Source organism: Xyrauchen texanus, chromosome 37 (genome assembly GCF_025860055.1).
Source record: "Xyrauchen texanus isolate HMW12.3.18 chromosome 37, RBS_HiC_50CHRs, whole genome shotgun sequence".
Classification (NCBI taxonomy): domain Eukaryota; kingdom Metazoa; phylum Chordata; class Actinopteri; order Cypriniformes; family Catostomidae; genus Xyrauchen; species Xyrauchen texanus.
The window spans coordinates 11,674,317-11,795,321 of NC_068312.1; the positions used below are offsets into that span (position 1 = coordinate 11,674,317).

Below are 121,005 nucleotides of genomic sequence, written 5' to 3' on the forward strand. Positions count from 1 at the left end.
TTTGTGTGAATGCAACAGATACGAATGGTAAAAATGGCAAAAAGAAGGATGGAAGAGAAAGAAATGAGTGGGGCCGAAAAAATAAGTATTAAAAAGAAAAAAATGTTGGCACAAGAGGCAGCTAAATGCGCCAAATTAACAGACCTTTTCCGTAGTGGAAAGAGTGTTGTGGCAGCCGGAGGTGCAGATGAGGAAGGACCCAGCAGCATGGACAAGACAGGTGCACGATTAGGGATATATTAGAGATTTATTATACACTGAAATTGTTTATATTTGCATTTAAATATAGGCATTTATTACATGGCTTGGTAGAATTCCAATGTAGGAAAAGAGAAGAGGAGGAGCAGGAGAAGAGAGGAGGAGAGAGGAGGAGGAGGAAGAGGCGGAGGAGCAGCAGGAAACAGACAGGTAGAGGGGCAGTGTGCAAGGCTGGGTAGGCAATCATATTAGGCATATCAATCAATCAATCAATCAAAGCTTTATTAAGGACACACACACACACAAAATAGAAAAATACAGCACAATATTACATAAAGAATAAAATGCCAATAGTTCCACATACTAGATAATAACCTGACTGAAGCACAGATTGAATTAGAAAATGTATTATTCTTAGTCATATTTATTACTGATGTTCTTCTCATGTTCTTCTCAGCTGTACAATCAGTAAGCAGAGGCAGGGTCCAGCACAGGGGAAACTGAGCCAGGGAGAGTTGAAAGTGAGGACACACACACACAAATCTCTATTTTATGGGACTGCATTGTGGTTTTTGAGTATCTGAGTGGGTATTTGTTAGTATTTGTAACCATTTTATCACTCCGACTGACTGTACACATGACATGCTGGTAGTTAGCAGTATACTAACTATACTGTGACTTATGTGTTCGAGATTAGGTTTTGCTGACCTGGTTGTGTTCAGTGCAGTGGTGACTTGCTTATACAACCTGAAGAGGCAGGAGTCATCCTAAAATTTCTTGAAGGTCTTCAATGTAATCTGATTCTCTTTATACCATAAAAACACTATTAGAATTAAAATAACTGCAAAAAATCCTTCTGCTCGTGCACCAAGGGCACTCGCGTAAAAGGCCTCTCCATCTTAAAGTCCCGGGCTGAATTTCAGTCCCAGTACGTCCCTGCCTGGAGCTCAACACACTCAAAACAGTGAAGATGACTGTAGACTTTAGGAGGAACACACCAACATTGACCCTGCTCACCATTCTAAACAGCACTGTGGCAGTAGTGGAGTCATTCAGGCTCCTGGGCACTACCATCTCACAGGACCTGAAGTGGGAGACCCACATTGACTCCATTGTGAAAAAAGGCCCAGCAGAGGTTGTACTTCCTTTGCCAGTTGAGGAAGTTCAACCTGCCACAGGCGCTGCTAATTCAGTTCTACTCAGCAGTCATTGAGTCTGTCCTCTGCACTTCAATAACTGTCTGGTTTGGTTCAGCTACAAAATTGGACATCAAAAGACTACAAAGGACAGTTCGGACTGCTGAGCAGATTATTAGTTGCCCCATGCCCTCCCTTCAAGAACTGTACACTTCCAGAGTGAGGAAACGTGCTGGTAAAATCACTCTGGGCCTCACTCATCCAGCCCACTACCTTTTTGAACTGTTGCCTTCTGGCCAATGCTACAGAGCACTGAGCACCAGAACCGTCAGGCACAGGAACAGTTTTTTCCCTCAGGTTATCCAGCTCATGAACAGTTTAAATTTATACTATAAATACATGCAATACACAGCCTATTCAATTATATATTTAACATATCCTACCTCTTTGGCATTACATTCCCTTGCACTGTATATAACAGATTTGAATTTACACATACTGTACCATATACACTACCATTCAAAACTTTTGAAACACTTGACTGAAATGTTTCTCATGATCTTACAAATCTTTTGAACTGAAGACGTATGCTTAAATGTATGAAACTAGTTTTGTAGACAAAAAATATAATTGTGCCACCATATTAATTTATTTCATTATAAAACTAAAATGTTATAAAAAAAAAAAACATTTTTGAAATTGATGACTTGCACTTAGGTTGAGAAAATGTCAAGAGTACATGTCTGCAAATTCAAGGCAAAGGGTGACTACTTTGAAGATGATCACAATATAATTCCCATAGTTCCATGTATGTTATTCCATAGTTTTGATGACATTACTATTATTCTAATATGTGAAAAAAAAAATTATAATAAATAATGAGTAAGTGTTTCAAAACTTTTGACCGGTAGTGTATATATATTATACCGGTATTGCAACTGCACTGCACACAATTCCTACGACTTTCACTACGGCCAATGATGTCATTTGAAATTGTTTCTATCTAATTCATTGACAATGACTTGCTTCTGTCACAAACAACAGCTTCCTATCATGTTTACACACTCTACCGACTAGTTAAGTTTAGATAAGGGATTTGAGTAAGGGCATAATATTACTAAGTATGTCCTTAATGACTTGTGCGCAGTACTCGTGCTTCTGCATTAGACATCTGGGAATTTGGACGTGATGAAGTCGTACGAGTTTATGCAAGCAACATTGTGCGAGACCATACGAAATAGCCAACTTGCAAATTATGTACAAATTTTCATGAGACCGTGGGTATTTTTGGTCAAATTAATGCATCCTTGATGATGCCACGATTCACTGTTGTCTGGCCTGTGTTTCTCCCCTGTCATCTGTTCCCAGACTACACTACCCATAATTCTCTGCTCTCATTGTCCTCACCTGTATTTCATTTAATCATTATCCTTTGTGTATTTAAGCCCTGTTGTTTGTTCATTCGTTGTGAGTTGGTGAATATATGAATTTAAATGTGAATGTATCTAGACCTACCATGTTTTGACCGTGCCCTTCATGGACGTTTTTTCCTGTTTATGTTTTTGTTTCCCATCATGGATGTTTTCTTTGTTCCCGTGTCTCCCAGTTCTGTGTATTTGTTTTTTTTCCATTAAACTCCGTTGCCGCACCTAGATCCAGCTCCTGAACTTTCTTCCCAGCGTTACAGAACAACTCACCCAAAAATGGATTTAGCGCCGTACTTCGTGGAAATAAGCAAGGCGGGTTTGACAATTCGGGAGTTCTCCCATTGCTTCTCTACAGTAGCCATCCACACCGATATTGATGACAATACCCTGAAGGAATTGTATCGGCTCGGACTACCATCACACCTGTGGAGGGAAGTGTAGTTCAAGAAACAATGACAGGGGAGAAACACAGGCCAGACAACAGTGAATCGTGACAGATTATTTTTTTTCAAAAACAAAAAACTTGTAGTGATTCCAAACAGTTGTGTATACTGTATAGGGATGAATTGCATTGTCATAAAACCAGTAAAGGCAGCATGTATAAAGTGTCTTCAGTAAATACATTATATGACTGCAAGCAGGAGATATGAGGTCATGTTTTGTAAAATGTTAAAACTGTTGCCAGAGGCAGAGACATAACATTCCATTGCACTGTTTTTAATGTTAAATCTAAATTAATTTCAAATACAACAATTACACTTACAAGTAGACACTACATATGTTCCACATTCACTCCCAGGGCTAAAGGTAATGACCCCTAATGATTGACGTTATTTCTCATCAAGCGCTCACTGTGATGATGTCACTATCTAACTCAGTCTGCAGGGAGATGTATTTCTACTTTCCACTATATTCATTTCCATATATATACTACCAATTGTATGAAAGCCACAAAAATAAAACTGCAGCCAACAAATAAATAAAGAACACTTTGTGAGCTCATTTCAAAGCAGCATTGCCCTCAGATAAAAGAACATCAACTTCTTTAGGAGTCAAGTGACTCAGATATGGAGGTTGAGAGAATGTTTAGTACTTTATGTACACAGCCACCTAGTGGTATTTTAGCCACATACCACGCAAACTGAAAGGTATTTGATTTGAGTACTTTGATGAGATGATACTATTGGATAGCCATGGTCTTTGATTTATACCAAACAAATATGGTTCTGAATGATTACCATGTTAATGTACCATAGTATTTACGTGGTACTTTTTAAAAAAATATATATAATAAATTCAAAGTGCATGCCATGTGATTTGATTATAATGTTTCAGGGACGACCATTGTTATTAGTTTGATACTAATTTATTTCATTCTATTTTACCATAATATTGACTGGAAGTCATTTTGGAAACTATTGGTCAATATCTAAATTTTTGCATGCTGAGACCACAGTTGTTTAGTTGAGGCTGAATGTACAGGCACTCTTGACACAGAAGACAGAATTGTAAAAACCAAATGTGGTCATATGCAATTATTTTCTGCAGCAATAAATATATTTTAGCAGGAGAACAGAACTAATCAGAAGACCCCAGCCTTTCACAATGTTGATTTGTTAAACTGCAATCTCCTTTTGTCCTTCGGGTCATTTTTGATTATAATAATTAAAAAATACTTGGCAAACATTGGCCAATGATGTTCACTTCGATCACTTTTGGCATTTTATAATATCTTAACTATAGTACAAAAACATCTGATTTATTCTGCTTGTAGAAAATCAACAGTGAACATTTTAGGTTTACAATTTTAGTAAATGCCTATTTCACAAATGTAGCTCTACTGCCTTTCCAACAGCCAAAATGGGCCCACTTTGCACATTCATTACCACAAATCCATTCCTTCCACTAATGTCAAACGGTTCTAGTGTTACAGGGTTACAGGAAGGTACTGTAACCGTTCTTTCTGCCATCTAATATTTAGGAATATTTTTTATTTATATTTATATTTATATATTTATATTTTTTATATATACATATATATATATACACTGTCTCTGTCTCTCTCTGTCTGTCTCTGTGTGTGTGTGTGTGTGTGTGTGTGTGTGAGCGTGTATTTATCACTTTGTGGGGACCAAATGTCCCCATAAGGATAGTAAAACACGAAATTTTTGACCTTGTGGGGACATTTTGTTGGTCCCCATGAGGAAAACAGCTTATAAATCATACTAAATTATGTTTTATTGAAAATGTAAAAATGCAGAAAGTTTTCTGTGAGGGTTAGGTTTAGGGGTAAGGTTAGGTTTAGGGGGTAGAATATAAAGTTTGTACAGTATAAAAACCATTATGTCTATGGAAAGTCCCCATAAAACATGGAAACACAACTCTGTGTGTGTGTGTGTGTGTGTGTGTGTGTGTGTGTGTGTGTGTGTGTGTGTGTGTGTGTGTGTGTGTGTGTGTGTGTGTGTGTGTGTGTGTGTGAGTGATTGAACATGTGCATGTTTCACAACACAACATTTGGTTCTAATACCAAAAACTATATGGTGTTTATAAGATTTTCTTTACCTATCCTGGGTCAAAAATGACCCTAATAAAAAGGGGTGGCTATTTTGTTTTGGTGGTTGCAATGCTGTCTTAGAGCATGTTGTCAAAATAGGTCAACATGTGTTTAACGAACAGTTGTGTGTCCTTTTTTCCTACTTAATAATGGTGCAAATGTGAAATCTGACTTTTAAATAAAAAATCTTCTCTGAGACAAATTCACTGGAGTAGAAGTGACAACAAGATTTTGTGATATCAACAGTAACACATGCTGAAGACCAAGCGAGTGTGTGCAGGCCAATATTTTAAACACCCCATAAAAAGCTGGGACTTGTCCTACAATTAGAGAAATACAAACATTGCTCCAAAATGAGAGGTTAGAGAGCAGGAGGTGGAAGTGCTGACAGACTATTGAGCGTTGAACGCAGCCCACTTAAAGGTACATCAGCAATTTAGTCAACGTGTCCCATTAGGAAATCAGTTTAACAAACGTCTGATTGCTCCCATTTCCCCATTCGCCAGAGCACAGTTCCTGTATTTAGTTTTAACCGCTCATTCTGTTTAATGGGCTTTCTGGGAAAGATTGATTACGGTGATGTCTGGGAATAAGTATGACCTAGCACAAATGAACGAAACGCAAAGATAACAACCTGTGACCTTAACTGATTGCAGAGAGAAGTCAATGACCAAAAAAAAATCAAACAGCACAGGCAGCTCATTCATCTCAGACAATGTAAATGGTCCTGGCTCTGGTGAAGTTTTCTGGTTTGTTATGACTATGAGAGATGTTATTTTAATTTAAAAGACAGATTTGAAAAGTTTCACTCAGTGGCTAATGGGACGCACAGATGCCAACAACAAAAGATATGGGAAGTGTTTTCTCAATTTTAAAACCTGATACACCTTTTTATTATGCTATACTATGCACAGTTACATACTGTAGTTGCATTTGATTTATTTATTGTATTTAGCAAAGTTTTTACCATGCTGTCTGTTACCCTATCAGAACTGACCTGTGACCAACTTTAGGGTCACAACCCCACCTGTTGAGAATCAGTGTTTTCCTGTTTTCCAATGCACCACTTGACACAAAACTGAACTACAGATTGAATTGCCATTAACACTTTGCTTCTAGACTACTTCTAAAACGATTAAAATAAAAACGACATCTCTACAGAGATGTTATGTACGGAAGCGTATTGCATTCACTTGAGAAAAAAAAATCTACTCTGTTTTTCTGAATTAACGACTTAATTATCTCAGAATTACGAGATAATTTTTCATGGAAAAAAAAGTTGTTGCTCTGTTTTTCTGAATTAACGACTTCATTATCTCAGAATTACGAGATAATTTTTCATTAAAAAAAATATTGAGATCCCTCAAAATCCTGCCAGGAGCTCTATTTTAGCTGGATTGGAAGTAAACATGTCCCGCCTTTCAAGTTTAATCCGGTTTTATTTTACTTTGGGTCTGAGACAATTTATAGAGATATATTTTAAACTTGGCCTTCAATACAAAGACATTACTGTCTATGACATTTGTAATACTGTCATGGCTGAGACACGCTTTGATCTTCCAAAGGACACTAATTACACGAGAACTACCGGAATTCTAGAACTACTAGAATGGCCATTGTGGTCATTCTGACCGTTCATACTAGACTGGACCAAATGTCATGTCATATTTACATTTGAAACTTCTATTGAGGTTTTAGAATGAAGCTTCTAATGTCTGTCGTCATATTTTATGGCGTCATCACCCTAAAAATGTATTGAATAAAATAGAATAATATGGATCAAATGGAGCCAAGCTGAACGCAGATAGTCCTACATTATACGATCTTTTTTGTAATATATAATAGTGCTAGACTATATAAATACATAGGCCTATATATATTATATATTAGCTGCTAGACTGCCCCGGAAGGTGCGTGCCTCGCTTTGTGTACAGCAAGTTTTTTCCACCACAGTGAAAATGTTTTCGAAAGTCTAAACGCCAACAAACATGGATTGAGGCGGAATATTTCGTTAGATAAAAACATGTTGTGAATTTTGGAAATTATTACATCTATCCTTTTTCAAAACATGTTGAGTTTTGGACTTTACAACGCTCTGGAGTTATTGGAAATTGGAAACAATCCTGTGCAGCCACCACTGGAATCAAAATCCATGAATAAATGAATCTGTTATATTAATAATAAACACCAGGACACGAAATTTTTATTCTAATGAATGTGAAAATGTATTAGTTCATCGACAACCACAGAACTTGCTATTGTAGCTAATTACAGATACAAATTTGATTATTTATATTAAATTATTCTCTTTGTAAAATAAAAACAAATCAATACAATAGCTTATAAAAATATCACCAAAGTTTATTTCAATGCATAGTAAAAACCTTAGACATGTATGAAACACATATAGGCCAAACCCAAAATGGCCAAAGCGGTTAATAAAGAATATGAACATTCACTAAACTGTGTGAAAACTGATTTAGAAAGCAATATTTGTTTTACTGTGAGCAAAAATATCATGCTGTAAAACTATAATGAAAATAGTATGCTGTAAAATCATTATGAACGAATTCTCCTAAAAGTGGGCTCACTTGAACAAAAAAGGGGGCCCCCTTTTAGGAGAATAATTTAATATAAATAATCAAATTTGTATCTGTAATTAGCTACAATAGCAAGTTCTGTGGTTGTCGATGAACTAATACATTTTCACATTCATTAGAATTAAAATTTCGTGTCCTGGTGTTTATTATTAATAAAAAAACTTTTTTTTCCATGAAAAATTATCTCGTAATTCTGAGATAATTAAGTCGTTAATTCAGAAAAACAGAGTAGATATTTTTTTTTTCTCAAGTGAATGCAATACGCTTCCGTAGTTATGTATGATTAAAAAAAACACACAGTGTCGGGACGAACACAGAAAGTGAGGGGGAGCATCCCAATTAATAGTTTCTATGCCACAGTTTAAAATAGGCTGGCTTTATAGCAAGTGTTATGGCGGGAGCCAAGTGAGCAGCAATACAGCAGGTCCAAAATGAAGGGAAAATTATTTAATTAATCAGCTATTATTGTATGTTGATAAAGAAAACGAAAAGCGTTCATATAAGCTGATATTATTAACTTACCTCTGTATCTTCTGTTGGCAGTGGCACTGGTCGACCGTTGAAATTTAAAATGTCCTCGCGAGAGCAATTTTAACCCAACTGGGTGCGTTATTATAGAAACAACCCAATAAACGTTAGGAATGACCCAACATAACGATCCAATATGTTTAACCCAGCTATTGGGTAAAATAAATAACCCATTTTTGCAGTATACTGCTCTCTAGTGGACAAACAAAGGCCTTTTAGACAGGCCCCCAAATGTAAATACATTGATATGTAAATAGAAACCTCCAATTATATTCCCAGAGAAGCACTCTATCTCACATTACATGATATTTATCCTTTTTTATGTTCTCCATGCAAAATACAAACACATCAAGTAAACAAAATGTAATCATTTAAAGGGTTCAACCCCAAAAAATCTCTCATCATTTACTCACACTCATGCCATCCCAGATGTGTGTGACTTTCTTATGCAGAACACAAATAAAGATTTTTAGAAGAATATCTCAGCTCTCTAGGTCCATAGAATGCAAGTGAATGGTGACCACATTTTTGAAGGTCCAAAATCCACATCAAAGGAGCATACAAGTAATCCCTAAGACTCCAGTGGTTAAATCCATGCGTTCAGACATGATATGATTAGGTGTGGGTGAGAAACACATCAATATTTAAGTCACTTTTTGTCATAAATTATTCGACCAGCCCAACAGGGGGTGATATACATGAAGACTATAAATCACCAAAAACAGTAGAGATTGAAATCAAAAGGGACTAACATATTGATTGTTTCTCACCCACACCTTTCATATAATTGTATAATATATGGAATTATCCACCAGAGGACTTTTATTTAGCCCATATTCAGGATTTTGGCACACATTCACTTGCATTGTATATGGACCTACAGAGATGAGAAATTATTTTAAAAATCTTAATTTGTGTTCTGCAGAAGAAGGTCATACACATCTGGGATGGCATGAGGGTGAGTAAATAATTAGATCATTTTAATTTTTGGGTGAACTAGCCCTTTAAGTGTTGCAGTGATTCTTTAATAACTGGCTTTTCGCAAAGGCGGCATACTTGCAAAGAAATATACAGCCAACAGCACAGTGTGTAATGAACTTCCACTATAGCTTTAGCTACACCAACCAACATAATGGCGTCATCATCTTTTGGTGTTTTGGAATAAGGCATGTATGGAACGCAATATTCATACTACTTGTGCATTAAAACAAAAATTCTGTATGCATGAAATAACCAGATGAGCTCCTACAGGGGTTTTCAAACCATTTCTGAAGCCTCCCCATCATTGTACATTTTTGACACAGTTAAGGTCATGGAATACTCCACTGATCAGATGTGTTAAATAAGAGGCATCCAAAATGTCCAGTGCCATCCAAAATAATGGTCTAAAAGTGTATTAGGCCTATACAGGTGAAACTCGAAAAATTAGAATATCGTGCAAAAGTTCATTAATTTCAGTAATTCAACTTAAAAGGTGAAACTAATATATTATATAGACTCATTACAAGCAAAGTAAGATATTTCAAGCCTTTATTTGATATAATTTTTATGATTATGGCTTACAGCTTATGAAAACCCCAAATTCAGAATCTCAGAAAATTAGAATATTGTGAAAAGATTCAGTATTGTAGCTCAAAGTGTCACACTCTAATCAGCTAAACACCTGCAAAGGGTTCCTGAGCCTTTAAATGGTCTCTCAGTCTGGTTCAGTTGAATTCACAATCATGGGGAAGACTGCAGACCTGACAGTTGTGCAGAAAACCATCATTGACACCCTCCACAAGGAGGGAAAGCCTCAAAAGGTAATTGCAAAAGAAGTTGGATGTTCTCAAAGTGCTGTATCAAAGCACATTAATAGAAAGTTAAATGGAAGGGAAAAGTGTGGAAGAAAAAGGTGCACAAGCAGCAGGGATGACAGTAGCCTGGAGAGGATTGTCAGGAAAAGGCCATTCAAATGTGTGGGGGAGCTTCACAAGGAGTGGACTGAGGCTGGAGTTACTGCATCAACAGCCACCACACACAGACGGGTCCTGGACATGGGCTTCAAATGTCAAACGTCTTACCTGGGCTAAAGAAAAAAAGAACTGGTCTGTTGCTCAGTGGTCCAAAGTCCTCTTTTCTGATGAGAGCAAATTTTGCATCTCATTTGGAAACCAAGGTCCCAGAGTCTGGAGGAAGAATGGAGAGGCACACAATCCAAGATGCTTGAAGTCCAGTGTGAAGTTTCCACAGTCTGTGTTGGTTTGGGGAGCCATGTCATCGGCTGGTGTTGGTCCACTGTGCTTTATTATGTCCAGAGTCAACGCAGCCGTCTACCAGGACATTTTAGAGCACTTCATGCTTCCTTCAGCAGACAAGCTTTATGGAGATGCTGACTTCATTTTCCAGCAGGACTTGGCACCTGCCCACACTGCCAAAAGTACCAAAACCTGGTTCAATAACCATGGTATTACTGTGCTTGATTGGCCAGCAAACTCGCCTGACCTGAACCCCATAGAGAATCTATGGGGCATTGCTAAGAGAAAGATGAGAGACATGAGACCAAACAATGCAGAAGAGCTGAAGGCCGCTATTGAAGCATCTTGGTCTTCCATAACACCTCAGCAGTGCCACAGGCTGATAGCATCCATGCCACGCCACATTGAGGCAGTAATTAATGCAAAAGGGGCCCAAACCAAGTACTGAGTACATATGCATGATTATACTTTTCAGAGGGCCGACATTTCTGTATTTAAAATCCTTTTTTTTATTGATTTCATGTAATATTCTAATTTTCTGAGATTCTCAATTTGGGGTTTTCATAAGCTGTAAGCCATAATCATCAAAATTATATCAAATAAAGGCTTGAAATATCTTACTTTGCTTGTAATGAGTCTATATAATATATTAGTTTCACCTTTTAAGTTGAATTACTGAAATTAATGAACTTTTGCACGATATTCTAATTTTTCGAGTTTCACCTGTACTATTAGAGCACTGTTTCTGCATCCTGGATCTCTCTGTTATGCATATTGGACATATTGAACAATATAACCTATTTTTAATCTAGTGAAGACTGAGCACCACTTTCTCCCAGTCAAGACTTACCTCATCAGATCTTTAGTTAAACGTCATGTCATGGCTAGACTGTTGCAAAACTCCCTACTTGACACTATATTCAGTTCCATATCTACTGTAATACACATCCCCTTCAGATAATCCAAAACACTACCACTCAACATGATTTAAACTTCTGGAAAGTCTCTCTATACAGTACCTCTACTCTGGCCCTTTTATTGGATGGCAATCCCTGCTATAAATAAAATGACTGTTAAGGCACTATTCTGGGATTACACAGCGGTCAATGGCCTAACCACAATCTACAATCAATCATTCATCAATCTGCACACATTGCACACTCAAAGGTTTGTCAGTTAATTTGTGATGTTTACCAAAAAGCCTAAAAACAAAACTAGATTTTTATTCTAGTTGTTTTGTTTTTCTAAAGAAAATGTGAGTGGTGCTCGCCTCACTGCAAAGATACCAAGGGGATCTCTCCATTGATGTAAATATAGTGTATTTTTCTCCCCTGTTTTAATGCCCATCAGCAAACACTGTACATCAAATCACTTAAAGCCATTGCATATCTCCTCAACAAACCATATCTTTTAAGCTATCACTCATGTTTGTAGCACAAATGATTCGGGACAAATGTGCCAAAGTTTTATATTTCAGGAAAGGGATTTGAACAAATTCCTTACCCATAGTATAAACCAAAAGAAATAGTTCAGTCATTATTACTTTATGAATATATTTAAGGTTTTATAAAGGATATTACAAGCTGGTTGGTATGGTCTTGGCAGACCAGATCTGCTTTTGCTGCAGCAGAGCAAAGAAGACAATTAGACATGCATACAATCCCCTTGAAGCAGATTTAGACATGCAAGAAGGGTTTCAGAGAGAAAAGTCTCATGGCATGCAGCATTGAGACCGACTTACCTGCAAACGCTTGAGACACTTTAAATGTAAGACAAATAGAAAGTGTATGTGAGTCGATTGGCTAACTGGCTAACATTCAAAACACCTATCAACTTGTGCTATGTAGTTTCACGGCTGAACTTTGGTCATTGATAACGATAAGATTAACACAATAAAATAATACAAACATCAAGTGATAATCAAAGTTGTTTATTTTTAGCTATTGTGTCCAACCCTACAAACAAAAAGTGAGGATTCACGGTTCAAAGTATTTAATCCCAGGTGACAGAGATGTGTTTCTGTGAACTGTGGTTCAAAGTTCACATTCCACTCTGATCCTCCGTTCTCTTGCATTTGAAGGAAACAGCTTTGTATCAGAGCATGAATCTCTCACTCAAAAATAGTCAGTAAAGGCAATTGAAACATGCAACCCTGAAAATACAAACATGCACGCAAACCATCTGTTTGATATACATACAATTAAAGGTGAAAAATAAACATATTTACACAAAACAATATCATAATTTCTTCGATTTCCATTATTTAATACAAAGCAAATAGAAAACAAACTAGGTAGACCACTAAATAGGTGTGCTTTTGTGTGGATGGGGCTTTGTTGACTATGGTTTTTTTTTTTTACGAAGAGAGGCATTTAAACCAAACTAAGAATCACCAAAGTAATCATCAAACCCTTCAAGTGCATACACACGCTAATATCCACAATAAACAAGCATGCATCCACACGCACATTAACACACTAAGGAAACCAGTCCTGTGTGCATTAGCACTGCTTCGCACCTCATCCTTTGAGTGTACATCAAGGCTTGGTATATGGAAAAGCTCTATAAATTTCAAAGAAAAATCCAATTTAAACCCAAGTTAAAGGGAGAGTTCACCAAAAATCTGTCATCATTCCCTCCTCTCATGTTGTTTCAAATTGCATGACATTCCTTCTGCCATAAAACAAAAAGGAGATGGTCGAATGTTTGTCTCAGTCACCCTTCACTATCAATGCATCTTTTTCTCATACAATGAAGGTGGCTAAGGCTGTCAGTCCCATCTTCTTATGTGTTCAGCAGAAGAATGAATGTCATACAAGTATGGAATGATATGATGGTAAGTGACAGAATTTGCATTGTTGGGTGAACTATCCCTTTAAATGTATATGTTAAATAAAAGCTGTTTTGAAAGCATAAGAAATTCAACTGTTATAGAAATAGCACACACTCTTAATGTAGGCGCCTATATAACTCCTTTTCACCTTTGCAACACGATAGATCAAGGCATATAGTCTCTAACTGTAAGGTATCATAATAACTGATAGAGACTTAAGTTTAAGTGACATCAAACATTCTATTTGGCTCCCATTGGACAACGTAACCCTGATATTACAGTCCTCTCATTTTAGTGGTGTTCCCAGCAAACAGAAGAGCAGGAGGCGGCGTCAAGAGGGTGGCTGATTGGGCGTCTCAATGACGAGGGGACACGACTGGGTAAGGGCCACTGCTGGGGACCTGGTATCTTTCTCTGGCGTGTTTCTCGCAGAACATATCATCTTCCACCCAGAAGTGGCCACGCATCTTTAGGTTGAGTCCGCACTCTGTACAGGTGTAGCACTCTGGGTGACGAAAGCGATCTTCAACGATTCGCACGGCTTGGGTGCTGAAAGTGGAAAGAGAAATACAAATTTGAGGGGTGAATTAACGGAGCAGTTGCGCCATTTTTGAGCATGAGTTCTTCTAAACCTATATTACTTTCTTTGTTTTACTGAACTCAAAGTGAGAAATTAAAGAACGTTCTGCTCACTGATGTCATACAATGGCAGTGGAAGGTGAAGTTTTTAGAAGACCAGGACGTGTTCTTATTAGGTTTCATGAGATTCACCCATATGAATAAGTGATGTTTCATTCGTGAATGAAAAACCAGCCTTTTTGAATGAATCTTTTAAATGAATGAATTGTTCTCATTCTACTCCATACACTGATTCATATTACTCATTCACTGACATCCCAACCTTTTGTAGCAAATAAGCTCTACTGCTTTTCATGCCTGTAAAGACTGATTATAGCGCGAGCCAATAGCATTTCAGTCCAGGCTGTGAGGGAGCATATCATTGGTTCGACCCGTTGAACAAATACGCCCCTTCACTGAACTAGTACTAGTTGGTCTTTTGAATCTGAAATCTGCTGAAATCTGTTTCAAATCACAGATGAAAGAACTGAAATGCACTGGTTAACTCATTTGCAGACAAAATGAATGACCCAATCAGTCATCTGGTATGTGAATGAATATCTGCTGAATTACTGAATGAGAGGAGGAGCTGTATGACATTCATTCTGTTATGCATGCAAGTCAATTGCATTCAACAAGGAGAGACTGGGGTGAAATGCACTCAAACAAGTGTTTATAGGTATGCACAAAATATGATCCCCAAAATATGTGCAAAAATGACTGAAGACCATACACTTAAAATTATATGATATACAGATGGAAATGTTGTGGGTTGGTGCAGAGCATAGTAGTAGTATGTTTTATTTAATGCCATGTCAGCGATCAAAGCTATTTTCATGGCAAGAATTCAATTACAAAAAACAAATATCATATAAATACAATAAAAACAAAACAAATATAAATAGCAAGTCATATTATACAATATTTTTTTTTAAGATTAATATATGATAAGAAATCCAAAACCTTTTCTGGCACAATCTCATTAAATAAGTCCTTTAACGAGGTAACTTCATAAAAGAGCATTCTACTTGTGTTAAGACCAGGACAATCTAGTAAAATATGTTTGACAGATAAGGGAATATTACAAAACATACATAGGGTTGGGTCTTCACCTTTAAGCAAAAAGGCATGGGTCAGATTTAGCGTGACCTATACGGCATCTGGTGTAGACCACTTGATCAAATCTTGTTTTAAAATTGATAAAAAGTCTGTTTGAAATTTCCGGATGAATTACATACAACTTATTGTTCTTGCACATATTCCACTCTTCTTGCCACTTATTTAAAATATATCGGTTAATAATCGGTCTGATATCTGAGGGAGGGATTTGACATTCATTAACTTCCTGATTAAGAGCTTCCTTAGCAGCTGCATCAACTTGTTCATTTCCTGCAAGACCAACATGTCCTGGAACCCAGCAAAAAATAATGCTGAAGAACTGATTTAGTAGATAATCCACTTTGGTTAAGATGCAGTCCACTAAAGGATGGTCAATTTTTAAAGTGTCCATTGCTTGAAGGCAGGATTTAGAGTCAGTAAAAATTATAAAACATTTTTGCAGAGAATTTTCAATGTGCTCCAAAGCTAAAAGTAAAGCACGAGCCTCAGCAGAGAAAATTGAGCACTGTTTTGGAATACGAATTCCATAGCGTTGATTTCCAGTCACCATTGCTGCCGTTACACTGTTTTTCATCTTCGAGCCATCTGTGAATATAGGTACATGGGAGGGGAATTGGTTTCTTATTTCCAAATATTGCTGTCTATATACATTTGGATGGGTCACTCCTTTCTTCTGATGAGTCAAATCCAAATTGATATTAGGCTTCTTTAGTTTCCAGGGAGATATAGAATTGAATTGTATTTGGGTTAGAATGTTCAAATTTATATTCAAGTTCTCCAAATGAGGTTTAATACGAATACCAAAGGTTTATATATATATATATATATATATATATGGCAACAAAAGAGGTGAATGCTTTTTTGGGTGTTTTTATAGGAACGTGGATCTTTCAAATTTGAGAGGTGCCTATGATTGCATGTTTCACGTTTTATCTTAAGTGTGTCATGCAGTGTGGGACTCGCACTGGTCTGGTCTTGACCCGGTCTCGCCCTGCCTTGGTCTTGACCCCTCAAAGTCTTGGACTTGTCTCGGTCTCGATACACTCTGGTCTTTGTTATGATTTGGTCTTGGTTTAGGTGGTCTTGACTACAACACCGCGAGTCAGTGAAATGAATCAAAATCACCACCACTGATATGAATTTGAATGGTGTTTGTTATGTGTATCTTACACAATGCTAGTGCCACATTTTTCACAGGTGTGGTAATTCTGTCCACCAGCAGTGGACGTGGTCTTGGAGGGGCTTGGTGTCAGTTTCCCTGGAAACCGGATGGCTGCTTCTGTGAATACAAAGGAATATACATAATTCATAATTTCCTTCTGCTCTCCACCTCATTGTCTTTCCAACTTTTCTTGGAATTTTGTTTGAGGCACTTGTAGAAAGTAAACAAGATTTCCTAAGGCTTTAATCTTTATCAAATTTATGTCTGTCAAATAATTGGTACTTATTACTTTTGTGTGAACAGAAATACTGACCAGCTGCTGCTACTTTTTTTTTTTATATATATATATATATATCAATATCAATTTTATATAAAAAAAATTTTAATATAAATTTCAGTCAATAAAATTCCCTGCATTACATAGCGTTTAAAAGATCTAATCTTATCTAATCAGGTGGATCTTGGCCAGAATAAGATGCAGAGTGGACCAGACTTTATGCTGTTAGACAAAAGTTTGGCTCTGCGTCTTTCTTAAAAACATTCATCCACTATATAAATGCAACTGCTGCCTCTGTAAAGGTTTGCTGGAAAGGGAGTGTGTTTGTGTGCGTGCCTCACCTCTCTCATCAGCCTCTAGCACCTCCTGCAGCATCTTGAATGTGTTGGACTGGCGAGGAGCCGCACGGGACTCTTTGTTCTCCTGAATCATCTTATATACCTCTGAGTCTCTGTCAAACTTCTGCATGGCAAAGTCCGAGCTGAGAGAGAGAGTAAGAGAGAAGTGTTCACTGATCCACACATTGGGCGTTTTTTTTTTGTGTGCAAATGGTAAGGTCAACATGGCAAAAGCATCATTAAATGAGAAAACAAGACTTCAACCAATACGAGTTAGTCAGCATTGACTTTTTTGTCATCATATTGTACAACAGCATATGGTAATAATGATTAGATTTAAGTCTAGAATATTAAAATTTTTTGGTATGTGTACCACACCTTAGTGAAATCGGCACAATTACAATTCTTGAACACTGTATGACTGTGACCTGGAGACCTGTGGCTTCTGCTAGTTTCTACTGCTAGTAGTGGGTTATGAAGGAAATACCCCCCATACCCTCCATGTTTTAGAGGTTCCAGTGTCCTCTATTTGTCTCTAGTCTGAGGGAGATGATTAAAGAACCCTCCCAAGAAAAAGTAAAGAATATGTTATGAAAATGTACATTTCTTTCTCCAAGTGAACCAGAAGGCTTTGGCTCACATGAGATGGGTCACACGGTAGATATGTATCTTTGCCGGCAAACACGGCAAGTTCTGTTTGTTAAATTATGAGTATTTTTGTGTAGCTAAATGTTGCCATTACAACATCATGCCATTTTGAGTCTATGCAGTGGCGTAACTACCGGCAGTGCAGGGCCCAGGGAGTGATGGTGGCCTGAAAGCAGAGGCAGACGTACTGACCATTGGAAGAACAGGGAAAGAAGTGCCAGCCAGGAAAAGGGGCCACTGTATGCCAAAGGGGGCAGCTATATGCAGAAATAAATTTCCAGGAGGTACATGCTCAACTTGACTGCACATACTAGCACATAAACTAATTGTGTGGAGCAGTGCAAATGTACTCATTGTCCTGAGCATAATAAACACGGGAGCAGATTTACTGCATGGAAAATGGAGACTTCAGCCGCAAGTGAAAATCCAGTTGTAGGGAGAGATATTGTAGGTTGCCGTATCTCCTTGCATTATCCAAAACGCTCACTCACTGTCATCTGAACGGTGTCAGAAAGAAAAAAAAAATGTTCACGAGAGACCCAGTGTGAATTGGAGGCAGACAGAAATAGTTCTTAAGATTTTAAAACTTAAGCAAATTAAAATTCTGAATTCAATGTTTTATATCTGTATGTATAGTGACTAATAAAGTGATTGAAAATGCACATCTAACTTTAACTTGCCAATAAAGCTTGATATAAATGTAATCTGCCTGTTTGATTCTATTAGTAAAAACAAATCCACTGGAAAACACCAGAAGATTTTACCCAACTCTTAATTACAGCATGTCCACTGATGTTATGGCATATATACATATACCTGTATCAAATATGTATACCTGTAAAAATTTGTCTAATTAACTCTAACTGAAAATACAAACAAACAAAAAAGTAACATGTACATTTTAAATATTTATAATAAATGAAGACAAACAATTTCTGGCAAGAGCAATTGTTTTTATTAAATATATTTGATTATATTTTAATGTTTGTTTTAATGTACCATGATTAACCGTGATTAAAATCACAGAAAAGTGTGCTAATAATAAGTAATTTTTTAATCGATTCACAGCCCTAATTTGTATGCATTAAAGAGGAAAGTATCAGTTTTTAATTGCGTAACTATGTTTCAACTCCAAAACATTGCCGAGATATAAACATTTAAATGTTATCCGAGACTTTCCTTTTTACTTAAAGCTGCACTGCGTAAATTTGTGCTCTCTAGCAGCATCTGTGGTTGAAACTTAAAACTGCTAGAAATGTGCTGAAGAAACTTTTACGTCAGTCATGTTTCGGCACTGCTCTTCTGGTGGATGAATCTCATGATTTGTGCTTACCTGGACATAGCATGCGTGTGATCATGACAGGGATATATTAAGATCTGGAGTCTTAATGTGCTTACTTTGACTTGCTTGAAGATAAACACTCTCATTTACATATTTTGAATGGATGAATTTTACACTTATAGTGATTTTCTGACAATATAATCAAAGTGCTTTTATATTGATAAACCACCACCAGTTCCCACTATCATATTTTAATATGATTACTCAATTGTTTCATCTACTATTAATGTTGTATTTTACTACACTACACAATGTAAGAGGTGAAACTAGTGATAATGTTGGGGATAAAATATACTTGAAAATAATATGCTTAATTGTACGATATAACAATTACAAGAAGTCAAATTTCAGAAGCCAAACATATCAGTAAACATGTCACAGTAACTTCCCCCGACAACAAACATACACTCACCTAAAGGATTATTAGGAACACCTGTTCAATTTCTCATTAATGCAATTATCTAATCAACCAATCACATGGCAGTTGCTTCAATGCATTTAGGGGTGTGATCCTGGTCAAGACAATCTCCTGAACTCCAAACTGAATGTCAGAATGGGAAAGAAAGGTGATTTAAGCAATTTTGAGCGTGGCATGGTTGTTGGTGCCAGACGGGCCGGTCTGAGTATTTCACAATCTGCTCAGTTACTGGGATTTTCACGCACAACCATTTCTAGGGTTTACAAAGAATGGTGTGAAAAGGGAAAAACATCCAGTATGCGGCAGTCCTGTGGGCGAAAATGCCTTGTTGATGCTAGAGGTCAGAGGAGAATGGGCCGACTGATTCAAGCTGACAGAAGAGCAACTTTGCCTGAAATAACCACTCGTTACAACCGAGGTATGCAGCAAAGCATTTGTGAAGCCACAACATGCACAACCTTGAGGCGGATTGGCTACAACAGCAGAAGACCCCACCGGGTACCACTCATCTCCACTACAAATAGGAAAAAGAGGCTACAATTTGCAAGAGCTCACCAAAATTGCACAGTTGAAGACTGGAAATATGTTGCCTGGTCTGGTGAGTCTCAATTTCTGTTGAGACATTCAGATGTAGAGTCAGAATTTGGCGTAAACAGAATGAGAACATGGATCCATCATGCCTTGTTACCACTGTGCAGGCTGGTGGTGGTGGTGTAATGGTATGTGGGATGTTTTCTTGGCACACTTTAGGCCCCTTAGTGCCAATTGGGCATCGTTTAAATGCCACAGCCTACCTGAGCATTGTTTCTGACAATGTCCATCCCTTTATGGCCACCATGTACCCATCCTCTGATGGCTACTTCCAGCAGGATAATGCACCATGTCACAAAGCTCGAATCATTTCAAATTGGTTTCTTGAAAATGACAATGAGTTCACTGTACTAAAACGGCCCCCACAGTCACCAGATCTCAACCCAATAGAGCATCTTTGGGATGTGGTGGAACGGGAGCTTCGTGCCCTGGATGTGCATCCCACAAATCTCCATCAACTGCAAGATGCTATCCTATCAATATGGGCCAACATTTCTAAAGAATGCTTTCAGCACCTTGTTGAATCAATGCCACATAGAATTAAGGCAGTTCTGAAGGCGAAAGGGGGTCAAACACAGTATTAGTATGGTGTTCCTAATAATCCTTTAGGTGAGTGTACATCGCGATCAGTTAACACACGAGTAATGTTCGATTAATAAAAGCATGTCAACCGATATAGGCTTCGACAACTTAACTGAAGAGTGTTGTTTCTCCTGCCGGAACACATGACAGTCGGTACTTGTTTTCTGTGTTTATGGATTTGTCACAATGACGCATGGATGAAAGACACGAGTCAGCATATTCGTGCCAAATCCAACCTGACAGTTCAAAATGCAAATAATGTTTATAGGCTTACCATGTGAATCCAGGTAAGGAAATTGTTTTGAACACGGATTGTTAATGTACTCAATCAATAATGGCAATTTGTACATTTTTCATCACTTAAACGTAGTGCAGCTTTAAGTGCATAAAACTCTAAATGTGTTTTAGTTACACAAATAATGGAGCAGGTTACATACGCAGTACTTGCTTGGATCATTTTTATGGTATTATTAAAATAACAAGGTGGTTGTAACACAATGTCCTTTTTGAGGTGTTAATGTAATTATAGACAATTAATTACAACACGTACAACATGTCATTCTTGTGTCATTGTTAACAAGTCATAAATACTTTAAGTTAATCAGAGTTTTTATCCTAAACAACTGTGACAATGACAAATGACAAGACAGTTTGCTCAACAATTGGATTGTATTTGTCTTGTGTCATGTTGAGTAGCCACGTCCACAATGGCATCACATTGGTCCAAAATGACACACTGCCGCTTCATTAAATATGCTGTTATTGGCTGTGCCAGTGTTCAATTCTGACATAAAACAATCTTTTTAAGGATTAACAAGTACACTGAAAAATGTCAATAGCCTTTATGTTGACAGTAATGAGATGCTGAGCATTATGTACTTCACAGAAAGCTCTGGAATGTTCCTTTAACCTATGATGGTAACCTGCAACAGTCTCCAACAAGGACAAAATGAGGAACCACAAAATACAGATAACAATTACATGTATGGTGGGCTCTAAAGTCATTCCACATTAATCATTAGGTAGCAGAGATCCCCGTGCTAACTAAACTGACTAACAGGAAAATCTCAACATCATGTGATATTTCCACCAAACATGCCCACTTCCTCTGCTTTGGTCTTCCCTAACTCCTGTGGTCAAACCCTGAACTTAACAATAGAGCTGTTCAGTTTGTAGTCTTTAGCATTTTCAAGCCATTCCCTCTGGAATTCAAATGTGTATTTTTATTTTTTTTTTCAGAATAGTGATGTTCAATTTAAGGAATAAAAAAAAATCTGTGGCAAACATTTCTTAAAGAAACTTTCACATTTTGTTCTACAATGTAAACACTTAATGAATAAATTTTGAAGCCGCTGTTAAATATGTTGCTAACAAGTTGCCACATACGGACTTCTGTGGTTGTCCCATTATTTACAGTGCATGTCCTTATGTGCCAATATCATCTGTAACATTAGTCAGCCAGCTTTTCACATTTTCAAAAAATCTGCACCAGTTTTATTGTTGTACTATTTCTGTTTCAAGCCAACATTTACAAAATATGAGTGTGTGTTTGTTGACAAGTTTAATGAGCTGATTAGGTTGTAGTTACAGTAGACAACCAGCATGAACTTTCCAGCTACATTTTATGCAGAAGGCTGATTTAAAGCTGTAAAATGCTATAATAAAATGCTATTTTTATTGCACAGAGCATTCCTCTGAAAATAAATCTGACATATGAGAATACTTAAGACTGTAGCCACACACATACAAAACATCCCAAAAAAAGACATGCATGCAAAAGTGCTTGTGTATTCATACAGATTTGTTAAATGTAAACAACCTGGCATGCCAATCAACACATCAATTGCTGTGTGAAATGTGCAGAGTCAACCGGTTAATCTAGATCTCACAGAGCCTTTCTATAGTAATTAAGGCTTAATGTTAATATGGCAGAACGTCCCTCATCCAGCCACAATAAAACAATTGCAATAACACCCAGTTGATTGATGTGATCTATGTATTGTGATGTAATAAAGGCCTTGCTTTGATAGTTCAGGTTCAGTTCACTATGAAAACATTGTCGTCAAGGCAGCCATTGTGTACAAAGGTCATGGCATGAGGGAAGAAATTATTAACAGTATACAGTTCAAAGAGCCAAAGAGGTCGATAGACCAGGTAGAATAAAACAGAACCTGGTCTATCGACCAGAGCAATCTCTAGTCAATGACAAATTTCTGAATAAACCAAAACTATATAAAAAAAACAACTGTATACTGTATATAATATTCAATTTAAATTTCTATGCCTTTCGAGTCTATTCATTTCCATGACTTGTCCAGGTCTGGAAAATTATATTTCCAGTTTTCCAATTTTGACTGTGATTCCACGGTCATGGAATTTAGCATTCGTGTCGTGAAAAAGAGGGTTTTTCTGTAACTTTTTCAAATGATATGACAGAATAATAAAAGAAAGAACAATAATGCATTTGGATATAAATCTCAGAATAAATGCTGTTTTCAGATCCACTATCTGCACGCAGGCTGTTCAGTGGGATATGACAGTTGTGTTTCCATGCAAACTCTCCCAAGCTCACATCAGTTCCCTATACTTAAATTCATGGGGCCCCAAACTAAATTTTTAGGCTCCTGTCCTCTGGGACCAAAAAGTAGGGCTACGGATGTGCAAATCTACCAACTTTCTACATTATAATATCTTATTATCCTTAACGCAGACGCAGATGTTAGGGATAATAATGTATAATTAGGCTCTGTTATGCTCACATGACTCTGATAAGAGAGATATACGAATGATAAGCACTGCACTTCAACTTGGTAACTAACAGACCACAAAAATACAGGCTAAATAACTATAACATATTACAGTACAAAATGTTCAAAGTAAGAGAAGCAAGAAATAAGAAAGGCTCCAATACAGAGCGGCACATCCTGAATGCAGGATGGAGTGGTGGTGGTGTAGTGGTCTAAGCACATAACTGGTAATCTGGTAATCAGAAGGACACTGATTCGAACCCCACGGCCGCCACCATTGTGTCCTTGAGCAAGGCACTTAACTCCAGGTTGCTCCAGGGGGATTGTCCCTGTTATAAGGGCTCTGTAAGTCGCTTTGGATAAAAGCGTCTGCCAAATGCATAAATGTAAATGTAAATGAATGCAGAACGATGCCCTTCAATGTAACCGGAGTGCTTCAGGACGATCCTCTCTGCACATTTAAAACAATATACAGGTAAAGATCTACTTCACAACATCAAACTGCAACTATTTATTTAAGCAGTGTCAGACAGATTCAGTAAATGACTTTAATGTCTTCAAAGCACCTCACAAATACAGGAACATCACTCATGTCGATAGAGAGTCTTGTAATGTATTGTTGATGCGGCGCTTTGACAGCAGCGGTGCATAAATGGACTAAACTTAAAGAACTCGAGATTAAACTTCTTGCAAGTTTTACTGTACTGACTTTTATTCATTTTTAAGCACAGCCAGTTATAATCAAGCAAAAACACTCTTCAAGAAGTTAGTTCTCAAGTAATTTGAGAACTGCATCTTCCATTAAAACCACCAGTCAACCTCACTAATCGACTATTCAGTTGATGGACGACTAGTCGATTAGTCGACCACCGTGGCACATTCTTACTACTGAGAGTAAACAATAATGAAGGCTGTGTGTCCAAACCAAAAAAATTCTACAACATTTTGGTGTAAATTAATCCGTCGCTTGGTAAAAGCAAGCCAAATTAGGAAGATGCCAATATGGACAGGTTGTGTGACATGCCCTCATCCTAGAAAACAATGAACAAAACTATCCATGGTAAAACAAAATGAGACAGACTACATTAACGAGAGCATGAAACCATCGAAATTCAAGAGCCATTTAGAAATCAAAATGGTACATTTTCCTAATCAGCCTGTCATCTAGTTATAGTAATATTAATACATTTAAAATTTTTGAATTTAGAACAGTTTTGTTCACTTTTATATGAGAAAAACATGTCACAAGTGGGACCATTAAGGTTCCCAGTTGTCCCCCCAACAACAGCCCTGGTTCCCCTCACAATCTATCTCTTTTTACATGAACCAGTATACAGAGATGTAACTGAACTATGGTTACAATCTCTAGAAAGATCTCACTTAACAGGCTCCAGATTGAGCAGTCAAAACAGTTGACATCAGCATCATTACCATCAGCAGAACATTAGTCTCAGATAACAATATTTCCTTTTCCACCCAGAGCAGCTTGTCATATGCCTTATAAGTTTGAGGAAGAATAGTATCCAAATAGTTTGGGTCAGTCTTACCTCAAGTGCAAACAAAGACAAATTCCTTTGCAACAGGTTCAACTCTCGTTGGAACAACAACAGTGACAATCTAAAACACATCTAAAACACACACACACACACACACACACACTCGGAGGCACATACACCTCTCTGTCGAGTATCCACGAGACATAAGAAAGTTGAGGGTTTATGTCTGAAAGGTGTGAGTTTGGTTTACCAGTATTGGTTGACAGCAGAACAGGGGTGTGGGCTTACAGATTGTGATATTTTATTATTGGTTGAGCAAAAAGTGGGTGGAGCAAATGGGTGTGTTGAAGACAGAGGGGTGGGGGCCAATTAGGGGCAGAAATTATATAATCATTTTCTAGAAAGTGAGAGGATGGAGGAGGGAAAGAAAGAAAGAGGGCAGTCAGACAGACAAAAAAAAGAGGAAGAGAAAAAAATATGTAAAGGAAGGAAGGATGGATGGATGGAAGGAAATAAAAGTAGTGAGAAAGGAAAGGAACAAAGAAAGAAAGACAGACAGAAAATAAATAAAAAATAAAAGGAGGGACAAAAAAATGCTAGAAAGAGAAAACGTAGTAAGGAAGGATGGAGGGAGGGAAATACAAGGAAAAAAATGGAAAGGAACAAAGAAAGAAAGAAAGAGAGAGGGGAAAGCAAGACAGACAGAAAAGAGGAAAGAAAGAATGAGGGTCAAAAATATGTAAAAATGGCAAGAAAGAAATAAGTAGGAAGGAAATGAAAGAAAGACAGCAGGAATGAGGGAAGGAATGAAGAATGGAAGTACAGAAAGAAAGGAGGGGAAGCAAGCAAGCAAAGAAAGCAGTGTTTGTTGAAGAGGTTGTGTATGTGTGAATACCTGCGTCGTGGGGAGATGGACAGCTCTCGGTCAATGGGACTGTGTGGTGAGTATCGTCCAGGAGGAGTTGGAGTCCGACTGGACACAGAGTTACTGCGAAAATCCACAGAAGAAATATCCTGCAGAACACATACACAACATGACAACAACAAATTAGTGGGTCCTTGAACTTCAGTTAAAAACTAATTGTCAGAGCTGCCCTTTGCTTACAATGACAGCTAATGTTGACCATGGCTGATTGTCAAGACTTTCAGTGAATAACAACTTCAGTTCCTAACAAAAAGCCATCATGTGGATTTAGAACACTTGGTTTAAGTTGTATTGACTACTTTCTAGATGATTTCATGGCGTTTGTTGTCCTTTGAGCTTCACAGTCCCTGGTACCCCATCCAGTTTTACTGTATGAAAGTATCCGTGTTTAGCAGATGTCTGAAAAATGGCAGGATCTCCCCACTGTCTAAAACCCCATGCAGAGACACCAGCAATTACTTAGTGATGGTTAAAGGGATAGTTCACCCCAAAATTAAAATTCTCATTTTTGAACTTTCAGAACTTTCTCATTCTGCCTTTATGTGCTTTTGGAACTTCAGAGTTCTGGACACCATTCACTTGCATTGTGGTGACCAACAGAGCTGAAATATTCTTCTAAAAATCTTTTGTATTTAGCAGAAGAAAGAAAGTCAAACACATCTGGGATGGCATGAGGGTGAGTAAATGATGAGAGTTTAAGCAACCCTTTAAGCAACCATATGTATACGTCTGTACAGTATAAAGGCTAATAGGCCAGTTTGCCACCCATTTTTTAAATAATCTTGAGATCTATAGATTACCATGGCCTTTTAGGGGGGCGATGTTGAACTCAGCATCAGAAAGCGCTGTCCTGTTGATAGGTCATTCAGCACAACAATGACCCTAAACACCCAAAAATATTTTAAACAAAATACCAAACTGTTCTAAGGTGGTCAGGATATTAATAGAGAATTAGATTCCATTGAAAACCAAGGAGGATCTCTAAAAACAGGATTTGAAAGGTGGCACCCGAGAGAATTTGATCAGCTAGCAAAATAACGGTGGAGTAAACTGTCAGCGAAGTGTAGGAATTCCACTGGTAGCTACAGGAATCATTGTATTACAATTACACTGTCTAACAGCAGTGCAACAAAATATTATATCTAGAGTTAGATAAATATTTTCTGGACCATTTAGGATATCTGTGTTTATAAGCAAAGATTAAGAAATTAATTCGATTTTTTTTTTCTCCACTACAATGGATCCAAAAACATGCATGTATCACAAATTATTTTAATTTCAACAATGTTCTGGAACAAATGTGGCCTGATATTTTTGGCCACAACTGTTCAGCTATACCAACTACTAAGCGGCACATAAAATCAAGCATACAGCCATGCAATCATCTTATAAAAAATGGCTTCATGATTCTGGTGAGAACCTAAACTTGACTGGCCTGCACAAAGCCAAGACCTGAACCTCACTTAAACCCCTTTGGGATGAATTGGAACACAGACCGTGAGCCAGACCCTTCGCCCAACATCCTTGCCTGTCCAGACTGATGTACTCTGGTGTGAATCTGAGAAAATCCCCACAGCTATGTTCTAAAACATCTAGTGGAAAACATTCTCAGAAAAGTAGAAGTTGTTAAGAAGGAGCAAAACATTATTAATGCCAATGGTTTTGAAGTCATATGTTCAGCAAGCACATACAGTATGAGAGTGGTGTTCAGATGTCCAAATAGTTTTGTCCATGTAGTGTCTAGACATACACAGCAGTCATGTAGAGGCAAATTCCTCAAGGGTTCCTCACAGAACTTCTTTTCAAAGACCCAAAATAATTAACAGACAGAAGGTGAGAAAAGATAACAAAAAAGAGCAAGTGGGAGAAAATAACGGTCAGATGCTTATAAGACACATTCATGGCTTCCCATTCATGCTAAATCACATCAAGAAATGTTCATCCCAAAACGAAAAATGTATTTCTAATTCTGACTAAAGCTGGAAGTACGTGGATCTGTCATCGCCTTAGCTAGCCTTAGTGTCTGGATTATCTTTGACTGTGATCTTCATTGGAATCTTCACTCTGGAGACTCTAAATACAACCAATTTCACATTGAATCCAAATCTACATGAAGATGGGTTGTAACGAGAGCCATTCATTATAGCTTTGGGAGCTGTCAAAGGAATAGTTTGGCGAAAACTTATTCATCATGCCATTCCATGACTTTCTTTGTTCTGTGGAACACGAATGAGACATTTTGTAGAATGTATTGGCCACTCTGACTTTTAAGCTTCAAAAACAGCACCATTAAGTTATCGTAAAAGTAGCACTTGTGCACTCTAAACTCTTCTTTAATCATTTGATAGTTTGAGACAAACAGACTGCAAGTTGTTATTCATTTATAATCTTTGCCACCAATGAGCTAATAACTCCAGAACCCTTGCAACCAGATCACAGGATCGAACGAGAACCACGTGTGTAGATGCAGTCACACCAAACTGCTGCCAATATTGAGCAAGCTTGCACTGGTGGTGACACAATTCCGTAGCTGACTGCTAAGGATGAGACAGTTCTGGCACTTGCTGGACACTCTGGGACGTCCTGAAGCCTTATTCACTGCAGTTGAACCTCTCTCCTTGAAGTTCTTGATGATCCGGCAAATGGTTCTTTCAGGTGCAATATTCTTTGCAGCAATTTCCTTGCACGTGAGGCCATTTTGATACAAAGCAATGATGGCTGCACGTCTTTCTTTAGAGGTAACCATTGCGAACAATAACACAATGATTGGAAGCACTTCTTCACTCCTTTCATAGCACTCAGCCTGCTCTTATAATCCAATCAGAATGTTAGAGTGATTTCACCTGACTAGTACTCGTTCACACTTTCCCAGGTGCTGCTGATATGAATAGTGAAATTATGTTAGCTGGTCATTTAGTGCCAGGGCCAAAAAAACGTGAAATTTGGGATTTTGTGATAAAGTACATTTTGATCACTCTGCACAATAATCTAGAAACAATGTGAATCAACACCACAACAACTGAAGCAGAAAACTTTGTCACAAAATGTATGTCACTGCCAATACTTTTGGCCATGGCTGTATAGTAAATATGTTGTATGAACCTCCTTTATTACATTATTATGGAGCTTGAAATGGAAGCTCCAGTCCCCATTTATTTTAATTATATGGAAATGAAGTATTCTCATTTAAATGTTTTATGGAATAAAGTCAAAGGTTTGGCAAAACACAAGGGTGAGTAAACAACAATTTCAGGATTTAGATTTTTAGGTGAACTATGCCGGCTTTAAAGGTTTCTTGCTGGAAGTGTTTGCTGAGAGAGATACATGAGAGGAATGGAGAAGGCATGTTCACATCTGTTTGGCACTAATACTGATGGATGTCGTGCCGGGCAGCTCTTCTGATAACAGCTGTCCAAAATTCCCTCTTCATGCTCTTAAATAGCACAGGCTGCTCCCAAGTCATCATGAACTTCCACCTGAGGGTTTTTGGCTCCATCCATCAAATTTATTAAAGTGCAGCCAAGAGCATTTCCACCCACTTAAAGCAATTATCGACCGCTGTGCTGATCAGTTTGATTGCTTGGAAGTTGTTTTGGAAATGACTAAAGCCAATTCACCAGGGAATGTTGAACATCTGAATTCAAAACAAGTTCCCCAATCGTATTCAGTAAATATGAGCACTGAAACCATTCAGAGAGATGTAAGTTAAGCATCTGGCCACAAGAGGGAGACACATACACGTTTACGTGTTCAACTTCATTGTTTTTTCTATAAGCATTGTTATGGTTCTTGTGAGTGTTTCACTTATTAATGTAAACTTTTCTCTGCCAAAATATGAACATGTTTATTTAGATAAACTTTTAAGAATGAAAGTGCCCATTTGTCCCTTCTCCAAACAATCCATTAGAACATTGCGTATAGTCGAAACTTTTGCTGGATGGCAGCGATGGAGTCCAGGCAGGAGTCATTTCAAAAAGTTGTTAATGGAAAAGTTTATGAGTGCTCTTTTGTGTGCTTGTCTGTCATAATTTGGTAACTGCTTTGACACTGCATTATTTTTGTCTAATATTACACACACTTAAATAGAGTACAGACACATTTATGTAGTCTGAGGTGTTCCTGGCAGGTCCAGATTTGCTGATTTTAGAGTAGTTTTGGCCAGGTTATGAAACCATTTTTCTGGTCTGTTAAACCAATTTAACACCAACTTGTCCAGGTCAGGAGACTAGCTTGACCATCATCATCTTTTCGGCAGGGGATGTGTGTGTATTTCAGCGTGTTTATAACCATTTTTAATTGTCCAGTGATTCTTGCCAAAAACAAATGAGTCATCATAAATGAAAAATCTTGTTTCTTGACACAAGCGGACCAGATTGGCATAGACGGGGAGTTTCCCTTGCCCAATCTCAAATCTCAGGCAATACACAGTGCCAAGGGCTTTTCCAACACAAATTTGAACTAAGCAGGGCATACACTGTTTTGAGTTTTTGCAACATTCCCCAATGAGGTAATGGAGAAATTATTTAACAGAGAGAACAGTAAGAGAAAGAACAAAATTTTTACATTTTATGAAGAAAATGCAGTTGTGCTTGCCCGTACAAAACTAGCCGCCATGATGCTCAAGGTATTTAGAGTGGTTTTCAGGAATTTTCCAGGTCTTGGGTTTATGTAGATGAAAAGACCACCCCCAAACCCTGTTTTACACAAATCAGCCTACTGAGAGCCTGGAGCAGTAACTCACCGAGCTGGCATGGCTCTAGTCTGCTTCCAGATGCAGTACCCATCAACAGCACTCAGTTAAGATCTAGAGAAACTTGCCAGGAATGCAGTCGCACCCAAACAAAAGCAACATGAGAGAAACAAACACACTCAGACCTGGGGAAGTTATGAGAAATGAAAAGGACATCGGGCAATGTTGCCATTCCTTTAATCGACTTGAAATTGACCCCGACTACCCACTAAAATGGAGCGCAAACCCAAATAGGTAAATCGCTGCTGTGCTTGACCATTTATAGAGTTGGCGAAATGTTGTTTTACACTAGAATGTGTGCATTCCCTTCCTGCTCTGTGTGTGTGCGCACACAAGGATGTAAGCTGTGTTTGTGTTGGACTGAGGCTATGAGAAGGAAGTCAATATGCAATCACAGGCTTTTCCTCATACCCCAAACACACACACTCAAGCCGTTCCTCGGGTTGGCAGAGTTCAGAGCACCTGATTAGCTTTCATCCTAACTGTAATCAGTGCGTCTAAACACCCGCAGGATAGCACAGTACATACACAAACATTCACTCGCACACTTGCTACACAATATCGATTCTGACCAGGGCACACATTTTACTGGTCGGGTAGGTCAAGAATTCTGTAAACTTCTGTGGGTTCAGTGATAATTCCATTGTCTAGAACAGGTTAGGCATGGTAGAAAGGGTTAACCATGCTCTATAAACATGACTGGTAAATATGGGCTACCATGGGTAGATGCTCTTACATTAGTTTAGTTTGTATCAGTTCACCTTAAAAAGACCTGGGCCGAGTTATTTTTTAGGTTATCAGAAGTCGACCAATGTCGTTATGGTATTCTGTTCTGATCTATTGGATGGTTTTGACTAAATTTATACAAAAGGTATTAAAATGGGTTAAGGATGCATGGATAGTCACCCTAGGCAGGGAACATTATATTTTATCTTTATTAGCAACTCCTTGATTTCTGCTGTAAAAATATTAGGAAAGACTAAAATGGACAAATGAGTTAGTATAAATTAGCCCAAAATGGAAATTGATCGAGATTGGAAATGCTGTAGGATGGAGTCATGAGGAAGAACCTGGTATTTAAAGGGATAGGTCACCCAAAAAATTGAAATTCTCTCATCATTTACTCACCCTCATGCCATGCCAGATGTGTATGACTTTCTTTATTCAGCAGAACACAAACAAAGATTTTACAAAGAATATCTCAGCTCTGTAGGTCCATAAAATGCAAGTGAAGCTTGTGGAGCTACAAAGGTCTGATCACCAGTAAACAGCAAAAACACTTACGAGAACAGATTTTTCCGCAACTGATTTGAGCCACTTTCAAATGTGTTTTTAAATCCGATACATATTGGATATACGTATCTGGACATCTGTCCGGAGTCTAAACACTTGAATGTGATTCTCCTCGTATTTCTGACACGAACATCTATGTTCATCTCTGTGCACGTAAAAACATTATTCTGGAAATACGAGATCTCAAGCAATTGTGAAATGTCAAGCACACATGAGGAGTGAGGAGAAATTTCAAACTTGAAGGGAAATTAGCATAAATCAGTATACAAACAGATGTAGGTTTAACAAAAAAGTTTTACATTTAGCTTTAGTTGATCACTAATCACATGTACAGGAATATTCTATAAAGACGTACACTATTTGGAGCATGTAAACTTCTTTTTGGAATGATGTATTTCACAGTATAGTAATTACCTTCATCAGTGACGACAGACAGCCAATTGTGAAATCATCAGTTGATAGAGCTAAGGTTGGTGAATGAACGTTTGCATGTGATTTTGTACGTATAAACGTATGGTGTCTTGGGTCAACACATCGTGATGACAACCACTGGCAGACCGAAGAATGGAACTGTCCAATGAGAACTATCAAGGCTTTGTAAAATGGGTGTTTGTATTTCATGAATTGAGCCATTCAGAGCAACACATTTCTCAATAATTAAACTAAGATTGTAATGGGTAAAGGATGGGCGAGGCTGCGGCGGAAACAGGCAGTCGACATAAACTTAAACAGAACATAAAACACAGACAGCGGCCGTGTGCGTATTTCTCCTGAACTGGCATCCCTGGCTCCTTTTTATCCCTCTCCCAGCTGATTGAGCTGATTCAGCACCGGCCGTCCATCGTTACAGTCCGGCCACACCCTCCTCCTCGTCACAAAGCTGAATTTGTAATGAGTTTTGCATACAATTTCAGGATTCATGGGTGAAAGGAAACCTGGTTCAAATTGTTTAAGGAATTTTTGATTGGTCTTTAACAAACAGGAGTGTTGAATTGTCATACACAATTTAAATCTAAGTTAAAAAAAATTACAATTTAAAATCAGGTCAATGGATGATTTTTAATTATCACACTGAAAAATATGAAATATTATAAAGTTAACATGATGTCTTTGATTATTGTGTTGGTTAATTCAAACCGTGTCATGTGTTTGAAACGGAATACCTTTTTCGGAAAGACACGTGTTTGACATTTGAAATAAACATCAACATTTTCAATGCATTGACAAGTTTAAAGTAAAAACTTCATGAATGAAAATGTGCAGAGTTTTATCTCAAGTTCACTTTAGAATGCAGCTTTGCAATCTCCATTTATGGTGCACGTTTCAGAAATCGGAGCTTGTCAAGAGTAATACTAACTTAGATACTATATCATGCACATTTTCCCATTTTAAAGGTCCATGTTAAAGTTTAAAACCTTTCAAGTGAGATATCAAGAAAATGCATCTGTATCTCAATCACTGCTCAAGCAAGTGAGCAGGCAGTGATTTCTTTCTAAAACAAAGTGACCACAAGCACGGACTGTTGTGTATGGCTGGGATATAATCACAATGATTTCGCTGGCAATATAAAATGAAGCAATATTGTGAATACCGCTGCACTTTTCAGTTGACCACTTGATTTTCTAAATAGTGCATGTTTAGACTTATTTCACATTCCTTTGGTGCTGCACAATTAGCCAAAATAACATCAAAATCGTGAGATAGTCATTTGTGATTAATAAACTGCAAAAGGTTGCGATTACATGAAATTAACAGTCTACATCAGTGGTTCTCAACCCTGTTCCTGCAGGCCCCTAACTACACATTTTGTATATCTCCCTTTTCTGACACAACGAGCTGATGAGTTGAATCAGGTGTGTTTGATTAGGGTTATATCTAAAATGTGTAGTGCTGGGGGTCCTCCAGGAACAGGGTTGAGAACCACTGGTCTACATGGTCTATGTACAAACAATAATAATAAATTCTAATACAAAAACAAAGAATTGTACAAATGATACAAGGCTGATTTACTATATAGAAACAATAAATGGAATAGTATTACATTCAAAATTGGGCTTTTAATTTAGTTTTAACCAGTGTTGAGGTAACGTGATAAAAGTAACGCACATTACATAATCAGACTACTTTTTTGAGTAAGGAGTCAAGTAACACTACATTTTTTATTTTAGACCATAATATCAGTTACTTTTTAAATAAAGTAACGTGTTGCTTTTGTACACCTCTACAGTCCCTGTATAGCGAGGAATCACGAGTAAAAGTGTGCTAACTTCGGGGAGGAAACGAAGTAATGCATCATTTTATTTTAACATGGTTGGCAGTTATTGAAGTATGCTTGCCATTACTATGAATCAGAATCATTTATGCTAATTTCTGATTGGTAAAATGCTTCAGCACTAGCGATCACTTGTTTGTTTGACAGTGCAAAGAGAGAACATTGAGATTATGTTGCCAAAGTAGAAAAAAGCATTATAACATAAAATTAAAATCAAGTTAAATCATTCTTATTTGTATAGTTTTTTTATTTGTGCTTTTCCCAATACACATTGTTACAAAGAAGCTTTACAGGAAATAAGGTGTAATGTCTGTAACATCTTAAATACATGATTAACCAACAACACTCCTGGAAACAAATATCTTTTGTTAAAAAATAACATAAAATAATCTAAATCGCTTGGTATTTAAAATTTCACAATTCAGTCCCGCTGTTCACATATGAGGAAATACATTTTTAGGAAAACATTTTACTAAATGTAAGGAATATCACCCTGGTGCATTGAGAGAAATAGTGACGTAGACAATTCACACACTTTTTTGTGGTGATAAAGCTTATCCGTTCCTTGTTATTTAGGTGTTATTTGACTTACAATAGTGGAGATTTATAGTAAAAAAAATACTTACATTTTTGTTTTTTTCTCACCCACACTTTTCCTATCGCTTCTGAATATATAGATTTAACCACTGGAGACGAATGGATTACTAAAGTCACACATGAGTAAATTATGATTTTTGGGTGGACTATTCCTTCAAGATGAGGAAATGTGAGTTTTTGAGTTAACTAAGTTTTTAACGGCATCTTGTGTGTGTGTGTGTGTGTGTGTAGCAACAACAATATAAAAGGAAAAGTAGTAAGTTAAATTGAATATATAAATTGGTGGGGGGGCCTTCGGCATATCGCGGCACTGTTTTGCAGCCCTCATCAGCCAGTCACAGACTGTTCAGCATAACGCGGCGGCCTGTTTCACCTTATCGCCGCCCGTCGACCATTTTTCACAGACAGTCCACCAGGAAAAGTCACAGTTCTCCCTATGGCCGGTTGACCCCTGAATGCACACACACTGAGGTTGCAATTAGAAACTCACAATTAGATCTTAAGTTCCATCACTGGCTAAATCCTTTTTTTAAGCTTTAAAGCACAATCAGCTAACACTATTGAAAAGGCAGAGGGCTACCTTCGTTAAAACATCTTTTGTGCTCCACAAACGAAGTACAGTCATATGGGTTTAAAATGATATGATGGTCAGTAAATAATGACAGAATTAAAATTTTTAGGAGAACCATTCCTTTAAAACAGAAGACAGCAGATTCCGCCTGGGATTGTTCGTCTGACAACTGATGGTTACACATTTTCCTTCAAAAAGACTGACCACAATAATAAGAGCACAGAGAAGCTGAATTTAAGAGACAAAGGGTTTGTAAAAAGAAAGAAAATAAAGAGAAAGAATAAAAAGTATTGAGGAATACAATAAAAAGAAAAAACAGAAGTTGAGGTTTGGCGATGACACTGCCAGTTGTCGCCAAGGAAGTGGTCAAAGGTACTGTTGCATGACATCAGTAAAACACAGATGACTGAGGCGAATGTTCCCTGACTTTTTCATTTGTGAAGAATGTGCATGCAATTACCTTTTTATCATGTTTTCATTTCCCTGGGGCTATTTACACTGTGTGAGTGCTTTTAATAGTGATGTGCTATGGGTTTGTTGAGGATAATGTAAAAACCACACGCATCCTGTCAGGGATTTAGATTTATCACCCCTGCACCATACATTTCTGTTTGGGGTGTCACGCCTGAATATGTATCGGAGCACGCAGTGTACCATATTCAGTGGGAAAAATAAACAATCTGTGCTTTGAGTTTGGGGCACTGGGGTCCATGGTGCCTGCCGCAGCCAAGCCTTCTCAACAATGTATCATGAAGCGGCAGAGAGATCATGTGGAGAAGTGAGGATCTTTTGTTGTATTTGGATTTACAGATGCTTTAGTCAGCAATTCTCATATTCAAATGTTTGTGATGTTCCAGGCAACAAATGGTTTTATAGGAGCAATGCATTGTCGGTATTTCACCATTAACAAAGACAGTAATCTAAGGCCCAGCTACAGTACACAGGCTATAATTTTTCTCTTGTGCTTCTGCATATGAAATAAAATGTTTTTTGATATCTAAGATGAATTTAGTACAAAATATTCTTCATAAATTAAACACATAGTTCTCCTAAAAATGTTAATCTGTCATTATTTAACCACCCTTATTTCATTCCAAACCTGTATTACTTTCTTCTGTGGAACACAAGGAGGGGCTTTTTTTTTTTTAATTTTGAATAATGCTGACACTGATATTTGTCTGAAATGTCCTCTCACTATCAACTGCTATCATTTTCAGCAAACTTAACATGTGTAAATATTTGTATGAACATAAAGATTCAACAACTAAGACATAAACTGAACAAGTTTCACAGACATGTGACTAACAGAAATGGAGTAATGTCAAAAGTAACAGTCAGTATCTGATGTGGCCACCAGCTGCATTAAGTACTGCAGTGCATCTCCTCCTCATGGACTGGACCAGATTTTCCAGTTCTTGCTGTGAGATGCTACCCCACTCTTCTACCAAGTCACTCGCAAGTTCCCGGACATTTCTGGGGGGAATGGTCCTAGCCCTCACCCTCTGATTCAACAGGTCCCAGACGAGCTCAATGGGATTGAGATCCAGGCTCTTCGCTGGCCATGACAGAACACTGACATTCCTGTCAGTCACACACAGAATGAGCAGTATGGCTGGTGGCATTGTCATGCTGGAGGGTTATATCAGGATGAGCCTTCAGGAAGGGTACCACATGAGGGAGGAGGATGTCTTCCCTGTAACGCACAGCATTGAGATTGCCTGCAATGACAACAAGCTCAGTCCAATGATGCTGGGAGACACCGCCCCAGACCATTATGGACCCCTCCCACCTCCAAATCGATCCTACTCCAGAGTACAGGCCTAAATAAATCACCCATCAACCCTGGTGAGACAAAACTGTGACTCATAAGTGAAGAGCACATTTTGCCAGTCCTGTCTGGTCCAGCGAAGGTGGGATTGTGCCCATAGGTGACGTTGTCTGGTAAGGACCTGCCTTACAACAGGTCTACAAGCCCTCAGTCCAGTCTCTCTCAGCTTATTGTGGACAGTCTTAGCACTGATGGAGGGATTGTGCGTTCCTGGTGTAACTTGAGCAGTTGTTGTTGCCATCCTGTACCTGTCCCGCAGGTGTGATATTCAGATGTACTGATCCTGTGCAGGGTTTTGTTACACATGGTCTGCCATTGCGATGATGATCAGCTGTCCTTCATGTCTCCCTCTAGCGCTGTCTTAGGTGTCTCTCAGTACGGACATTGCAGTTTATTGCCCTGGCTGCCACCTCAATCCTCCATGCAGCATGCCTAAGGCACGTTCACGCAGATGAGCAGGGACCATGGGCATCTTTCTTTTAGTGTTTTTCAGAGTCAGTAGAAAGGTTTCTTTAGTGTCCTAATTTTTATAACTGTGACCTTAATTGTCTACCGTCTGTAAACTGTTAATGTCTTAATGACCATTCCACAGGTGCATGTTCATTAATTGTTTATGGTTCATTGAACAAGCATAGAAAACATTGTTTAAACCCTTTACAATAAATATCTGTAAAGTTATTTGGATTTTAAGAAAATTATCTTTAAAATACAGTGTCCTGAAAAGGGATATTTCTTTTTAAGCTGAGTTTATGTTTTTGAAACATGGGTGATTAAACCAACATAGCCACCATATCTGATTTATGGAGTTAATTCATGATTTGATTGTATCTGAGAGAAGATTTTGAAAGACTTTGATTCAGAAAACTTTGCATAGTGACATATCATGGATCATATTGTCATATTGATTACTTTTACTGTGATTTAACCCTCTGGGTTCGAAGGATGTGCCGGCGCATCCTGCTGGATTTCTTTGTCCATTCCTGTCACTGTATTAGGTAATAACTAATGTTTCTAGCCGACTTGCATACAGCTGTACCTCATAATCCAAAGGATATGATCTCTAAACTCCAGATCTGTCATGTCTGTGGGATTTCTATCAAATACAGCAGCTTGTCTCCACTACAGTGATGACAAGCCATATTGTCTCTTACAGACCAATCTTCTAACAGGGGCAGATACAAACCATTTGAATGTAAACTCATTCAGGGCTGTGCGATGTGCGTTATGGCATGTCTGAATACCACATAGTCAACATCAGACACAAATTTTATGCATGTGTAGTCAAACACTTATTAGTCAAGAGACAATGATGTAGAAATTCTGAGCATGTGTTGGAATGCTTGCATTTCCAGACACCGTGACATGGTTATGACCCAACAGTGTCATGAGATGGTAACTTATTATGGTTAATGGCAAGGGCAACCATTCATATTCCCTTTTGTATTTACTTCCATGCAACTGTAACTTCCATGTATTTAAAGTAATTTCAAAATGACCCTACAATTTCAGCAAATAGCCTGAGGATATGCATGCAATGTTAACAAATGCAGACATGATTGAGAAGCAATGCAGTTTGAAAAAACAATGGAATCTGGGAATACATGTGAACCAACAGACTTTGAGAGGGATGATTGCTGGTGCCAGCTGTGGTGGTTCTTGTAGATCAGAAACGGCTGACCTCCAGAGATTTTTATACCCTACAGTCTCAAAAGTTTAAAAATATTGGTGAGGTAAGCACAAAAACATTCAAAAGAGCAGCCATTACGAAGGCAGATGGAAGAATGGCTAGACTCATTTTAAGATGAAGGCCACAAACACAGACTTGAAGACCCAGACTTTTGACTAAAAAGTGTTGTCCACTTTGTAACTTATTCTGTCCATGAATCTCGTACTTACAGGAATGGGTTGAAGTGTGTGTGAGTGTGTGTGTTTTTTTATGTATATAAAGCCAGCCAATCAGATCAGCGTTTACTTTACATTGGATTCACTTTTAAAGGTGGAGTAAGTCATTTTAGTCCAATACACTTTTTGTCAAATCCCATGAATATCTCTTCGTGGTCCACTAGAGGTTCGTACTGTGTATGCACTGAAAAAACATCCAGTGTTAGTACACAGCCCTGGCTCTGTAAATGGGGAAAAAAGTGGATTGGACCCTACATGGATTTGGGGGGGGCAGAGCTTCTGAAGGAGCACTGAAGGGTGCAGTGTTTGTTTGGCTGCTGAGTTCAAATATCAACAGTCTTTCTCAGAAATCACTTACTCCACCCTTTAACGCTAATATATTTTTTTCTTGGATCTATCCATCACCCAGGTTGTCATTATAGACCTTTTTTACAGATGACGTGCCATCACATGCAGCTCTGAAAAGTAGCATAACAAAACATCCGCCCTATGGACGATCGCCAATTTTATAAATAACTTAAAACAACTTGGATGCACTTGGCAGTAAACATAATTTGTTTAATTGTTTGTTTGGCTTAACACAGCACTTCTCCATGTGTGTTATCTACCACTTTAATGTATCTTTAAAGTGAGGTGATTATCAGGTAAAAGTTTTCCTGGACCATGAGGAACTGTGTGCTGTTCAGGTTACAAACCGATTAATGTGCTCAACTCCAGTCTGAAGAGGCCGCGTTGAAGTCTTTTAACATTATTGTTTAAACTATTACAGCATGTTCATGTTTATTTTAAATACAACACATTTGTAGACACTGGGGTATTTTCATCGATATGTTTTATTTACATTGCATTCGGTCACAACTCGTGAGTGAATGGCTCCCCAATCATCGCACTCAAACCGTGAGGATATAACTCCAAGAAGAAACAGACGGCAGCCATTCAACACACCTTGCCCCGCCAAGGCTCAAGATCCTGCATTCCGTCTGCTCGCTGTGGGCATCCTCCTGTGGCGGTGAAACCCCAGGCAGCTCTGCCCCAGCCCAGGCCCAGCACTCAGCCCCAGTGTAGAGCTCCCCGCAGGAAGCGGACACACCCTGTCTCACGGATCACCTCCAGGACCCAGAAGGCTCCCAAGCACTCCAGAGATGGGCAACCCAGGGAGAGAGACGTCTGCCACGGAGCTGGTATCCAGACCACTCCATTTTCTGGTGGACGGCCGGGTCGAGAAACATTTGTTTCCTTTCCTTGCCAGACCCCAAACGGGCTGCGGTACCCATGTTGTCACGAAGGAAGTAGTTTCCTCACTCCCTGGGTCACTTAGCCAGTGCCCACAACCGCCGTTCCCGTGGCAATCAGACACTGAGCACTTGCAGTCCTGCCCCCCTGAACATGGACCCTCTGCCTTCACGTGCCCAACTGCACAACACTCGTGCCTCAGGCTGGCAGGTGGTGACGAGTCTAGAGGTCGTCGCTACAGAACCTCAGTTGCCTACCTGCCCCAGGCCGGGTACGCGGAGCAAGGTAAGCGCTTCAAGCATCTCCTCAGCAAAACCACCTTGGTACAAAGCAACGCTCCCCGACATGACATTGCCTGCTCCCCCCGCCGCGAGGCCCAACCTCTAGGTACGTCACACATTATCTTCCACTTAGTGCCCCTTGCCCAGACACGTGGCTTGGACACGTGGCATATGCTTTCCAACCCGACACGGTAGCTGGCCAGACCATCCGACTCGGCTACACTATTCAGTTTGCCAGGTGCCCGCGTTACCTCGGTGCAGGGAAAAAACACCTCCATCCTGCGTGCACAGATTGCAACCCTTCTGTGCAAGAACGCAATAGAGCCTGTCCCTCCAGCCGAGATGGAGAACGGTTTCTACGGTCCTTACTCCATCATACCCAAGGCGGTGGGTTGCGGCAAATCTTGGACCAGTGAGTTCTGAACCGGGACTTGAACAGACTCCCATTCAAGATGATGACGCAGAAACGTATTCTGACATGCGTCCGGCATCAAGATTGGTTTGCAGCGGTAGACCCGAAGGATCCGAACCCAATACCTTCGTGAGATTTTACAATCTCCGGGTTGAGCCGGTCTCGTCCCATTTTTGACAGGTCCAAACACGTAGAATTCAGTAATACAGTGACAACAGCTGGCCGGGTGTACCGCTTGCACATAGCGCCTTTCCCCTCCCCTGAGGTAAGACGTGTGCTCTACTCCCCCAGTCGAATCCACAAGTCATGGACACTGGGTGTCCTTCCCCCCCAGCCCTCTGGCTCCGAACTCAGCGAAGGAATTTTGCAGCCAGACCCACCACAGGCACTGACTTGCCTGCACTGGAATAGGTGCTCCACAGGCTCTGATTATTCCAATATGCCGAGATGTATTTTCCGTGGTTGGTCCCCCTGTCAGCGGACCTGCATCTCCCTTGGGTAGAGCCCCCTCTACCCCCTGGTCGCTGTGTTTGTAGAGCTCCTCCCCATCGAGGCATGACCTACCACCCCGCCACATGTGTGGCTGGGTAAGCCCATGTGATGTATTTGCCACATGTTAACCTACCCTGTAGGGCAGGATGTGGTCTCCGCAGGGTCTTTTCCCCCTGAAAGATTAGGATTGGAAAAGAACGCCTTCCCTGATGCGTGTTATAGCGTTAGATGGCCCCAGCCGCATCTAACACTATGGAGAAAAAACAGAGATAGAAAAGGCCGCGGCTGGTGCAGGTTCAGGCTAGTTACGTCGCTTCCCTCCCTCAGGGATGTGGGGAACTATACGACGTCTCTTGTGGTGATGGGGAAGGTTACGTGCAGTCTGATGCACCTGCTATTTTCGCATGCAACAGCTTGCTTGCACCTGCATCAGCAGTCCACGTAACACGTTCCGTATCGTGGCGTTTTTAAATAGGGACCCCTAATGTCACTACATTGACACAAAATCAAGTGAGTGACAGAAGGTGATAGCCTCAGTTACTGTCATAACCTCCGTTCCCTGATGGAGAGAACGAGACGTTGTGTCCCTCTTGCCACAACACTGTACTAAACCGCTGAATGGGCCAGGACCTTAATCTCAACTCAGCCCAAAACCTGTCTGAACGGACGTATGCTTCCCTCCTTTTATACCAGTATGTCCAGAGAAGGGGCATGCAAATTCTGTTCACCAATTCTCTTTGGCCTTTTCTCAAAGATAAGAGGTAACCGAGGCCCGCAAGAGAGACCCCGAGTGTCACTACAGCGACACAACGTCAAAACTATGATAAAAATCATTAGGCATCTGGCATTCATTAAGGCCTTGTTAAAGCTGTGGATTTCATCATTGCAGATTATTATATCCCTTAAATCAACTATCTACATTTCCAACTTTGAAATCACAGAAAAAGAGAGACAGAAATAGATAGGACACACCACAGTCTCTGCTAGCAACCATGTCTAACCATCCTTAGCATTTCCTAACATGCATGTTTAAAGGACTTTTTCTATGTACAGTATGAATGTCTTTTAATGCAAGTCATAGAAGCTTGAGGTATGTTAATGTCAGATAACTTTGACGTACATCAAAGTGGTTACATTAGGAAAAGAGGGACTTGAAAAGGTAATCTGTTTTCACATTGTGACCTCTATGGGTTTTACATGCTCTTCTAGTAGGTATGCTGGTAATTCACTGTAACCATGCTTTATCTTGATGAAAAGAGGGCACGGTGTACAAGTACAGGCATGATCAGAGTGTGGTCAACAGAATGAAGGACTGAATGAACAAAAGAAAAACATCAAGCCTGAATTGAAGAACAAAGTGTGGGCAAGGAGCTAAGGGAGAGGGACTGTATCTTTCCCTGTAATAGAGAGAGAGATAATCATCTCCATCTAAACCATCTTCAGCCCGGCTGCCTGTAAGTGAATAAAGAGTTTATGGAGTAATTAGTGAACTTTATAAATCACTGCTTGATAGATGCCACCTGGGTGAATGGCATCTCCTGTTCTTAAACTCCCTTCTCTACTGCTTTATTCTCTCATTATTTCTGTCTTCTGTTACACTTCCTTTCCTTTTTACTGCTGTTTGTATCTCTCAATCTCTTCTTTCTCTCTTTCAGGAAGTCACTACCATAGTAACTGTTAACAGGGGTGTTGTCAGCCCTGGGCTTTTGTACTTCATTTTCCTCCCTTCTGATAGAGAATTATTGATAACGTTTCTTGCTATTATAAACAGCTTACTGTTATTTCTGTGTGTGAGAGAAGACGGACAACGTCAAAACACAAACTGCCCGGATTAAAAGTAAATGGCTGCATAAACAAGAGAGTGCAGGTGCTAGATTTGGCTTTATTAGCATTTTCCATACAGTTTTAACTTTATCATAATTTGGGTTGTATACTGATTATGCCATGAATGCCTAAGGTTGCGTAAACATCATAAATGGTTTTCCTTCAGGGTAACCAAAGCTTTTTGCCATTATCCCGATTTCTCTCTGCCTTCACTGGCATTCTTACTAACTTATCGAATGTGTGCATACCGTTTTACGCTTTTACTTAAAAAACACAATCCAATGAATTTAAAAAGACAGGTATCTTATGTTGTCATTTGTTTTTTAAATAATTTTATTTTATAGTAATCTGAGTATTGTTGTGCATGTAAATCAGCTGCATTGCATGTCGTAATTTATACTATTTTTAACTTAAATTGTTCACAACAACAGATGTTCATCTGACATGTGTACATAGACCAATACGCACCTTGTGAACAGTGCCTTAGAATTAAATAGGCTGTTTTAGTTACTGTACCTTAAAGACTTCTTTATGTAAATGAACTCTTATGATTGGCCAACCTCCAAGTTGCTGAATACTAAATAGGTGTTGATGTGTAAACGTAGGTGGCCAGGTTAATGTTCTGAGAGTTCTGCTTCAATACCCAAAGGATTTCTGGACCACCCATTAGTGAGCTTAATTTCAATACATGTTGGGTGGATTGAGGTGGAAGCTTTATATTGTGAATTTTAGAGTATATCTAGTAAGTTGAACAATTTTTCTTACTCCAAAAGAGAAAGGAAAATAAATTTTTCCATGATATGTCTTCTGCAAATCTTAAGTGTCATTTTGGTGAGGCTAAAGAAAATGTATATGTGCCTGACAAGGAAAAAGATTCAGTTACCTTGATGACTTCAGGAATGCTGCCCTTACATTCAGGTCAGTTCAGTAAAATTGTAACAAAAATCATAAAAGATGCCCTTTCTGTACACAGCCAAAATATTACCCATTAACCCTAGCGTGTTTGTGTCCCTCCAATCAGTTGCCATGCGATGTGTCAGGCGAGTGAAAATCTGGTATCTGGTATGTTGAGGAACCTTAAAATGTATCAGTGGCAGACTAATAGTGTCTAACACACTTTCAATGCGAAGTTAAATACAGAGTCCCCTTGTTTCAAGTCCAACCTGAAATAGTACTTTGTCCCACTGGAGTGTCTCAGTATGCAAGAAAAAGGAAGAGAATTAGGAGGGGGAAGACAGGCCAAGCCAAAAATTATTTTAGCCTGCACTCTGGAAGTGAAAATGTGAGCAGCATTCAAAGGAATAATTTTACCAGGAATGAAAAATTATTAACTTCCAAACCTTAAGACTTTCCCTCTTCAGTTGAACAAAAATGATCAATGTTTAAGGAATATCATGGCTGCTCTTTTCAATATAACTAAAGTAAATGGGACTGGGTCTGTCAAGCTCGAAAATGAAAATAAAGATACAATAAGAGTAGTCAATGCACTATATTCCAAATGGTTGAAGCCATACGATAGCTTTGTGTGAGAAAGAGACTCAAATTTCAGTTGCTGGTGCCACACTAGCAGACTCAAACTTGCAGATTGTTGTTGCTGATCTTGCCCAGTTTCACTCCTCTGTCAGTGGGCCGGTCACACTAAGTATACTTGGCGCGTTCTGTGTTACTGATCGCTCCGCGCACAGTATGAATTATGTAAATTTCATCATAATCCAGTCCACCTGATTTTGACTCGCGGACGTGGTCATCATCGGTGCGCATCGTCGGCACATGCGCTGGCCATTGACTCTACAAAAAGAGTATCAAAAAGAACTTGTAGTGGGCATGCATCAAACACGTTCGTATTCGCAGTCATAAAAGTATTCTCACAAAGACAACGCGGTCGACCAGGCGCAAGGTGATCCGGAACACACAAAAACAAAGTATACCTGGGAAAAAATGGCTAGAGTGGCACCGGCTTAAGCTCTGAAATGGCCAGAGCTTAAGAAAGTGACATTGGGTCTCGCTTGTCTGATGAAGACAAAAACTGATTAAGCGTATTATTTTTTATTTGAGAGCTAAAGCAGAGAGGACAATTTTTTGTGATTTACAAAATAAATTTCAGTCTATTCCTCACACAAAGCTATCACATATCTTCAGAAGACTTTAAACATAGCACACAAGTCATTTGGACTACTTTTATGATTTATTTTTTATGATTTGATGGGACACTTTTATGGTGTTTCTTCGTCAATTTAGAGCTTGACAGACTACTTTTACATGCAAAAGAGTGGCCATTACACTATTAAACATTTCTCACATTTGTGTTCCACAAAAGAAAGTCATGTGGGTTGGGAATGACATCAGTAAATTTTTTATTCCTTTAATCGCTCTCTCTCAAGGAGTGCTCTTTGACAGAGGAAACTGATGGGAAATAGACTTGCTTTGAGGCTGGAAACAGTAACTGATAGCGTGTCTGCTGTAAGCAAAGCCTTTATTTGTGTTCTGATGCAGAGACCGCAATTGAGCGCTCCAACGAGCCACACCCCCCTTGAGTTAGTGTGCTCGAGCATGCACGAACATGTATGCACACACAAATATGGTGGATGGTGTCCCACATTCATAAGAGCAGAGCCACTCAAACCAAAATGGATTGATGGAGAGAAAGTGAGAGAAGAAAAGGAAATGAGCTTGCCAGTACTCTGCCACAGAACCAAATTAACTGAAAACAAATGAGAGACAAAGATTATAGGAGCTGAGAGGAAATTAGTGTATGTTAGGAGTTGCACCAACTAGTCTACTAGTTCTGTGAGTATACAGTAAAAATGTATTTCCTTAATCAGTAAAAATATCTAAATGTTCTTTAAGCAAGGTGCATTTACTTGAGAAGTAAAATTACATTACGTCTAGTTCAGCTATTCAAATTCTCATCAACACGATAGAAGGTTCAGTCTAGCGGACTAGATCCGCTTATACTTTTGCTTCACATTTAGACATACATTTAATCTCTGTGAGGCAGATAGACCTGTGGTGCTGGGGGAGAGGAGGAGGGTTTCATAGAGAATACACTCATAGCAAGCTGCATTGAGACTGGCTATTTGCTAACATCTGAGGCAATTTAAATACAAGACAAAGAGGGAGTATGCTAGTTGTTTGGCTAACAAATTACAAGTCAAATGACCAATCAGTTTGCAATGTGCAAGGTGACTGGTTTAACAGATTACGTCAAAACATCAGATTCTATCTGATGAAAATTCTGATTTCTTGTTTTCCATTAGAATTCAGTTTATTTTTCTTATGCCATTAGCAAATAAAAACACTTAATATATAATGTAATTTTGCTTCAAGTAAAAGCATCTTATATAAAGTAAATGTTGTTATATTATTGGAAAGAAGATTTAAAAAATACTGCATAAAGAATCAATCTATTTGCCTGTTATAATTGTGCAAAACTACTTGTCATTGCCAAATATATTTGCCATCACACCAAAGTGAAAATAAGTGAACTCTGAGCACTTCATATTGACAAAGCATGTTAGAGTTAGCATGGTTCGCTTTGAACATCTGAGGTGGTCCAAGTTCCCTCGGAGTGTTTACATAGAAGCAACAAACATCGAATCTGTTGTCTAGAGGCTGACAGCAAATTTAAGTGACTTGGGATATTACTTTTTTTATATATAGTTTGTCAATGCAAACAGCATGAATCTGGCAATGGTAATATGCACGCTTGCATTTCTCATCCACATCATCTAAGCTACGGACACACTCTCCGTTAATGCTGTGCTTGACTTACCAGCAAAAGTAAAGGTTGCAGTGTGTGGGGAGTCATTTACATGAGATAAACACTGCCCCACCGACTAGTTTTCTGGATGATTATTAGACTAGTAAAAATAAGCAGTCATGCAAGCACTTTTGTATTTATATATGCAAGTAAAAATCCATATGAGCCTCCTGTTGTTTTGATGCATTTGTGCTGGTGCACAGGTGCATGCGTAAAGCAGCTCACCACATTGCATATTTATATCTGAACCTTAAAGCCCTATTACAGGATGAGGCCTGCCGCTATGGCAACCCTTAGTAACCACAAAATGTTCGTCACACGCAACCTAGCTGGGCCATCAGGCACTAATAGCAATGGTGCGGGAGTGATCCAGTGCCAAAACCACTATAGGTTTGGCTGCACATCCATCTCCCAAGAGGAGCACGAGCAGCATGGGCATATCCTTATGGACAAATCAGACATCTTCCCCTCCCTCGGGCTTGTCCTTCTCCCTACTTTCTCCTTCTAAAGATGTGTGCAGTAAACAGGAATAATCCCAACAACAAAGCCCTCGAGCGGAATGGTAAATGGAGGGAGACTGAGAAAAGAGTTAAAAGGAGTGAGTATACTTCCTGTTCAAGCATAGTTTCAGCCTCAAGTGTCAGGCCAACAACTCACTGAACAGTTCAAATATGGTTGGGTGGCTTCTACACAACTTTCTCTCCGTCAATTGGTGCTTTTAGCGCTGCATCGCTTCTTTGCTTTATGAAACTTGTCACGGAACCCCTTCCACTTTTTCCAATAAGTTATTTGATCAGAGTTCATAAAAACTGCAATCTCTCTCTACGCACTTGTCATGAACATGCAGTCTTTGTGGAGTTTGTGCTGATGATCATATATATGAAATTATACTTCTGCACAATCTCTGAGAGACCGGTTTCAAAGTTATCCATTTTAATGACAGTAACCTAGGTAACAACTCCTCAGCTCACCCACGCAATTGTACATAAAAAAACACATCAACGTTCTTCGACCAGCTGAGTTCTCCTAGGTGAAGAATTTCTAAATGTGTACGGACAGGAGAAATATCACCAAACTAACACATTGGCAGAACATAACCATCACTGTATTTCGTCATAATTTCTTGGCAAATTAAGAGAAAACTTTTGTCCAATATCTATAAATTACCCTTTAAGAATACTGTTCCATCATTAATGGGTAATTATGCAGTACAATATGAGTAGAACTACATTAACACAATTAACTAATCAGTAAGTAATTATGAACTGATGACTGTGGTAGTTCACTATTAGCTAATCAATAATTATTCAATTGATATGCCTGAGAACTAAAAGATAACGGAGGCTATTTTTGAACATTAACTCAAAATACAGTGTCTAAAATGGTAACAATTACATTTTTCAAGTCAAAATTATACTGCATGATTGTGCCACTTCAACAGGACATATGAACAGGACTTAATCTGATACATTTATGAACACAACATGCCTCTAAATCACTGCCTGGTGAAATCTACTAGACTCATGTCTGGAATTTATTTAAAGGTCAAAAGACAAATAAGGATGTCAGCGATCTTACAAAGGAAAAGTATTTTAAAAATCTATTTTAAATGTGTGCGCAAATTATTAGACATGTAACATGAATTCATGATGGTTTCTTTTTTGTTTGTTTTTCCTTTTACATCATATTTGTAATGTAACACACTTTACAATGTGATTTAATGATTGTAAAAATTTAGAACCATTAAAAAACCTTCCCTAGCATGAATACACAAGTGTACTTAAACATGGCATGTTTTGCAATCTCTATTCTGAAGTATTTCTAAAACACTATAGTAACCCTTAAACAGGCAATGTGGACCACAAGATACATACTCTTTAGTTTCTTATAGTGGGTGAGGAACTCTTTTCTCATACCCCTTATATCATGTATCATAGTTGGGTCTGTTTTGAGTATGTGGGTCACATGACTTTTCAAATTGTCTGTGATTGTTAAGTCTGTCCTAAAAACAACATGGTGCAGGACATCCTGACTTTGTGATAATCAATTATATATTAATCTTTTCTTCAGTAAAAAATAAAACTGTTAATATTAATTGTGAACATTGGCTTAAGATGTGGAAGAAAATTAAGAAATATATTGTTCATGCTGTTATTTAGCACATTTTGAAGTGTGTGTATCCCTGAGATACGTTGCCAGATTGAGGAAAGCATAAGGGTTACTCCACAATATTGCACATACACATTTATTACAATTACACATGTCATACATGCAACCTTAAAGCTAAACTTTTAAGTTCTCTCGTTCTCTCGTTCTCTCTCTCTCTCTCTCTCTCTCGGGTTAAGTGGATTAACAATTAAGGGCAGAAGTACACAGACAGGTGGAATTAGCATCGAAGCATCATTGTTTTCCAATGAAGGCTTTTGTAGATCAGCACACTCGTCTGTAGTCACTTTAGTTTTACATTTATGCTATTTTATGCTGTAATCTAATGCTTTTAAAGCTGATTTTGAAATTACTGTTTACACTGTGCATTTAACTTGTGGAAGACCACCAGCACTCGTTTACAGCACACAGCCTGTGTAGGCAGCAACTGTGAGCACCAGCCTTTCAAAGCATTAAAACCTGCTCTAGGTTTGACAAAATATATTGTGAAGCAGTGAGCAGAGGTGAGGTAACCTTTCAGACTTGCATTTTGAAGGCCATTTTTTTTTCAAATCTAAAGACCAAAATCCACAAAACTTGGTACAGACTTTCAGACTGTTCTGACTTTGTGTGCTATGACTTTTCTATCTGATTGGACTTTTTCACGTGGCGAGTGATAACAAAATCTCATAGATTTCCATTTTTAAAAGCAATTATATTTTTATATATTATTATATTATATATCCTCACTATGCAACATTTTTCACAAGTGCCTAAAACTTTGGCACAATACTGTGAATGTGTATTATACAGTGAAGAAAACAATAGGTTACTCGCGTAACCCCAGTTCTCTGAAACATCGAGTGGAAGATCCACCTATGGGAAGAGCCTGACCTCTGCAGAAGCATCCAATTGCATGGCTAGACAGACAGAAACACGTGACCTATGCTCGGTAAGGATCCACCCCCTTACCTAAGAGCACATAACGACCTGCACACGCTGCTACTCCTCAGTAAGTATATTCGCTTCTCGTGCAGCAAGTGGGGCAAGCTTGGTGGATCTCTCCACTCTATGTTTCAGAGAACCAGGGTTACGTGAGTAACCTATTGTTCTCTTTCATCATCTCGTGTTTGAGATCCAACTATGGGAGACACTGACAGCTCCCCGATTGCACAATACACTCACAGTGAGGTCCTGCAAGCCAGTTAAGGGAACGGTCACCCCAAAGAGGCGGTGCTTGACATGTCCCATAAATCACACACATGGAAACCCTGAAGCACACAAGTGAGAACTGTGTACAGGTAGAGCATAAATAACATGTTAGTAGCACAAACATAAAAATCAGCCCAGCAGCATACAGACAACACACAGGCAGGAATGTTAATGCATGCTTGGTGACATGAATGTGCACAGCCAACCAGCCCATAACCCCTTTTTCTTACTTATATATATACACACATACATACATACATACGGCTGACATAAAGCCTCCAGCACCATAGAGAGGTCCCACTCAGGAACAGTTCTCCTAGTAACTGGGAGAGAACGGCGGGCACCCTTCATAAATCTACGGATGAGGGGGTGCTGCCCTGCTGTTGAGCTGACACACCCAAAATGACATGTGGCAATAGCTGCCAGGTAGACCTTAAATAGTGGAAAAAAGACCTGCCTTTGTTCATAAGGTCTTGTAAAAAACACAAAATATCAGAGACTGAACACTGATATGATGTTGAACTACTCCCATCGCACCACCCTTCAAACACTTGCCACATACAGTCATATAGGGACCTTGTGGAGGAGGCCCTAGAGCTTAAATTTGTCCTCTCACAGGCAAAGCACAAAAGAGCCACCCTGTCCGGGTGTGGGTGATATATCTCACCGTTCGCCAGAGACAACAGGTCTGTGAGTAGAGGGAGGGGCCACGGTTGGGCATGCAGAAGAGGAATTATCTCTGCCAGCCATGGTGCTTTGGGCCACCTGGGTGCTATCAAAATGAGGGACAGGCCCTGCTCTCTCACCCTGGCCAGTGTAGGTATTAACAGGCACAGGGGAGGAAATGCATAAAACAGCACTTTGGGCCACGGGTGGGCTAGTGCGTCCACGCCGAGGGGCGCATCCTCGTCCTTTAGCGAGAAGAACATAGGACAATGGGAGTTTACGCACAAGGCGAAGAGATCTGCGGTCGCCTGTCTGAATCTTTCCCACAACATGCCCACTATCTGGGGGGTGGAGGCGCCAGTCTCTGTAGAGCGGGTTCCCCCTCTACAGAAGGTCCGCGCCCCTGTTGAAAATGCCTGGAATTGGCATGAAGCTTGAGCGAGTGCATGCCGCCCTGGCGATTGATATGTGCCACTGCTGTGGTATTGTCGCAGCGAACGAGCACATGATGCCCCTGCAAGTGGGGCAGAAAATTATTCAGAGCTTTCCATACGGTCATGAGCACCAAATAATTTATGTGGGCATGAACCGTTCACCGTCCTGCCATCCTGAGTGGCTCCCCACCCTGTTAAGTCTGTCTGTCGTTACCACTTTTCACAACATAACAGCCCTGAAAGGGGTCCCATGTTCGTACATGTCTGTGCTCCTCCAGTTGGCGCAAGGGTTGTGCATGAGCACGTAACTGTAACAGAGCAACAGAGGTCGCACAATGGACTGAAGTGGAGGGATAAAACCCACTTCATGAATGCCCTCATTCGCAGAAGGCCCAAAGGCAAACCTGAATAGCTGATGAAATAAAACCCTGTAATCTAAGACATGCACGATATGGCACTTTCATCCCCTCCTTGAATTGTGATAGACAATTAATTAGAGAACGAACGCATTCTTGTGAAAGGCGCACGCGCATGGAGATTGAATTCAGCTCCAGACCCAGGAATATAACACTCAGGTGTAAAATTGCTCTTGTTCACATTCACTCTGAACCAGAGTGATGTGATGTGCGTGAGCACACGGCGAGTGTCTTGCACCACTTTCTCCTTGGAATTGGCTATGATTAATCAATCGTCTATGCATGTTAGGATCCTTAGACCCGTTATTCTCAGCGGCGCCAAGCCCACCTCCGCACATAGACAGAACACCCTCGGACTCAGCGAGAGACCGAAAGGGAGTACTGTGAATTTGTAGCATATGCCCTGATAGGCAAAACAAAGAAATTTCCTGTGCAGGGTGTAGATGCTGATGTGGAAAAAAGCATCTTTCAGATCGACTGATGTGAACCACTCGTTCTGCTGAATTGAGCATGCGAGTGTGCCGTGTGTTAACATTCTGAAATTGTATTTCCTCAAATGTTTAACACTCCGAGATCCATAATAGGACTGAGAGCGCCGTCCTTATTTGGAACTAGGAAATAACAGGAGTAAAACCCCTGATTGCATTGATCTAGGGGTACTACGTGAATCACCCCCTTCGCGAGGGGAGGGAGGAGATTTCTTCTTTCAGAACGTGAGCAGCGCTCTTCTCGGTGTAAGAAAAGATAATGCCGCAGAAAGGCAGGGGATTCCTGGCAAACTGGAGTCTGTACCAGTTCATTATGCCTGCCAAGCTGTTGTGTGACTCGCAAGTGACCCCACATGAGCCGGGGAAGCACATAACTGCGTTTATGCCCGATTTGCTCATTTGAAATGCAATGGCGCCATCTAGTGGACAAACTCGTGGCAACATAAGGTGTTGCAGAGAGATGTTTTCTCTCTGTAAAGGATTCATTAGATTTTTGGTGTTTTGTGAAACACTGGTGGCCTTTATTGAATGCGTGGGAGAGATGTAATGGGGCTGTGTGGTGACACTGCTCTCATACTTTTTCCACCGTAAACACTTCCAGCATGGGGAGGTTCCCCAACATGAGCTGGATGGGAACACACATTGTTCTGAACTGAACACACAGGGTGGGCACCCACTGGGGGGGGGTCTGACCCCACCGAATGAAAACCCTTTTTTTGTGAACTAGGAGGGTAGGATAAGAGGCCGTGGGGCTGGTGGCCCGAGAACGTGGACTCAAAGCCCCTTGAGGCCATGCATCAGGCCGGCCATTTACGTTTAGAGTCGGAGGGGGTATAGTTGGGGGGGTTTCTTGGCCGCACCCATGGCCAAAGACATTCTACCCCAGGGCTTAGCGGAGGGTGGATTACTCTGCTGAGGCGGTGGTTTATTGCATGGCTTTGCCTTACCAGGGTACTAGAAAGGTTGCCCCGAGGCAGGGGGGTTGGGTGGTTGCGTGGGGGGGCGCCTGCCGCGGTGCCGCTTTACTAGGAAGGCATAATTTAAGCGCTTCGACCTCCTTTTTCTTATCGTCGCAATGCTGTTGCATTAAAGCGACGGCAGGGCCAAAGAGAGCCTGGCCAGGCTCTACAGGGGCACCCGCAATGTGGGGGTCCCTTTCTGTAGTTGCTGCCATGTCGACCAGGAGTTCAGCCTGGTATGAAGAGGGAGGAGACGTTGAGGGCCCTGACAGCCAAGGCCGAGGTTTTCAAAGAGTCCTGGTGTATGGAGGCAGAAAATCGGTCAACTTTATTGGGGAGAACAGGCTTGGGGGGGGGCAAGTAGGCCACCTTTAGAGGGATTAAGGTGTCTGGCAATAGAGGGCTCGATGGCGTGGGGGGGGGTCACCCAAGCCAACGGCCGTCATATCCTTCACTTCGAGGCCCGCAAGAACGTGATTGAGGTCGAGTGGGTCCCACCAAAAATACTTCATATGCTTCATATGCTTAGCACATGCAGGGAGGACGGGGAGAAGTTGTTTTCTCAGGCCGGGAGGGGGTTCCAGGAGTTTCCCGACGTACACGTCCCTCTCTTGGTCAGTGGCACTTTAAAGGGCTGGTCATTCGATATTGAGGCGAGTGGCCGCTCGCTCACAAACCTCGATGAGGACGGACTGGGGGAGGGCCATGGGGCATTAGCCTGGGGAGTCATGGAAGACGGAATGGCCTCCTCATCCTCTGAATCCTCGAGAAGGCCCACATAGTTTTCATCACCAGAACCAGCTGGCTCATTGGCAAACGAGGGGTCCCTGAGAGAATGACCTCAGGGAACACCAATCAGTTGGAGATTTATTATGAGGGCTTGTTTAAAGGCCCGTCAATTTACACCTATATCAGACGTCTCAGGTGTGTTGTGTCATAAACATAAAATGTTTAGGTCACTGTGTCAAGTTCAATATAGTTTAATACTAATCTTTAAACACATCTTGAGATATATATACACAATCACCTAAAGGATTATTAGGAACACCTGTTCAATTTCTCATTAATGCAATTATCTAATCAACCAATCACATGGCAGTTGCTTCAATGCATTTAGGGGTGTGATCCTGGTCAAGACAATCTCCTGAACTCCAAACTGAATGTCAGAATGGGAAAGAAAGGTGATTTAAGCAATTTTGAGCGTGGCATGTTTGTTGGTGCCTGACGGGTATTTCACAATCTGCTCAGTTACTGGGATTTTCACGCACAACCATTTCTAGGGTTTACAAAGAATGGTGTGAAAAGGGAAAAACATCCAGTATGCGGCAGTCCTGTGGGCGAAAATGCCTTGTTGATGCTAGAGGTCAGAGGAGAATGGGCTGACTGATTCAAGCTGATAGAAGAGCAACTTTGCCTGAAATAACCACTCGTTACAACCGAGGTATGCAGCAAAACATTTGTGAAGCCACAACATGCACAACCTTGAGGCGGATGGGCTACAACAGCAGAAGACCCCACTGGGTACCACTCATCTCCACTACAAGTAGGAAAAAGAGGCTACAATTTGCAAGAGCTCACCAAAATTGGACAGTTGAAGACTGGAAAAATGTTGCCTGGTCTGATGAGTCTCGATTTATGTTGAGACATTCAGATGGTAGAGTCAGAATTTGGCGTAAACAGAATGAGAACATGGATCCATCATGCCTTGTTACCACTGTGCAGGCTGGTGGTGGTGGTGTAATGGTGTGGGGGATGTTTTCTTGGCACACTTTAGGCCCCTTAGTGCCAATTGGGCATCGTTTAAATGCCACGGCCTACCTGAGCATTGTTTCTGACCATGTCCATCCCTTTATGGCCACCATGTACCCATCCTCTGATGGCTACTTCCAGCAGGATAATGCACCATGTCACAAATCTCGAATCATTTCAAATTGGTTTCTTGAACATGACAATGAGTTCACTGTACTAAACTGGCCCCCACAGTCACCAGATCTCAACCCAATAGAGCATCTTTGGGATGTGGTGGAACGGGAGCTTCGTGCCCTGGATGTGCATCCCACAAATCTCCATCAACTGCAAGATGCTATCCTATCAATATGGGCCAACATTTCTAAAGAATGCTTTCAGCACCTTGTTGAATCAATGCCACGTAGAATTAAGGCAGTTCTGAAGGCGAAAGGGGGTCAAACACAGTATTAGTATGGTGTTCCTAATAATCCTTTAGGTGAGTTTATATACACATACACACACACACACACACACACACACACACACACACACACACACACACTGTATATATAAATATATATTCACAGATTTATGTTTGATTTCAGGATCAATGAACCAAAATGTCACAAAAGGAAGTTGGTCACTCTACTTATCAGTCATTTAGCTCTTTACTTTCTAAGTGGACAGTTATTGTCCAGAATAAGCTGCGAAAAGAGTCGTGCTATTGTGGCATAATTAGACTAGGGCCAAACATACCAAGTATACTTTTTCCAGGTAAAAGAAACCAACTTGATAGTGTAGTAGAAAGAAAAAATTATGTATGCTCATGTTTGCGTAAGTCTTGCACATGTACTAAAAAATGTCCATGCCATTATATGCAAGCTACTGGTCCACTCAAATATTTTTCACAGAACAGGAAGCAGATTAAAACCACTGTGTGCCGACTTTCAACAGAAACATGATCTGACTTCTTCCATCTTTACAACCTTTCTTCTGTCTCTCACTCATGTCTCTTTCCGCACTCAACACTTCTCCAATATATCACCCTCTCACAGAACGTTGGAAAAGACATAGAGAGCGAGAGACTTGGAGAACAGGAGAATGGTACAATGGCTGTGTCTGTGCCTGTACGACCGCTGAGCTGAGGAGGGGTGTGTGGAGTGGAAGTTTGGATGTAGGGAGCCAAACGGAGTGGTGTGGAATGGTGAGAGCGCAAAGTGAAAATGAGAGAGAGCAGGAGTGATGAATAACCCCTCCTCTATCCATCTCTGCCAGGCTTGGACGCACAAGGACAGGCCTGTGCCTCAGAAGGGCGAGAAAACCAACACGACACACCTCGAACGCTCTGCATCAGAGCCCCTATTGTACAAAGCACTTTTCTCAGGATACCCTACACCCCCTGAAGCAGGACTAATGGATATTCCTGCTATCTTTTCCTCTCTTGGCCTACTCTTTTGGTCTCTGGAGACTTTACCTCTACCTGCTTTCTCAATGGCTCTCCCCTCATGACTACATCACAGATGACCTTTAAAAGGAAAAAGACCCTCCTGTCCACCCACACAGGCAAAATGGGTGTATACACGAGTGTGTACATGAGTATCAGTGTGTCAGTCAGTGTTGGGGAGTAACAAATAGCGATGCTATTAACTCGTGCATGAGAGCTGCTCAGTAATTTTCTAAATAGCGCAGCTCATGTAGTAACAAGCAGTCTCCAACTAGCAATGTAGCTTGACAAAATAACAAGCAGTCTCCAACTAGCAATGTAGCTTGACAAAATTTATTTAGTCATGTACACTCACCTAAAGGATTATTAGGAACACCATACTAATACTGTGTTTGACCCCTTTCGCCTTCAGAACTGCCTTAATTCTACGTGGCATTGATTCAACAAGGTGCTGAAAGCATTCTTTAGAAATGTTGGCCCATATTGATAGGATAGCATCTTGCAGTTGATGGAGATTTGTGGGATGCACATCCAGGGCACGAAGCTCCCGTTCCACCACATCCCAAAAAATGCTCTATTGGGTTGAGATCTGGTGACTGTGGGGGCCATTTTAGTACAGTGAACTCATTGTCATGTTCAAGAAACCAATTTGAAATGATTCGAGCTTTGTGTCATGGTGCATTATCCTGCTGGAAGTAGCCATCAGAGGATGGGTACATGGTGGCCGTAAAGGGATGGACATGGTCAGAAACAATGCTCAGGTAGGCCGTGGCATTTAAACGATGCCCAATTGGCACTAAGGGGCCTAAAGTGTGCCAAGAAAACATCCCCCACACCATTACACCACCACCACCAGCCTGCACAGTGGTAACAAGGCATGATGGATCCATGTTCTCATTCGGTTTACGCCAAATTCTGACTCTACCATCTGAATGTCTCAACAGAAATCGAGACTCATCAGACCAGGCAACATTTTTCCAGTCTTCAACTGTCCAATTTTGGTGAGCTCTTGCAAATTGTAGCCTCTTTTTCCTATTTGTAGTGGAGATGAGTGGTACCCGGTGGGGTCTTCTGCTGTTGTAGCCCATCCGCCTCAAGGTTGTGCGTGTTGTGGCTTCACAAATGCTTTGCTGCATACCTCGGTTGTAACGAGTGATTATTTCAGGCAAAGTTGCTCTTCTATCAGCTTGAATCAGTTGGCCCATTCTCCTCTGACCTCTAGCATCAACAAGGCATTTCCGCCCACAGGACTGCCGCATACTGGATGTTTTTCCCTTTTCACACCATTCTTTGTAAACCCTAGAAATGGTTGTGTGTGAAAATCCCAGTAACTGAGCAGATTGTGAAATACTTCTGGCACCTGCAACAACTACTCAAAATTGCTTAAATCACCTTTCTTTCCCATTCTGACATTCAGTTTGGAGTTCAGGAGATTGTCTTGACCAGGACCACACCCCTAAATGCATTGAAGCAACTGCCATGTGATTGGTTGATTAGATAATTGCATTAATGAGAAATTGAACAGGTGATCCTAATAATCCTTTAGGTGAGTGTATTGTGCACACACAGTCTTAGCCAACAGTAATCATACAAACTTTTCTAGAATGTTCTCGCTTTCTCTCTCAAGTAGTGTTGGGAAGACCAATTCTTTGGTCATCTTTTTTTGTAGCAAAATATTTAGTCAAATAAATATTTAAAATGCCATTTACTTTGAATAATTTACAGATGCAGCTTTAGAAAGCATGCGTTTTTTTCATGTGACCCACCACGCGTAAACGCAGCGTTGGTCAAGATGGCTTCTTATAATTTAAATACATTTGTTACAAATCTCACAATTTCCACCAGTTGGTACATGGGACACTAGAAAAACACCTCTGCTCCATCAAAAACCACACAACCCGATGAGTTCTGGGATCTTGTGAGTAATTGTTCGAGCGGGTGTAAGAGAGAACGACAGAAAAATCTCTATTTTGAGAGCACATTGTGCTTTCCATTAAGCAGTTCAGCCAAACCACACACATGGAGTCAAATATACAGTTTACACACTCGCACACACTTTTTCAACAAGCACTGCCACACAATTAAAAAACAATGTGTGTTAAAGCTATTGGTCCTGTTTGGGAAGCTATCTTGAGACTATAGCTTGCAGAGCTACACGATACATTATGTTCAACAAACACATATGACTTCCATGGAACACATAATGTGGTGTCAGTAGTGAAGTTTTGTATATGAACGAACCAGTTTTTAAGAGAACGAATTGTTCTCGCTCACCTCCATACACTGACTCACGTTTCTCGTTCACTGATGTCTCTCCCTTTCGAAGCCAATGAGCTTTGGTTTGAATCGTGAGACTGCTTTGGTGGCGATCTTAGCATTCGGGTATGGGCTGATTGTTCAACCCGCTGAACGAATTTGAGCCTGCTGAATGAATACGCCCCTTCACTGAACCAGATGAGTTGGTCGTTTGAGTCTGAATGAGAGGTGTCATTCATAAACAAACTAAATGTACTCATTTACTCGTTTGTGAATGAAATGAATGAATCACCAAGTCATCTCATTGGCTAACAGAGATCTCAAAGACTCGAGTGGCATGTCGTTTGTTCAGTTCAGCATGTGACTAAATCGCACTCAGCAAGTAGAAAAAGGGGTTTTGTCACTTGTGGAGAAACTAATTTAAAAGTGTCTCGTGCGTGAGCCAATGGCATTCAAGTGCTGGCTGTGAAGTAGCATGTCATTTGTTTGACACTGATCGAAGAAACACTTTCACTGAACTAGAGATATCAGTCCATTTGAGTCTGAACGAGACTTTGTTCGTGAACAATCTAAATGTACAAGTATACTCGTTTGCGAATAAAATGAATGAAACTAATCTTTTTTGTGAACGTAGATTTTACAAACGTAGACTTGTAGAAGGCATGTCTTTTGTTTAGTTCAGCAAACTTATTCAAAAAGAAAAGGGGCCGTATGAACTATGAACAAAAGTGAGTGATGAAAAATACGATCACACGGGAAGTCTGCATGTTATTTACGAGAGTTCCGGTACCCTAGGATAGGTCATATTATGCAGACTCTCCTAGCAGAAATTTTTGATTTAGCTTCAGTTTGTTTTCCTTCCCTTGTGGAATGACCGGAAGCACATTTTGTCAGCAGGGTGAGAAACCCGGGTTCAGGTCCACGTTGTAACCAGGAAGTAATCATGTTCGCATAATCAGTGAGGAGCACGATTCAGAGATTACATTTTTTCCACTAACATTACATTTTTAGATTTGTCGTTTGGGTAGGAGGGTGCAGTTTATAAAATATGCATTTCTATTAATTGCATTACAGTCTGTACAGCTGAAAACCACTCGCTTCACAACTAGCTTTTGGCGCCCTTGGGTTGAGTTCACACATTACCATATGTCCAACAACACTTACCACTTTGGCCACTGGGGGCAGTGTTTCATATTTCACTGATTTTAGCTAAAGAAAAGTCAACCTACTGTTTCAGATTTCACTGTGAGATCAGTCTGTATACAAAGACATATGGACGATATTGAAACTGAAAATAATTTTTAGACTATTTTTTTGTTTTTTGTAAAGCTTTATAAAAAGTTTCGCTCAGCCATTAACAATATAATGAATATGCTCTGCTGTCATTTGTGAGGAAATTGTTATGATGCTTAAACACACTGCTTAAGTAGTCTTAGTAGAATTGTAGACACACAAGTTTTACTGAAGGATAATTAGACCTGTACCGGTCATGAAGGACACTGCATCAGTGCAACTGATTATTCAAAATGCAGAAGACACCCATTTTCCATCATCTACTGGTGCATAATTTGAAGAAAAGGTCAATGAACAAATCAATGAACAAATCTGAACGAATCTTTTGGTGAATGTGTAACCGGTCCTGCTTGACCCTCCCCAAGCAGGATTCGAACTGCTGTCAGCTGAGGAGGAGGGCGTGCTAGCGAGGAGGCTAAAGGTTACAGTCCTTGGCGTCAGTCGCTAGTGCACTTCAAGGCCAGGGGAGTGAGGTTTACACATACCGCACAACTATCACCCGTTAAAAAAAACTTCACTGGGATGAATCAAAACCCCCATCACTAGATGTTAGGCAGAACGACAGCCTCAATCACCATTTACTTCAATCTCCTTATGTGTTCCAGGATTGGAACGACACAAGGGTAATTATATGATAATAGAATTTTCACTTTTGGGTGATCTATCCCTTTCAGTGCTGTAGAAAACAGAACAAACCAATCTAAGTGCTCCCTGAAGAAGACAGAGAGGAAGTTGGATGAATGATTCTAGTTTGTGCATGAAAAATGAGGAGAGAGGTTGAACCAATCCTAAAATTCCTGTAGAATTATGTGAGGGAATGACTCTGACCCTCTCCAGGCACCAGAGTTCCTCTTCAATTCTAACAAACATCTCAATTATATCAAAGCCCACTGCAACAGACCATCATCACAGTGGAACATTAAACAGTCAGGATTCCTCTGGGTCTACTAGTAATGAACAAGCAGACAGATTTGTGTATGGATGCCTGTGTTTGTGTCCAGTCTGGCTGACCAGAGACATGGTAATAAATCAATCCTCTGCTACACCTCATTGGCTGCTTCCTTGTTCCTGCTTTCAGCATCATTTAATCCAGAACTTTCCCTTTTACATCTAATCCATTATTTAGCATGGCTAACGCCAGCCTTTCTTCCCTCCTCTCCAAGAAAAAACAGGAAAATATAGTTGGTAAAGACAAACTTTTAATGTTGCATTGACAGTTGTGCCTGAAAAGTAAAAAAAAAAAAGTCAATAATAAAAAGTAAAATGGTAGACGAAAGTTTAGAGGTTTTTGTGTTGTATGCTACAGCAAAACTGTGGCTCGATCAAATTGAAAAGATAATGGCTACACCAAGTCAGTACGGCCTGAAGGTCTAGGAGGAATTACTAAGAAATGTTAGAGGGGATGTCCCTCCAGCCTTCTTAAAGGGATAGTTCACCCAAAAAATGAAAATCACACAGACTTTTGACCCCAACTGTATGTATTCATTGGCAGTAGTTTCTAACATAGTCCAGTCCTTAGTGTCACTTTAGTTATTGTATTGCCTGCTTTCAGGCATCCCAAGAGCTTAATTTGGAAGCATAAAAATCTTTAAAAGGACTGACCATTTCTGACAGGGGAATTGGGATGTTATTGTGTTTAATAAGCTGTGTCATGAATGTATGTTTATTCAACATCCACAGCACTGATAATATGACTGGAATGTCTTCAGCCATCAAAAGGTCCTGCCTGTTTTTTCCTGTTCTGACATCAACCTAGATACTTCTGTTGGATTGAGCACATTTCGAAATAGGTTAACAATCTTCCAATAACTTTCCCAGAAACTTTATTTGCTCCATTTTAGCTTTTGGAGCTGGATCTGGAATTCTCTCATTAATAGCCAATTCTTCCTCTTCATTTTTTTCTTTGGCATGAGGATAGCATTATCTGGTTAGCAGAGCATCACTAATCCATGACACTTTCCACAAATAGAGTACAATTGAGGAGTGGGGGGATTTTGCAAACCTTTTTAAGTAACTAATTGTAAATACCTCAAACTAAGGCCGGGCGATTAATCAAATTTATTTTGAATTATGATTTTGGCGTCCAACGATTATGAAAACAAGATAATCGTGATAAAACCATTATTGTGCCGTATTCCATTTCACAATGAAAAACACCAGCTTTATATCTTTAAAGCATCCTCTATGTATATAAATAATAAGGAAGTGGGTTATGAAAATAAACTCAGAAACCTATATTTCTCTGTGAGGTCAACACTGCGTCTATGAGTTGCGTGAAGTGACCGGGGAAGAGACTGAATCTTCTCCCGGCTGATGAAAGTAATCCAAGGCACGTCATTTTATAATTCGCTAGCGATCTAGTAACAGCTGCGCCCTGTTTGTTTGACAATTTGATTGATTTACTAGTCTTATATAGTCTAATATATAGACTTTATTGTACATGGTAGATCTTGCTGCAATAACATGATGATAAAGTAGATCTCATTCCATAGAACTGTGAGCACCCCTGCTGTAAATGATGGTGATGGAGACTTTCCTTTATTTGACTACAATATGAAACAAAATAATTATCATATGGCAATAGCCTCCCCCCTAACCGGTGCAGTTTACATGTCAAGTTCAAGGAAATCTACTGCTCATTTCTCTTTTTTTACGTTTAATAAATGCATGATGTAAAAGTCAATGAGAAATCATATTAAATAATCAAATAATCATCTCAATATTGACCAAAATAATCATGACTGAGTTTATTTTAGAGTAAATTCTAGAGACTGTTGTGTGCGAAAATCCCACGAGATCAGCAGTTACAGAAATACACAAACCAGCCCTTCTGGCACAAACAATCATCCATGGGATTATCTAATCAGCCAATCAAGTGGCAGCAGTGCAGTGCATAATATAATGCAGATATGGGTCAGGAGCTTCAGTTAATGTTCACATCATCAATTAGAATGGAGAAAAAAATTGTATCTCCATGATTTGGACTGTGGCATGATTGTTGGTGCCAGACGGGCTGATTTGAATATTTCTGTAACTGATGATCTCCTGGGATTTCCACACACAGCAGTTTCTAGAATTTACTGAAGGTTAAGAAAAAAATTATCAGATTTTATGCCATATTTTTTACCCTATTTGTGAAAAGTGCCCTATATGTAACTGTCATACATAACGAAGAACATGTTGATAGTGTTAATGAAGTCAAGGCTAAAAAGAGCTACAAGAAATGACAAACACATTGTTTCTTCCAGACTCTCAACGATGTTCCAGATTAACCGTCTCCAGGTTGTGAATCCATGCTTGATGAGGTGACCTTTTCAAAGTTTATATACTCACCGCCCCCTATGAAAATATTGGAGACTCCAGTCTTTTATTGTGGCACTTTAGAATGTTATTTATGGATGGAAATCAATCTCATTTCCTGAGAGAACAAACTTTTGGAGTCCGAGCTCATTGTAAAGATGCATCGCGGCAAAATTGTGCCACTGAAAACCTGCTTTTCCCATGAAGTCATATACAGGCAGAGACTAAAGGGATTTATGAGCCATATTTCAGGAGTAAAACAGCAATCCTGTTCCGTGAGAGGACTCAATGTTCCATGCATTATGAACAAGAACACACATGGAAGCTCCTCAGATGCATTAGGCAGAACTAACTTCAATGTTCCACTGCAGATCCCAACAACATTGAGACTTACCAGTTTTTATCTCACCAAGTTCACTTGCTTGTTTTTGTCAATATGTCCACTACTGATGCAAATAGTGTTTTGTTGCTTTTAGTCCATGTCTGTTAGATTTGAGGGCATTTACACTAAATAATGTCTAAATTGTGACAGAATTATATATATTTTTTATTATTCCTTTAATGATTCAGAGCTATTATTTGTTCTTCTTCAGAGAGTAACCCTACCTGAGAGAGGGGTCTGGACAGTCTGTAGCTCTGTATGTTTTTCTCTTCTGAGGACCAGGAATGGAACTGCAGGCTAAAAAAAAAAAAAAAAGATAGAAAGAAATAGTTAAGTGCAGTGTTGTGAAAACTCTTCTTTTTTTTTTTTTTTACTCCTTCCTGATTTCCTCTGTTTTTGTGTATTTTTTTTCATACTAAATTGTTTTAGATCTTAGAACGAGATTACATAAAACAAAAGGCACCTTCAGTAAACATAAAATACAGTTTTTAATATATTTTTATTAATCGAAGCAAAAAAGTTATCCAACACCTATCACCGTGTGGAAAAACTAACTGCCCCCTTAAACTTAATAGCTGGTTGAGCCACCTTTAGCAGCAACAACTAACCAAACGCTTCCGATAACTGGATATCAGTCTTTTACAACGCTGTGGTGGAATTTTGGCCCACTCTTCTTTGCATAACTGCTTTAGTTCAGGCACATTTTAGGGTTTTCAAGCATGAACTGCCCATTTAAGGTCATGCCATAGCATATCAGTTGGGTTTAAGTCAGGACTTTGACTAGGCCAGTCCAAAACTTTATTTAGCTTATATTGAGCCATTTCAGAGGTGGACTTACTCCTATGCTTTGGATCATTGTCTTGCTGTATAATCCAGATGTGTTTGAGCTCCAACTCATGGACAGATGACCGGACGTGCTCCTTTGGGATTTTATGGTAGAGAGCAGAATTCATGTTTCCCTCAATTATTGCAAGTCACCCTGGACCTGAAGCAGCAAAGCATCCCCACACCATCACGTGTAATAAGACCCCTGTCTTCCAAACATTCAATTTTCGACTCATCAGTCCACAGAACATTCTACCAAAAGGTCTGAGGATCATCAAGGTGTGTCTTGGTAAAATTCAGACGAGCCTTACTGTTCTTATGGGTTAGCAGTGGTTTTCGCCTCGCCGCTCTTCCATGGATGGCATTTTTGGCCAGTGTTGTTCTGATAGTGGAGTCATGAACAGTGGCATTTACTGATGTGAGAGAGGGCTACAGTAATTTGGATGCTGTTCTTGGCTTTTTTTAACTTCCTGGATGAGTCATTGCTGTGCTCATGGAGGAATTTTGGAATGTTGGCCACTTCTAGGAAGATTCACTACTGTGCCAATTTGTATCTATTGGCTCTCACCGTGGTTCTTTGGAGTCCCAAAGCCTTTGAAATAGCTTTGTGACCCTTCCCAAACTGATGTATTTTAATCACCTATTTCCTCATCATTTATGGAATTTCTTTCAACCTTGGCATAGTGTGCTACTGGGTGTGACCCAGTAATGAACATTAGAAATAGTTAAGCTATTAGCTTAGCTACATTTCTGAGTAGCGTGACGGTAGATTTGCTAGTTTTTAAATCAAGTAGCTTTTCAGTAGCGAAGCAAGGTAGTGACAGTGTTGACAAAAGCTACACTGCTACATCATGCCTTGTATTTGGGGTTTAATAAATGGCCGTTTTGAATCAGAACAAAGATGTCCCATCACAAATGAATCACTCATTTGAGTTGTTCTTCAAAATTAATTGGTCACACATGATAGGAATGCGGTCTGAATTGGTTCGCAATTCAATCTGAATGACTCAGAAAGCTTGCGCTAGCGCTGCTGAATCATTTGGCGTGTGCTCTCACTTGTCAACAAGCTCACAGAATATTTTATAACATAGCAAGTAAAGTTGAATCCAGGGTGTGCTGAGTGACTCCAGTCAGGCTTCCTAAGCATCCAACTGACCCAGTTCCTAGGGTGGGTTGAATCAAGTTGGGTTAACCTCCTTGTGGCCGCTATAATGTGGTTCTCGCTGTCGGTGGAGCATGTGGCGAGATTTGCATGGATACCACGAAGAACAGTGTGAGGCCTCCACATGCGCTAGGTCTCCGTGGTAACGCTCTCAAGAAGCCACGAGATAAGAAGCGCGGACTGACTGTCTCAAACGCTGAGGCAACTGAGATTCATCCTCAGCCACCCGGATTGAGGTAAGTCACTACATCACCAAGAGGACCTAGAGCGCATTGGGAACTGGGCATACCAAATTGGGGAGAAAACAGGTGAAAAAAAAAAAAAACAAAACACAGCAAATAAAGATAATGCTGTTTGCAGTGTACAAGGTAACTTTTTTTGCTTCAAAAATAACATTATCATTTAAAAACTGTATTTTGTTTACACCCAGATTGCCTTTGTATTGTGTAATTTTTTAAACATTTTTGTATGAGCTATACAAAAAACAAGAAGAAATCAGGATGGGGCAAATACTGTTTCACAGCACTGTACCCTACAAAGAGCACAAGGCATTTCTGCACTGATGTGTTTTGAATTTTGAAAAAGTTAAAGCAAACTACAGCTGACATGAAATGGTCTGCAGTTACATGAAGATCAAAATGCAAGTCCTTTTTTTCCTCTAAATCTCCACTTTCACATCTGAAAGTCAAATGTGGTGCCTGTTTAGTTTCAGTAAAAAAGTTAGAGTTGGAGTAAAAAGGACAAAAAAAAATATTGTTCTTTCTCACCCACACCTATTATATCGCTTCTGAAGATATGGATTTAAACAATGGAAACATGTGGATTACTTTTCTGTTTCATTTATGTGAATTTTGGAGCTACAAATTTCTGACTACCTTTCACTTGCATTGTATGGACTTGAAGAGCTAATTTTATTTAATTTTATGAAGAGATATTTTTATAAAATTCTTTGTTTGTGTTCTGAAGAAAGTCGTACACATCTGGAATGGCATGAAGGTGAGTAAATGTGAGAATTTTCATTTTTGGGTTAACTATCCCTTTAATCCTAATTTAAAACATAGATCTTAATAGACAACATTATAAATAACATTCAAAACTTGTTTTTTTAACCATGCCATCCATACTGAAGCAACAACTTAAGAATGTAGTCCTAATCCCTTTACTAAATCTGATCAAACCAGCTTCATCAGCGCTGACATCTGGAATGTGCCGCAAACCCTTAGAGGTCAGACCACTACAGCTCTAATGCTGCAGTGAACAGGTAAGGAGGGGTTCATATGTGCATGTAAGAATGGGAGGGCTTAAGGGCACAGACAAGTGAACATTTCATCTGTATTGAAACACTGAACTATGACCTATTCCCTCTGGATAAACCCTTAACAGATTCCTCTAAAAGGCAAACATGGTGCAGCTCCACCGTTACAGAAGAAAATCTTCACAAACTAACCCTGTGAACCTCTGAAGGACTTATGAGGAACCTTAACTTGTATCCTGTAGAATAATTTTAAAACATTTTCATAAAGTTTCTTCATCAGTTGCCATTTCCAACTGCACCATCTTCAACTTTTTGTAGTCCATGTTATAGGATGTCACAGATAAACAAGATTTCATCCCCATTGAGATCTGTACCTCTCATGGAGTTTTTTGCAGGGGTGTAATGTTATTTTCAGTCATTCAGTCTAGAAAATAAGGTTGAATCTTTATTTTACTAATGTTTATTAACAAGAGTTACTGTATTTTCAAATGTTTGTGCCAGTGAGCTTTTTAACATGGACATCAGAAAGCCATTTAATGAAAGAAAGCTGCTTAAGATACGAAATCAGCATTTGCATTTACATGCTCTGTGTTAGCAGTTTACTCATTCCCAACATATACAGTGTGGCCTGGTCAGTAAGTCACTCTCTCACAGCATGTCATTTCCTAGTGACGCTTGGGTAAACAAAGAGCATGGCATCACAGAAAAACTTTGCTCTTTTTGTTCTCCGTTGCCTTACTTTATTTCAAAATATTATACCGTTTGTTTTTGTAACATTTTAATCAGGCTTGACGCCGCATTGTGCTACGATAGTTGTTTTCCTCTTACTAAAAACTGCCGAGGATTCCCCCAGAACATTTTAGTTTAAACGCGGATGCATGGGACAGTAATCAATATTTTAAATTGGTGAGTTCTAGTTCATTGTGTGCATAGGTGTGTGGAATTTTCCCTTTCCTACAGTATTTCCCAGAAAAGTTTAATTTGTGCAATTTGACTTATTCACATGACGCAGCAATACATCCGGTGGCATTAGTTTAGTTGGTCTTTTCCACACACGTACATCATTTATAAACCTGAATAAATGCTGCGCATGCATTTACGTGACCACATAAGCCGTTTTCTCTGGGAGAAATCTTTGTGTGTTAAACCGATTACTTTTAATCCCTTAAAGGGATAGTTCAACCAAAAATGAAAATTCTCCCATCATTTACTCACTCTCATGTCATCCCAGATGAGTATGTCTTACTTTCTTCTGCTGAACACAAAGGAATATTTTTAGAAGAATATCGATGTAGGTCCTTACAATGCAAGTGAAATGTGATCAGACCTTTGTAGCTCCAGAAATCACATAAAGGAAACATAGTAGTCCATATGACTCAAGTGGTTAAATCTATATCTTCTGAAGCAGTATAATAGGTGTGGGTGAGCAACAGATCAATATTTAAGTCATTAATTAACCTAAATCTCCACTTTCATTTTTGCATCTGAAAGTGAAAGTTAATATGTAGATTTTGCGTGAAAAAGGACTTTAATATTGTTTTGTTTCTTATCCACACCTAACATATTGCTTCTGAAGATATAGATTTAACCACTGGAGTCATATGGACTACTATGTTTCCTTTATGAGGTTTTTGGAGCAACAAAAAGTCTGATCACATTTCACTTGCACTGTATGGACCAACAGAGCTGAGATATTCTTCTAAAAATCTTCTTTGTGTTCTGCAGAAGAAAGAAAGTCATACACATCTGGGATGGAATGAGTGTGAGTAAATGATGAGGGTATTTTCATCTTTGGGTGAACTATCCTTTTAAGCGCCGTATGAAAATTGGTGTCCACATTTACATGATTCATATTGCATTTTCAGTTACCTTAATTGCATGTAAATGGGGAATTTAAAGTTGATGTGTTACTATTCAGGTAACTAGCTACAAAACATGGAATGTTTATTTAACTTGATCATCAAGATTCACTTCAAAAAGTTGCTGTGTTATGACTGGTTGACCAGAAAGGTATGACCACAATAGGCAGTGTACGAGAAGATAGCGCCCCTTGCGGCAATGCTGAGAATGCATCGTTTACTTGTGTTGTGTTACGAATAGCATTCTAACATTTCGAAAAACAACGCTACGTAAAATCAAACTTGCATTGCTGAAAGTGTTTGCATTCACATACTTGTGTAAAGAGGACATAACATGATTCAAATCAGCGATGCCGAATTAGTTTAAATCTATTAAGTAAAGCATCAGCTTCAGAGATGCGCTTCCATCAAGTGTTACAACGCATCTCTCACACTTCAAACTATTTTAACTTTTACCCCGTTGGCACTGATATTTCAAAGCAACAGCCAATGATAATCAGGCAGTTAAGAAGCCTTCTCATTTTTGGCCGATGACATAAAATCAAGACAAGATGTTCTTTGCAGTGCTTCGCATGTGGCAAACAAAGCAGCACTTGATGTTAGTGCTGAGTGATTTGTTGATTCCCCAACGCAAGTCATGTGGAAGCCCCTTAAGATCCATGTCAAAAAAAAACATGGCGATAAAAGTGCGTTTAAACACTCTAAACATTTATGTTTTCAGTAATTATGGTTGGAGTGAGGGAAGTTATTTTGTAACTGGTGAATCTGTGCAGTTGTACCTCTTGTTGGTGGGTGTGATCCTGCCTCCTTTGCGCTCTGGGCTGGATGGTGGTTCTGGTGAATATGGCCCAGGGGAAAGAGAGGCTGGGCTGGAGATGGTGTACTCTCTGTAGTTTTGGTTCTCATCTCGACTCACCTGAATGGCCTCCTGTGCAACCAGAGGCAAAGCCACATCAATAGCAGTTCTTTGAGTCTCAAGGCTAGTTTAACCCAAAGTGCTGAGAGCCCAAATATTTTTCACAATTGGAAAGTTTTGCTCAAAGAAACCTTGCATCTAAAAGTTAAGTCTTGGCAGAACAACACGTAAGTGATCAAACATGGATATGCACCTTGGGTCTCTGGTCTTTTCTTGTGTAATGCAACAAAACCTGAAAAAATCCAATCAAGTGCAATACACTGAAAGCAGCCAAAATGTGTTTTAAAAAGATCTCACATGGTCAAAAGGAAGGACTAAGAGACCTTTGGGGTTCACAGACCTTCTGAATTACAGTATCTGTTACAACAGAGACCCATCGGCAGTACCTCTAGCGCATAAAAGGCAGGAACCTTGTCTGATTTATAACATTCTCCGGTTCTTTCACATGTCACGGACATGCAGATTTACTGCCATATAGCCAGAAATGAAAAAGAGGGAAATATATATTTGAATGTCTCATTTTAGGTTAACCTGAAAAAAAAAAAAAGATAAATCTGTGATAAGCAGATAGTGGTTCATCTTCTCTTATTGGAAACCATACATACTCTAACACTCCAAATCTAAGAAGAGAACCAAACACTATCCACTGGGCCAGGAACAGTCTTGTAGAGAAATGTTGAAATGCCACTGACAACAAGACTGAGAATAAGCCTTTGAGGGACAGCCAAGCAATTTTTTGCTGGATAGGAGGTATGGAACTTCTCAAATTTGTAACTTGGGGCAAAGAACCACAGGATTTTACTCCACTTCACCGGTCATTCAGATTTTCAAAAGACCTCATAATTCTTCAAGTACAGACAGTAAGAATGCACATTAACTACAGAATAATCTATACAGTCGCGGTTATAAAATGTGCTAATATGTATCCGCTTTTATCTCATTTTTCCTTGTCTTTCTGTCTTAAGTTTGGCATAGTATTTAGCACACATTCCAAACCATTGAACCATGGTGTTCAAGTATGGCTTGTGTCATTTCCTAAACTTGTTCCTCTAGTCTTCTCCCCTACATTTCTTGAAGTCTTAGGAAGAGTGTGTACATGAAAACCAGTCAATGAGACAGTTAATGTTTTGAACAGCATAAAGGCTATTTCCTTCAGATTTTCCAAATGTCTAACAGTTTATATTTGTTGCTTCAATGAACACCGACCTGGAATCGTCCAACCAATTGCTCCGGGGAGGTAATTCCATTTGTCTGACCAGGAGTGGAAGGAGCAGGCCTGTGTGGAGAGAAGTAAAACATAAGTATATGTATACTGTTTAAGTATGTAAATGTTTGTGAGCTGTAAAACTTGGAAATTGTTTATTGTAAAAAAAAAAAAAAAAACCCGCTACCTACACTGTGCACATGTAGGCTATCTAGTGCCATCCGCTGTATATTTTGTATTGGGTAGAAGTTTTACTCGGGCATCTTGTATGCTGAAGACCACCTTTATTTTCAGTATTAACATTTATAAGTCATGTTAGTCATTTATAAGTCACATCAGCTAGGTGTTTTTGTGACCATCCACATCTCATTTCCCCTTTTGTGTATGTGTTGGTATTATCAGGTATTGTAAATATTGCATAAATCTAAGCATTATTTTCATATTTCTTCCTAATCCTTACGTTGCACTCTGTATATAATAAAGCACTTAATTTTGCTAAATAATTACTGTGTTGGTCGATAGGTTGCCTGTGCAAATAAAATCATTTTCAATATTAATACACAGAATGTATTTCAATTATACTCTCTACATACCCTTAAGACAAAAATAATTAAAATAATAATAATTAAAACGCTGGCACACTGCTAACTTTCCAGTTAATGACAACGTTTCGACCCTAAATGAATCTTTGTAAAGTCAAACAAGCTTGTTTGTCATGACGAAGACCCATTTAGGGTCGAAACATTAGCATTGCGCCAGCATTTGTCTTGTTTTTCTATGAATATAATTTTTTAGCTGGGCACCAGCATCTATTAGATGTGCATATACTACCCTCAGTTTAATGAGCAAGATTTTAGACAAACGTAATTTCACAGTGGGCGGGGCTAACCAGCCAAACGTTTAGGCTGATTATGACAAATATTCAGATTATCATGTAAGGGAAAGTTTTTATTAATTGTCACTTTATTGTGTTGGATCTGTTGTAAATTTGGCTTATTGGGATTGCTAGATACGTTTCATAATAACTTGGCATAAACTTTGGATATCTACTGGAATAATTAGTCCGCAAACAAGCAGGTTTGAGAAGCCATATATGTTACTCTGATAACATAACTGGATATACCATCCTGGCCTCATAGAATGAACATTACTATTAAAAAAAATGATTGCAAACTGAGTTTTACGCACCAAAGCTTCTTCGCAGTTACTGGTGAAATGAACACTAGAGGCACCACAACAACTGTGGGTTTTATTCACTTTCACAGTAATCATGACTACAATGGCTGCTTGTGACTTTAACACGTTTTTTTCACTCTTTCAAAATCACACAATGCTATGTTATCAAAACATAATTTGAAAAACCATAAATTGTAATGCTTTTATTACAGACCCAGCTACATTTACACACTCATATCAATGTGATTAGGTTCTGCGGTAGCTCTCCTGATAGTGTGTCGGATTTAGACTCAGAGATTGCAGTTCCAGCCCAGCCAAACACTCAAGCTGACACATGAGATGAAAGTATCATAGAAGCTTCATGCAATTACGTAGTTGCTGCAGAAAATGAGCCTTGTATGTCACATTTGCTTTTAAAACACTGTCGGTTAGGTTTAGGTGATGGTTAAGGGTAAGGATGATTTTCTTTTCCAACACTATTGGTTGGGCTCAGGCTAATGTTTTAGGTTAGGGAGGTACTATTTACACATTAAAACCACATTAAAACCTAAAATATACTTTAAAAACCATGTCTGATTACAGCATTATTTTTCTCGTTTTTGGCGCCTCCCACTGGACATTTCACTGGGAAACTTACACAAACATGTGTAACACAGCATGTAGTTTTGGTTTGCAAAACTGGCCATATTCCCATAATTGTCATGAGATCAGAATGGGATCAACTTAAGCTTCCTTCAAAGAATGGAAAATGCCAAGTCAACACCAAGTTATCGTAAAACTTTTCTGGCTACCAAGTCATATTCAAACAGGACCCTGAACTAGGGTCCTGTTTGAATATGCAGCGAGCCAGGACGGAATAATCTCAATACTGCCTTTCTTTATAAATTGAGGGTATCCACAAATTTAGAATGGATAGTTTTAAATGTAACAAAATGCAAAAAGCCCCAGGTGCGTGAACATTATTAAATCAGACAGAGGAAAAGACAACTCATCAGCAGAACTCCTAACCAAGAAGCACCATATGTTGGAAAATGTTTATTTATCTTAAAATTAATCACTGGCTTATGGACGGTACAGAAAGCTCTTTCTTGCATGATGAGGGCAGCCAAACAAGGGCCTGATTCAGAGCTGGAGCTCTACATCTTTAGTTAACATTGACATCCTAGTCGAACCAAAGAAGGGGTGGAGGGACAGAAAGGGACTAAAGATTTGTTTGGGGCACTAGTTACATTATAAGAGATGAAATCATGTGTTTTTAGTTTCTGTAGCATCAAATGTTTAGTGAATTTAAATTCGTCTTGCTTTGCTCCACTGTAGTTGTTTGAAATTACTGCAAGTTCTCCTGAAGTACAGACTCATTAAGACCACTTTAAACAATCATAGAGTTGATGCAAGCGTGAGGAATCGAAGGCTCTTTCCAAATCAGCCCTTTTATACTGCTATTTATAAGATCTTTTACTGAGGCTTCTGAAGGTGAGCATCCAGCACTCTTCTATCGCTGCCAGTAAAAACAAGCGCAGGTTTTTACTGGCAAAATACAAAACATATGCAAAATACAAAACACAAACTAGGGCTCTTAAAAGCATCACATTCATTTAAGGGAATGATTAAATAAATTTAACGTTGTTAAAAACAAAATTAATGCTTTCACCTAATGTGACATCACAATAGAACCTTTTAAAGCGCACCACCACATTTGGCAGTGTTCAATACACACAGACGTTCACACACAATCATGTAGCAAGGATCTTATTTACCTTAGTGTAACTTATAAAAAATGACTTCTTAATGGCTAATCTAAATAAAAGCTGGGCTGCCCATTTTTCCAAACAATGGAAGATGTGGGAGTGTTTGGGAAACCGGTTTCCTAGCAGCATAGAAATTCACTTTAATAAAATGTATTCAAACTTCAGCAAGATAAATGTTTAACAATTATTCATGTAATTAATCTCATTAGATATTTTAATCTATTCTAAGACTTAAATATAAATACATTAAACAAACAACACTGTTAAATTAGCATACTCTGATTTGACAGATATGATCAGAAAATAAAAATCCTGTTTCAAATGTTTTCACTCTGCTCAATACTCAACACATCATATAGAATTACTCATTATTTGAAATGCAGTTTGAACAGTGAGACAGCTCTATTTGACATCATTCTGCTAAGTGTCCTGTTTACCAACTCCCCAACAAGGTCATCAGTGAGGAATGAGTGTTGTTTAAATCAGTGGTTCACAACTGTCTTTGATTCAGGACTCAGATTTTACACTAGACATCAGATGGCATCCAAACACAGTCCCTTTTTATTAGTACAAAAGTAATAAAAAATGTCCTTAAAAAAAATACATTCAAAATGGGAATCGTTTTCTGCTCACTTTTAAAAGTTAAAGCCTATCCCAACTATGCATGATTATATGGTTCATTGTTTTTTTTATTGCATATATATTGCATTGCAATATACCATATTCACCACATAAGCCTCAGACAGAGGGGAAAAGGCAGACAGGAAGATGAGAGGACAGAGTATTTAATTTAAATCCATTTATATTTTCAGGTAAACAGCTCCTGCCCAGATGAATGTTTAGTCTGATGTTTCTAGAGAACAAGATTGTCTTTAAGTTGTTGCACCTGTGAAAGGAGCTATACTTCAGAAGACACATGCAGCATGACTAAAATCATACATACAAAATAACCAGGAAAATTATTTGCAACCTCTTCCACATCATAGCATGATTTATGGAGTAAGTTGTTTTGTCATGTGTTTTGTAGGAAGGTGTTGCATCAAGGATTTCAGTGCGCTGCATGCACTGCAGCATTCCAACCATATTTCATCTCTCTTGTGATGAGATCACCACCACAAAGAGTCAACAATAAAACAACATGAGTCGAACATTAAAGGCTCTTCAGCAGCAGGAGAGTTCTCAATGGGGTCATTAATACTCAACTTTGTAACGCAAAGCCAATAGTTACAACTTAAGACAAAAGAGAAGCTTCCAAGACCTCCCGACCAATGCAGAAGTTACTGTATATTGCAGATCAATAAGACATTTCTGTAGTTTTACAATCACTGATGGCAGCACTGTTTTGATATTCCTACACCCCTAAATCTCACTTTACAGACTACATCAAACCTCAAACGTCTAAAGCACTTAAATTTAAAAGTTGCATTACACAGATCGAATGTTACATTACAGATGTAACCGAAAGTGACAATGTCATTACTATAGGTGTCTTAATAATAGGAATCAGAGTTGTTTTAGACCATTCTGGCACCCTAGGTGAGATCCATATTGCTGTCCCCATTGGGGGCGGTTGCATTGCAGCGGCCTCCTTTTTGGCGCCCCCCAGCAGGTGGCCGCCTAGTTTGACTATGCCTAGAAATGCTATGAATGCAGAAAGCAGACTTGTATTCTTGTGAAGCCATGTCTTGCCTAGATACCTTGAAAGAATGAACTGTGAAGGACAGGAGGACGTAGAACACATCTAGTGTGAGCTTCGAAATGTGCTGTGATCTTCCTGTTGCACAATTGACAATCCTAGACATTTGTAGCCAGTGAGAGAACTACTGGAATTATCACACCAGTGAGTTTTTGCAGGAAATGTTAAAAGAATGTCTGCAAACACTCATTTCCTGCATGTGTTTATTACTTTATGAAAATGACCATGTTCACATGAACACCAGAAAGCTGTTTAATGCGAGAAAGCTGCTTAAGGCTCGAAATCCATGTATGCACTTACATGAGCTGTGCTCGCAGCTTTCTCTGAACTCCCATATACATGCGGCTCATTCAGTCAGCAGCTTTCGCCACAGAAATGTAATTTCCCTGCAACACTTGTGTAAATAGCAAACATGGTATCTGAGGAAGAATTTGCTATTTTAATCTCTGTTGCTTCGCTTAATTTCCAGATATTACAAAGTTGATGCTGTGTTAGTTTCCTTCAATTACTATAGCGACCTGCAGCGGAATTGTGCTGCAATACTGGGGTTTCCATCTTACGTAAATTTATGTGATTCCCCCAATGTCCTTGAACGCCAGTACGCGAACGTGAGAGACAGTCGATATTTTATGCTGATGTACATAATAGTTCATAAAGTGTAGGTACTTTTCCCACTGGACTATCCGGTCTGTTCACGCACTATGTGGTGGTGACAAGGTGTGTTAAACCGCATTCCATTTAAATCCATCAGGAAATCAGCGTTCTTTTTTACATAACATTTCAGAAAGTTTAATCAGTGTCATAAAATCACTTACTAACCATTTCTGTACAATGTTATGGCCAATTTTACATCTTTGTTGCCATGATGTAATGTCAAAGAAATCCTAAAACCCTACAATGACTGTAACAAGTACAATTTAAACAACTTTACATAATTCATGATTTTATACAGAAAAATTACTGTAAGTGCTTTTATAAACTTATAAGCTTCACATTTCTGCCTTTAAACCTTCTAAAAATGGGTGCGGCCCCATTCACTTCCATTTTAAGAGCCTCACTATAACCACTGTTTTTAAAGAAAAGGACGAAGAAATTCAAAATGAATTTTTATGATACTGCATGCTACATTTCATTTGTGCAGAATGAAAGCATTAAATTTGACCTTATCTACAATTGTGATGCTATTGTTTTGTTGCTTTACAAGCAATGGTATATCCTTCAAATCTTCTAGGAAAACTGACCAATTCTGGAGCAGAACCTGAATGGTTTTCAATGTGACTTGCATGGGTCTGTAATGCAATACATAAATTTACATGAATGCACTGGTAGATATGCAGATAAACTGGCTGGCTGCCATTAATCTGTGAAAACACTAGTCTCTAAGTGCTTAGAACCAGCTTTCATGCCACTGTTTTGTCATATTCCAAGTTATAGACACAAGTACAGAAAAGTATACTTGAGGATAGATTGTAGTGCAAACTAAAGGGATAGCAGTAGACAGCAGGATACTTACATAACTCTAGACCAATATGAACTCTGTTTAAGCTGGAAGAGGGCAGACACACACCCTCTTCCTCCAATACTGTGGGCTACAGGACACACACGCACGCGCGCGCACACACACACACACACACACACACACACACACACACACACACACACACACACACACACACACACACACAGCTAGAGAGTGCCATTGTCAGAGCAGTGTTGTTTCTGGCCTGGTCAGAGACATGAGGTCAGTAGAGAAAAATGTCCTCACATGGACATGGGAGTGAGTGTGTATGTGTGTAAGAGTGTATGCGCTTGTGTTTTCCATTCTGTGCACCACATTGAAAATAAAGTTACATTTGTGTGTTACATTTAAAATGCCATTTAAATTCCTATTCAGTTCCAGAATTGGAAGTGAAGAACAGAGAATGAATCTTTTTATGAAATTAATATAATTTTGCAGTTTATACAGTGCATTCATAAAGTATTCATACCTCTTCATTTTTTATGCTAAAATGCTTTAAATTATTTATTTTTTCACATCAATCTACACTCCATACCCCATAATAACAAAAAAAAAAAGATTTTTGATAACTTTGCAAATTTATAAAAAACATTTTTATTTAAAGTATTCAGACCCTTTCTATGACACTTGATATTTAGCTCAGGTTCATCCCATTTTGCTGGATAATATTTTAGGGCTGCATTCAAAACCAAAAGGTAGTGGGGTCTCATTGCCTCGCTGCACTATCAATAAATGACTCAATAGACAGCGTTTGTGTACAAAGGTTTTGGACAGGCTACTGAGGCAGCATAATGTCACATTGTTGCTAGAATACCAGCAACTGATTATCATCATCTGGTGCCCACTAAAGATAACGCATCTACTTCATTCATCCAACCGAACCACAATGGTTCTTATCTTATATTCTAGAACAAAATCAAGATTGTTTTGCCAAAATCAAGTGTATATTTCAATTAAAATACTAATTTCACATCTCACTAGAAATGGAATCAAATGTTGGAAAAAGTGGTAAAACCAAAACGTACATTTATTCACAAAATGGCAATCAACTGCCTCTTCGGCCGCCATTTGATTTTCTTCAGATCAACGGGCACAGTAATGTGGGATTTCATAGGCAGTAAAGGATAAATCTAAGCTGCCTTCAGAAATCTATCAAAAGAAGGCATCTCAGTAGACAGGATGTGACACAAATATTGAATTCGGATATCCCTTCCTACCTCTTTATACAGCCTCCGGAGGCAGCATTTTCCAGGTTTTGAATACAGCAGAGATGTTTCTACACTTTGATTGGAGTCCACCTGTTGCAAATTTCATGATTGGACATGATTTGGAAAGGCACACATATACATATATATATATGGTCTCACAGCTGAAAATGCATATCAGAGCAAAAAAACAAACCATGAGGTCAAAGGAACACCCTGCAGAGCTCAGACAGGATTGTGTCGAGGCACATAATCTGTGGAAGGCTACATAATTTTTTTGGCTGCATTGAAGGTTCCCAAGAGCACAGTGGCCTCCATAATTCTTAAATGGAAGAAGTTTGGAACAACATGGACTCTTTCTTGAGCTTGCCACCTTGCCAAACTGAGCAATCGGGAGAAGGGCCTTGGTAAGTGAGGTGACCAAGAACCTGATGGCTCCAGAGATCATGTGTGGAGATAGGAGAAACTTGCAGCAGAACAACCATCACTGCAAAACTGCACAAGGTTCACCTTCCAAAAGACAATGACCCCAAGCACGCAACCAAGACAACGCAAGTGTGGCTTAGGAACAACTCTGTTAATGTCATTGAGTGGCCAAGCTAGAGGCTTGAACCCAATCAAACAGCTCAAGAGAAATGTGGACAGCTGAAAATGGCTGTCCACCGATGGTCCCCAGGGTCTGAATACTTAAGTTAATGTGATATTTCAGTTTTTCTTTTTACTTTTTCATTATGGGGTATGGAGTGTAGATTGATGTGAGAAAAATACATAATTTAAAGCTTTATTTTAACATTATTAAAAGGCTGCAACATAAATTGTGAAAAAATAAAGGGGTCTGAATTCTTCATGAATGCACCGTATATTCATATCAGTAGAATTCTGAGCCATTCATACGATTCATTTTCAGTATCAATTACCAATATACAGTATATGCAATACCACCAGTTAGCACCACAAATACACAACAAAAACTGCGAAGTTTGAAGGGCGAAAAGCCAAACCTATATGAAGCGGTGTGATTAAATGCACTTGAAGTATCTTTGTATTGGCTAGTTCTATAATCATCAAGCGTTACATCTCTTAAGACATAACGCTCTGTCATACTGCAAGTACAATTTTCACTAAACTGATCATCCATTGGGAACTGGGTTTAATGAGTGAGCCGAGTGCGATGCTTGTGTGTTTGTGAATGCGTTTGTGTACCTTTCCACGAGAAGTTGCAGTTGTGTTGTGCAGCTCTTGATTTTGTTTTGTGCCTCTACATTCAGCATATCACCGGTATTCTGTCCATTGATCTCCGTGATGATGTCTCCAGGCTGAAGACAGGCCGTCTCTGCCTTACTGCCAGTGTTCACCTGAGACAAAAACATTAAGCAGTCAGAACTCTGAACCCATTAAAAGGATGTGCTTTGTGTGCTTTTTGGAGCTTCAAAAGTTCTGGCCACCATTCACTTGCATTGTGTGGACCTACAGAGTTTAAATATTCTTCCAAAAATCCACGTTTGTGTTCTGCAGAAGAAAGAAAGTCAAAACACATCTGGGATGGCATGAGGGTGAGTAAATGAGAGAATTTTAAAATTGGGTGAACTATCCCTTTAACTGTTCAGAATAAACAGTGGGAGTCTGAGACACAATAAGAACAAAACCATTAAATCAGAGATGAGGCTTCTATGTTAAGATGTTCTCTGATAAATAAAAGAACATTAGGTTAGTTCAAATGGATATTTCAAATGTGTTTACACCCTAAAATTTATTTTATCTCTGCAGGTCATCAGAGGTTGCTGATGCTGACCAAAAATTGGATGCACTAATCCATTTTCTTGCCGCTAAAAATTGGACTACAATTGGTAAACGCTGCATGGCATCCCTGCTCACTTCAAGATGCAAGCACTTTGCCCATCTCTTGTGTCATCAGACACCCACATCAGCAGCAGTCACTGTTGTTTATGTAGCCTAACATCAACAACATTGAAATGAATGACTTTCGGTGGCTTTGTTGATGCAAATCTTTGTCAGTGTTAATGTCCCTTTAGAATTGTGGATAACTCGAGTTTGACAGAGATTACGGTTACATCCATAATATTTGTTCATTCTGAAACAATTCACAAAAATTTCACTAAAATGTTTGAGCATAATACAATACTTGGAGACTTTTGGTGACTTCACGTTCTGTGCAAACATTAGTAGCTGGGTTTCTCTCCACATATTTTTATGTGCATTTTGGGGTATTTCATAAAAACTCTTGGATGGAAACACCTAGATGTAAATAAAATCTCCAAAATGAACATAAAAACATAAATGCTCACTTGGGGTGGATACACTTCTATTATATAAGAAGAAATGCGCATAAACTCTGAAGGAAACATATACCAAATAAAGGAATACAAGATGCGTGTCAAAAAAAAATCATGTGACCGAGTAACGCTGTATTAACTGGACTAACTCGCGGACCAATCATCACATGTGAAATGTTGCCCTGGTTAACATAAAATAACGGTCAATAGAAAATCCAAAGCCCGCACAGGGTTTGCAGAGCAAATAAGTTGCATACAAACTTGAACTGTGCTGAAGAGCAGGTTTATTGAAACTTAAATAATATCTTATAGAGCTGTATGGCAAAGTAATAAGGATGGAAGAAGGCACACATAGAGCTCAGAAAACTGTGAGACGCACTGTCGCTTCCAGACATGAGACAAGTTCTTCAGCATGTTTTGTCTGTGTGCTTTAAACGGCAAGGGTTTTATTAATAAAGGAGTCACACACAGTGGCTACAATTCCTCTGAAAGTGACAATTATGTTATATAGCTAATCTCTTGCATTCAAGCTAGATGCAGTTTTCCCCTATCCAGATGACAGTAACAGGAAGCTGAGACAATTGATTTCCATGATGTATTTTACTGATGTCCAAAAAATATATAATTATGATGATCGTCACTGGTACTAATATTTTGTCCACCTAGGCAGTACAAACTTTAAGTTGTTTAATATATCTATTATAAAACACAACCTCTTCATTAGATGCGTTTTGTCTTTCTGCAGCAGCCACTTTGATTTGGGATAGATTAAAAAAATAATGAGTCCTTAAGGGGAGTGAAGATCAAGGATCAAGAGTCTGCTAAATGGTGGAGTGTAATGAGAAGCAGATGCTTAAAACCAAACTGACTAGACCTGCACTTCGAGGACTTGAGCAAAGCTTAGATTCCCCTCAAGACCATTAGGAGGTAAAGAGGAAACCAACACTAGAACCAGACTCAAAACAACCAAACAAGGAATGAAGGGCACTACAGACTGCCAAACAGTTTTTGTTGTTGCAAGTTGACAGCGGAGGGGCAGAGGTGCCACGTCTGTGGACCTGCTCTAGGAGCAAATAACCGTTGCCGCAGAGACACACAATGAAGCGTGTCTCATGCAATTTGAGCGTCCTTCACTTCACAATGTAAGAGAATGTCCATTCCCTGTGTAGATGATAGCGGAGGGAGAGAGGAATAAAAATTAAAAAAAAGAGGGTTGAGAGCATACATAGCCCCAGTATGTGATTTCACAAACTTTTTATAGAAATGTCTAACCTATTAAAATAAGAATGTCTAAATAGATATATAAACCCTTATGTCGGACAAATAATACTGATGCTAAGGAAAGTGCTCAAGCAACCCGATGCTATGATTAATATCCGAGGCAGACTCCACTTTGGTTTGTGAGCATCTACTGTATTCGGTGACAAGGATAACATCCACTCTGACAACTGGTATAGAACTTCAGTAGTTTCATAAACGGCAATTTAAAACCATTTTGAAAACTTCCTAGTGTCGGGTAAAGAAAAACTGCTGTATATGTTCTTTTTAAGACCCCCCCAAACCTTTTAATTTGACTTGCTTTTGGAGTGTTCAAGACTTAATGAAAAGGGAAGGTCAGACCCCTGATACGTCCCCATATTTCACACTCTGCATGGGCCTCATATATGACATGTAAATGTACATAAAAATACTTGAATCATACAAAAGGAGAAAGAGTCAGGAAAGGGTGTCCTGAGAAAGGCAATGAAAGGAGAGATCGAAGGGACACAAGACTTGTGCCCGTGCCAACCTCCAGCCACTTCAGTCTGTCCATGTATCACCATGAGGCCCTTTGGAGCCCTCTTCAGAAAAAAAAAAATCACTGAATCAAACCATGCTGTTCTCTACTGTGTTCTTTACAACAAGGGTTCTCAACTGGTTGGTTGGGAACTAAAATGGGTTGCAAGTAAATTGCAGCTACTGGTATTAAACAAATCATACACTGTTAGGATAGTAAAACAAAAAGGCTTATCAATGTTTAAAAGGGAGGAAAACCGCTTCCCATTTCCGTTGACGTCAAAGGCCGTGGACAAAATCAAACTATGTTTACTTTAAACAACTGGCACATTGTTGGATTGCCACTTGATATCAAAATATAACATTTTTGTAATCAAGAAAAATCTGTGGTAAATGACTTATACTCATTATCTTCACTGATTTAGGGTGTTGCACAGGCTTACAAAAAAGAGCTGGTATTGGTGAAGTTATCAGTGAAGTTTCACTGACAGTTTAAGTGAAAAACTGGCGCTTAACTGCACATCTGAAACATTGTGGTGATGCATACAATAAGGTCAATGCGAGCCACAAATATTGAGAGCATTTATGTCTTTAAGTGGTTTCGTTTTAAAACCCAGTGGCTTTTAAATTATGATTATAATCCAGATGTGATGTATGACCTGAATGGAAAGGTCCATTTACTGTCTTTAATCAGAAACTGGAGTGCGATTCCCGGTCTTGACATGGGATGAGAATTTTTTTGTAGTTGAGAGGGACTGTTTTTATTCCTTCTCAGAAAAGAAAAAAGGAATGACTTTTTGCCACATTAAAAACAAAAATAAATGTGTTCCAGACTAGGTGGCAGAAGTTTAAAAGACTCCCAAGAGCCCGTTTAAATATTCACTCACAATTGCCAGTGTTGAATTCTTGCTCTTATGTAGCCAGTGGGTTGCAAATGACATGGATACAAAAATATCTTTGTGATTTATTCTGATGTTGTTTGTTTTTTTTAAAGAACAGAGGTCGATAGAGTTGTGTTGATTTTTAAGAGAGAAAAAAAAGAATGAAAAATGATAAAATGAAGTATGAAAATGTAATATTGTACAAAAAAGAAATATGGTAGAGGCTAATATCCAAATGAAGCCTATCCATATGCTTCAGCATACATCACCTTAATACATGCTTATAACATTCACAGCATTTTATGCATTTAACGCATGCTTAAACACTCACAGCATTTTATTTATATTTAGCCAGGCTATAAGGACATGTATTACAGTTTAAACAATAAAATTCTCATTACACCTGTTCGCTAAATTGGAAAACACAATGAGCTATACATCAATAAATAAGATATGATTAATTCTAAATTTGCATACCTAGTTCTCGCATGTGCACAAAAACGTGATCAAACTCCACACTTGCAATCCACATGCATCCTTCATAAATGATCCACAACAACAGTCAATTTTTAAACACAACTCTTCTGAACACATATTTAATGCAATTTATAAGCATTTTGTGTGAAATTGTATATTTACCCAAATAATTCTCAAACGATGAACAAAATTGGGAGCTCTTTTGCACAGCGCATGTCCTCACGCTTCTAACACAAGAGAGTGCCAAAAAGCAAAACAAACAAATTTAACAGAAAAGATCCTGTGGATGCTGTGGACAGTTATTTTGGTGTGACATTTCACCTGCTTTGAGCACAGTAGCAATAAAAGGATTTTCTTACATTATAGCGTCCACTAACAAATGTAGGACTTGACTCAAGGAATCAGAAGAACTAATCATTTTGATTCTAGCCTTTACGGTTGCAGAGATACGAGCCAAAACATAAGTGTTTATTATAGAGCCACCTAGGGTCAGATGGGTGTGCGTTTATGCGCCCGCGTAGTGAGGGGGATTTGGGATCATCCTGCCAAGTTTGGTGTCTCCACGACTTACAGTCTCTGACACCAAGACACTTTTGAGGCAGAAAAAAAAAGAAAAATAAATAAGTTTAATTACAAAAGGGTTCCAGCAGCTTTGCAGCTTGGCCCCTTAATTAGGCTCTGTTATGCTCACATGACCCCAATCAGATGCGTTTCATAGAGATATACTGACAAAAATACAGGCTAAATAACTGTAACGACTTTCTGCACAAAACCATCAAAGAGAAGCAATAAATAAGATGCGCTCGAATACAGAGCGGTACAAAACGAATCGGTTACTAACGTAACCTCGGTTCTCTCTAGATGAGGGAACGAGTATTGCGTAAGCTAGCTTACGCTACGGGAAAGATTAATCTTTTCTGAGATATTGAAGCCAAAAAATTATCCTTAATTTTGTATCCATTGTCAACGCAGTGCGGCAGCTGCAGACCTTGAGCGGGCTAGCTAGCGAGCTCATTGGTTGCTCTGCGGCAACTGCTGCAGCCTATAGACGAGCTTGGGCTGAACTCGCATCCAATGAGAGGCGTTAGCGCTCACTGCATCAAAGCCCGCCAAAAAGGGCGTGACTAGAGTGCATATAAGCGTAGTTCGTGAGGCTGGAACCCTGGTTTTCATTGAATGAAGCGAAAAATCGCTGCGTGGCGCGAGCACGGCCGGTTACGCAATACTCGTTCCCTCATCTAGAGAGAACCGAGGTTACGTTAGTAACCGATTCGTTCTCTTCACGAGAGGTTCTCTCGTATTGCGTAAGCTAGCTTACGCTACGGGAACCCTTTGTCAACACCGCGTGCGCCAAGCAACCACTGCATGAGCCCCAGGGAATTAAGGGGGACCCGGGGGAGCCCTTGTGAGTGGGGAATTAATATTTGGCCGATAAGAGTGCGGGCCAGTGTGTGTGTAGTACATAAGCACATAGACAGAGCGGCGGTGCCGGTCTGTGTGGAATGTGTCCCATTAATGCAGCTCACCAGGGAGCTGTAGCGTGATTAAACCGCTAGCAGTTTAGCCTGCAGAGCGGGTACTTCCAGATTGTAAAATCTGACAAAGGTGGAGGGGAAGCCCAGCCCGCTGCCACACATATGTCGTGAATGGAAATCCCGCTGGACCATGCCCACGAGGAGGCCATGCCTCTAGGAGTGAGCCTTAATGCCTAGCGGGCATGGTAGGTCTTTTGACGCCGCACGCGGCAGCAATAGCGTCCACTATCCATCTGGACAGTGTCTGTTTCGAGGCGGCGAGACCTTTGGGAGCCCTCGAACGAAACGAAAAGCTGCTCGGAGCTCCTGAAAGATGCGGAGCGCGCAGTATACAATCTCAGTGCTCTGACTGGGCAAAGGAGATTGGCGTCGCGTTCGCTATCAGATGCTGGTAGCGCCGACAAGGAAATGATCTGTGCTCTGAAAGGAGTACCGACCACCTTGGGGACGTAGCCGTGTCTAGGCTTTAAAATGACCTTGGAGTCACTTGGTCCAAACTCAAGACACGCAGCGCTGACAGATAGCGCGTGAAGGTCTCCCACCCGCTTAACTGATGATAGGGCAGTTAGAAAACGGTTTTAAGTGAGAGGTGTTTCACATCCACGGATTGAAGCGGTTCGAAAGGGGGCTTTCATAGCTTCGAGAACTATAGAAAGGTCCCAGATAGGAACCGATGGGGGGCGCGGAGGGTTCATCCTTCTAGCTCCCCTGAGGAAGCGGATGACCAGCTCGTTTTTACCCTGTGACTGGCCGTGCAGGGGTTCAGCGAACGCCGTGACGGCCACCACGTACACTTTGAGCGTGGATGGGGATCTGCCCTTATCCAGCAGCTCTTGTAAAAACACGAGCAGCGGCGACACCCCACATGTCCATGGGTCCAGGTCTCTGTCAGTGCACCATTTTGAAAACACAGACCATTTTGACGCATAGAATCTTCTCATGGAGGGGGTTCTAGCGTGTATGATGGTGTTTATTACTCCTTCTGGCAAAGCGACGGGTAGTCGTTGATCACCCACGCGTGTAGCGCCCAGCGCTCTGGGTGGGGATACCAGATCGTTCCGCGAGCTTGCGAGAGGAGATCTGCTCTCACTGGGATGGGCCACGGCGCTGTCAGTGACAGCTGCGTAAGCTCCGGGAACCATGTTTGATTCTCCCAGCTGGGCTATGAGGAGCACCAAGTGGCGCTGCTTCCTGATCCTCTCCATTACCTGTGGCAATAGCGAGACGGGAGGGAAGGCGTACGCGGGCGGTTGGGCCAGTCCTGGGCCAGCTGCGTCCTCGCTGAGAAAAATATTGGGCAGTGAGAGTTCTCTTCTGACGCAAAGAGGTCTATCTCTGCTCTGCCGAATATGCACCATAACGTCTGGAATGTTTGAGCGTGCAGGGACCATTCCCCTGGGGGAATATTGTCTCTGGACAGTCTGTCTGGGCCGTCGTTCAGGTGGCCTGGCACGTGCGTCGCCCTCAGCGAGCACAGGTGGCGCTGGGACCAACTCAGTATGCGTTTCGTCAGATGGAAGAGGTTCCTGGATCTGACACTGCCCTGACAGTTTAGATAGGATACCACAGACCTGTTGTCCGAGCAGACCAGGACGTGGTGACCCTGAATGATCGGGAGGAAGCGCACGAGCACGTACTCGACCGCTTTCCAGACAATTTATGTGAAGGAGCTTTTCCTGAACTGACCATAGGCCAAAAACCGGAGAGCCCTCGCAGACCGCGCCCCAACCCGTGTTGGACGCCGCCTGTCGAGATGACTTTTCGGCGAGATACAGCTCCCATCATCACTCCCCGCTGATACCACTCGCCACTGTCCAGGGCTGCAGAGCTGAAATACAGGTCTGAGTCACTCTGATTGGCTGGCGGCCTGTGGCCCAAGCCCGGCGAGACGCGTGGGTGTTTAGCCAATGCTGAAGCGGGCGATGCGCAGTAAACCCAGTTGAAGTACTGCTGCGGCTGAGGCCATGTAGCCTAGCACTCTCTGAAACTTCTTCAGAGGTGTGAGGCTGTTCATCTGAAATGACGCTGCTAGTCGCTGCACACGGCGCACGCGCTGTGTAGATAAGCGAGCCGTCATTGCCACGGAGTCTAGTTCTATTCCAAGGAAGGAAATTGTCTGACTGGGCTGTAGTGAGCTCTTGGTCCAATTGACTGCAAGGCCCAAACTGTTCAGATGACTGAGGAGAACTGTCCTGTGAGACAGAAGCTCCGTATGTGATTGTGTCAAAATCATCCAATCGTCCAAATAGTTCAGAATTCGCAAACCCTGACTCCGCAGGGGTGCGAGCGCCGCGTCCATGCACTTCGTGAAAGTACGGGGTGCTAAGGACAGGCCGAACGGAAGGACGGTGTATTGATAAAGCTGGCCGTCGAAGGCAAATCTCAAGAATGGCCTGTGATGGGGATTTATCTGAATCTGAAAGTATGCATCTTTCAGATCGAGAGAAATAAACCAGTCCCCCTGGTGCACATGCGCGAGGAGTTTGCTGGTTGTAAGCATTTTGAACGGTCTTTTTTGCAAGCGCTTTGTTCAAAACCCTGAGATCTAATATTGGTCTGAGGCCACCGTCTTTCTTGGGGACAAGAAAATAACGGCTGTAAAACCCCGACTAGCACAGAATGTGTGAGCGTGCTTACTGTGCTTATGCTGGACTGCTCGCAGACAGCATACACAGGCTGTTCTGTGAGTGACTTCCCGATTGAGGTGAATGGGGAAAGAGTCACGTCTGTTAAGTGATACGCAAGCATAGTCACGGGCACGGGACTTACATACAGAGAAGTGTTTGCTGGCCATGTGACAGAGCGGGCAGAGAATGGGCGCGCGCCACGTATTCGTGAGTGCATTTATTGACTAACACTCGAGTGGTTCGTAACCGCTTTTGAGTGTGCTCTGATGGGGACACGGAACGTGTAATGCTTGTGTGTAGAGGTGAACACTGGATTGTGGGCACATTTTCTACACATAAGGCTGGTCGTGAATTTATTAACCCTAACACTCGAGCGGTTCGTAACCGCTTTATGTGAGTGTGCTGTGATAGGGCCACGGGATGTGTAATGCTTGTGTGTAGGGGTGAACACTGGATTGTGGGCACATTTTCTACACATAAGACATGTTTGCTCTCTGGTATGGACACGGGATGTGTAATGCTTGTGTGTAGAGGTGAACACTGGGTTGTGGGCACATTTTCTACACATATGGCATGCTTGCTCTTTACCAGATTTATTTGGGTCGCCGTGAAAACGGCGTTTGAGCCGCAGGCAAGCGGGCGTAACACCGGCTTGTTGGCTGCTGAATCTACCACTGTAGTAGCCTGAAGGAAGGGGACTGACAGGGGCTAAGCTTTGACGGTGGTCCGCCGCAGCGGGACTGATCCGTCGCTTTGTCAACAAAGCTAGGAGGACTTCGGTTGTTCAGGTTTCAGCGCAATTCTAGTCCGAGGCCCGCGGGGGGGGGCGGCGGTCTGCGGCGGCTGTCTGAGCGCGATCGAGGGCGGCTGCCCTGTCGACGCTGAGAAGTCTGGCTTTGTTGAGCTGGGCGCTGTGAAGAGGCTCGTGCAGGAGGCTCACGTGGGCGGCCTGCAGAGGAGCTAGCACGACGAGGCAGAAAGAGATTCATGGAAGAGATTCATGACATGTGGCTTTTTGGACCTCTGAAAACCGGTCAATGATACCACTCACCGCGGAGCCGAAGAGACCGGATGGAGAGAGCGGTGCGTTGAGGAACGTAGAGCGCTCTGCTTCTCCCATGTCGGCTAGCGTTAGCCACAGATGTCTCTTGGTCACAGTCAGCGCGGCCATGCACTTCCCTATAGCTTGGGTTGCAGCTTTGGTAGCGCGGAGGGCGAGGTCCGTAGCACTCCGTATGTCTGCAACCGCCTCTGGATGCCTGCTTTCCTCATCCCACTCCCGCAGAAGGTCCGCTTGGAGGATCTGTAGGATGGCCATAGAGTGCAGAGCAGATGCAGCTTGGCCGGTGGCGGAATAGGCGGGCCAACACAGGCGGAAGTTGTTCTGCAGGCCTTAGACAGGAGCACTGGTTTAGACCGCCATCTCGCGGAGGGCGGGCAAAGGTGTGCTGCTACCGCATCCTCGACCGGAGGGATGGAAGCGTAGCCCTTCTCAGTGGTGCTGTCCACCGATGGAGACATGGGATCGGACCCTGGCCGAGAAAGGCGCGTTCCATGATTTGGAAAGCTCGAGCGGAGTTCCGCAGGAAGGAGTGGCCGGTAGCGGTGCGCGGCGGTGGCTCTGTAGAAAGCAGCCGCCAAGTCTGTTGGGTGCCTGCCCAAGGGGCAGTGACCACTCGAGCCTGAGGCGGTCGACGGCCTGTGTGAGGAGGCGTGTTAGTTCCCCTTCGACTCGGGCGGGTCCTGCTGGATTCCTGGGCCGAGGCGGCGCGTAGAGCCTGACCACCTCGCTGTCCGAAGCCATGATGGAACAGCCCTTATCCTCCGCTTCTCGTCCGAGATGGCAGCAGAGCAGCCGCCGGCGGCAACTGCGCGTCCCGGTGGGCGGGAGGGTGAAGGCGATGCTCGAGGGATGGGCTCCGGCGAGGCAATCGCTTCTACCACTGTTTCCGGCAGCCTTTGAGAGCGCCGCTTTTTCTGCGCGGCTGAACGGAAGGCGGCGCGGCGGCTTCGGTCCTGAGCGCTTCAAGACGAGCCCGCAGGGTCGACATCGGCAGCTCCTCGCAGAGATCGCGATCCGCCGGGCGAGGGCGAGCTCTGCATGCCCCAGTCCCAGGCAGAGAGCGCAGATGATGTGGCGGTCTCCGGTGCTGAGGGGAGCGCGCATGAGGCGCAAGTGGAGCGAGGCATCTTAAAAAGACGCCAGTACTTTTTGTGAAGTTCTTTAAGAACTAGCTTGCTTTTAAAAGGATACGTCGCCGGATGGCGTAGCTCGCAGGATCGGCTGAAGGTGGCGAAGACGGCCGGCTTCTTCGAGCGCTGTCCACGCTTGCTTGATGCCCCTTGAACGGCGACGCGGCTTCCGGTTCAGTGATGCGAAGAGCTTCGCTGAAGAGATGAAAATCAGGGTTCCAGCCTACGTAACTACGCTTATATGCACTCTAGTCACGCTTTTTGGCGGGCTTTGATGCAGTGAGCGCGCGGACGCCTCTCATTGGATGCGAGTTCGCCCAAGCTCGTCTATAGGCTGCAGCAGTTGCCGCAGAGCAACCAATGAGCTCGCTAGCTAGCCCGCTCAAGGTCTGCAGCTGCCGCACTGCGTTGACAATGGATACAAAATTAAGGATAATTTTTTGGCTTCAATATCTCAGAAAAGATTAATCTTTCCCGTAGCGTAAGCTAGCTTACGCAATACGAGAGAACCTCTCGTAAGAGAACCGCTTATGCGCATCCTGAAAGCAATATAACACGCTACAATGCAAGCAGTGTCAGACAAGATCACCAAACAGCTTTAATTTCTCCACAGCTCTCCAAATACGAGAACAATACTTACAGCTCATCATTTAACGTCTGACAGTGATCGTCTTGCAATGTATTGTTGCTGTGGTGCTTTAATGGCTGAAACAGCAGCGATGCATAAATTGACTAAATTTAAAGCATTAAAAAGATGATACTTCTTGCAAATTTTTTTAAAAGATTTATTATTATTTATTTATTATTATAGCACAGCTAGCTATAATCTCGGAAAAATGCTCTCCAAGCATTTGAGAATTGTGTATCCCATTTAAACCACCACACAAAAAAGATTAATGTTAGTCAACCTCATTAATGAACTAGTCAGTTGTTGGATGACTATTCGATATTCAACCACCGTGGCACATCCCTAAATCCAACAACCAACTGATTCATGCTACATGGCTAAACCTAACTGAGGCATGTTTAAAGAAGTCAACATGAAGTGCCATTCGCAACCCATTTAACTTCTTGAGTAAGCCAGGATACTGAACGAGAAAAAAGGTAGGGCAGGTGATTCAAGTAGTCGAAAAAGAAATACTAATTCAAAAATAAAGGTAAAGTTGTTTGATTAAGGTGAAGCAAGTTATTACATTTTGATGAAAATTTATGAAAACAAACTTTCTTTTATTAAATACCACTAAAAAGGTAAGAGGCAAAAATCTACGTGCCTATCCATTTTTACTTTTAACACACGTTGTCAATTGTGTATGTAAATGCGCTCAATGATGCATTTAAGTAAATAAAAGTCTATTTTGATTTCATGTTAATTTATAAATACATGAATTCTTTCCAATGAGCATATTCTCACTCTTTTTTGCACTTTCCTGCATACTTGCAACACAAAAACTAGCCATTTTTGGCAACATTCTGTATATTATTTAATGATTTACACTTTATACAATCAGTATAAATGATTCTATAAACCATTCTTTTAAAGATATTGAAAAATACATAGCAAAATCATGGCTTGTGTTATATCTTGGAAAAAGATGGAACAAAACAATGGCTTGACCATCAGCATTCCCCTTTCCCCTACTATAATCAGGGACTTCCTCTTTAATTATCCAGCTTGGTTTGAGTAACCAAGGAGACAAAGAGCAAAACAGGCAGTGATACAAAAAAGTGATGTATTATCCAGACTTAAGGAATGTGAGTTCACTGCTTCAATCACTAAAGCAAAAAAACAAGATGATGAACAACATTCTGGACATGTATTTTGGTTAACAGGGAAGGAAATTACCTTGGAGACAGTTATGGCCTTCTTGAAGTCTCGCCCTCCAGATATTCTGAATCCCCAGGGTGATGGGCCAGTCAGGTTCACTGTAAACGGCATCATGTGACTACAGGCTGCTGCCCAGCGCTCTCGGGAGTGCTATGGGAGGAAGAGAGAGTGAGAAAAATAAAAAGAGGGGAAAAAGAGAGACAGGCCTGGTAAAGTTTAATTTGATATCAGCCTGACATGCCACAGATCGGCTTCATATTTTCCACTTCTCTGAGCCATTGGCTGCTGTTGAAAGGTAAACCGCTTACACCTGTTCCTCAGAACACCTTTCATCATATTCCACATGACTGCAGATTAAATCCACTGACATACACAGCGCAAATATGAATCAGAGAAAGGTGCCACATGACTGACATTCCTGCGGACTGACATTCCATACCACAAGAGTTAAACTCAGATTAGAATCAATTTGAGTTTCTTTAAGTCATAATTGTACAGTTCAGTCCTCACAAGTGTTTGTAGCAGCCTGTTACCACCCTGGAAGCTAAATTAAATGCCCAATGTTCACCAGTTAGTGTCTGCTTCTGGGCCATAATAGCTCTGCCTAGATCAACCGATATAGCTTTTTTCCCAAATAAAAACTCAAAAAGCAGAGACGGGAATTTGCCTACTTATTGCAGAATTGGGCTTTAAATGCTCCAGTTGCACTAAACGCCATTCATACCAGTGCAAACTGTGGGGCAAACGTTTATTACACGCTCATGTGCAGCTGAGAAGGCCCTGACAGTGCTGGCTCCTCACAGATGCATGGCTGTAGTGCCGAGAGGGATGGTAGTGGGAACAAGTGAAAAGACTTAAATTGAGCAAATGGGAACCAAGCAGTACTGACACCAAGTCTATTGCAGGATTAAGAGATTCCTTATTGATTTTCAGATATGGCATAAGTGCAAATTAAAGAAGTTTCATGCTTTTTACATAGATAATAGTTCCAAATGCTGAAGGTACTATATTGCAAAATCCAACCAGCAGTTAGGTAGGGGTCTTCACTTGCTATGTACAGAACTCATGAACTTTTTTTAATAACTGAATATTCTGTGGGTTGTCTGAACAATTAGTTGACAAGTCTGCTTTAAATTAGCCTTGTATAATTAGGCTGATTTAGGGTAATGTTTAATAATCAGACGCGTTTCGTATGGGGTGTTCACACAGGACAAGTTCTTGCATTCAAAAACAGCTAGACAGAGAGTAAAAAGCAACAGAAAGCATGTGTCTTGGGGCACTTTTTTAACATGCAATACTCATGGCGGAGCTGATTGCATGCTACAACTCTCTCCAAAAATGTATCCAAGTTTCAAATACAGGTGCTAAAAATATTGACGTTATTACAAAAATGCGGGGGGAAAAAATCTTGATAAACTAGACTATTAATCAACTAATCGATTGGTGGATGAGTATTCAACAATCCAGATGAATTCCTATTCTTCGTAATTATTTAAAACTTTACATATGCAGGGGCATTTCACTCCAAACATATCCTTGCACTAAAAAGATAGACACAGCACCACGGGTAGAAGAACAGAACACATTCAGGTGTCTCGAAACGCGCTTTTAACAGTTGACACAGCATCTAAGAAATGCTGCACTTCTGTCCTAGACAAATCTTTCAAACAGATAAAAAAAAAAAAGTGTGAATGCAAAAATGTTATTATTGATAGATCCGTGGAGTCCAGATTGCATTATTGCCCGATCCCTGCCCCCCCATCACCATTACCTGTTATTTCCTGTCTGCTCGCTACTATCACCTTCAAAAAATAAATACTAAAATGCTGAAAAAAATGAAATGGACAACAAGGGCTGTCGTTTTAACACTTTCATTTAAACCACAACAGAATACAGGAATCTTGAGACATGATTTTCAAAGTTTCCACTACTTTTAACTTGTGTCCTGAAAATATGCCATTTGTAATGCTGAATACCAGTGAGACGCTCCAAATGTGTCCATCTGAGGCATTAACATGTACATAGAAAGAAAATTTAAAATTGCGCAGATGGAACGCAAGAACCCATCCTATGAGAACTGGACACATTGATGAATTCATTGCAAAACAGATTGCCATCTATTTTAGGCTGTTCAATATGAGAGCAATAACACACACATATATCACATACATATATATACACATATATACATATATATATATATATATATATATATATATATATATATATATATATATATATATATATAGATATGGAGTTCTAAAGCCACTTTTTGTATTGTCTAAATCAATGCTTTTTTTCAACTGCCACAAAATAGCTCCATTATTTCAAACTTAATTTAAATCCGTATATTTATTATTGGCCCAACATATTATATTTATAAATATAAAAATTATTTTGCATTATTTATATGAATTATCTTTATTTGGGGGCCTTAGCAAAAATGTGATTGCGATTGATTAAACAGCATGTCATGTATTTAATTAGATAAAAAAAAGTAATCAATTGACACCTACCAAAAACAAATTCAAAAATGTTGACACCAATAATGTAAATAGTCACTGTCAAATCTAAGTGTTAATATAATAAAATTTCGTTCGAACAGATTGTTAGGTGAAGCATGTAAAATCAGCATCTCTTCCATACCCACGGTATATTTAAAATAATTCTTACAAAAAACTACGAAAATCCAGTCAAACAACAGCAATTCACTCAAAGAGGGGGACATTTCCAATACAGAATTCAAATCTGCATCAAATGAGTGAAGTCTGTGACAAAAATGTTCTTTTACTTTCACATGACACGTTATCACAACTACTTTGAGAAAAAATATGAAAGACATTTTAAAAGAGTTTTATGCATTTCAAGGGTACTCAAGACACCAAAAGCAAATTTTGCTTCAATAATGCACTGACCTGAAGCAGTATTGTACAAGATCTACAATAAGCACATTTCACCATGACTGGTGCTAAAGAACTATTTACCTGACAGCTAAAACATGCCTGAACGTTATGATGCAAAGCTTCTAAAAATGTAGACTGCTACAAGTTCAAGTTCGCTGTCAAGTTCACGTGATGTATGAGAACTGGGTTGGTTGTCAGTCAGCATTTGGGGTCTGGAATGTGATCTGATTTATTGCTAAATACTAGCAAAAAATATATTTTGTTCAGCCAATACAATGGAGGCAGGGTTTGAAATGAACACCCCAGAAAACATATTGGCCACCTAAGCAAAATTTCTGGCCATTAAAGCAAATTTTATGATATTCATATCACATTCATATATGCACTTATTGTGATTGTTATTTGAAACGATCATTTGCACTGTGCGATTGAGGCCTGGAGTTTGTTTTTTTTTATTTTTGAGAGATTTGAAATCTTCTATAGCATTTTGAACAAGAAAATCTCACTAGATTTAAAAAGGGTTGAGCATTTGCATGGTGCAATTGATAAGTTTTTTAGCAAGTTGTAATGCAGTGGCTCGCACAACACACAAAAACCCAAAACACACAAAAGTTTTGAAATGCCGTGAAATTTGTGCTTTGTTCAGTTGCTTAAAAACATATTAATGACTAAAGTCTGATTGCACTGTATTCAGCACAAACTGGGCTACAATAATATGTGAGCAACATGTATGTACAGGTTTGTATTTTTGAGAAAATAACGTGTGGTTTTTGAAAAAACTAAAATTTTAAGTCATTGAAATAAGGTCATATAACACATACTAAACATTTGTCCACAAGCCTTTTGAGAACTGGATCTTGTAGCCTCATGTTTTTGTTACAAAATGATGTGAAAACCATCCTGATCACTCATTCATACAAAACAATATATTAATTAAACTTTTGTAAGACACTTTTAGTGTTAGAAAGGTCATATGCGAGGAGGCGTGAACTATCATGAATATTGATTGTAATTCACACCTGAGGAGAAAAAAAGAACCCTCCCATGGGCCTATCACTGAGGAATGTGACAGAAAGAGAATGAATGTGAGGAGACTTAATGATAAAAATCAAGTTTTAAATTAAAAGTAATCTGACTGTACATTTTCTTTGAATAAAGACTTTACTTAATTTTAGACCTACACTACCGTTTAAAAGAAGTCTCTTCTGCTCACCAAGACTGCATTTATTTGATCCAAAATAAAGTAAAAACAGTGATATTTTGAACTATTTTTACAATTTAAAAGAACAGTTTTCTATTTGAATATATTGTAAAATGCAATTTGTGAATTTTCACATCATTACTGCAGTCTTCAGTGTCAAATGATCCTTCAGAAATCATTATAATATGCTGATTCTCTAATATTGGCATATTTAAAGTGCATTTTACTCATTTACACCTGAACAGATATTTGCAAGCACAAGCTTTGTTGATGATAATGAGGCAGCATAAACACTAGTTAAAATATAATCTAAACATTCATATAATTTGATATAATACAGAATACAACTGCTTTAGTGGAAACATATTTAAATGTAACTAAAACTTGCTTATTAGGACATATTTCAAATGGCAATACTCTGAATCCTGGCTGGCATGTCTGGAAACAGTCCCACTAGTAAAATATGTACATGTTTAATAGCATGTCAACCAATGAAAACTAAATGACTTACTCATCCGAAATTGCATCCTCGGCTGGATCAAGTCTCTCTTCAAAATACAAACGTTTATCGGAGTCCTGCTCTTCTTCTGAGGAAAATGTTAACTCTTCCTTACTATCCAGGAGTTTCCTCACCTGTGTATCATTACAAATGCGCAGTAAAGTGAATGAATCGTTTACGTCAGACCTCACGGTTGGGGGCATGTACCATTTGCATTGATCGCCTCAGCACATTAGCATATGAATGGCGTGCTCTGCTGATGGGAATGATCACATTATCTAGAATTAGATGAACTGGTAAAAACTATACATTGCTTGGTTTCATACAGATTACATTGCAGGAGAATATTTGTTTTAAATTTGAATTGTTTTATTTACAAAGTAGAAATCTTAAGCTTTCTTCAGACATATGTTTCATGTTTGTGTGATAAGTATTTGCACATTCTCAGAATTCCCATTAAAAAAAATTCCCATAAAAACAATTCCAGCCTGATCATGAAATTTACATGAGCTTTGTAATGTTTTTGCAAAGCTCATGTAAATTTCATGATCAGGCTGGAATTTTTATTTATGGGAATTGTTTTTTAACTAGCAAAAAAAAATTACTGAGTGCCCTTTTAAAGACTGGGTGCACACCTGCAAATCTACTTTTCTCTGGTGTGTACATTTTGTTTTTCTGATACTGAAATGAGGTTTGCAGCAATTCATCTCTTTGGAGTAGTTTCAAGGTCTCTCACGCTGATTTTACCTTTGATTGTAGTTTGGATATTCTGTTGCAACACTGATAAAAACACTTTACTGTATGTCTAATCAAAGTCCACTCCTTTAAAGGCTGGTCCATCATTCCCACAAATACTGTCATGCTGAGCAACATTTCAGTGCAAGACTGAACTATTTTCAGTCATAAAAAGGGATGTCAAACTTCAAGAATTTGTCTAGTCAAAATGTCTTGTCGAATGTCATTTAGATAAACAATCACTTACTGAATCTTTAATATTCATCAAGCAAAACTCATGTGAAATGCTCCAAATAATGTGAATTTTTTACTACATTTTAGAAGATATTTGCATTATTTGTTCAATGACTACCTACATGGACACCAGAAAGACGTTTATTGCGAGAAGCTGCTTAAGGCTTGAAATCTGTATATGCATTTACATGAGTTGTGTTCGCGGCCTTCTTTTACTCCTGCTTACATGTGGCTCAGACATTAAGCAGCTTCCCGTGGTAAATAACAAACATGGGATCCGAGGAACACTTCAATATTTTATCCTCCGTTTCTTCACTTCATTTACAGATATTCCAGAGTTGTTGCCGTGTTAGTTTCCTTCACTTTCTATAGCGGCCTGCAGCGGAATTGTGCTGTAATAGTGGGGTTTTCCTCTAACAAAATAATTTTTTTCTCAGCGATTTGCAACAAAACGCCAAAGACAGAAAATTAATTATAGATACTAATGGTTTCTAACTGGAGCTTGCAATATATACATATATCTCTCTCTTATTTCTGAACGTATTTCTGCTGTGCATGATGCTCTTACTGGGTTTACTGGTTGCAAGTATGTCACAATGATGATGTTTGATTGTGACAACAGAACTCTTCATAACTGTTTTCAATTCTACAAGGTGAGGCTAGTGACAGTTATTACACACAATTCACCTTTACAATACGAGTGTATTGTTTTTGGCATATTCAACATCTTACACAACCCGGTGTCATGACTAATCATAATAAAAGTACGAGCAGGCAAAACCCTTAGAAATCTGTTGGTTCGTATAAAAAAAAAGTACATTTTCTTCCATAAAGAAAATTAAATTAACCAACAAACGATGTTAGGTTTTATCTTAAGTTTAACCCCTGACGCAAACCCTAAACATAACCATGATTTTATTATGAATATAACTAGTGTACAACAACAACAAAAAACATTCCGGTTTAGAACATGATGAGGGAAGCATATTACAAGTTGACCCACATATGTATTGCATAAATGAATATGGAATAAGTAACCAAATTTGTTAAGTTGTTCAGGAGGCTATTGATTGATCTCTAAGAAAATAAAAGTCAGAACTTTTCGTACAAGCCAAGTCATATGATATCTTATAATAATTCATACAAGATGGAGGAATTGTAAGTTGTCATGAGACTTTGTTGTGTTTCCTTTGAATTCTAAAAAAACAAAAAACTGCCAAATGTGTTGGGCTATTTGATATTTTGCATGAACAAACAGCTCTAATGAAAGTTTGACTTGATACAAGCCTGCTGTATGGTCAAATCATTGGGTTTTGAAATGACCACAATTATACAATCCTGATAAATGAGAAACGTAATTACAGATGGAATTTAAGGAATTTGGTCATGTAAACAGTCCAGCATCAGGCCACTGTCTGAGTCTCACTGTCCTCCATTTACTATCAACAGGAGTGTGTGAAAGCAAGAACTTGACCCCATCAACAGGGACAAACACAAATCCACACACTTGCATACTGTCTCCCCAATCCACCGTGACCCAGTTGAGGCTACGGATGTTGCTGCATTCTTGGTGTTTGGTCCTGGGGAATGCAAATATACCCCATAATTTGCTCTCAAGGCAATTAGCAGCCTTAACGATGCCTCTGTTCGGGAGGATCTCTCTTAATTACTGCGGCCTCCAGGGATTTTGGCTGCTCAGTGTTGTTGAGTTTTTAAATGTACAGTAATCACAGGGAAGGAGGCGGCCACATTTCCCCTCCCGTCTCAACCTCAATTAGTACAACATGTTAGCGAGCATTCCCTGCTGCTCTCATTAGCATCAACTGAACAGAAATGACTTCACCAATGCAGAAACTCTTAAACACTTCAAATTTTCTGTTGTGGATTTGTCAAATGCTAAAATGCAGGTTCTGGTTAACTGCCTACTGTCTGTATTGGTAGCTTCCTTGTAAGAAAGCATACTACATTCCTAACTGAAACATAACCTCATAAGTAACAGATCCAGCATCCTTTGGAGCACTAATTTATTTACTTCTAAAAGCATGTACTGTAAAATAAAAGAAAGGAGACAATTCATCAACATGCAAACGCCGAGGCCAGTTATGGTCTAAAGCCGGTTTAAACCTGCATGATGGACAAAGTTGAGCTACAATCACACCATGTACAATCGTACTGGGAATATTTTCACTGTCTTTTATATCAGTCTCCATGTTGTGAACCGGTCACGTTCATTTGGAGTGCCACACGTGCAGCCGATCAGATAGGAAACAGCATTAAGACAACCATTGCGAATGTTTTTTCTCTGCCTTATTCAGCCTTTGGGGGATTTACAACGCAACTACAGCATTTGAATTGTTTTTATGAAAAATCTCGATGTCTTGATTTAAAAAATACATACTATTTTATTGGCAAATTGCAAATTCGAATTAATCGGAAAAGAAATTGGAAAAACCGCGAAGCCATAAGTGCAAAGCGAGTCAATCGTTTTGGTCCATTTTCCCAAAAGAGGAAGACTGTAAAATTTTAATTGTGTACGTACGATATAGTAATAATAATTTTGTCAAAGTTTTGGACTACACGGACATACAGATGACCTCAAAGGTAACAGATGTGGATGCATAGTGAATAAGAAATGTATTTTATAGCACACGTGAAGCACTTTTACTTTTGAAGTTGCACTCACGGGCAAGTGCGGATCCAGCACAAGCAGCAATCATCTTAGGATTGAAATGGCCTGGATCGCCTGCTTAGATTGTCATGGACCGTCATGATTTGTAAATCAGAGGAATTTTTTATCCCGATCCTGAAGTTTTTTATTCTGGCTGATGGAACAGGCGCTTTAGAGGAAGAAATAAGCGCTCGATGGGAGGAAAGTTCTGGATTTTTGTGAGGTTTGTGAATTACTTCGGTTTAAACTAAATTTCTGCATATTTGCAAATGGTAAATAGAGGTTTTATAGATATTTGCCTTTTATCATTAGAAAAGAAAGGCAAACGTTACAGGGAACTGCTGATAGAATACAGTACATGCTTTTAGAAGTAAATAAATTAGTGCTCCACAGGATGCTGGATCTGTTACTTATGAGGTTATGTTTCAGTTAGGAATGTAGTATGCTTTCTTACAAGGAAGCTACCAATACAGACAGTAGGCAGTTAACCAGAACCTGCATTTTAGCATTTGACAAATCCACAACAGAAAATCTGAAGTGTTTAAAAATGGTTTTGAGGCTTCAAGTCTATTTTAGTAGGTCTGAATGATTAATTGAAATAAGATCAAAAACACAATACAAGTTTGCAATTATCATACAGCAAGGCCTGCAATTTAAATAAATAAATAGTCAGCATGTGCTGCTCACTGTTCTTACTGTATGTGTGCAGTGCTGTTACACATACTCAAAGCACAAGTGAGGCTAATGAGCTGAGTGCATTAAATTTACATTGCTCTAGATTCACTAATTGCACATGTGTAATTCTGAATATGCTTGGCTGCTAAAATTACAATCCAAATCCTAAGTAACCCCATAAATCTGAGTTTCTGTGGACAGAAGAGTGGATGAGTGCATTACCCTTGTACAAACAAATGTCTTCCAAACAAAGGCTTAAGGGTTTAACCAGACCGCAAAGCAATGCCACATGTAAGTGTGCATTAGTATATGACATTAGTACATAAATATGCTACTGTTTTATTTTGACAATAATAATAATTATTATTATTATTATTGTCAAAATAATATTATATAATAATAATAATAATAATAATAATAATAATAATAATTATTATTATTATTATTATTAATTATTATTATTATTAATAAAAAATTCAATAATACTTTCTAATAACTTATTACGGTATAATAATTATTACACATATATAGAATTTCTTATTATTTCTATTGGCATGACAACATGTCTGCCCATGACTTAATTTTGGTCAAAAGGAAACACTTTTTATATTTATTTTTTATCTGTCCAAATCGTTCAGCCCTGTATTTTAGTGACATTTTGTAATCATTACGATTTTTATCTAAATCACAGTGGAACTAAAACATGAACTGTTAGAAACCTTGTGACTGCACATTCCACCACAACAAAAGCTCACATGTTATGGACCTCAGAGACTGTAATTACAGGTTCAAATTGGTCAAATGATATTGGCAACTTTCCCTCCTCCTGCATGTTTTCAATGACTACTCACAATGGCTAGTCCTGCTAAGTCTACTGAACCAAACACCTCCTTACATTTTCATTAACTAATGATGAACAAGCCTGCATGGTGCTATGATAACATTAGTATAAACCTTCTATACCTCAGAGCCACATCAAGTGTGGCCTATAAACTAACAGAAAGGTCATTTCATTACACGAGTGTCTTTTCTAGTTTGATAAGGTGAATTTTTTCTTTAAATGTTGTATGATTTTAAACAATCTAACAGACAAATGATGTACATTCAGTGTCAATAAATTGCATTGTGCCATCTCAAGCAAAATAATGAAATTATGTGATGTGATAATTATTCTTTCAGAATTGTAACAGAGCAGAATCAATATTACAAGTAATGTACTCAGACTGATATCACAGTGAAATCAAAATTAGTAGGCTGACATTTCTTACACTAAAAAAAATCAGTTTGTGCTTACAGAAACTCAAAACAATGCCCCCAGTGGCCAAAGCAGTAAGTGTTTATGGGTGTTTGGGCATGTGAACTCAATTTTTCAAGTGTAATGTCCACAAAGGTGCGCCAAAGCAAGTTGTGAAAAGAGTTGTTTTCAGCTGTGTTCAAAAGGGTTCAAAGTGAAGAGGAATGCCGATTTTATAAACTGTACACCTCAACCCAAACCTTAAACCTAACCATCAGTGGAGTAAAAATTTAATGTTAGAGGGGAAAAAATTTAACATCCAGATTGCGCTCATCATTGATTATGTGAATGTGATTACTTCCTGGTTTCAACACAGTATATGAACCCAGAACTCCCAGACTTCTAATGTAACATGCTTCAGGTCACAGGGTAAGGTAAACATATTTTTGAGCCGATGCGAAAATATCTGATGAGAGATGGCACTTGTTGGCGAGTCAGCATAATGTGGATGAACCTAAAGTACTAGAAGTTTCTGAAATAAAATGCCAACCTCTTGTTGTGTGATCACATTGATTCAAGGCAGTGAAACTACAAAGGTGCTACTTGAGCATTTATTGCTGATATTTCAATTATATTATATTTATCAATTATATATACTGTCACTATCAATATTTTACTGTACAAAATCAGGGTAACAGGGTTGAAGATAGTCCACGAGTGACAAACATAGCAAAGCACTAGGAACGTGAAAGAAATTAGCAGTTTTACTCAAGACAGCTGACTTCCTGAAAGGATGATGTGGCAGTTTTGTAGAACAGTTAATCACTTGCAAAATATGATGGTAAAATGGTTGATGCACAACATGGGGACAGAACTTCAATTTTTTTTAATACTACAGTGTAAAATTATACTGTATGGAGTGAGAGTAAAAACAAAACTATCTTGTATTTCCATATATGTGGAAAATGTGCATATTTGCTATAAGAGTAAAGTTAAAAACAGGAGATGAAGGAAAAATATCAGTGTTTAGAAAGATGTCTACATAACAGTAAATGTCAAATTAAGCTATTATTAATCATTTTTAATCAACATGAGAGACACAAATGCACATGTATTGTAGAATGAACCAAGAGTAGTTTCTTTTGAAATGTTACTGAAAGAGGATTTGAATGGGTGGCGCAGATGTGAATGAGTCACTGTTTAAGATAGCCTACTGTTCTGCCAGTTATTTAAAATCCTAGTCAAAACCATTAAAACCCCAAGGTTCCAATGCCTATGGGCTGGTAATCTGAGCTACCTCACGAGGAAAAACAGTTTACACTCGCACATATTTAAGCATATTTTTTGCAGGCATTAGCTGAATCGGAGGGACGGAATCTTACAGGACATGATAAGCAAAAAAACATTTGTGTAGTTACAACCCTTGTACATCCAAGTGAGGGGGTGTAAATGTCCATGAAAATGAGAACACATAAAGCTGCCTGTTTTTGAAAGGTACTTTGGCATTCGTTTTAAACTTGAGAAGGTCTGAGGATTTCTGTGGAAAGGCTAAGGAGCTAGTGAAACCTGATATGGTGAAAATAACATTTTAGCCTCAACCATTATAAAGTTAGTCTGAGGATGTTGAAAGGTGTCACAAACAAGTTTGGGTCACATTCCACCCTTAATTTAAAAATATATATATAACACGCACATCAATACCCTGATAACTAGGGCTGAAACGATTAGTCGATGTTATCGAAAACGCTGACAATAAATAATTGTAGACAACGTTTTTGTTGTCGGATATTAGTTTGATCTCATTTAACATAACATGAGATCATATGAAACTGATGGTGCGGGAGAACAGCACTGAAGCTCGTGTCTGACTGAGGAGAGGCAGAAAACAGCTCACAGTCCAGAAAAACAGTCAAAAAGGTGATGTAGATCACAAAGTATGAGGTAATTATAATGCACAAATACCAAATAAATTAAAACAGAAGCACTGTCATCATGAAATCAAGCAGAGCTTAAGTAAAACTTGGATGTCAGAGCGTCTAAAAAGCAAACAGCCTAGTGTTATATCATTAATGCATCTTTTATTTAAGTTAAAATAATAAGGAAGTGGGTCATTAACAAACTCCAAAAATGGGATTTCTCTGTGTGGTCAGCGCTGATTCTATGAGTCGCGTGAAGTGGGAGAGATTGAAACTGCACCTGGCTGATGCACACACTGTCGCGGGGACACTCATCCCTCAAGGGCGTGCGCTCGCCGAAGCTAGATTATAACATGATGGCTCGTGACTTATTGAATCATAATTTATCAGTGTATATCTTAGTGAAGAAAATTGGCAATACGCAGCTTTATTAATAAGAGAGAGTTTGTTTTTGTGAGTTAAAGATGGATTGAAGTCAACAAAGGTGAGAGGGGTAGTCTTTGCCCCATTATACACCAACAAAATACATTTTTGATTTGTCTTGTTTTCCCAAAATAATATCAAACTCATTTAAAACAATGTACATTTACTTCAGCAGCTATACTGCTAAATAAAAATTGTTATCTGAGAATGTGAAATATAATATATAAAATACAAATATTTTAAAATATCTAAAGATCCTTTAAAAAAAGATGCATTCACCTGAGAAGCAGCATTAGATATTTATACTTTTAGAGAATACATCTTGAATATAAGTATTTTGTCTTTACTGCACTTGCAAAAGTATAAGGAAGTGAAAAAATACTCTTATCTACAAAATACACTTACTGTACATTTAAGACACATTATCTTATATGTTACACTGGGTAACCTCCTCGTTGTCACTATAATGTGGTTCTGGCTCTCGGTGGGCCGCATGGTGAGATGTGCATGGATGCCGCGGAGAATAGCGTGAAGCCGCTCGCTGTCTCTGCAGTAACAAGCTCAACAAGCCATGTGATAATCCCAATATTACCAAGAAAAATTAGGAAAATTTGGTAAAGTAGTACTTTTAGATAACGCTTATCTCCGTTACAATGCTCAACAGTTAAGTACTCCATTTAGTATAATAAGGATCTCTCAACTGAAACACTATTCCAGTGCTTTTGGAAATGTCCCTCAGAATGCTGGTTCCTTGTAGTTATTGCTCTTGTAACTGTAGCTAGAGACTACTCCCTGGCATAGTCCTAAAAAATTATCCAAAGTTCAGATTGTGGGATCTTTTCCCGTTTATGTCATTGCAAAAATAAATCTCACCTCACAAGGTCTCCCAAGGCAAAACAGTTTGAGCATCCTGCTTCAGCATGTCATGGAAATTAGGCAGCATCTAACCAAGGAAAATGTTACCAGTACACACTTACCCTGCAGAGTGACTTTGAGTTTGATCAAGAATAATCATGGAAGATTAAATTAAGTTTGAATAGGGTTTGAAGGCCTTAGTTTTTTCTCTTCAAGTGTGATTGGAAGCTAATTTTACAGTGTCAAATTTTACTACAGGAAAATCGTTATATATCGGAAGCAGGTATATAGCCGTTTTGAATTAAGTAAATATCTTGCGAGCGCGCCCGAGAAGGGCTATAATCCTCAACTTCGCCCCTATTGCATAGTAAGACTAACTCTTGAATAGTGCTGCTTCTTTTTGTTTCTTAAAGCTGAAGTGGGTAATTTCTGCACCACTAGCATTACCAAATTAAAAATAAATCACAACCCCTCTGTCTTCCATTGGTTGTACAAACAGATAATACCAGCCAAAACTCACAACAGGGTTCATACAGATGTTAAATTCAAGGACTTTGCAAGCATATTTTTTATTGTTTTCAAGGACTATGCTCGAGATGTCATTAAAACAAATAATTGTTTTAATTAAAATATATTAAATAATTAAAATATTTTATTCATTCAGATCATTTATTTTTATAAAACACAACTTATTACAAGTTCAACATATCTCAATGTGCATCTTGAACTACAGAAACAATTCTTGGTTCATTCATGATAAAATTGATGTGCAATTGTATAGTGTGCTCCTTAAAACATACTTCGCTTCTCAACAAAAGTGAATAACTGGACCGGTAAACAGTATTTAAGGATAGGACTCATGTGCCATGTTCCATGTTTTCTAAAGTTACACAACAGATTTATGTGAGGAACTGACCCAAATTGCAAATTCAGTTCAGTGTTTGCCTATAAATGCTTAGGGTAAACATTTTATAACATGTTTTTATACATAAAAGGACAACTTGGCTGTTGTTCTTCCTTTTATTACTTAATCTGGTTTCACAAACTAAGCAAGTTCACACTAAGTTAACACTAATGAGGGTTAAATGGGTTGCAACACCACATTTTGAGGGTTCAAAGGGGTACAACACCAAATATTTGTGTGTGAAAACATTAGTTAAAATGCAAATTAATAGCTTTTCAACATGCTGGAAAAACTCAATACAGGTGCATCTCCAAAAATTTGAATATCGTGGACCGTTTTCTCAGTAATTTAATTCAAAAGTGGAACTGTCATGTATTCTAGATTCATTACACATCAAGTGAAGTATTTCAAGCCTTTTTTGTTGTAATCTTGATGATTACGGCTTACAGCTCATGGAAATCAAAAATCCAGTATCTCAAAATATTAGAAGAATTTAGAATACAGAAATGTCGACCTTCTGAAAAGTATGTTAATTTATGCACTTATACTTGGTTGGGGCTCTTTTTGCACAAATGACTGCATCAATGCGGCGTGGCATGGAGGCAATCAGCCTGTGGCACTGCTGAGGTGTTATGGAAGCCCAGGTTGTTTTGATAGTGGCCTTCAGCTCATCTGTATTGTTGGATCCGGTGTCTCATTTTCCTATTGACAATAACCCATAGATTCTCTATGGGGTTCAGGTCAGGCGAGTTGGCTGGCCAATCAAGCACAGTAATACCATGGTCAGCAAACCAGTTACTAGTAGTTTTAGCACTGCGGGCAATTGCCAAGTCCTGCTGGAAAATGAAATCCTCCAGTAATAATTAATTGTGATTGGCCCATTCTGAACAGCGCTGTCAAAAGTAACAGGTGCCACGTGACAGCGCCGTCTATGCGTTACCTGCTTCAGCAGTGGTCCAGTGGTCTGTCGTTGTGTTTCTCCAAAAATAAATACAAATGTATTTATTAACTAATTTAAGCAACTTTTTTTTTTATTGGTAAAAATTGCTATTTTCAAGGGTTTTCCTGGACTTGAATTTGAAAATGCCAAATTCAAGTACTTGAAGCACTTCAGGCACCTTGTACGAACCCTGTCACACTAATTGGTTGAGCCAGTGTTGTGGTGTGGAGCTGTTGTGGAGCTGAAAACCACTCGCTTCACAACTCGTTTTTTGGCACCCCTGAAAAAAATAAGAGCTCACACATGCCCATACTCCCAACAGCACTTACTGTTTGGCCACTGGGGGGCAGTGTTTCGCATTTCAGTAAGCACAGACCGAATTTAGCTACAAGATAAATTTGAACATCCAAAGAAATATCAGTCACATCCAGACAGATACACTTTTGATTGTAAACACATTGATTTTTCTAGGTTTATTCATAACATCCACACTAAAATGTTTTTTTAAAAAGGCTTTTGAAAACTCTCCTCAAACGGATTAGTGTGAACATGGTCATTAGCTGGAAATGCTGATTTGATCAAATCTCATGGCCAAAGATGTATAGAGTAACAATGCAAGATGACATGATTAAAACAGATGTAGCCCTCAAAACATTCAAGTAGCATTTGCACACAGTCTATCAGCCTCTCACTCATCACATTCAATTCAAACTTGCAGATTTTGCCAAAAGAAATCATGTTTTATCTGAGAATTTAGCTGAACAGAGGTGTTCTGTCCATATCATTGGAAGAATACATTCAAAAACCATTAATGTCATGAAAATAATTGGGGGTATGTACACGTCACAATGCGTTTTTACTGATAATATTGCCATCCGATTAGTTAAGCACATTCCATTTCATAATTTCATCAATTGACCAAGTGTAAATGCCCCCCATTAAATTCCAGTTTGTTTGGTATACATATACCATTTCAGTTCACATTGGCAGTCAAATTCATGTTTATTATTCAAATTGATTACCACCCTGAAACTTCAAGTTTACCCACTTTATACCTGCTTTTGGACAGGCAAAGGTCTACTAAAATTCATGGGAGGCAGAGCTTGGGTCAATGAGCCTGTTCACGTGAACAATAATATGCTGATAATGCCCTAAATCTGCTTATTTATTGGGTAGCTCAGCGAGTATTGACGCTGACTACCACCCTTGGAGTCGCGAGTTCGAATCCAGGGCGTGCTGTGTGAATCCAGCCAGGTCTCCTAAGCAACCAAATTGGCCCAGTTGCTGGGGAGGGTAGAGTCACACGGGGTAAGCTCCTCGTGGTCGCTATAATGCTTAGTTCTTGCTCTCGTTAGGGCACGTGGAGAGTTGTGCATGGATACAGAGGAGAATAGCATGAAGCCTACACAAGCGCTCTGCAGTAATGCGCTCAACAAGCCTCGTGATAAGATGCACGGATTGACGGTCTCAGACGCAGAGGAAACTGAGATTCCTACGCCACCACGAGGACTTAGAGCGCATTGGGAATTGGGCATTCCAAATTTTTATGTCAAACTGTGAAAAGGTATCCACACAACACTTGCATACATTGGATCAGCCGGTAAGAACACCGATAGAGGTGTCTATATGCAATGTTAAACCGGGCAAAAATCTACCAGCGTCGATCGGTTTATTCTAAAGCCATTTATGACCTTACACTAATAAAGGAACGCCGTTTAATGCGTTTACATGACCACACATGTAGTCGGCTTATTAAGCATAATCAAGTGTAAGAACGTGCATTTAAACACGCTCATTGACATGTATCATAAATCCTAGACAAATAAACAAAAAATATTTTTTAATTTTTTTAGGTATTATTTATATAATATTTCAAAAGTCACTCTGTTAAGTCACTGATAAGAAAGCCTGCTCAATGCCTTAAACGTATAGGCTAAATGTATCATAACAAATTGCAATTTGTGGACAAAGATTTAGTATTAAGCATTATAATACAGGTGTCGTGATTCAAAGTATGAGCTATGTAGTGACAAATTCGAGACACAGAGTGTATAGACTTTGCACAACCAAACCCAAAGAACACATTGTATTTTCCTCGCATCCACTCCCTTGAGTGAGGACTTAACACAGTCACACCTGCCCAACACTCACCCAGGCAACCACTATGGCAACACCAATGCAACTCAACACCTCTCCCCATTCTGGTTAAAACAGGCCGGAACATTCTTAACACATTAAATATATGAGCAAGTGAAACCCTGTTACAGTCCAAAGCCTTAGTGATGAAGAAACATCAGACAACACAACATCAGATTAGAAGAAAACAAAACAAAAGGCCTTTGGGTGGAGATTTAACAATACATAATACAATGACATCAGTCTGCATAATGGATTGTGTGTTGGAATTTCAAAATTGTGCTGTGTGAATCACTTAAAGTGCATTCCAGTCTATGTTAATACAGAGGAGTGCTCAATATATGGTATTAGGAGGTAGGCCAAAATCAACACAGATCGAGTCATTTTATTTTATGGTAATGTTATGGCCTATATGACAATGTAGTTATTTTGATGCATATTCATTAATAAAATAAAAGGTTTATACTTAAAATGATGTGGTAATGCCCTGGCCCAGATTAAATCTGCTGACTTTCACACATTTTCTGCGCTAATTCTGATGGAAAAATCTATATGGTTCTGCGAAGGGATTTGAAAATAGTAAAATGCTTAAAAATGAAGATTACAATTCTATCTTATACATTTAAAGGATTTTTTTTTATTTTTTAATGAACTTTTCCTTAGTGACAGACAGTGAAAAACAAAAGGAGAATTTTTGAAGAATATCTTGGCTGCTCTTTTCCATTTAATAAAAGGTAATAGTGACCAAAGCTGCCAAGCTCCAAAGACAAAAAAGCACCATAAAAGAATCATAAGTGGCCATAGTGTCTTGTGTGCTATATTACAATCCCTCTGAAGGATTGTATGTTGAACCGATTAAAAATTAAGTTGTTATTCAATGATCATTTTTCCCTCCAACGAAGCTCTGAAATTTACAGCAAGTCATACTGACTACAAAAATGGCTTACCAATGCCATCTGAAATGCTGACAGCAAACTGTTCTTGCATGACAAGTAACAAAACATAACTGAATTTAAAAGTTTCAGCCCATTTATCAGCACCATATTAGCTTTGAAATCTACAGCTGAAGGAAAGATTTTCAACTCCAACATTTCTGGAGTTTGTCACGCAAGCCTATCAGAAGACTTGGAATATACAGTGTAAAAGCGGCCTACTGTTTATAATACTTTAAAGGGATAGTTCACCCAAAAATGAAAATTCTCTCATCATTTACTCCCCCTCGTGATATCCCAGATTTGTATGACTTTCTTTCTTCACCAGAACACATTTGAAGAAAATTAGAAAAATATAGCTCAGAAGGTCCTTAAAATGCAAGTGGATGGTGATCCGATATTAGAAGCTCCAAAAATCACAGACAGTTAGCATAAACATCATAGATACGACTCTAACGGTTAAATGGATCACTTCTAAAGTAACATGATCACTTTTGGTGTGAAAAATATAAATATTTAAGTACTTTTTAACTTTAAATCATCACTTCGGGTAAGCTTCGCGAGAGGGTGGAGTTCACGTAGTCGCTAATGTAATGCATTACATTTGCCATCTCACGTTCTCCTCTCGGTTGAGACATCCAGGATAAGCACACAAACGCACCATTGTGTGTAAAGAAACAGATAAAAACAGATATAAATGAAAACCAACAAAGCTTCTGTACAGTGTTCCAGCTGTGATGCACGTGCGTCAGTTCACGCATGTTTCAAATACCAATGCGATTAAGTCATGTGCATAACGCTGCTGACCCGAAGCATGATTTAGAATAATTTAAAAAAAAGGTACTTAAATATTTACCATTTTCGCACCAAAAATGATCGTGCCGCTTTAGAAGACATTAATTTAACAGATGGAGGCAGATGGATGACATTTATGCTAAGTGTCTGTGATTTTTGGAGCTTTTTCAAAACACATTTTCAAATGTGTTCTGGGGAAGAATGTGTTTTTGGGTGAACTAATCAGTTTAATTAATCTTTTTTTGTTGTGTTTTTGGTAATGTTGGACAGCCCCAGTCCCCATTCATTCTATGGGATGAATGGGCTTGTTACTATTGAATATATTTCACATTTTGTGTTCTGCAGCGGACAAAAAGTCACAAGTTTGGAACAATATAAGTTAAATTATTACATTTCCATTTATGGTTGAACTATTCCTTTAAGATACTTGGAAAGATGATTATTACCCCTGTGACCACAATTAAATTATACTGTATATAACTGTGGCAAGATGAGATGTTGCTTGGCAACCATAAACAACTAAACATTCATGTTACACAAACTAATAACAAGTTCTTCTGCATTATGACGTTTTGGGAAATACTATATATCTACCAAAGTATAAATGGTATAGCAAAATCTCTAGCAGTTGACATTTATACAGTTGCACAGTATATACGGTTATACTTCCCAGCCTTATTTGGTATTTATATCTTTATGACGTGAGCTGCATAAAGTAATTCACCCCTCAGCAATAATATTGGATTTTGTATTTTTTTGCTGTCATAGAAACAGAAAGAGATGTTTTTATCACGACTCCAGAATGGAAGGTATTCACAAGCTCTTCGTTCTGACAAGTATGATATGCCATTTCCCACAGGCCATGAAGAGAAACAGACTCACAAAAAAAGTGTGCAGCAAAAAAAGGTGGTCCTTTGTTTTACAAGCCATAGTATTTTGTTTAACTAGCAATAATACATTCAAATGGTCATACATCACAATTATCCACATAAAAAAATATATATATTTAAAACGATCTAACTAAATGACCAGTCGACTACTGTGATCCATTTCAACTCCAACTTCTCCAAGAAGCTTTCTAGACATTGTCAAAAGGACGTGATTAGTCAAATCTACTATACAGTATGAAGCCATAAATTCAGAGTATCTGAGCTGATTGGACGGCAACAACAAGCTGTGGTTAAACTCTCAAGTCTTTTTGTAGAGGAAGTGGTCAGAGGAGTCCAAGTTTTTCGAAAGTATCCTTGCAATACATATACTGTAAATCTATACCATGATAAAACACACACATACACCTCAATTACAGCACAGAAAACATGGTGTTGACTTTGCACTGAAAAGAGAAAGTGTGGTGCAGAAAGACATATACCAGCATTATGACCACCAGCATCTTCTCCAGTTCACAGTCTTTAAATAAAACACAGACAGCTCGATGATAAAACCTCTCCCTTTCAGGGACACAACAGCGCACAGGAAATAGAGACAAACAGACGACCAGTAACAGACTAAACACTATATGCACACATGAGAGTGAAGGACAAACTGAAGTACAGGAACATTTTTATCACAAATGTAATGGCTTAGAGAGAGGTCTTGAAGAAAAAAATAGAAGTGCAAAAGAGTGTGAGACAATGTCAAGGGAAGCCATAATGTCTCTTTCCTCATCAAAATACAATAGATCATATCAGTGACAATTCCTGTGCAAATGAACGTGGTGCATATTCTTAAAACAAAAAATCCACAATTGCAATTAGACATTTTAAAGGAGATCAAAATGCATCCAGATTGCTATTAGCATCAGAATATGACTTGCAGTTAGAGCTGGGCAATATAAATCTCAATATATATTAATGATTTTGCTGACTATATAAAATTAAGAAACATTGTGATTCATGAATATTCTGTTGATTTTAATGCACTTTTTTTGTCAATTAAAAGGGGCATTCAGTAGTTCTCTAGCTAGCTTTAGCATTGCTCGTCTTCATGTAATTTAAGCTCTAGCAGTTTAAATTACATTAAATTACAGATATGACAGTGGTGTTAGACGCTGCACTGCCGTCAATCGATGTGGCTCAGCATGATCGTCTCTGCTGCCCCCGCCAGCTTTGGAATATCATTTGCATCTGGAGTTTGAGGTAATTTCTAAAGTTACTTATTACTACAATAATATAATTGATTTGCCTAAAAACAAATGTCAGAATTTAAGTGAACATGTTTCTACTGTTAAGGACAAATTATTATTGTCCCTCATATCAATAATCTTTGGAGACTGTTATTATCTTTATTAGAGAACTGCTTAGTGTAAAATAAATCTCAATTATCTAGCGACACAGAATGTTATTATAAAGGAAAGATTAGAATGTTTATTTATGATCAAATTTAGCATGTCCATGAATACTGTATTTGAAGAGCTCATTTTATTTCCAAGCAAACCAACGTCATGGTTTACTCAAAATCCACAACAATCGCTGCGCCAATCTACAAAACGAATGAAGACGTGTGCCGTTTCACAGAGGTGGATGTAGATGGGCCCCTCTTGCTATAACTGTGATAAAGAAAAGAATTACACGTTGCTTTCCGGTTGCGTTTGTAAACACAGATGAAAACTGTCCATTACTAACATACGTTGAATACACTTTATTTTAAAACATTTTCTGTAAATTCCACTGATAATATTTGAGAGAGTGGTCAAAACAATTGATAATATCTTACCAGTCCAACAAAAAAAATAATAAATCAACATCGGCATCACTACTCATGTTTTTCTCTGTCATCAAATCTTTTCATCATTTTACTCTAGTTTATTATAGAAACACAGAGGGTCATGTGATTCCAACATGGTGAAACACAATGAAGGGGTGACCCGCACTATGTATAATTAAAACTTAATCTTCATCTCATGTGAGAGTACACCATTCAGATCACTCTTCACAAAAACAATACATTTTTTAATGTGTAAAACTTTATTAATTAGCCCCAAATTACTGAATGCACCTTTAAGTATCCTCGACCAGGTCATTAGATTGGTTTAGAAATGTTTCAGTGTCTTGCAAGTCGAGAAAGAGAGTGATGTTTTAATAGCACCTCAGATTTAATATCAATGTAATATCCTGTTTGGAATACGTCTGAAGTTACGTATGTAACCTCGGTTCCATGAGACGAGGGAACGAGACATTGCATCACTAAGTTGACGCTATGGGGAGTGTCCTTCCACACGACCTAATTGAAACCTATCTACAATAATGCCAATTCTAAAATTGGCTATGGTTTTTCAGCCCTGCCCTTTTAGGCACGAAGCTGTCCGGTAAAAAAAGCATGTGCACAAACACCATTCCTCAGGATTTTCTGGCTGAGGGACAAGAACGCATCGCTCGCAATTCAAAGAACTCTTCTGTAAGGAGTCTGTAGTGCGGCCAGCTTACACAATGTCATGTTCCCCTCGTATCAGAGAACCGAGGTTACATACGTAACAGAGACGTTCCCTAACGACTCTGTACACTTGACATTGTGTCAATAAGCTGACGCAATGGGGAACAGAGTCTCATCACGCATGATGAAACATGATGCCGCAGTCCCGTGAGACGGAGACCAAAATGAATATGTCGCAAGTGAATCAGCCTCATGGTGGACCAGGAGGGGAACACTCAGAACGGAAATGTGAATGATAGTCATATGGTATTAATGAACCCCTTCAAGAAATCCAGTCGGGAAGGAAGTTTATATATAAAGTGCTTGTGACTTTTTTGTGAAATACAACAGCCTGAATACAGACATGTTATGAATAATTGGGGGGGTTTTCTGAAAACAATTTGACCAATTTTTTGCATTCAGTCCACAGTGTGTATGGATGGTCAACTTTTACATTTCAGTGTGGAAAATTGCAGATGTCAGCCCAAAAATGAATCAGAGTTTAGCGAGTTAGTGTAGGCTCTTATTTATTTTTCCGATATTAACAGTTTGACCAAAGATTAAATGACATAAATTATAATCATTAATAGTTTTTGGCTTATGTAAGCATTAACAGTGTGTATAAATGCTGATGATATCGCATTATGTTTGTAAAATTAGAACCACTAGTGTTTTTTTGTTTTTTTAAAAGGATCCAACCAACTAATTAGGTTTATCTTCATACTAGGGCTGGGAAATATGATGCATAATTTCGGCAATTAATATTTAACGCAAATGCCACCCTAAAAGAATACCTTTCCACCCCAAGAATTAAAAGTTATGGCCAATTTGACAATTTACGAGTGCGAATCTCCAATGTCCGACTGCACTGAATGCAGCACGAGATGGCGCCAGAGCGGCAAGTGACTGATCAGTTTGGAAAAATGCATGTTCTGAGTAAACAATTAAAGCGATGTCCAGTACCTCGTTTGAGTGCCGTGACCTATTTATTTCCACAGTGTATTTATGCTCACTTTAGTACAGCTCAGTCCATAGATCTTCATGTGTAAGTTTTTCTTTGTATAGTTTCTTCTTGTACAAATGCTGCGTGCGTTTGCTTCCCCTCTCACACATCTGACTGTCATCACCTGTGTCTTACCTTAAAGCCTTTCCAGTAATAATGTCCTTACTTCAATCATACTTCTATCTCCTATTAAGTGAGATCACATTGTATGGTCACTTATTCCTAATATGAACTGTTTCACATGAAACCTCAAATGCAAGACTTTGATTGCATGAGATTAAGTTTGTCTGTATGAGTTTGTAAATGGCAGCCTATGCCCTTTTTTAGTGTGTACATACTATTTCTCATCAAACTGTGATAAACGTGATCAAATTAAGTATTTATAAGTCTGCCATATGTTGCCACCCCTCAAAAATTCCTGCCCCCCTCTCGCCACCCCATAAATATTTTTCTAGATCCGCCCTTGCCTTCAAGCAATAGGAGAAAGGTGTCCCAAGAATTTCCTGGCAGTCAGCTCAGTCTTACAGGCTCAGATTAGGGTGGGGGTGGGGTTAGGACATCTGCTGCCTGCCAGGAACAAACCCAGGCACATTTGTACAATGGGTGAAACTTCACAAAAATATTTTTCCCCACTTTCTGTGGCTAAAATTGGCATACATAAATTGTCAGGAGGTACATGCTCGACTCAACTGCACATATTATCACAAAAACTGATTTTCAACTTCAGCAAATTAAACTTTAGCATTCAGTAAGTTTTATATCTGTATGTGTAGTGTCTAATAATGCACTGGCAATGTAAACTTAAGCTTCTCTAGCCAATAAAATTTGATTTAAATTTAACCCGTCCAAAAAAAGTTCACTGGAAAATGCCAGAAGATTTTGCTCAAATTGTAATTGCAAGATGTCCACTGATTTTATAATTTCATAAAAATAAACGATGATTAACCATTTAATTGCTAACTACTTGGGGCAAAGTATAAAATAGACACATTTATGATGATTTTTTTAATGTTTGTTTTAAGGTATCAGGCACCATAATTGAATTGTGTTTAATCACAATTAATGACAGAAACCTGTGTGATTAGTTTAATATTTATTTTCTTCATACTTCTAACACTTCATGAAATATTATATTTTTATTCCGTTTCTATTTACACTTATTATATATTTTTTTGTTGTTGTTTGCTGACACAATATTTCAAATTAATTTTATTTAGATTTTTATCTTACTGGTGCTGAAGAAACACGCAATGGTTTATTTACATGTTTCCAGTCAGCATGGTGTCATGGGCGTATTTGATGACATTATCGAATGCTGTGTGGGGAAAAGATGAAGAAAAATCAATGTATGTGTTCTGCAGAAGAAAGAAAGTCATACAATCTGGGATGTCATAAGGGTGAGTAAATGATGAAGATAATTGTAATTTTTGGGTGAACCATTTCTTTATTAAAATGTTTTTGCTTGGGTTAATTTAGCTTAGTTTACATTCATACATAAAATATTTTAAACACTCAAAAATGGCTGGTGAAAAGATTGTCCTTCTGATTTCAGAGCAAATCTATAAATGGAGTTATATTTTCAATATCATCAAAAGGTTGAAAAATATCAAGATATAATTAGATTGGTTATATCGCCCAGCCCTAATTGTTCAAGGTCTGTCTGGAATGTTATTCTGTTGTGCTATTGGCAAAACCATACAAAGGACTGAACTACTTCCTTGGTGGTCTCTCTAGGGGTGATTTATTGCACAGCTGACAGTATCATGTCTAAGTGCAGTGACTGAGTGTAATTATGAGACACAATTTTGGATGTTATGCCTTCCATGGCCTATTACTGCTCTGGATTTATATCAACAGAGAAAGCAAAAAATGTTTTTCTTCCTAAAGAGTTGGAAGAGAGAGAAACAGAGTGTAAAAGAGATGTTGGGGGTGGGTGTGTGTGTGTGTGAGAGAGAGAGAGAGAGAGAGACAGATGCACAGGTGGAGACAATAGAGAGTACAAAAGCATCTCTGGTCTCTATTGGACTTTCAATAGATTTGCTCTTTACATGAGCATGTCTAGATTTTTCCCCATCCATTGAAAAGTACTGCTCAGTCATCATTCAATTTCACCTGTTCCCAGCCTTAAAACAGCTCTCTGCTCACTGTGTCTAGGTGACAATACGAATACACTACCAGTCAAAAGTTTGGACACACCTACTCATTCTTTAGTATTACTATTTGCTACATTTAAGAATAATAGAAAAGTTATCATAACAATAAAATGACACAAATTAAAGTATTGGAATTACGTAGTGACCCACAAAAAAAAAAAAAATGAATGACTTTTTCAAAGTAGCCACCCTTTGTCTACTGTAATATTACAGCTCTGCATGGGCATTCTCTCAACCAACTTCAAGAGGTGCCACCTGTAAGGCTGAGCATTGTTACAGATTTCCTGTTTCGATTCGATTCTGATTTCCAAGCTCTCGGTTCAATTCGATTATGATTTGGATATCGTTTCCTATGGGTATATTTAAGCTTAAGTTAATGTCCACCTTGCTTACATAAGAAATTATTTCCCAGAAAATGCTGCTTATTATACTGGGGACTGTCTTACTAGGTGCAGTACATTACAAAAATGTTTAATTCTACTAATTCAATTTTTAAAAGTTTTTTATCATTTTGGTCACATTTTAGCTTTTAAAAATAAAATATAAATCCATGTATTCCATCAATAAATATTGCATACATTATATTTTTTTTACATGTTTATTGTGTACATGCATAATTTGTCCTATTTAAAAGTATTTACATTGATTTGTTGAACACATGATAACAAAATGGTACTGTCTCTTTAAGAAAACCGGCTGTTCTGTAAATGAGCTTATACTAACAAGAGAGACTTGAATGGCTTTATCTCATCTGTGCTATGCATGATCAGGGTTTGTTTTGTTTTTCAATGACAAATGGATTGCATGGATCTCGTCTTTGGACACACAGAACGTGTCAAACCAAACTTTTATTCTCAACACGGTGCTGAAGGTTCTTTCCAACTATACTACACAATCACTGGTGAGTGAAATCTGAACATTTACCGGCCAGTGGCTAATCACAGACATTTTAGTTGCATAGCGTAAAATTTGGTTGCAAATGCGAGCGGTTTTCTCTTTGTAGTAGGGAGTTGCACATTGAGTAAAATAATCATTTTGAGATTTAAAAATTAATATAGAGAACATTCAAATAAACATTGTGATGCATTTTTACCCAGTCCTAGCCACCTGGGATGCTTTTTAAATTGCATTGATTCTTACTATCCGGTTTCTTATCATTTACATTTGCCTTCAAATCTTTTAAATCATTGAAGCATAAGCCTTTAGAACAAAGGTTTTTAAGATCGTGAGAATTCAGTCAAGTGTGTCTGAACGTCTGTTGTGTAGAACATGTAGAATGTGTAACGTTTATAAAGACATTATTTAAATGATCTATTGGTAAGCTAGACTTTTATACTAATTTCTGAAGTTAGCCATGTGCAAATTGTGGTTGAACATACTGTAGATTCTCTCACATGTGAAGCGGTTCACATTATTCTGCATAACTGAATCTAAAACATTTCAGCCTTTCCTCAGTCAAGGCATCCCCTTCCGGCACAATAGATTTTCTTTTTTTGTTACATTTTTCCAAGCAGATTGCTTGATCATAATTTACCAACTAGATCATAATTTACTTGAAAAGCAAAGTGACAACATTTATAAAGTCTTGCTTTCAGAGTAACCAAACAAAATCAAGTGAGACTTATGCTTAAAACAAGATAAAAAATATTTGCCAGATGGGGTAAGAAAAATAAACTTAATTCAAAGGGATAACAAGAAGATTTTGCATAGCCCATTGGCAAATAGTGTTTCCTTCTTTAAAGCATAAACCTCACTACATTGTGTGAGAGCTCTCTGTAAGCAAGACGTCAATTTGATTCTCAAGAAAATGTCTTTTTTTTTTTTTTTAAGAATGTTTACAACTTTTATTTTCACAAGTTGAAAATATTGAGCAAATTAGAAAATATATTCTGCCATTTTTATTTTTTATTTTTTATTTTATTGCAGTGTAGTGAGGAAAAAAAGCAAACAAACGGCTTAGTATCACATCAAACGGAATTTCAATACAGATCCATTGTATCACTTAAACCAGTTGTAACGCTACTTTTTCAATGTTTGCATAGTCTTTTCAGTAAAGACTCCGGACGCAATAATCTGATAACATGTTGTACAGCAGTGAGTTTCAAAAGGATGCTGAAACTGAAGCAAGATTCTCATTTCTCATGCAAAAACACAATATGATTTTAACTGAACGTCTCAAATAAACAAATATATCTGTCCAGCTCATCATAAACCCAACGTAAAACAAATATTTCCCAGATTGTTGTAATGAAAGGGAGATTTACAACTTACCAGAGTATAAGAGTTGGCGCGCGGTTCGAGGTAATCACACCACTGACTGACACCTGCGAGGATGACGTCAAAAAACCCCGCACGCTTTCTGTGTCAGCGTGAAGAATCGCAGCTCTTCTTCAGAAAAGTCACTCGTGCTCTAACGAAACACAGACCTGCCTGAAACACTTTAAGCGCGTCTGTTTCTAGGCTGTACCAAATTCCCACACCGCCCAGTTTTGTCAAACTTTTCGCGAGGATGTTTCCGCTGTGGGAGATGTTGCAGCATCATCCGCGCGCTCCTCGTTCTCATGCCACGTGTTGCTGTCAAAATAAAGCCTGCAGGGTGGGCACGCGAGGTGGCAGGCGGGGCGTGTTAGAGTATGTGGGATGGAGAATAAATATGAATTTAACGCCAAAGTAAATATTAAAAGAGTCTGAACACAGTAATCAGTGCGCCACCTGCTGACGGTGGTCATGTACATTTTTGTCATTCTCAAACTACATCAACAATTGTTTTATAATTGTGTTTTTGGATTCTTAGCAGTAGTCTACGTTAAATGCGTAATGTTGTAATTTTGTCGTTTCTACTCACAATAAAGACATCCAATATGGAAATCAATGATTTTATTAAACTTAGCGCACTATATGTTCAGTCTCAAACCATCTCAAAATTAATTTCAACTGCACAACAGTTGTAGTGGATAATGTATATCCTTTTATTTCTGTCATGGTTTATTGGCACTTTTCATGAAAAGGATACAAATGGTGCTTATTTTCTAGTGCAAGGTTTATCAGAACATAAACATAACAGAAAATTAACAGCAATAAACTATAGCAAGTTTTAATCTCGTTCCATTGTCTTAAAGGGACAGTTCACCCAAAAATGATAACTCTCTCATAATTTACTCACCCTCATGCCATCCCAGATCCAGATGTGTATGACTTTCTTTCTTCTGCAGAACACAAGCGAAGAATCTTAGAAGAATGTGTCAGCTCTCTAGGTCCATACAATGCAAGTGAATGGTGGTCTGAACTTTGAAGCTCCAAAAAAACAAATTAAAGCAGCATAAAAGCAACCATACATGGTTTAATCCATGTCTTCAGAAGCAATATAAGTGTCAGTCAGAAACAGATCAATAAGCAGTGTTTTTTTTTACAATAAAGCTCCCCTTTCATTTTCACTTACACATTCTTCTTCTTTTGTTTTTGACAATACACATTCTTCATGCATATAGCCACCTAATGGGCAGG

General features: G+C 39.1%; 1 protein-coding gene across 1 annotated transcript; it reads right to left on the reverse strand.

Moving 5' to 3' along the window:
• Positions 1 to 12,595: 12,595 nt before the first annotated feature.
• Positions 12,596 to 120,057, reverse strand: pdlim2 (PDZ and LIM domain 2 (mystique)). Its single transcript, XM_052108235.1, has 10 exons — positions 119,773 to 120,057; positions 91,906 to 92,037; positions 79,483 to 79,634; positions 70,938 to 71,007; positions 69,595 to 69,743; positions 63,939 to 64,011; positions 25,747 to 25,865; positions 17,031 to 17,170; positions 16,421 to 16,529; positions 12,596 to 14,062 (listed from the first exon to the last, which is right to left on the reverse strand). The coding sequence occupies exons 2-10, from the start codon at positions 91,999 to 92,001 to the stop codon at positions 13,870 to 13,872; spliced, it is 1,101 nt and encodes a 366-aa protein (XP_051964195.1). The 5' UTR covers positions 92,002 to 92,037; positions 119,773 to 120,057; the 3' UTR covers positions 12,596 to 13,869.
• Positions 120,058 to 121,005: the final 948 nt, after the last annotated feature.

Bases quoted from the DNA above. Each gene is read 5' to 3' on its own strand.
- pdlim2 (XM_052108235.1), bottom strand. From the start codon at position 92,001: ATGATGCCGTTTACAGTGAACCTGACTGGCCCATCACCCTGGGGATTC. The intron at 25,866-63,938 runs GTAGGGTTACTC...TGTGTTCTGCAG, and splicing joins TGTCCAGACCCCTCTCTCAG to GATATTTCTTCTGTGGATTT. The intron at 14,063-16,420 runs GTAAGATACACA...TTCCACTTTCAG, and splicing joins AAATGTGGCACTAGCATTGT to CACCCAAGCCGTGCGAATCG.